The 144,179-nt window shown below is 45.4% G+C and overlaps 1 protein-coding gene across 3 annotated transcripts; it reads right to left on the reverse strand.

Moving 5' to 3' along the window:
* Positions 1-9,398: 9,398 nt before the first annotated feature.
* On the reverse strand, positions 9,399-115,419 carry ZNF831 (zinc finger protein 831). Of its 3 annotated transcripts, XM_070472454.1 has the most exons (7): positions 97,507-97,887; positions 94,880-95,013; positions 76,783-80,346; positions 75,561-75,700; positions 63,480-63,631; positions 15,308-15,468; positions 9,399-14,516 (listed from the first exon to the last, which is right to left on the reverse strand). In XM_070472454.1, the coding sequence occupies exons 3-7, from the start codon at positions 80,308-80,310 to the stop codon at positions 13,680-13,682; spliced, it is 4,818 nt and encodes a 1,605-aa protein (XP_070328555.1). In that variant the 5' UTR covers positions 80,311-80,346; positions 94,880-95,013; positions 97,507-97,887; the 3' UTR covers positions 9,399-13,679. The 3 variants fall into 3 exon arrangements, with proteins under 3 accessions (XP_070328555.1, XP_020760799.2, XP_070328554.1); XM_020905140.2 differs by lacking the exons at positions 94,880-95,013; positions 97,507-97,887 and adding an exon at positions 115,139-115,419; XM_070472453.1 differs by lacking the exon at positions 94,880-95,013.
* Positions 115,420-144,179: the final 28,760 nt, after the last annotated feature.

Here is a 144,179-nt window from a genome sequence, read left to right on the forward strand (position 1 = left end):
TGGACTGTAGGCCACCAGGCTCCTCTGTCATTGGGATTCTCCAGGCAAGAGTACTGAAGTGGCTTGCCATTTCCTCCTCCAGGGTATCTTCTCCACCTAGGGATGGAACCTGGGTCTTCAGCATTGCAGGAGAGGGCCATAATGGGCACAACATGTGTGATATCAGAAATTTGGCAAATGCAGGATGACCAATCTTCCTATTTTGCCCAGAACTGAGGAGGACCCTGGGATGTTACACTTCGAGTCCTAAAATGGGGCAAGTTCCAGGCAAACCAAGACAAGCTGGTCACCGTGGTGAACATCTCTGTCCCATTAGGGATAAAAGAATGGGTGGAGCTGAGGAAGGCTCAGACTGGACCACTCCCCAAAGTTGGGCCATGTCCCTTAAGTCTCAAAGGCACAATCTGGAAATGTTTGGTGGAGTTTGGGAATTAAAAAAAAAAAAAAGCTAAATATTAATGACTTTCCTCCCTGCCTGGGTGCTTCTGATTGAATTTAGTGTGTTTATCTCTGATAGGGGGCTTGACGGTAATGAAGTCAAATCACCCTGCTATCCTGCATGGGACAAAACTCCATTCCAGGCAACCACCAGAGCTAAATCCACCAGCCACCAGAGTATATGGCAGGGCCTCAGGAATTGCAAAGCATTATGCAAATGTAAGTAAGATATTATTTTCATCCTAGCTTGTGAAGGTCCCTTGTGGTATTGGCAATTCTTATATGACAAAGATCTATGTTCCTTTTATGCTGAATTAATAATTCACTTATGCTAATAAAACAAAAGAAATCCAGTTGCCAGGGTCTCAGAACACCACCATGTCCTCCCATGAATTCTAATATGCTGGATTTTTCCTTTTTTTTTTTTTTCTTTTGAACCAGCAAATGGGAACAGGTGAGTTGCAAACTCTTGGCATATTTTGAGCCAAAAGTGGCCCACAGATGTTTTTTTTAAGTGTGAGACACAGGCCTCTGCTTTTGCTTGGCCTCAGAGCATAGCGCCAGCTGCAAGTCGTTTGGATCAACTACCCACTTTTTTGGTCAAAGAGTGAGAGACCTGTGCTGATGTGACCTTTCACCCCTCTCCTTTACATGTGTATGTTTTGTTTGTTCTCCACAAATGTGCATGGCGGGTGGGCCCCATCACAACATCAGCATTCCAACTCAGGCGGATATAATTGAACACATCTTATTTTGAGCCTTCCTGTTAGCAGAAATAGGTCTAACTTGGTCTTGGAATCTCAGATGTCCAGAAACGGGCTGGATCCACAGTAGTTACTTGTAAGCAAATCAGATATGCTTGATGTTTTTGAGGGTCTCTTCTCCATGAAAGCCCCAAGACTTTCTTGTTCAAAGAATCAACCCTATCACAAAATCCTTGTCTTTTGAATACCGGAAGAAAGCCCTGGAAGCTTAACAGAAAACTACCTTTCAAACTTGGATGCTAAAGCATTCATATTAATTCAGAAAAACCTTCCCTCGCTGACCTTCATCTTATCTTGACATTTAGTGAACCCCTGAAAGATCATTTAAATACAGACACAATCTGCCTTTTGTCTCTCTGACTTGCAGGGTAGAAAATGGCTGAATGCCCCCAGAGGTATTTCATATTCAGAGCAGATCTGCAGTCTATTCAGGCCAGGGCTACGGTAAAGGCTTTGCAGGAAGGACAACAGCACATGCTCCGAGAGAGAGCTGACCATGTTGGGTTCTTGCAGATGGGGGCTTTTTACCACCTCCCCGAGCCCACCCCTGATGCTCTATAATTGCACTGTTTTATCGGGTGATGTGGTTCTGCCCAAGTGCATCCAGAGATGGGCTGTAACTCTCTATCCACACAAATTCTTCCCTCTGGTACAGCAGGTGTCATCTGAAATTCATATGTATGTAATTGAAAATGACATTTCCTCCCACTATGCAGGAAAATGCCAAGCAGTGACCACAGGAGTGATTAATAACATAGCTCCTCCCACCTCACCCCCCAGCTCCTAGGTTTAGGGTAGAAAGCAATTAGACTTCCACCTTGACGCTCCCTGCTGCTCCAAAGCGTATTATTTTATTCAATCTGTCAGTAATTTCCAACAATCTGGTTATAAAATCAAAGTACAACCCATAGGGTTTTTTTCCCCTCCATTCATGCTCTTAGAAGCTCTTTCTCCCTCAGATGAAATTGTGTTGAAATCTGTGTAGTGAGGGTCCGATCCTTGGTCCTATAGCGCCCTTCACATGTTCCCAGGTCTGCGGGTCTCTCCAAGCAATGAACCGCTACTTCTCCAGCTCTGTTAATGTTTTGTGGCCGACGTGTCCCGCAGGAGGGGGACTACAGCTTTGCTTCCCGCACCGCTGGTGAAAATTGAGTTGTCACAGCACTGGAGTCCACGATCATTTCTAATCACCCCACCCCTTGGTGGGAAGCATTTAGCTTTGGGTCAGTTGCACAGACCAAGGCAGGTATGAGGACAATCAGGGCAACAAGCCCATCTTCGCCACCCAGGTGCTTCATGTGGCCATGAAGCCACCGGTAGATAAAATGTTAAATGTTCTTCCTTCTCAACAGTTCTCTTAATTAAAAACCAATATGCACCTTCTGTTCCCAGGCTCCCAGCCCTGAAGGGTTCTCTTCTGACGCTTTGAAGGCAGCACATTTTGAAGTGCTTGTTCCCGGGTGCCTTCCTCGTCAGATGTGGACCATTTTTTATAAGTATCAAACAAAAGATGACTCATCTACACTGACCCAGGAATTGTTTTTTTTAATTGGCTGATCTCTATTGGGGAAGGGGGAGGACTCAGCTACTAATGGAAAAGGTTAAGCTTTACAAACTTTCTGTGAAATCAGACTGAAGATGACTGAACAAAATAAAGCAGCCTCGGTGGGTAGGGTGTTCTGAGTGAGTCCTGGGTGAGACCACATGTAGGATAGAACTGCTCCTTCTCAAGCCAAAAACAGGCTTGTTTTTCAAATGCTTCCTCATCTCAATGAAGAGAGAATGAGAGAGAAAGAGGAAGACTCCAAATACAAATCTAAGCCTCTGGAATTTTATCAGATCCCAGTGTGTCTCACTTCTGTCCCTACGTAAGTCAGAAGAGATCATCTCGCTTCACGCGTCTCACAAGATTCAACACTGGACGGCAGGCATTCGGAATCTTCTGTTATTACAGTGACTTTTTCCCTTTCATCTTTCCATCCAGATGACTGTAAAAACTGCAAGGCGATTAAAGCCATCTACTCCTTTATTAGAGGGTTTATGGACAGCAGTTCTCAAGCCTTGGGGTCAACGGACCCTTTAAGTATTTTGTTTTAAGGCTTAGATTATTCACATATTAACAGTTGGGGTGAGCTGTTGTGAAAATTAAAGAAGGCAGGGGGGAAAGTCAGGTTAAAAAAGATGCCGACACAAAACCCTAAATAGGTCCATAAAGAGTTTTATGCAGCTCTACACAACTCCCCCTTGAGCTGGTTGGAAGATGCTACTTTCATCTTAGGTACCTCCCATTCTCAGGAACAGTATACACCTTGTAGACAGGAGTGTGCATTTACATTTTAGGTCAATTTTCAGCTTTTCAGTTCCAGAAGAACCTTCCTTCCTAGATCCCCAAGCACGGTGTGAATTTCTCAGTCATAACGTTTAGGATAAAATATACTCTAACTCTGCCCATAAAATAAACTCTGCCCCAGGTCCGGCCTTGCCTCCTGCAGTCTCACTTCCTGCTCCCCAGTCCACACACCTGTCCCCCTCTGTGCCGGGGGCCATACCATTGTCTTTTCAGTTCCTGCCCCTCAAATCTCCCTCCACCTGGAACTTCCACTTTCCTCTCATTCTAATTCATCCCTCAGCATTCAGTCTCAAGGTACCCTGATTCTGCGGGTTTCCCCAGTTCTTTTCTCACCTGGTATGGCCCCTTTTAGCATTTGAAAAATTGTAAGTAAATAACGTGCAATATTTTGTTTCACGACATCTCTACCAGGTTGTGCCTAGCGGATGGCAGGTGTTCAATAAATAGTTTGTTGGATGCATGGAAGGGAGGAAGAAGGGGAGGGGGATGGAAAGAAGGGAGGAAGGGAGGCTGGGGGAGGGAGGGCAGGAGAGAGGGTAGATGCACCCGCAGTGGAACCTCACTGTGGTGGATACTGTGAGGTACCACCAGATCTCCTCTAGTGAAGGACTGTTGCCCCAGCCCCTGGACGTGCTGCCGGCAGGCACTGTCCGTGCCTATGGCGACTGACTCAGCTGCAGAGAGCTGCCTCCCCAAGGTCACACCCCATCTCCAGAGCATTCCACAGGTTGGCCAAGGCTGTCAAAGTCTGTGTTAGAGTTCAGCTTCTCCCTCTGCCCAACGTGTTTCCTCATTCTCCTTTGCACAGGGCTGGACCTTAAGAGCATTTCCTGATAGATCTCAGGCACTAACCTCTGTTTCAGAGTCTGCTTACGGGAAAAGCTAACCTGAGGCTCATAAGCCTCTCCTAGAAAATAGATGCCCCTTAAGTCTAGGATGGATCAAGCCCTAAAATTCAGGCTCCTGGTGGCAGTGGACAGGGGGACACTAAGTGAGATTCCCAACTGCGTCTCTAAAGCTGACAGTTTTGGCAAAAACTTGAGAAGAAGGGCCTTTCTAGAACTGTTGGAATCAGCAGTGAGCTATCTAGAAGTTCTCTACTGAAAGTAATTTTAAAAGTATAAAAAGTCACAGAAAGTCCTAGTGCCTGGCAACATACTAAGTACTCAGCAAATGTTTGTTGAAACAATGAAAGCTTCTCTTTTTTCTTCTGTTCTCTCTTTCTCCCCTAAGAATTTAAAACCAGAGAAAGATAATAAGACTAAAACATTCAGCTCCATCAGCTGTTTTCTCTAAGTCACTTGTTTTTAGCACAAAAGTGATAACTATTTGTAGTGTATTTTTCCATTATTTTCTTTGTGCAGGAGGTTTTTAAATTAATTTATTCTCTCCCTGCATCAGGTTGTCTTATAAATGAAGATGTGAAGTGTTTGTCTTCCAAATGCTTTTGGGGATGTCTTTTTTGCTGTTAACATCTTCTTTGTCTATGCTTGTGATCCCTGCCAAATTGCCCACAGAGCAGCAATTCAAGTACATAAATTATGGGACCACATAGGCACCAATCACATCTATTTGAGTCCAAATGTCTTGAGAGAGTTTTCTTTTTGAAAAACTGACACAATCACACCTAGATTAACTGGAACATTTGGAGGATGGGTTAGTCTGGATAATATATTTTTCTGGCTGATTTCCAGTTAACCAGAATTCCATTGATATTTCCCAACCCTGATGCAGAAAATCTTTATAAAATATATTGATCCTCTTGACACTCTTATCAAGGAGAGTGGAGATAATGGACAATTTCAGAGGCAGAATCCGGTCATGTCATGGCAAGCATGTTGGATGTTGAGGCTTTGATATCAGTCACATCCTTACTTCTGACTCAAGCCAGGACCACATCCTCTGGTTCTCAATTTCCTCTACAAAGAAGAAGATGCAAAACAGCCTTTCAGATTTGGTGCATCCCCATCAATCCTAAAGGAAATCAACCCTGAATATTCATTGGAAGGACTGATGCCGAAGCTGAAGCTCCAATACTTTGTCCACCTGATTCTAAGAGCCAACTCATTGGAAAAGACCCTGACACTGCGAAAGATTGAAGGCAGGAGGAGAAGGGGCGGCAGAGGATGAGCTGGTTGGATGGCCTCACCAACTCAATGGCCATGAATCTGAGAAAACTCCAGGAGATAGTGGAGGTCAGAGGAGCCTAGCGTGCTGTAGTCTAGCGGATTGAAGAGAGTTGGACATGACTTAGTGACTAAATAAGAACAAAACCAGATCTGAAAACTCTTTGGTTCCCAGCAGCAGTATTCATGCTCTTTCATTCCACTGGTTATAGAGGTCAATGAAGACTAGGAATCTAGGTTGCATCTACCCTCAGAGTAAAAGCTGATCTTTAGATCTGTATTTGTTGGATGTCTAACCGATATTCAAACATTTGTTCACATGGACTTAACTTCCCATGTCCTAGTTCTTTCTCCTCAAAGTGGAATGAGGAGTGAAAAAAATGAAGCTAATTGGACCTTAACCCATAGATGGTTTACAGTACATGGATTCAAAATGTATGTCCTAATGCCTCTTGATGAAAGTGAAAGAGGAGAGTGAAAAAAAACTGGCTTAAAACTGAACACTCAAAAAACTAAGATCATGGCATCCAATCCCATCACTTCATGGCAAATAGATGGGGAAACAGTGATGGGCTTTATTTTCTTGGGCTCCAAAATCACTGCAGATGGTGATTGAAGCCATGAAATTAAAAGACGCTTGCTTTGAATTTAAAAGAGGCTATGACCAACCCAGACAGCATATTAAAAAGCAGAGACATTACTTTGCCAATAAAGGTCCATCTAGTCAAACCTATGGTTTTTCCAGTAGTCACGTATGGATGTGAGAGCTGGACCATAAAGAAAACTGAGTGCCAAAGAACTGATGCTTTCGAGCTGTGGTATTAGAGAAGACTCTTGAGAGTCCCTTAGCCTGCAAGGAGATCAAACCAGTCAATCTCAAAGGAAATCAGTCTTGAATGTTCATTGGAAGGACTGATGCTGAACCTGAAGTGCCAATACTTTGGCCACCTGATGCAAAGAACTGACCCATTGGGAAAGATCCTGATGCTGGGAAAGATTGAAGGCAGGAAGTGAAGGGGTTGACAGAGGATGAGTTGGTTGGATGGCATCACCGACTCGATGGACATGCGTTTGAGCAAGCTCCAGGAGTTGGTGATGGACAGGGAAACCTGGCATTCTGGAGTCCATGGGGTCGCAAAGAGTCAGGCAGGACTGAGTGACTGAGCTGAACTGAACTGAACTGAACACAACTGGGGAAGTTCCAGAGGTGATGTTACAGAAAGCATCCGGACTGGGATATGGAGCCTAGACTCTGCTTCTGGTCCTGCCGAGGCAAGTCTTTCTCCCCATTCTAGTCTTGTCATCCAGTCCAAGTATAAGGCTTCTCTGGGGTCTCTAATAGACTGTGACCTCACCTTCTTAGACCAAAATTTCTGAACCTCAGCAGTATTGGCACTGAGACTGGATACTTCTTGGTGGGGACCATTCTGTGCCTCATAGGTTGTTGAGCAGCATCTCTGGATGACTTTGTTCATCTCTGATAATAAGGTGATAATCAGAAAAGGGGTGGAGCCAAGTCACGCATCTTAGACTCTTTTTTCCCCTTGATGCCTAGTGAGCCATTTCTGTTTCTTCACTTAGCAGATGTACATTAATACTTGCTATGAACTAGGCATTGTCCCAGTTGCTAAGAACCTCAAGACACCATGCCCTGCCTCCAAGGGAGTCTCTTTGGGGCTGTTTATGTGGCTGTCTCATTATGTACTTCATGGACCTCTACCATCCAGCTCTTAACAAGAAGGGGACTTTCTGAGTAGAGTATGGCTTATGTGTGTACACCTGAGCATAGGGTGGGACTCCTTAGAGCAAACATGTCTTATGGGAACTCTAACATATAGAAAAAAAAACAAGCCTAGATACCTGACCTTCTATTTACGATGAAGTCTAGGGGCTCTGTCTGAATTTTTGCTGAATTCTCATGAATTCTTCCCAGTTTCATGCAACATACACATAGAAGACAACTCGACTGCCACTGAGGTCACAGACAGGACTGAGTCCCATCCACAGATGCTGCACATACAAAGCTGCCAATTTCCTATAGGAAACCATTCACACCTGCATTTATCCAGAGAATAGTTCCTCTACTTATAGGTAGAAATCACATGGACTAATGCTTGGATCCTCAGAGGTAAAGAGTATTGAATTTGCCTCTGGCAGAAGCTGAGGGAGACGGAGAACAGACGTCATTCACAGCTGGGGACAAATGTCTTAGACGCCACCAAGCAGTTCCTTCTGCATTTGCAGCCTGGAGATTAACAGGCTGTCCCCAAATATGCGACTGGAGATTTGTTCTCAGTGGCTGTTAGCATAGCCAAATCCATTTGCTTCAAATTCAAGAGTAAGGAAGCTGGTCTTTCATCAGAACTGAAGGGACTGCTGGTGGTTCAGCATGAATCCCTAATACACTTTCTTGTGTATCACTCTGTACTCATTAACCAATCAACCAATAAAACAACAAAACATTAAAAAAATATATTGACGCAACCAGCTATTACATGATTGTTCCTTCGAGACTAATAGATGTGAGCGTCCTTTGACTTGGAATGTTAATTGCTCAGCTGTAAAGTTTGACTGAAGACACTTATCTGATAAACCTACAGTGCAACTTGCCCTCACCAGTTCTGTTGGCTGGAGAGAGAGCTGAGCTTAATAAAAACTGGAATAACTCAAGAAACTAACATAAGTATCTTTTAGATTAGTTCCATGTTTCCCCCCAGAGTGTGTGTGTGGGAGGGGCTATCCTGGGTAGTACAAAGAAGATATTTGTATTTGTCATCACTGGTATGTGATGACCAAGCTTAATACTTTTAATTCATATCAGAAAATACACACAACTACCAAATTAAGGCTGAGATTTCACAGATACTATAATTTACAAAAAGAGTAGCTTCTTTAAGACAGAAATGATTTAAATAAAAGTAAAGAATGTACCCACATGTAGACAAATATGGCAAAAAGCAGTAAGATGGTTCTCAAATGATGGAAGTTTGGAAAGAATAGATCAATTTATGACTATATGCATTTGACGAGTTAGCAAAAAAAAAAAAAAGCTATGAAAATCCATCAGTCAGTATATCTGCTCTTCCCATGTTTCCATTCGCACTTTTTCTCCCAATGCATTTTGTCTCCATTGACTTCAAATGGCTCCAGGAGGTATAGGCATAGAATACTGTGTTGGTATGTAAAAATAAATCTACTATTCTTGCCAAGAGTACATGATTTATACTAATAAGGAGGCATTGTTTTTGAAGTAAGGATGTTTTCTCAATTAATGAATAATATTAAATATCCAAGTAACATGAATTCCACAGGGAAAAGTTTGGGATTATTGGACTGTGGATAGTGCCCTCATGTGGCCTTAAAGTCTAGCTACAATGACAGAAGGGACTCATGGGGAAAGAGAACAATACAAGAAAATGTGATAATTTGCCATTACCCAATTCTTTCATTGAGTGGAATGGGATACCAATATGGCGGACAAAATGTCTGGTCAACTTTTCAGGAATATTCAGACATCCAACTTATCTAGGATATATTTTTGGTGGTAGTTTGCGTTGCCACTCCCGTGGCAACGGGATTCTGGAGAATCCCAGGGACGTCCCTGGAGAATCCCAGGGACGGGGGAGCCTGGTGGGCTGCCGTCTATGGGGTCACACAGAGTCGGACACGACTGAAGCGACTTAGCAGCAGCAGTTTGAGTTAAAATGTTAACAAATCAAATAAGACATTTTCATTTTCAGTTTTATTTTTATCAAAACAAAATAATTTAACCATATAAAGAAGGAAATACATTTAAACAAACAACCAAGAAGCCAACAGCTTCTTGATTCTGAACAACGGATAGTGTAGTAAGTTCTAAAGAGTTGGCTGCATATATAAATACTGAGTCATCCTCTAGGGCTCCAAGTGACAGAAGCTGATTATTTTCCCTGGCTCTTTTTCTTTCAGTGGTAAACTAATACACTCAATGTCCTATACTTCAGATTGAATTACGTGTATTCCCACATACATACAAAGCATGAATGAAAAGGATTGTACAGGGTACATACAGATCTAGCACACAGGATTTCTTGAGTCCTGACATCTAGGTTTAAGGAGTATCTGGGAAAGAAGAGCAAAAAGCTGTGCTTACAGATTGAGAAATGTAGTGTTTCAAACACCAAAGAATCTCCCTCACAAGTGTTCTGGGAGTCACAATTGAAGTGAGAAAAAATACATAAGCCCTGTTTGCCATGGCTGTAGAAATATGACCTCCATAGAGCCGGGCAGGTCATTTTTTCCTCACCAGATTAAATTATGTCTGGAGATTTGAGCAGCGGTACATTCCAATAATGATGACAGCTTCCATAACTACAAAATCTGCTGCACCAGGCAGGTTTTTGTGCAAAATGCAAATTCCTATGCTGGGAGAAAAAATGAATAATGTGATCATTCTAAGTAATGAATGTAAATGCAAGGAAATACATTTTGGCATGAGACAGAAATCATTCATCTGTCATGGCAAGAGCTGTGGTCACAATGCAATTGTACAATGCCACTCTTCCCATCTGAGCTCTAGAGGAGGGATTTTAGGAGAGGGAAGTTTAACTTGCCCTTAGTTACCCATCATGCTGTTGACAGAGTTTTGATTCGAACACAGAAGCACCAATCCCCTGTCTTTTTTTTTTTTTTTTTTTAACCTCTTGGAAGATGAACCATAGGTTCTCCTGGGTTGTGAAATGAGGGTATGTTAGCTTGGTCCAGAATCTCAAAGACCATGAGTTGTCTCTATCAAGTCTTACAACAAGGAGGCATGAGTTGTCTCCATCATGCCTTATATCAAAGAAGATTCAGGTTGTCCATCAAAAAGCACATGACATTAAGAGCCACTTAACAGTATAGTTTGCCAAGAGCGGGGAAATGTGAAACCTCTTTTCTCTATGCGTCGTCAACAAGTGAGATCTGGCCAGGTGTAGGTACAGCTGGAGGGGTACCCTTGGTGGTGTCTTGAATATCACAGTTCATGGCATTTGTATACCTTGCTCCAAGAGAAGGAAAGAATTCCAAGTGCACTTTATCTTTGTCTGTGACAGCATCCTGGGAGTTATCCTCTGTGGGAGAAGCTGAGACACCCATTGGTTAAGACCCTTACCTCAAGCTACAGTGAAATTAACAGCACTGGGGAGAAGGGGGATCCCCAATTTTTAGATCCCAGTTTGCCCTCTCCTAAAATAAATTTGCTCTCCCTTAACCATTCCACGGCACATGCTTGTACAGTCGTAGCAGCAATGATCAATCAATAATACTGAAATTTTATTTTCGATAACCCAAACTGGGTTATAGTTCACCAATAATATCCTTAAAATGTACCCCTATAGCTGCAGTTCATTTTAAGAAAATCCTTAAGAACTTGAGAAAATTAAGACTTATAAAATCAGAGATTGTCTGTTGCTTTATAAAAGAATTTTTCATTAAAAAATATTTACTTTGGGATGATTTCTAAGAGCCAAAGTCCTCTAGGGTCATTCAAACTACATTTTTAAATTTTTTTTTTAATCCACTCAAATACAGCTTTTCACAAATTCATGTTGATATGAAGTAAAGTACACTTGTAAACATTGCCACCAACTAGCTAAAAGGACCATCAGAGAGAGGAATATTTGTGACCTGCTCATCTTTGTATGAGAGGCACAGAGAGTTAGGGATGGAATCAGCATTCTGCCATGTTTGATGGAGGTTGGGATGTGGCAGCCAGCAATGATGGGTTGTAGAAGGATCAAGCTCCCACCTGATTCTCCTGAGGTCGTGCTGTTGGGAGCTATGATGTACTGACCTCAGTACAGTGATGCAGCCAGCAACTCAGCAACCACCCGGGAAGAAGGATCTAGACCATAGTTTTCCCCCCTGACCAGTGCCTCCCAAGACAAAGTAACTAGCTTACCCTACAGATATGCTGGCTTCCTCCCACACCATAGTGTTCTGTTTTTGCTTCTAATTTTTGCATTATAAGCCACCATTTAGAAATGGGTTGACTGCACCCCCCCAAACCTGGACCTCTGGGGAAAAAATTAGAAGAAGCTTCCCTGAGTCCACATTCTTCAAAAAAAAATAATAATTGGGTTTAGTTCCCCACATCCCCCTCCCAAATTTCTTGGGTGCAAGACTACTCCTCATGAGGCCCTCCTCCGAGCCACACTCATGAGAATCGGGGCCCAGAGTAGCATTCAGTGGATCTAGTCTTACTCTCTCCTTCCCAGAAGGAGAGAAAGGTGCTGAAAGGGACCAAGTCTTCACCAAGATTCCCTAGCCAGCTCTGGACAAGGTCAGGCCTTCTCTCCCTCTTTCTCCAGGACTCAGACCATTTTGCTAGATCTTCTCTCACTACAGTGGCAAGGATAAATCAAAGGGTAGATAATTACATCACTTTTGTTTGGTTTAGAAAGTACAGGAAGCAAACACCTAGCCTCCTTCTTACGTTTTCCTTGACTGGACTTGAAATCACTAGGCTATATTGGAGCGCATCTGAAATGACCACAGACATAAGCTAAGTCACTGGGGGAAGCTGACCCTACCACAAAGTTTCTGTATAAACAACCCTAAAATTGGAAACGTCACTTGAAGACTCGAAATCTGACCGTCCTTCATCACAGACAAGGACGCATTAAAGCATCTTCGTACCGTGCGAGATGTTTCGCGTTGCCTTTGAACTATGTCGTAGGAACATCCTTACATCAAAGTGAAGCCAAAAGAGCTGGGCTATAAATTCCAAATGGTACAAAATCATACTAAAAGCGAGTATAAAATTTTATTGAAATGCAGCAGTGTGGATCTCCTGAAGTTTCTCCTCTCCCATTTAAAGAGGAGAAGAGTGTGGTGACTTGGAGGCTTTGCTCACCACTGACGTACATCAGCTATTTTCTTCTGCACAGGGGTGCACGGGCTTGGAATCCTGGGGAATTTTCTCTGTGCTGTTCTGACTTGCACAATACAGAGGCTGATTTAATTTGACAGCAAAGTAACACCAAGCCCCCAAAATAAAATTACCAAGATGTAAAACAGCGTCAAAACTCCAATTAGTTTTGTAACCTTGAAGCTTCTGGAAGAAATCTGAAAGGCTCCCATCACGATGAGCAGGCATCAGTTTAAGCTGTAGAGATTACTAAAATGTAACCCTCTAATTGAAATTGCTCAGAGCACAATATGACAGAGAGAATTGGAGGAAAACAAGTGAATTTTCCCCCTCAAAAATGACTCATTACAGAGACTGTTCTATCAACTTTTAACACAATGTTCCTTTTGCAAGAGCTGGAAAAACCAAGGGTTCCAGAGGTCTCCACAGAAAAGGCACCAGGAACACAAGCTAAACATGCTGTGTCATTGAATCACACATAAGCATTGACCATTTGTGCAACATTGAGAGACACTCAGTATTTCACCAGATCATAGGCATTTTGAAGTATATTTACAACTTCCACTAAGGAGGCAAATTACTGAGACCAAACTTCAGTTTTTGGAGGAATCTAGAATGAACAGAAGTATCTCACTGCCCAGTTCACACCCCAGCTCCTTTGCAAGCTCCCCCAACTTTCCCAAGTACCATTACCCTCTTGGAAGCCAACCCCAAGCTCACTGATGGAGGAGACCTGTCACCTTGACCCTGGTTCAGAAGCAAGTCAGTTGTGGCTCTCTGGGTCAATGCCAGTTTCCTGGGTAAGGCAGTGAGGAACCAAAGCAGAGGACACAGCTAGGAGTCAAGACAGTCCTCGTGCAGGTCAACCCTTCTTACACTTTATTTCACTGCCACCTTTGCCCTGCTGATGCCTTGTGAGCAGGGCATCTGGGGAGGAATGAGGCTGAGCTTGGGTTTCAGAGTAGGTTGGGGAGATCTTAGAAAGACCCCCAGATGGCTTTCCTCTCTGCAGGGGCTTCATGAATAGAGTTCATTTCTGCCACCCACTTGATGGCATTGACTGCAAAGCATCAACCGTCTCTGACGACAGACACCATCTTTCTCTGGAAGCATCAGATTTCTATCACTAACCGATCTTCATCATCGCTGCTGGTGTCGCTGGACTCCACACGAGTTTGCTTTCTCATTCCTTCCAAACTTCTCTTCCTGAGGGTTTTCAAAGAGGCTGCAGGGATCTCCGTGGGCAGCCCTGGCTTAGAAGGGACGGCATCATCCTTTAGAGCCATGAATCCAGTTCCTTGACATTTCCCATTGTCAGGTCCTACCAGAGGGCAGGGGACCAGCCCTTCCCAACACCCACATTGCCCCCCAGAAGGAAAACATGACTTGTTTTTCCCTTCCTCTTGGTGTGAACTAGCTGAACCTGGTCCTAAAGCTGGTATTTCAAGATGAATTTTTCCAGTGGACCCCGGTGTAACTGAACCTGAAATTCTCTGCCCAGATGAAGGCTTCCCTGGCAAAAGGTTTGGGGACATGCCCTCTGCTATCGTTTTTTTGTCTGGAGAGCTTTGTGTGAGAGTCTCCTCTTCACCCTGGCTGTGGTCTTGTGGTTCCACACTGTGAATTCCCAGGGTTGTATGGCCTGCTCTTGCCCCCAGGGAAGGACAGACGGCAGCTGCAGAGGTAGCAAGGTCATGGCCGAGAGAGGTTCCTTTGGACACAAAGGAAGAAGGCTCTTGAGCATCTGAGAAAACGCCTGGTGTGGGGTCTGTTGAGATGTGCTGCTGGGAGGGCAGCAGGTGAGTCTCCAATGATCCCGTGTTGAGACCTTTGCTGCAGGCTGGAAGTCTGTCATTAGCCCCGAGGGAGTCAGATGGCAGAGATAAACCTGACCCCACCTCCGTGATTAGAGAACAACCAGCCCCATGCTCACCAACAGATGAAATCTCCTGCAACAAAGTGCAAAGAAAAATAAATGTGGGGGGGGGGGGGGGAAGGTTAATTGGTACCAAAAAACTTGTGATCAGAGATATGGTGCTCAATGAGAACAAGGTCTGGAGGTCCTGATTCTTTACTGAGTGTGAACCTCGATACAATATTCTCCTCAGTTTCCATTAATAATTAATAGATGCATTAACTCCAGGAGAATTCCCTGTTGACACACAGTAAGCTACTGAGATTGCTATGTATTTTTATCTGGACTTAAGAAAACTCAATCACTCAGTTATCCAACCAGCTCTGAGCATCCAGTTTTAGATCATTACTTAATGTGCGCTACTCAATGTGTGTGTATGCTCAGTCCTGTCTGACTCTTTGTGACCCCGTGACTGTAGCCCACCAGACTCCTCTGTTTTGGGGGATTCTCCAGGAAAGAAAATGAGAGGGTTGCCGTTTTCTCCTCCAGGGGATCTTCCCGACCCAGGGATCAAACCTGCATCTCCTGCACTGGCAGGTGGGTTCTTTACCACTACCACCAACTGGGAAGCATCTTTATTCAGGTATGAATTATTAAGGGACTTGGGATTTTTTTTTAATCAACTGTGAGGTCATCCCAATGGTTTACCACCCACGCATTCAGCACCATGTTTGAGGCATCTGCTTGCCTCAAGGGGCTTTTTATGCCAGGAAACTTCTCTAGGTGTCCTGAGTGAGTTCTGCCACACTGTACACTAACAAGAAAAAGAGAGGCAAAAATCTAGACCACAGAAGGGCACAGACAATTTGAAATCACAGTTCTCACCTTTGCGATCGGTCTGTCTGTGTCCCCTAGGGTTCCTAAGCTTGTGTTAGAACAGAAACTCCTGGAGACGTGTCCGCTCTCCTCCTCCTCCTGCTCTCTGTTCTCAATGCAAACAGATGATTCTGAGGTGACACAAGAGGGCTCCCCTGACAGATTCAGACCTGAAGGGGAGCACACAGATGCACACCTGAAATTATAAAGTCAGCCAACAGCCACTTCCCAGGAGCTGACCTGTGTCTTCGACACCAGCCCCGAGCTCATCAACTGCATCCTACATGGCATGTCCACCAACTTGGTTTACCTTGAATAGGTTCACATGGTCAAATAAAATGTCTCCACTTCTGCTAAAGAGAGAGATGGAAAAACAAATTCCCAAGGCAGAAAAAGCCCTGATTACAGATATTTTTAAAAATATTTCACGTGGATCTTTTTTAATTTTCATTAGAGTCATCTTCCTTGCCATATTGATTAATTTTGGATTGGCTTGAGTTCTGTGGTCATTCAACTGAGGCCAGAGTAGAAATATTGAGAAAGGAAATTTCCCTGTTGTGTTGGATGTCTTGATCTCATCAGAGCACTGACTGCAGAAGGGTGATGGGTTTTTGTGCTGCTGTTGTTTTGTGGTGGTTTTTGTGATGAGTGGGGGAAGAGGGGTGACAAAGGCTGGCCTTGACAATCCCCACCAAATATCATCTCCCTTTCAAGGGAGCCTTACTCTCTCTTCCATTGTATCATTTTGGCCTGAGATACAGGTCAGAAGGATCATGGAATTTCAGAGCATGTAGATCCCATCATGAGAGCAGAGCAGAAAAGCATTCTATAAGGACTGTGTCACTAGAGAAAAGGATTCAAGCCACTTTTCAGTTTACGAACTTTAAAAAACTTTACATGCTGCGGTCCATGTGATCACAAAGAGTCGGATATGACTAGGTGACTGAACAACAACCCAGCTGATTTACAATTCTGTGCCAATCTCTGCTGTACAAAGTGACTCGGTTATACACATATGCGTGCTGAGTCACTTTAGTCGTGTTCGGCTCTCTGCAACCCTATGACCCATAGCCGGTCAGGCTCCTCTGTCCATGGGATTCTCCAGGCAAGAATACTGGAGTGGGTTGCCATGCCCTCCTCCAGGGGATCTTCCTGACCCAGGGATCAAACTTGCATCTCTTATGTCTCCTGCATTGGCAGGCAGATTCTTTACCACTGAGCCACCTGGGAAGCCCTAGACATATATAGACGTTCTTTTTTATATTCTTTTCCATTATAGTTTATCATAGGCTATTGAGTGTAGTAGAGCTCCATGTGCTGTACAGTAGGATCTTGTTGTTTATCCATCCTATATATAATAGTTTACATCTGCTAACCCCAAACTTCCAGTCCTTCCTTCCCCCACCCCTCCCTCCTTGTCAATCTACTTTTATTTTGATTAACATTACACATGCACAGGGTTGGTTTTTTTTTTTAAAGTTGTCTTTCTACTTAAGAAAAACGGCCACATTTGCCCACCCACTCATTTTTTCCCACTTGGGATTCCTTTCATGTTTATCTCCTTTTCCCCTAAGGACAAGCATGTAGCATTACTTCTAGATTCCCCTTTTCCACTTTGCAGAACAGCTGATGATGTCATGAGGAGAGAGGCGGGTTCAGAACCTTCATCCACAAGCCTCATCACTCCTACCCATGGGCACACGTCCCTCCCCTCTCTCCTCTCTTCAGTTATATGTTATATAACTATGCTGTCAAGATTTTGTTCAGGATATGCAATGTTTACATCACTATGTTCAGGAACATGCTTTTCACCACCAAGTCAAGTAGTGTATTATGATTACATTGCCTTTCTTGCCAACACTGTTTTTCGTGGAATTAATCATTATTTTGTCTTCTTCCTCTGCCTAGTTTTTTGTAATAATTTATTACCAAAACCACCTCCCATTCCCTTCCCAATTGTCTTTTATTTCATTTTATTCATTCATTTTATTGCCTTGGAAACATCTCTCTCAGGACTTTCTGACCTACACCCAGTGGACCACTACTCCCTAGGCCCAAAGGGGGACTGAGCCAATGCATCTCCCTACACCCCCATCCTAGCAATTTTCTTCACCTCTGGTTCCTGGACACCCCACCTCCCCGACACACACACACAGACACACACATACTTCTCTTTCCTGGATTTACTCTCTTTGCATCCTTTCCTAATGCAAAACTTCCAGCAATTTCATGAGAAAGGGTGAAATAAAATTCTTTAGACTTTAACTTGTGGCTTGTCTGGGTATAGCTGTCAGAACTGAAGATGTGGCTCCACAGAGCTCTAGCTGTTGAGAAGTCTGGAGCCAACATGATTTACTGTTCCCAGTCCTTAGGAGGAAATGATTTTGTTTTTCTCTCTGGAAACTCCTAAGCGCCTTTTTATTTTTTTTAATTTTTTTAACTTTGGAAAGTTTTATTTATCACAATGCAGTTGATATATATGGGTTTTGCTGACCCATTTACACCCCAACTTTCTTTTTTTTTTTTCCTCTGTTTTTAGTTGGAGGCTAATTCCTTTACAATATTGTAGTGGTTTCTGCCATACATTGACATGAATCAGCCATGGATTTACATGTGTTCCCCATCCTGAACCCCCGTCCTGCCTCCCTCTCCATCCCATCCCTCTGGGTCATCCCAGTGCACCAGCCCTGAGCACTTGTCTCATGCATCCAACATGGACTGGTGATCTGTTTCACCCTTGATAATATACATGTTTCAATGCTGTTCTCTCAGATCATCCCACCCTCGCCTTCTCCCATAGAGTCCAAAAGTCTGTTCTATACATCTGTGTCTCTTTTTCTGTCTTGTATTTGGGTTATCGTTCCCATCTTTCTAAATTCCATATATATGCATTAGTATACTGTATTGGTGTTTTTCTTTCTGGCTTACTTCACTCTGTATAATGGGCTCCAGTTTTATCCATCTCATTAGAACTGATTCAAATGAATTCTTTTTAATGGCTGAGTAATATTCCATTGTGTATATGTACCACAGCTTTCTTATCCATTCGTCTGCTGATGGGCATCTAGGTTGCTTCCATGTCCTGGCTATTACAAACAGTGCTGCAATGAACATTGGGGTGCACGTGTCTCTTTCAGATCTGGTTTCCTCAGTGTATATGCTCAGGAGTGGGATTGCTGGGTCATATGGCAGTTCTATTTCCAGCTTTTTAAGGAATCTCCACACTGTTCTCCATAGTGGCTGTACTATTTTGCATTCCCACCAACAGTGTAAGAGAGTTCCCTTTTCTCCACACCCTCTCCAGCATTTATTGCTTATAGGCTTCTGGATAGCAGCCACTCTGACTGGCGTGTAATGGTTTTGATTTGCATTTCTCTGATAATGAGTGATGTTGAGCATCTTTTCATGTGTTTGTTAGCCATCTGTATGTCTTCTTTGGAGAAATGTCTGTTTAGATCTTTGGCCCATTTTTTGATTGGGTCACTTATTTTTCTGGAATTGAGCTGCAGGAGTTGCTTGTATATTTTTGAGATTAATCCTTTGTTTCTTCATTTGCTATTATTTTCTCCCATTCTGAAGGCTGTCTTTTCACCTTGCTTATAGTTTCCTTTGTTGTGCAAAAGCTTTTAAGTTTAACTAGGTCCCATTTGTTTATTTTTGCTTTTATTTCCAATATTTTGGGAGGTGGGTCATAGAGGATCTTGCTGTGATTTAGGCTGGAGAGTGTTTTGCCTATGTTCTCCTCTAGGAGTTTTATAGTTTCTCATCTTACGTTTAGATCTTTAATCCATTTTGAGTTTATTTTTGTGTATGGTGTTAGAAAGTGTTCTAGTTTCACTTTTACAAGTGGTTGACCAGTTTTCCCAACACTTCTTGTTAAAGAGGTTGTCTTTTTTCCATTGTATATTCTTGCCTCCTTTGTCGAAGATAAGGTGTCCATAGGTATGTGGATTTACCTCTGGGCTTTCTATTTTGTTCCATTGATCTATATGTCTGTCTTTGTGCCAGTACCATACTGTCTTGATGACTGTGGCTTTGTAGTAGAGCCTGAAGTCAGGCAGGTTGATTCCTCCAGGTCCATTCTTCTTTCTCAAGATTACTTTGGCTATTGGAGGTTTTTTGTATTTCCACACAAATTGTGAAATTACTTGTCCTAGAATCTGTGAAGAATACCCCTGATAGATTGATAGGGATTGCATTGAGTCTACAGATTGCTAAGCTCCTTTTTATGACAGTGTCACTGTGGTCCTGAGTCTATGTCCATTCATTGTCTGTATGCTTTAAAGGGGTCCTTTCAATCTGAACCATGTCTTTATGTTTTACAAAAATATATTATTTCTTTGATATATTTTTTCCTTATGTTTTTTCCTTTTTAGCTAGAACTGCTCTTACTAGGTTATTAGACCTCTTGAGTTAACCCTCTATTTTTCTTTTCTCTCCTATTTTCTATTTCTTTTACTTTTCTTTTGGGGGAATTCCTTCAACTTGCTATTCCAACTTAGAAGTGTCTGTGTCTGTTGTTGTTCAGCTGCTGAGTCGTGTCTGACTCTTTGTAATCCCACGGACTGCAGCATGCCAGGCCTCCCTGTCCTTCACTATCTCCCAGAGTTTGCTCAAACTCATGTCCAGCGAGTCAGTGACACCATCCAACCATCTCATTCTCTGTCGCCACCTTCTCCTCTTGCCCTCAATCTTTCCCAGCATCAGAGTCTTTTCCAATGAGTTGGTTCTTTGCATCAAGCAGCCGAAGTACTGGAGCTTCAGCTTCAGCATCAGTCTTCCTTAAAGGAAGGACTGATATGTCTGTATCATATTTTTAATTATTCCAAGATTATTAATTATTCCAATAATTAATAATAATTAACATCATTACTAATTATTATTATCCCTTCTTTATAGCATCCTGTTACTATTTCATGGCTCCAGCATCTTCTCGTCTGTCTCAGGCAAGATGTTGCCATCGTTGTCATTGCTGAAACTTGCCTGTCCCTACACTGTCTCTCTATCTTCCAGGTTCCTTTGCTTCTGTTTGCTTTTATCTCTCTTTAATATTTAAAGGCTTCCCTGAGATATCCAGCAATCTATCTACCCATGTTTTAGAAATAGGTACTGAAAAGCTGGTTAGAAACTCTACAAATGTAAAGTGTCCCTTGTGGACCTCCCTGCAGGGTTATCTTGTCGCCTTGTTGACGTGGAAATCCCTGAAGTCACCCACTTAGGGTCTCCACACAGGCTAGTCGACTTCTGCAGGAGTTTGCTGATGTCCTGCCTGGAAAGTGTAAGGCAGGTGTCAGCATTCTGCAGGCCGAATTGGGATTGGGCAGGGAGGGGCTCAGCATCCAGTGCCAACCTTTGGTTAAACCCTCTGTTTTCAACCTAGTCCCCTTGCTCCCCAGCATTTTGTAGGGTCTCCAGAGACTAAGCCACAAGCATTATTTGGGGGTGAGAGTGAAGGATGTGACCAGGATCTGAGAATCAGTGGTGGGGTGGAGGTTTTGGAGGGGTGGGGAGTAGTCAACCAACACTCCTGTTTTCAGTCCCACCTGGCACCATGAATTTCTTAATACCCAGGACTTGACTACTGTTAAATCAGGATGAAGTTCACGTGGGTCTGCTATTCAATGACCATTCATCCTCTGCATTCTAATCCCCACAACCATGGCACTATTTCTTCTCTGGTTACCTAGTCCCCATAGGCCTGGACATTCCAAACACATTCCTCACTAACTTCTGGGTTTTTAGAGGAAAGTGGAAGAAAGTGAACATGCTCTCTCCTCCATCTTGAACTTTTTATACCTCTGGGACAGGTCACTAGATGACCTGAGTGCACTAATCTTGAGCAAATCAGCTTAAATATCTATGCAAGTCGCAATGATTTGGCAAAGGAAGTTGTGATTTTCCCTTTAATACAATCTTTACTTGAGTACCACAATATACCACAATCATCTAAAGACACAGCACCAGGATTTTGGTATTTCATTCATCCACTCAACAAACATGTTTTGGGCCCCTCCAAGGAACCAGGCACCATGTTCAACCCTAAGGAATCAGAGAACAAGACCAAGATGCCCTGGTTCTTATGAGACTTTGCTCCAACAAGGAAGAGAAACAGGTATGTAAGATAATTGAGGTTGTGATGGGGGTCAAGAAGGAAAGAAATGAGGGGTGGGTACTCCAAGGAGGACCAATACAGAGAAGGCTATGACAGAGATGCAGTAAACAGGAAGGGAGAATGATACTGAGAGTGATAATAAACAGAGTATTATAGAGAGTAACAGTATCCAAGGGGCAGATTACAGAGAGTAACTGGGGGGTGGGACAGTTAACTGGCTTGCCTAGTAGAGGAAGGTATCTCTGATAAGGTGACACCTGAAATGAGACCTTCAGGATCAGGAAGAACGAGCTCTCAAAGGCCATTCCAGACAAAGGAGAAACAGAGGCCGGGGCCCTGCAGTGGGATGGAGCTCGGAGGATGGACCTAGTGGAAGGAGGCTTTGCTGGAAGCACAGTGGAGAGCAGGGGGCTCAGGTCTTGTAGGATACAAGAAGCCCTGGGAAGGGGTTAGATTTCATTCAACATTCATTGTGAAGAAACCAGTGTTTCCATCAAGAAACCTATATCCTCTAAAGATGCACACAGTACTAAACAGAGACTGAATTAGGGGAGAGGGCAGTGAGGTGGGCAAACCAGTTACAAGGTTCCCAGGGTCATCTAGGGGACTGGGGGGATGGCATGGCTAGGGCAGTGGGGAGAGAAATGGAGAACATAGATTTGAGATCATTTTCACTCTCATCTATGAAAAACCACCCAAAGACAATAATGATGAAAGATGTTTCTAGAGTCCCAGAATCTATCAGGCCCACACGCCTCACTCTAAGTGGATTAAGCCGTGTCCCCACAGTGACAAAACCACCAGGCAATTCATTCAATTCAATGAAGAGTAAAAACCAATTAGTATAGAGAAAATAATCAGATTGGTCAAGCGTCTTCTCAGCAGGTTGTTTGGGTTTTTAAGCTTAACGAAAAGGCCATGTTCGCCTTTGACCAATAACTTCTGACTCACCGGAGAAAGCAAGGGGAGAAAATCCATTGATTTAATTTGCTTGTGACCTACAGCCTACAGAGAAAAGAGACTTATCTTTAATCATTGTGAAAAATGCCCAAATAATGTCACTAAAGTGTGTTAAATGAATTGAGATTCTTGCGAAAGGACAGCACCCTTGCTTTTAGATGGATGGCCCTTTTCAAAAACTTTTCAGGTCCAATGTTAAAGCACAGAATAGGGTCCTGCTTATGTTCTGGCATCACTCTATGAATCACTTCATACATCTTCAGAAATTGTGGATTTCTATGTCCTATGGGCAATCTTTGCAGATTCAACCACTCTCATGCAATCATCAGCATCTTATTATTAGAGAACTCATCACAGCTCTGCATGCCGTTCTGTTCCTCCCATCCTGATTAATGGCTGCATGTTTAATAATTTCCCTCAGAAATAACTGCCAGACCATGTGGAGAGAGGAAGAGACTGCTTAGTGCCATCTTGAAACAGCAATGTTGCTAAGTCGCTTCAGTCGTGTCCGACTATGTGCGACCCCATAGACGACAGCCCACCAGGCTCCCCCGTCCCTGGGATTCTCCAGGCAAGAACACTGGAGTGGGTTGCCATTTCCTTCTCTGGCGCATGAAAGTGAAAAGTGAAAGTGAAGTCGCTCAGTCATGTCCGACTCTTAGCAACCCTGTGGACTGCAGCCTACCAGGCTCCTCTGTCCATGGGACTTTCCAGGCAAGAGTACTGGAGTGGGGTGCCATTGCCTTCTCAGTGAAACAGCAATAGGAAACTATAAATAATTAGAAGGAAAATGGACTGAAGAAATGATACCATGAAACTTACAGCTTAACTGGTAACACCCTTAATGCTAAGCCTCCTGCCAGCCATGTCATAGCGAGGCCATATTAAAATGCTAATAGACGTATTACTCAAATATCATTATCTGGAAATGTAAGTAATTCGATGACTTTTCATCAGTTACCCCAAACCACCCCAAACCTCCATGAATTTAGAGTTCAAAGATGATGAATTATAAGGAAGGAATAAAAAGGAGTCTTCCACGTGGGCCTCGTTAAGTAAACTGTAAGTGTCAACAAGATCCCAGGAGTAATCACCAGACTACTAATTTATCTGAGATGAAATTGTTTATAAGCATCCCTGCCACTGAAAGATGCACAATGTGCTAGCAAATAAAATTTGCAATTACTTCAGGAAAGCCGGGCAGAGCTCTAAATGGAGTCACTATGTGGGCAGTTATTTGCTCATATTCCAAATACTAGTTGAGCCTGTTTTTTTTAGTCCATATTTTTGTTTTGTTTTGTTGAAGTGACTTGTCTGGTTGGGGTGGCTTCACTTGTTTCAGAGCACGACTGTAAGCACGACTGGTATGTGGAATCTTTCCAGACCAGGGATCAAACCCATGTCCCCTGCATTGGCAGGCGGATTCTTATTCACTGTACCACCAGGAAGTCCTTGAGTCCCTATTTCTTGAGCCTATTTATGAGTCCATATGATTGTGCCTAAATATTTATTATTGACCACAGTCAACACTCTGCCAGGAACTGTGCTGAACACAGGCAATTTATTCAGTGACCGAGGCAGACATCTTTATGGAAATGACAATCTAATGGAGGAGAAATTCAGCCAGCAAATCATGACACCAAAAAATGATCTACAAATAACAAACACTAGAAAAGATACGGAGAAAAGGGAACCCGCCTGCACTTGTCAGTTGAAATATAAATTGGTGCAGCCACTCAGAAGAACATTGGGGAGATGCCTTAAAAAACTAAAAGTAGAGCTACCATATGATCCAGCCATCCCACTCCTGGGCATATATCCAGAGAAAACCATAGTTCAAAAGGATACATACACCCTAATGTTCATTGCAGAGCTGTTTATAATAGCTAAGACATGGAAGAAACCTAAATGTCCATAAAAAGATGAATGGATAAAGATGATGTGGTATATATGTACAATAGAATACTACTCAGCCATAAAAAAGAACAAAATAAAGTCATATGCAGCAACACTGATGGACCTAGAGATTATCATACTAAATGAAGTCAGTCAGAAAGAGAAAGAAAAACACCATATGATATCACATATATGCAGAATCTAAACAATGACACAAATGAATTTGTCTACAAAACAGAAACTGAGTCACAGATAGAGATCGGACTTGTGGTTGCCAAGGGGGAGGGGACTTGGAGGATGGTTGGACTGGGAGTTTGTGATTAGCAGCTGCAAACTATTATAGACAGGATGGATAACAATAAGGTCCTGCTGTACTACACAGAGAACTATATCCAATGTCCTGGAACAAACCATAGTGGAAAAGAATGTGACAGAAATATTTTAAAGCATAAAAATCTACACCAAGTAGATGTAGCAAATGCTAGAAGGAAAAAGCAGAGGGTGCAATAAGATGGTACAAGGGAGTCCTGACCCCACCTGTATCCATGAACAGGTGTAAAACCATGCACGCTGTAAAACCGGTAACCCACACCACCTGTTTGGGGCTGGTTTTCTCTCTACCGAGTCTGAATCATTCATTCAAGTAGTTATTGAACCAATATTTTTAAGGCAGGCTGGCACATCAGATTGGACTAAAAGTTTTTGCAAGTAAATCCATTCGTTTCTGCAATTCTATTACAATTTCTGTTTGTAAGGAACTCCAGAGAAGAAAAAAGTACAGCTGAAAATGATGGAAGGAAGAAGCTTTATTCACAGGCAGAAGCTGGGGATGTTCATTCCAATCAGAAAATGATCAGAAGTGGGTGGGCCGTGGGCGATAGGGAGCAAGTAGTGCCCGACTCTAGTTCCATAGATGGACAGGGACTGGAGAGAGAGAACCAGGAAAAGGTATTTATCCAGAGCAGCCTTGGGCATTTTTGTGCTATCCTAATGCAATCTTTGGAAAGTTGGCCTCTAACTAATCACAAAGAAATCTTTTATTCAGAAACACTTCTTCGGGGCTCTCATCTCTTTTCTATTCCTCTGATGAAAGGCAATCAGGACAAGAAATCTTCCCGCACAGAAATTCTTTACCTAAACTATGTTTAGTGGAAATTGCTGTTTAAAATCTTGCTTGAAGTTAACAGTTGGATCCTGTCCAGACAACAAGAGAGTGACTTTATAACGGAGAGTGAAAATAGAATGATGAAATCATGTCAGGAAAAGAGATGATCAAAGAAATGGCCACCTGAGACTTTAAATGCTGAGACTGAACACAGCCCATCCACCCTCCGTAGCATTATTTTAAAAGTTTCCTGGTGCTAAATGCAATTGTCTACGAAGGTCCCTTCCCCAGGACCTAACTGATACACTCACGATGGCTTCTCATCTTTCCTTGAGATTTACACCTTGGAAGGAAGGAGAAATTACTCTGTTTCAGCAATTTCAGAGCTTGGTGACTTAACTATTAATAATAGCTTTAGGGAAAGAATGAATACTTCTCTATTAATTCTAATGAGAAAAGATGTAGGAAAGTCATTAGCTCCTGTCAGAGGAGGACAGCAAAGGCAAAGTGGGAGAAGAGCCCAGGAGAGACCCCTCCTTTGCCTTCCAAATTCTTTCCGATGCTCCGGAACATGCTGATGACTCTTGTGAGAACAGAAGGGGAGAAGGTTGCTGGCCCGAGGCCCTGAGTCACAAAAAGAAAATTGCTACAGAAAACCAGGGAAAAAGGCACAGCCTCCCTTTATTCTGGGGACGTATTCAAGCCTCATCAACCAGTGTTTGGAAATTGGCCCTTTTGTGTATGTGTAATTTTAGGAAGAGTCTTTACTTGAGAAACCACCTGTAATCATGGTCATGTCTACACCTCTGTTCCTGAGATGAAAGCAAAGCATTTTGATCACATTCTCCATTCAGATATTTTCTTCCAGCTCTGCGAACAGGGTTGGTTTGAAATCTTTTCATGACATTAAAGCTTGGTCGTGTACAGAGTTCAACAATGTTCCTTCCGGAAGCAAGACAGATGCCTTCAGGATAAAGACAAGTAATAAGCCACTCAGGAACACTCTTGGAAAAGCTTGTCTCAACAACTACTGAAGAAAATGCTTCTAGTAGGTCAAAGACAATGGTTTTCAGCAAGAGGTGATGTCTGGGGACTTACTTTCTCCAACATGCGGTACACAGGATAGACCCCCATCTCATTCTGGATGGACCCAACCCCAAAGGTCAACAGGGTCACCACTGGGAAACCCTGGTTGAAACCAAAAATCATAAACTCAAAAGCTACAGGGCCAGATCAGTAACAGAAACAAGGGTTGTGGATGAAGAGGAAGGACTGGCCCAGCCTCAAGGGCCAGGCTGCCCCTCAACCCCACTCACCGAGACCAGCTAGGACCAAGTGTCCAGTTTGCTGGAGCTATTGGTTTTTCATGAGAAACCAGAAATTTGAGCTCCATGGTTCCCTTTTAAACACTGATAAATTAATTTTTAAACCACATCACCATGCTAACCAACCTATCTGTGGCCTGAATGCCACCAAGAGAGGCCAACAAGTGACCCTTTGTCAGGAAAGAGGTTTAGGGGCACCAAGGATGAAGGCAAGGCTTTAGTCTCCACTCAGCCTCTGCTCTTTTGCAGAAGCAAAGTTTCTTTTCAAAAATACTGTCAAAAAGATATTTATGGGAGAGTAATCCTGTTTTTGAAAAGTAATTTAGTAGTGTCTTATAAAATGAAATTTATAATTATAAAACGTGCCTTGATCCAGCAACTGCTCTCTGGGAAATTGAGCAAGAATATTTACTGCAGCAATAGCTGTGGTAGGAAAACCAATAGCAATCAACAGGAACATCCATCAATAGAGGAAGAGTTAAATAAATAAATTATGGTACAGCTATACTGTGGGATTTTTGTGCCATTATTAAAATGATCTATCCATCAATCTGTAATATGTGCCTAGAGATACATATAAGATATATTAAAAAGAAAAGAGTTGTAGATGACTGAATATGGTGTGGTCTCTTATTTTGTGTAAACAACAAAATAAAGCGTCTGTCCATATTTTTATGTATGTAGAGAAATGCATGATGATGCATCAACCCAACTCTGGCAGCCTGCAGGGGCCACGAGGCTGGGGATTGTCAAATTTTCCTTGCATATGTCAGTGTTGCTTTCTTTATTGTAACTAGTATGGTATGGTTTTGTTAGTCTGGAAGAAAAATTAGAGGCCAATAATGACATTGGCTTTAAAACTCAGACTGAAAGTCATGAGGAAAAGCTCCAGAGTGTGCAGGGCAAATCATTTCTATAAGAACAAAGGAGACTGTCATACTCTCATGACAATAGGTCAGTTTTTTCAGGCAGAGGAAAGGTTGAGAGACACACAAAAGGAAAAGAAAAATATATTTTTTCATCTTTTAACCAAATCTGAAGTATTTCTGTTCTATACTTTTTTTTTTTTGTATGAAATTTTGCTGCTTCCAAGTAATCATTTTCCAATCTCTTTTTTTTTCCAGAAACCACTTTTCTCTATGGTCTAAATTTCTCTTCTCTTTCTCTGATGAAAAGCAATCAGTTTGAGAACACTTCACTTACCATTTTCTCCAAAAAAACATATTTAGTGGAAAAGTATGCTTAAAATCTTTTGGTAAGTTGAAACTTTAAATCATCCTCAGACAAAAAGAGAATGCCTTAAAATAAAGAGAGGACAAATTGTGGGGAAGAAGGAAAATGAAATGAAGAACAAAAAAACCCAGCTAATATTATTTGAATTATTTAGTGCCAAAATCGAATCAAAAGAACCTACTTTAGAGATCATTACTTTCAAACTTTCTTAACTCTAAATGAAAATTGTAACAGAAAAAAAAGAAGTTCAGCTTTTTGGAATATAATTGATGTGTTTAGGCAATTGCCTCATCATTTCTTAAGATTTACACCCTTAGAAGGAGGTGTTATCCTTGTTTCAGCGATTCCGTAAGCAATATTACTTAACTAATGGCTTTAGGAAAAGAATATCTCCCCATTAAATCTGACAGGAAAAATAATGGTACGGAGCCATTAGCTCTAGTCAGAGGCGGAGAGGGAGTTGGTGGGTGAGGGAACCCTGGAGTTCAGGCTGCCATTTTGTTTCTCTCAGGGAAACATTTGGAGGTGATTTGTGACAAAGAGAGCAGGTCACAAGTGACATGAAGTAAACCAACCCCCCCACCCCCAGCTCCACCAGTCCCAGTTCACTCCTGACTAACAGAAGTTGAAAGGGTGAAAATATAAAAGCAATTCAAATGTACTTAATTTCAGAGAATTACATCACCATCCTCATATAATATTGAGCTATTCCACCTTTTCAATAGGATTCAGTAAACCTTTTATTTCAGGAAGTACCTGTCAGAGAAGTTCTCTTTACCTTTCTTTTTTTTTTTTCAATGAAAGACAGCTGCTTTGATAATGTTTGCCTCAGAGGAATTTTTCCTAAACTATGTTAATGAAAAAAAAATCAGTTAAAATATTTCAGTCACTTAAAAGCTTAGGTATGGACAGAAAATTCAAAAGAAGAGATTCCAGTGAGAAAGAAAGCATAGAAGTGGCTCCTTCACCCTGGAATTAAATATGGGTTTATTGTCAATGATTTAAGCCTCTCAATTCTGCCTCACTGATGTAGTGTACCTGTAGCTGAAGAGAAGAAAATTAAGACATAATTACATAAAGATTGGTATTGTGGCAAATGCCACAAAGGAGATGGGTTATGAATCATGGCACAAGGACACCTAATTATGCTTGAGAGGAAATGACCAGCCTGAGGAATCATGAAAATGTCACCTTACAGAACCATTCAAGGATTGCACTGCATCTGTAGATTGCCTTGGGTGGTATAGTCATTTCAACAATATTGATTCTTCTGATCCAAGAACACGGTGTCTGCTTCGGTTTCTTTCATCACTGTCTTATAGTTTTCAGAGTGCAGGTCTTTTGCCTCCTTTGATAGGTTTATTTCTAAGTGTTTTATTCTTTCTGATGAGATGGTAAATGGGATTGTTTCCTTAATTTCTCTTTATGATCTTTCATTCTTAGTTTATGGAATTGCAACAGGTTTCTATGTATAAATTTTGTATCTTGAAACGACGAAACTCATTGATGAGCTTGAGTAGTTTTCTGGTAGCATCCTCAGGATTTTCTATGTATGGTGTCAAGTCATCTGCAGACATTGACAGTTTTACTTCTTTTCCAATCTGTATTCCTTTTTTCCTTCTCTGATTACTGTGGCTAGGACTTCCAAAACTATGTTGAATGAAAGTGGTAAGAATGGACATCCTTGTTTCGTTTCTGATCTTAGAGGAAATGCTTTAAGCTTTTCACCATTGAGTGTGATATTAGCTGTGGGCTTGTCGTGTGTGGCCTCTATTTTGTTGAGGTAGGTTCCCTCTGTTCTGGAAGGGAATAGTATGAAACGTCAACTGGGTTCTTCAGAGAGAATATAGTTGAAGGACCCACCAGAGGGACAGAAAAATACATTTACTAAAATCCCACTCCATGCCAGAGTATTTCTCTCTCCTAATGCAATTTTCTAAGCAATCATATGTTTTCCTTCAGAAACTACTCTTAGCGGTACTTACTTCTCTTCTTTGATGAAAGGCAATCAATTTAAGATTTCCCTCTCAGAGACTTTTTTTTCCCCTGAAAGATGTTGAGTGGTAAGCTGGGTTTAAAATCAACCCTGAAGTTGCAAGTTTGTTCCCAGACCATAAGCATGTACCTAAAATATAGAGAGCCACTGTGGGCATGAGGTGAAGGAGGAAAAAAAAATAAAATTACTGAAAATACTATTTGGAATCTATAATGCCCAGATTGAAACCAAGAGTATATCCTCTTTGAATTATGATTCTCAATGTTTCTTTATGAGCCTATAAAATGAGCCTGCAAAAGAGAGTCCATTTCTTGAAATATAATTGAGATATTTGAGAAGCTCAATTTGTCCTCAAGATTTGCATTCTTAAAAAGAAGAAATTGATCCATTTCAATGATAATAGCTAAGAAGAAAGAGCTTTCCTTTTCTCCTTCATTAATCCTGATAAAGGAGAAAAAATGGACTTATTTCCAACTAGAAACAAAAGCAAGAAAGAAAATATTGGCATTGGCCTCAATCCATTTTGGTTTTCCAATCACTTTAGGAAAGAAAACATTGTAAGTTTAGCCTCTGTGAAAAGATAATATCCAGGGAGAATCTCTGTCTTCCCTCAAACCTAAAATGTAGTAAAATCAATAAGACAAGAAAACCAGAAAACAGAATGAGAGAACATTTTTCTGTTTTTGTAACATGTTTAGATACTACATCGCGTGTGGTACTCGGGCATTTTTTATCTTTCTCCAGAACACCTGCCTTTACCTTTTTTTGAGAAAAGGCAAGTATTTAGAAAGCTGAAAACTTGCTCTCACTCAGATATTTCTTCCAAACAACATTAGTGGAGGAGCCAGGGTAAAATATTTCACTAATGTGAAATCCCGTACCCAGAATTCAACAGCATTTCTTAAACTCTATTTTAGAGGAGCAAGGGGACTGGGAGAAAAAGAAAGGAATAAAAGCACCTCAAAAGGCTTTTTGAAAACTTTTCAGACCAAAATTTACTCAAGAATGTATGCTTTCAACCCGATTTCCTAAGTGTGGTTTTCTTAATAATGAAAGAAACTCAACTGGGCAGACTTTGCCCATAATAGAAAGACTTTCAACTTGGCTTCAACTTTTCTCAAGATTTCCACCTCAAAAGAAAAGAGTCCTCCTGTGACTGCAATTCCATAGCAAAGAGACTCAAGGAGTGTGTTTTGAGCAAAAGCCTCAATGTGGTTTCTATGGATGCTGGAGGAAAATAAAGGGGGACAGTCATGAGTTCTTTCAGCAGAAGCAGGAAATAAAATATCAAGGGTTGACTCTGCCCTGTGATGAAGAGTCTCCAACCTCAAGGTTACGTGGAGCTCGGAAGCGCTTGTAACAAAGGGGAAAGAGTACTAACAGGAAGAGATGGACCCAATTCTTTCAGAATCCTAGGAAGTCAGTCTTTTGTCCTCCCACCAGCTTTAGAAATTCTGCCTTTTATAATGGGAAACTTAAATTACAGGATTTTTTTTTTTTTTAACTTCAGAAACTCTCACAGTCTTGGAGTCACAGCCTTTATCTTCCTCTACATTTAATCAGTCTGGTTAAAATGCCCTGGAAATGTAAAACCTCAGTTACACAACTGAAAGCATTGTTGGAAGTAGATAGGACTCCCAAAGCAACATGAAGGAGAAAGAGAAAATAAAAAGGAAAGAATATCCCTCCACAGAAATAAATATGTTCATGCTACCAAATTCATTAAGAAATTTGATTTCTAGATTTTTAAGACCAGCAATTGACATATTAGAACCATGGAGAAAGTCAAGGTTTTCAAGCATGTAAGAAATGTTTACATCATTCCTTGAAGATTTCTCCTCTATCACCCACAAAGGGAGTCAAGAGCACTATAGGAAGGGAGATCCAGATCTGACAGAAAGTGGGAGATGCTTCTAACTGTTGCCTGGAAAGGAGTATAAATAATGTCAGGAATCCAGAAAATTCCACCTGGGGAAGAGGTAAGGAATGGAGTGGGAGACGAGACTTGGAGCAGATATAAAATTCTGCACTATATACAAAGGCGAAGGGGCTGGGGAAAAAAACAGAATTTAAAATAGGCAAATCTTGCTACAGGGAGAGAAGACAGTCTTTACAAACTCCTGTCTTCCAGCAGTCCCTGGAATCCTTCCTGGGGGTGGTCCCTGGCAGGTTTGGGGTTGGGACACCTATGCACTTGACCACACAGCTGACCCTCCTTGGTTATTTTCTTTCTTTCTTTTCTAAGTATTGAATTAGTTACATTACTTCTGTTTTATGCTTTGTTTTTTTGGCTCAGAGGCATGTGGGAGCTTCGCTCCCAGGTCAAGAGATAGAACCCTCACCCCCTGCATTGGAAGCCGAAGTTTTAAACACTGGTCCTCCAGGGAAGTCCCCTTGGTTATTTTCTTGAGTCAAAGGCAGCTGGGTTGATAAGACGACCATCCCCCTCCAAAATTTTCTCCTCCTAAAAGTCCCAGGATATGTTTAAAATGCCCGGAGAAAGAAAGGACAACTCATTGCGTATGTAGAACTAAGGTCCAATAAAAGGAGATAAAAGAAGTGGGGGCAACCCAGAAACGTCAGCAGTTGTCATCAAAAATTTATTCAGGAAAGCTTGACTTCTGTTTAAAATTAATTCAAATCAGAAAAAAGAATATATGGCTTAAATTATAATGGAGTAAACTAACATAATGGTTTTGAAATAAAGTAGTTTACATGGTTTCTGTGAATGCTGACAGAAAAATAATGATAAAATTGCATGAATATCCATCAAAAAAGGAGGGCTAGAAGCACGAAGAGTGGTTCTCTTGGGTTTCTCAGTCAGACCCCTCGTGAAAATCTAAAAAAAGAAAAAAATGTCAGCGTGGGGAGAGCAGAAGAAAGACGTGAAGTGGACTGAACCCCAGAGGATGCTGGTACCCACAGACAGGATGATGGCAGACTGCCAGGGAGGGAAATCATAAAGATGCTCACATCTCAGAAACTTTCTACCCTTCAAGAAGTTTTCAACTTCTCTAGGCAAAAGCAACCTTCAAAACTTCTACCTTGAGAAATGATTAGTCTATCAGATCTCAAATATTTCTCTCCCACAGAGGAAAACAAGCCTGACCATTTTCCTTGCAGAATATCCTCCAACCCTGTATATTCACTGTGAGTGTCTGCCAAGTATACTTCATTATTATGAAAGTTCTCTCAGGGAAAGAAATCCATACCCAGCCTCTAATAAATACAAGAGGTAGGGAGGGCAGGAGGAGATGAAATAGCATGAGGGAGACAATAAAATTTAGGTTTTAGTGTAGAGATGTACCGTGTCTAGAAGGTTGAGGCTCACCCCTGATTACAACTTCAGAATATATTTTCTTAGCCAGAACTGACAGATTTGATGCCGCCTCCGGTACGAATTTCTTAAAAAGAAAATTAACCCCTTTCCTTCCAGGGCTTGGTTTGGAAAAGAAAGAAAGTGAAGGTGGCCTGTCATCACTGGTGGAGTAACACATCCTGGAGAATGCCTGCCCCTGCCACTGACCTCATTTCGGGTCCAGGTGACTTGCTGAGTAGCCTCGGGCCACAGGAGGAAAAGCCTTATCCAGGGGAAGGAGCCAGAAGGCAGAGATGGACCGAAACACAAAGGGAAGGAGAGAGAGAGAGAGACAGCAAAAAGGACCATTTGCAGGGAAAGTGGGGAGATCCATGTGCCCAGGTGACCCAGAACAGGTGACCTGACCAGCTGACCCTGAACCAGCCTCTTCAGAGGTAACAGGTTAGGAGTCTGAACAACAGACAGCCCAGGAGCCAACCCGTCTGCAAGAAAAGGTGGTGCCCTGTGCCCCCCTCAGCCCGGGCATGGAGGACAGGGCACCGCCACACTGATCAAGTTGCAGAAGTGGAATTAGATGTGAAAGAACGGTCAGGTGTGTTTTCAAGTACATGGAGCCCCCCTCCTACAGGATGGTGGCGGCCGGAAACGGTGGCCTGAGGACCTCGAAGAAAGATGAAACGGGATGCTGAGTTAAACGTGAACGTCAACAATGGATCATTTGTAACATAAGTGTATCCTATTGCCATGCTTGGGGGCATACTTATGCTAATATAGATAATACACACATACGGATGTGAATATGTATGTGTGTGTGTTTGCGTGTGTGTGTGTGTTTAGGGACTTCCCTGGTGGCACAGTGGTAAAGAATCCACCTCCCAATGCAGGAGACGTGGGTTTGATCCTTGGGTCAGGAAGATCCCCTGGAGGAAAAACGGTAACCCTCTCCAGTATTCTTGCCTGGGAAATCCCATGGACAGAGGAGCCTGGCAGGCTACAGTCCATGGGGTTGCAAAAGAGTTGGACATGACTTAGCAACTAAAAAAGAACAACAACAATATATACATAGTTCAACTGAAATTCAGCTTTAACTGGGTGCCTTATATTTGCATCTGCTAACTCTGTGCCCACCCCTACAGGGTGTGGGGAAGGGGATCTGACTGGGGACTGGCTGTGCAGAAATATTTCTCCCCCTCGATGAGGCCCCAAGGCAACCCATTTTCTACTGAAATCACCCTCCCCCACTGCCTTGCCCTCGATGGCAGAGAATTGAGTGTGTGTTCCCTCAAGACAAAAGTCCTCTGAGGGGAAGCAGGCTGCGCCCACCTGTGCTCATAAATTCAGGGAGAGGAGATGAGAATGGATGCAAGAGTACAGGGTAAAGGATAAAATTCGAAATAGGTTTCAGTGTGGAAATGTACCCGATGGTTCTTCCCTTTTTTTTTTTTTTTTTTAGTTAACATCACTCCTCTGATGATAGGTTCTGGGTCTATTTTCTCAGTGAACATTCTCATGCACTTCCTATCAAATATTTTCAATGAAAATAAAAGTAATTTACTTTTCCAATGATGTTTTGGTTTGAGTAGAGATGATAGCACTTGGTCTTGAGTCATGGCTCCAGGTTATCTTTGTTCTAGAAATAATAATTACATGATGCATCACAGGGACAGGATGGGGTGAATGGGGAGTCTTCAGGGCAGAGCTTGCAACCAGTGGTGGAACAGGGATGCAGAGGTGATCCTGGATATAACTGGGAGAGAGAAGTGGAATTCCTGTGGGTGAAAAGTCCAATGGTGGGAGCAGGTGTGGCATAACTTGACAAGGGAGAACCCAAGAGACCTCAGCCAGGTGATCAAGGTCAACATCAGTAACAGTGAATCATGTGATGGTGTACCCCTGATAGGATATGACAAGAAGGTCAATTCACCACCGGAGTCTGGCTCGCCAAACCCACCCTCCACCCCAGTCTAACTGTGATAAAACCATGAGACAAACCCCAGTAGAGGGACACCCTCCACAAAATGGAGCAAGAGTGCTCCCAATTGTCAAGGACATCGAATACAAGAAAAGTTGGAGATGCTGTCAGACACAAGAGACACCTAAGAACCTTCTGGAAGTCCACACTTCTTTCCTTAATTCTTCAGATCTTGGGTCAGCGATGCAACTTTTCCTCTGAGATTGTCAGGAAAGCATTTTTCCCTCCTTGATAGGTCTTGAAGTAAAAAATATATATATGTATTTTTTCAGTTCTCCCATTTCAAACCACTTTCTCTAACAGTATCCAGGGTATTGTGCTGTCTGCCCAAGCTATGTAATTTGCAGAGCTCACTGAGCATGAAAATGTGGGCCCTTATTTAAAATGGTTAAGAATTTCAAGTCATACACTAGCCAAGACATGGAAGCACCAATAGATAAATGGATAAAATGCCCATCATAGACGGATGAATGGATATTAAGATGTGGTATATACATGCAGTGGAATATTACTCAGCCATAAAAAGAGTGAAATCTTGCCATCTGCAACAACATGGATGGACCTAGAGGGTATTGTGCTTAGTGAAACAAGTCACACAAAAACAAATACCATGTGATATCACCTACATGTGGAATCTAAAGAAAACCATGAACAAACATCACCAAACAGAAACAGAGTCATAGATACAGAGGACAGGGATGGGGGGGACAGAGAAATAGGTGAGGGAGATTACGAGGTACCAACTTCCAGCTACAAACTAAATGAGTCATGATATGAGATGTACAGTGTGGGGAACACAGTTAATAATTATGTGAAATCTTTGTATGGGGACAGATGGTAACTAGACTTACCATGATCGTTTTGAAATGCATAGAAATATTGAATCACTATGTTGTATAATGGGAACTAACATAGTGTTGGAGGTCAATTATACTTCAAAAATAAACTCATAGGAAAAGGGATCAGTTTTGTGGTAACCAGAGGCAGAGGATGGAAGGAGGGGGAGTTAGATGAAGATGGTCAGAAGGTACAACCTTCCAGTTATAAAATACTAGGGGTGTAATGTACAACGTGATAAATATAATGAACACTGCTCTATGTTATATACAAAGAGTTCTCTTCACAAGGAAAGAATATTTTTTAATTTCTTAAATTTTGTATCTCTATGAGCGGATGGATGTTTGCTAAACTTACTGTGATCTTTTCATAATGTGTGTAAGTCAACTCCTGATGCTGCATACCTTAAACTGATACAGTGCTGTGTGTCAGTTGTATCTCAATAAAACTGGAAGGAAGAAAGAATTTCAAGTCAGCCCAGCAGAGCAAGCATGGGGCCTTCCGAGTTTGGCCCTGTGTGCTGTGCAGTTCCCAGACACACTAGGGTTTCCCTTAGCAGGTATTGACTGCTGTGGAAGAAGCCCATCTTCACATCAACAAGGCAAAGAACCAACAGAGCAATTCTACAAGGACAGAAAGAGCTGAGGAACGGAGCTTTTATAAAAAGGCATTATGTGGACTGAGGTGAGACTGTGTTTCAAATCCAGGAACACACCTCTATGTGTTGTTAATCCCCAAAGGACCCTGAGACCCCCTGACCCCTGGCTGACCTTTCTTCTCAGGGAGGAACCCAAAGTCCACAATGGGGAGGGAGGGATTCTGCGTGAAGGAGAAGCTCCCTTGGGTTGTTTTCTCTTTTATTCATTTTCGGAAGGTCTGGAGGAGGTGGGGGTTGTCACACACACACACACACACACACACACACACACACACTCATACAAGGATTGACTTTTCAACAATGGACACATGATGAAGGCAGTTGTCAGTTTCGGCCCTCGGGAAAATTGGAAAGGCCTTGAGAGAATTCTTCAAAGTCTGTCCCCAATTCCTGCCATGTGTTTGGGATAAAGCACAGGTAGGCTTTAGGTTTGATAAATAAAACTGTCATCCAACCACAGTCCCTATGTTTATGGAGTTGTATATGGGTGTGTTCAGTAATGATCCACTCTTTGTGGCCCTCCAGACGGTAGCCCACCAGGCTCCTCTGTCCATGGAATTCTCCAGTCAAGAATACTGGAGTGGGTTGCCATTTCCTTCTCCAGGGGATTTTCCCGACGCAGGGATCGAACTCGCATCTCTGGCCCTGGCAGGCAGATTCTTTCCCATCTGAGTCACCAGGGAAGCCTGTTGATGGAGTTGTAGGTTCTTTAACAGATGCAGCGGAGTTCCCCTGGATTCTGGCAAGGCCACCTGCATCCTTGCCACTCAAACTCCCCCCAGCCTTGTACCCAGAGCAGCAAAAAGGGAGATGTGGGGAGAAGACCACCGTCCACCATGACGAACCTGTGCGGCACAAAGCCAGCCGTCTGGGGGCGGATACTGAGTCAGCCAGGAGCTGGAAGGATTTACTCATCTCCACACACAGATGCCTTCCTCTGTGCTGCCATATCCTCGTCTGCGCGGTGCGAGGAACCCGGCACTGCCTATTGGGGTGCTTGGTTAGATGAGTGGGTACCACACGCACTATGCTCAGGGCCTGGGATAAAGCTCAGGTCTGTGTTGTTATCTTAGTCATTTATTTGTGGTCTATAGCCCATGTCCCTCCACCTAGAACCAGGAGGGAGGTGACCTGACCTGCATCAATGGTCCCCGTTTTTCCAGCACCTAAAGGGCTGCTAGTGAAGAGCACATATTAGCTGCTTGATAAATACCCTTGGAATGAGCTTGCAGAGCGCAACCTCATTGGCCTGACCCTGAAACTTAGGCCAGATGCTGCTTTTCGCCTTCATTCCTCCAAATGGCATCTCTCACTCCTGCACGGAGGTTTCTTGCCTTTTGTGACTATAGATGCATCTCCAGGGAGAGGTTCTGCAAGGGTTAATATGTGGGCAGAATCTCAGCGTCTCAGGCAGGGGTCCCAGGGAGCATCCCCAGTTGGTCAGGCTTTAGAGAAAAATTCTTTTTCTGATGAATTCACAGCAGTCCTTCCATGCCACCCCCATGAATGAGATCAGTAATGATTTGACTCTGCTCCACTATTCCCACTGATTATAATCATATTTAAAAACCCTGATCATTTTTTTTAAACTGCATTTAATGTCAATTTGCATTCATCAAGAATTTTTTTTTCCTTAAAGGGGTTGTTCCCTTTAAAAGCTCCATATGAATTTTGAAGGTAACAGGCTCTGAGCCTGAAGGTAATCTGAAGAAGAAGATTAAAGGTGACCACAATTCTCAACCCTATTTTCCTCGGGAAGAGAAACAGCCTTGAAACTTACAAGCCAGCTCACGTTTCTGCATTCCACACAGCTTCCACCCTCTCTGTTCCATCGAAATTAATTTTCTTGTCAGGGATACATAGGTATAACCACGAGCTCTCCCTGGTTGATGAGTCGGGGGGCGGCGGGGGGCGGGGGGTACCAGGAAGAAACAGTAGGATACGTGTAGATAATGGGACACCCTCACGCAGTTATGACAGTTTGATGTCTTGTTCTGGGTAAATAACAGCAAGGTGTTTTTCCTACTCTTATTACTGTAGCTCACCATATAATTTGAGATTCCTTCAGTGGGCGACATTGAAAAAGCTGCAAGGACCTAACGGAAGAGAAAGGATGAAGCCAGGCACTGTTAGATGTAGGCTCTGGAATTGTGGGGACCTAGGAGGCAACCTGGTTCCTTGTTTGGCCATTGCAGGGGTGGAGGGAGCATGCCAAAGAGATTCAAGCAGAAGCACATGAGGCTGAAAGACCTGGGGGAGATATACCCCCGAGCTTGTCAGCATGAACACGGGGGTTTAGTAACAAGATTCTTGAAGTGGTATCACTTGCTCTCTGGAGATAAACAAACAAAAATATGTTTTTTCTCAAACTAGAATTTTAAAGTTCTGTCTGTCATTTTTTTAACTTGTGATGGAGAATAGGATAAGGAATAAGATGTCACTGCTGCCCAGAGAGATGAGCTCAGGCACAGAGAGAAAATCTTAGCACATACACAGCACCTGGAGAATGGCATTCCTGGCATGGATATTAACTGAATTTAAAGTTTGGACTTTTACCCCATCTATATCTCTAGCCCTTGTGGCAGAGCCTGAGAGTTGCCTCCCTATTTCTGATCCTTTTTCTCAGCAACGAAAACCCACTTTCTGGATGGGGTGTACTGCTCTGCTAAAAACTACATTTTCCAGTTTTTCTTGCAGCCAAGTATGACTAGGTAACTAAATGTTGGGCAAAGAGATGTGAGAGGATATGATATATGCAATTTCCAAAGCAGGCCCTTGAAGGAAGGGCTGGTCCCCAATCATTCCTCCTTTATCTTTCTAGTAGCTGGAGTGCAGACGTGATGGCAGGAGCTGAAGAAGCCATCCTAGACCAGAAAACAAGAAAAGCAAGGAGCCAGGGAGAGCAGAGCAACCCAGGAGGAACCTGGGTCCCTGCCACGAAACCACCATCCTAGATTGTCCTAGTCACACACAATAGTTATTTGTGAGAGGCATAAAACTTTTCATAACCTTTTAAATTCAGTTATTTTCATTTTTCAAGAGAGAAGCCAAAGCTTTATCATACTTAGTACCGCAGTGATGAGAAATGTTTTACTGTAGGAGTCTAATAAATTTTAGACTATTACAGAAACTTTGGTTAGAGAGTGTGTGCGTGCTCAGTCATGTCCAGCTCTTTGCGACCCCATGGGCTGCAGCCCTCCAGGCTCCGTGGGATTCTCCAGGCAAGAATACTGGAGTGGGTTGCTATTTCCTTCTCCAGGGGATCTTCCTGACCCAGGGATCGAATCCATGTCTTCTGTGTCTCCTGCATTAGTAGGCAGATTCTTTACCACTGAGCCACCTGGCAAGCCCTAAACTTTGGTTATCCATACAATCTTGATAAATTTGGTTTGTTGACCAACAAGCATTAAGCCTTCACCAGTTTTTTCATATCTACAAATTATCTGGGCCAGGGATCAGCAAACTACAGCCTGCAGACCAATCCTGACCCTCTGCCTACTTTTATAAAGTTTTATTGAAACACAGCCATGCCCATTCATTTACATGTCTGTGGCCGTCTTCTCCCTAACATGTCAATGTTGAGTTGTTGCAACAGAGACTATATCGTCAGCAATGTTAAAGAATCATATATTATCTGACCTTTACAGAGAAAGGTCAGCCCCACCACCAGCCCCACTCTCCCTGCTTATAGCCAACCACCCTCCAGGATGTGAGTGATGCTAGATCGGCCAGTCTCAGCCATTCCCACAATGACCCCACAGATGCATGACCAAACCCAGCAAGACTTGAGTGTCAATTCAGCAGGACCTGATAGCCCACTAACCCAAAGACTCATGAGCAAGAATAAATAATCATAAACTACTGAGTTTGGGGGTGTTTTGTTACACAGCAGTAGCTAATACATCACAGGTAAACCTGTTTGACATAGATACTGCTGTATAGTAAATACACGTGTCATTACCTTTGATACAAGACATATGTATTTATGATGACTAATATGCATATTTTGGGATGATATAAATTCCTTCAGAATATTTGTTTATAAATATTGGATGTAAATATATTACATTTGGGGACATCCAATGATAACTAATGAGATTGGAAACAAGAAGCACAACATTTTATAACCTTGGTCTAGTGGCAGACTGCCTACATGTTTTAGCACTTGCTTGCTGTATAATCTTATTTCTGCATCTTTAAAATGAATGTAGGAGAGTATAATTATGGTTGATTTGCATTGTTGTATGGCAGAAACCAACACATTGTAAAAATTAAGAAACAAAAAACATTTTAATGAGTATAATTTTAGCACTTTTGTATTTCCATCAAGAATTTTACAAGGGATCATAAAAGGGCTCAGAGTAGTGACTAGTGATGGAGACCACCCATCAATATTAGCTAAGAGTATTCCTATTGTGGTTCTTATTACATAATATACTGCAGACAAATTATAATATGGCTGAGCAATGAATAGAATTGAAGTTTGAGAATAAAAATGTTTACAATAAAAGACTTTGAAATGAATGACTTTTTAAAATAATGCGTGTTAGTCCCTCAATTGTGTCCGACTCTTTGCGACTCCACGGATGTAACCCAGGCAAGAATACTGGAGTGGATTGCCATTCCCTTCTCCAGAGGTTCTTTCCAACCCACGTCTCCTGGATTGGAGGCAGATTCTTTACCATTTGAGCTACAGGGAAGTCCTTTTAAAAATAAGGCATGGGCTTTGAAAACAAACTTATGTTTGCCAAAGAGGAGACTTGATGGGGGGGTGGGATAAATCAAGAGTTTGGGATTAACATATACACACCACTATATATAAAATAATCAACAAGAACCACTGTATAGCACAGGAAACTCTACTCAATATTCTATAAGAGCCTATATGGGAAAAGAATCTGAAACAGAATGGATATACATATATGTAAACTGAATCACTTGGTTTCAAAAAGGTGATGGGAGGGAGGACCGTGAATACACATTTAGTCATTTTTCCTGGGTGGTTAGGACACAGTTATAAGCGTTGGGTGTTGTTGCAAACAAGTCCCTTGAAGACTGCTTTAAAAAGCAAAATAGGATGTGTTTATTTGGTGGAAATTTCGAACAGGCACCTACCTGAGAAATGAAAGCAACTGTCCTAATGTTATGTAAATGGATGCTCACACGGTGGATAAATTTCTACGATGGCATTGTGCTCAGATTCTAAAAGTACTAAATCTCAAAGAGCTGGGTTGAAAGTGAAGATGCTGTGCTCGGAAATCTCTATTAGGTGACTCAAACCAGGGGCTCTGGCGATGACAAAAGCCATCTCAAAGATTCATGCTACAAGTTCAGCTAGAATGGCTTTGTGAAATGTGAGTAGAAAACATAATGTCCCTACACCGATCTTTTATGTAATGTGTGATTTAAAGGGCTGTGTGCAACTAGCTGAATACATAAAACACTACAAGAGAAGTTTGCTTACTTCATCTCCATCTTGAGGTTGTATTTCAGGTTGGTCCAGAGACTCCTTTGGATCTTTGTGTTGAGAAAATAGGAGATAGCCTTGTTGTTCAGTTGTTGTACAGTCAGTTGGGTCTGACTCTTTGCGACCTGCTGGATGACAGCACGCCAAGCTCCTTTGTCCTTCAGTATCTCCCTGAGTTGGCTCAAATTCATGTCCATTGAGTCAATGATGCTATCAAACCATATCATCCTTTACCACCCCCTTCTCCCTTTGCCTTATATTGAGGCAAAAGTGGTAAACATTAATAGCTGTGATTCACGATTTCTAGATAGTCAGTGTCTTATGCTCTTGTGTAACTGACTTATCGAGAAGTCAGTTACAGAAGAAACTTGAAAAGAGTGAGAGAAGTCAGAAGAAGTTTAGACAACAAGGATTTGGGGAGATGGCCACAGGGAGCTCTGGAGAACAAACCATAATCACAAAACTCATTCTTCCTGAAGGCAAAAAGCCTGAGTGGTCCTGTCCCCCCATCAATCAACCAATCAGGGGCTGTGGACCAGCCTCCAGCAACTGTGTGTGTGTTCAGTTCAGTTCATTCACTCAGTCGTGTCCAACTCTCTGTGACCCCATGGACTGCAGCACGCCAGGCCTCCTTGTCCATCACCAACTCCTGGAGTTTACTCAAACACATGTCCACTGAGTTCGTGATGCCATCCAACCATCTCATCCTCTGTCGTCCCCTTCTCCTCCCGCCTTCAACCTTTCCCAGCATCAGGGTCTTTCCCAATGAGTCAGTGCTTCGCATCAGGTGGCCAAAGTATTGGAGATTCAGCTTTAGCATCAGTCCTTGCAATGAATATTCCAGACTGATTTCCTTTAGGATGGATTGGTTAGATCTCCTAGCTGTCCAAGGGACTCTCAAGAGTCTTCTCCAATACCACAGCTCAAAAGCATCAATTCTTTGGCGCTCAGCTTTCTTTACGGTCCAACTCTCACATCCATACATGACTACATGTATGTTGGGGGAAAGTAATTCCCATCAATCAAGGGCCAATCCCTTGGAGAAGGTACAGATAAAGAGGGCAGCAGCCAAAACACAGGGATGATGGGCACCCAGCCTGAAAAGGGATCTGGGCAGGACACCAGTGGCTTTGATCAGAACTGTCACCCTATAGTACAGAGTGAAATGGTCTTGCTCTTTGCGCTCCTCTACCAGGAAACAACACTGGGCTGTGATAGACGTAGAGAACAAATGTATGAATACCAAGGTGAAAGGTGGAAAGGGAGATGGGATAAATTGAAAGATTGAGACTGACATGTATTCACTACTATGTTGATAGCATCACCAACTCATTGGATATGAATCTGAGCAAACTCTAGGAGACAATGAAGGGACAGGGGAGCCTGGAGTGCTGCATTCCACAGGCTCATAAAGAGTCAGACAAGACTTAGAGACTGAACAATAACAGTGATGTACAAGAGAGATAACTAATGAGAACCTATTGTAGAGCACAGGGAACTCCAATCAATGCTCTGTGGTGACCTAAATAGGAAGGAAATCCAAAAAAGAGGGGACGTATGTAGACATTTAGCTGATTGACTTTGCTAAACAGAACAAACTAAGATCGCAGTGTAAAGGAACCACACTCCAATTTAAAGAGAAATAAAAATAAGAACTAAAAAGAGTGGGTTGTGATAAATATCTTCTGTTCCTTGATTTCAGCAGTCATTCCTCCACCTTCTCGGAACATCTCTTCTCACTATAAGTTGGCTGGTTTATAACCAATCACCACTTCCCATCTCCAGGAGCAGGCAAATTCCACTCATTTGGACAAACAGAAGGCTCAGGGCTAGATACATGACCCAAACCTCACTAAGTCAGAGTTGGTACTGGACTTCAATTCAAATAGGACACTTCCTACTGCAATTGTTAAGAGGGTAGGATGCATGCCGGGGCCACCTCGTGCCAGGGAACAAAGCCCCCCCACCCCAACCCAAGAAGGCCAGCTCAGGTAGGAAGAGGGATAAACAGAGCCCTGGTGATATTGTTTGAGTCTCTGGTCTTCTTGTTTCACAAGCAATTATGTGCTTAAATCTTTTTGAGTTGGATTTTGGTCCCATGCTACCAAGAATTCTATCAATAAGCCATGACAAACTATTTTCCTGACTGTTACAGACATTACTTACTTTCCTTCTGTCCCAGCAAAAGAGGTGGATGGGTGCCATGGGTATTCCTCCCCTCCCCGCCCCCCAGCCCCTTCCTAACCATATTCAAAGTGGGATTAAGAATTTACCAAACCTTGCCTAGTGACAGACTTAAAATTCAAAGCTTGATTGTCTGCTCCTAGTCTCTGGAAAACCACCCAACGTGGGGACACATCATGACTTCACTGAAAGGAGCCAGTCTCTTCTATAAAGAGGCACTTCCAATAGACAGTGATTAATCTAGTTTCCCATTCTCCTAAGCAAAATAATAGAGAAATCATCATTTTCTTCCTTATCTAACTACGCAGATGACGGCTTCATGACTCCTCAAATTTATTGAGTAGCAAAATTGGAGGCAAAGAAGAAATATGTCCTCTGTCCTCAGAAGCATTGAAATCCTCAAGCTGTCAGAACCAACACAAGTCTTACTAAACGAGCTGCAGAAAATCCAGGAAGAGATGGGAAAGGTAAACAAACACAAACAAAACCCAAAAGCACTTCTTCCTCTTCAAGGAAACTTCCAGACTAAACAAGGATACGTGGATTTTCTTAGTTTTGATACAGGATGACTTAAGTCACTAAATAATGTTCCTCATTTCTTAATTTACAGAAAAATATGGATGCATTGAATCTATAATGAATGTTACTTAAATGAATTCAAATTAATTGAAATTAAGCATCCTGGAATGTAGCATTTAAAATGTATAGCAGATAGAGACTAATAAGGGGGAAATGAAGAGCTTTCCCCACCTCCACTTAGCAACATGCAGTATTCTGCTCTGCAGAATGAAAAGGGAAAGAAAAAAATAAACCATACAGACCCAGGAAGCAGTTTTAAAAGGAAAATAATTGCTTTCATATTAAAACATACAAAACGAATTTCTTTTGAACCACTAATGTGTGGATTTTAAAAAATCAATAGCATACTCTATTTAATCCATTCAAACAAAGATAAATGGGAATTTGTGTCTCTGGTTCTCGGTAGTCCTCTCTCTCATGCTTTTTGGAATCACTGTGCCATGTAATTTCTGTTGTTGTTCTGTCTATGACACTTGGAGAAGCTCAGGTCTCAACATTTTTGGAGACAAAGGGAGCTCAGTGAAATGGGCTTGGTTTACCCATCAAACAATGTAACAGCACAGAAGTTGCTCAATCAGTGGCCCTTGAGTGCATGGAGGGCCGAGTGAAGGAAGTGGGGCCGTGTGCAAAGAGCAACCAGCTCATCAACGCAGTAAGAGTGGATGGACACTGTGTTCAGGCCTCAGGGCAGAAGGGCACGCCAATCAGGGGGGCACACAGGAAATCCAGGAGGGGCTGGGCAGAGGGGAGGCGTCTCCTGGTACAGGAACACATGATAAGCCAGCCTGGCAGATGATGTCACCAAAACCAGGCCAGAAGCCAAGAAACACCTTGAAGCACCAAGGTTGAAAAGCACACACTTATCAAGGGGGGCCAGCGAGGGCTTCAGGGACGAGGAGGAGAAGACCCCCTTCCCGTGTCTCCGTGGTTGCCCACATGCATGCCCACATGCCATATTCCACTGTGGCTTCCTGGTGTGCATGGATTCAAAAGTGCCCCTCCCACATTCTCAGCAAAGGGGGAGGAAAAGGGGTGAGCACGCTGGCTTCAGCATGTAGGGGTGGGGGCTGACATAGGGAGGCCAGGCAGCCTTCCCAAGCACCCTGGCAGCTGGCAAAGCAAAGGTCTCAAAGCTCCTGACTATACTGGGGCTCAGACCAGTGTGTTTGGATGAGCTTGTTTTTTTAAATGTGAATTCAGTCTTGTCATGTAAAAATTGGGAGATTTAACTTAATGGAAAATTCTGGGCTTCTGGCTCCTTGGTAGAGAGAGATTAAAAGTCATAAACTGGTATGCTCACTGTCAAAGAAGATATTAAGCCCTGTTTTAAATGATAGATATAAGTGATATCTCAACAGCCCTACCAAATGGATACTGTCATTTGCTGTGGTGGAGTTACAGACAGGGAAACTGAGGTGCGGGTGCCGCTGAGACCAGCTTGAGGACACAGGACCGCAGCCTCCCTCCAAGCCGATCTGGGAGATGCTGGTCCACTGGTGCCCCTGCTGGGCTGGCTGCCGCAGGCTCGCTCCTTCCCTGCATCTCTGGGTTAGAACATTTGCTTCTTTTTTTTTTTTTTTTTAAATATTTCTAACGTGTGCTTCTTAAAAACATGGCCAGCGCTAAAGGAGAACTGGTTTGTTTCCAAGCTGGGGAGGATAGAAAACACCTCACATACATGACACAGAAGACCGAAAAGTCCTGTTTGTTGTGCAAGGAGCCGGGAGTCTGCATTAGAAGCAGAATCCAGTATCCTGCTCACATACCTTGGGACAGGGAGCCGGCAAAGGTCCTGCAGCCCACCCAAACCCCTGCCCCGCCCCATTTAGTCCTTTATTTGACCCTCATCGTATCACTCTTCTTTTCTTCCCCTCTCCCTCCCTCCATCCTCGGCTGGGGCTTCTGCCTCCTCTCTTAGCATTGGTTTTTATTCTTGCACATCTGGGTGGCATTTATATAAAAAATGAGACGACAGGAAAGAGCCGGGGTGGCCTGCATGCTGAGACAGTGGCAAGGGCCACTTCTTGAGCAGGAGTGGTCATGCCTATTTCAAAAATGGGAGGTGGGGTGGGCTCCTAAAATGAAAACCCTCCTCTCCCATCCCTGGGCTGTAGTCATCTAAATTCCAAAGAACAGAAAATAAAATTCGTGCCAAGGGGTCCTCTGGTATTCAGAGCAGCCCCCCCTCCCTACGTGAGTCAGGGTCCGATCCACACGGGACCCACAACTGGGCGAGATCAGAGTCCCCCACAGAAGGACCCCAAATTCGGGCTTTCAGCAGGGCTCCCGGGCGGAAGGAGCTAGCCTCGCTGCCTGCTTCTTGGCACTAGGGGGCGCCCTTGAAGCTTGGAAGACAATTTCCATCAAATAAAAAGTGATTTTTTTTTTTCCCCCTTCAGTAATAAATTCACAGGGCTTGTTTTTTAACCCCCATCAGAGGTTAGAATAGTTTCATAAAAAAAAGTTTTGGTAAATTCATGGGCAACTTTTGAGGTTATATGAGGTTGTTGTTTTTAAAAAAAAAAAAGAAAAAGAGCAAGAGAAAAACAGCCTTTCTCTGTACTCATGTAAGACTCAGCATCACCGGGCGTGAGGGCGGACGGGAGGGGGGCTTCGGGCTTCTGTATTTTTCCACAAAGGTCCGCGCACAGGTGGGTTCTGGGGGGAGGGGTCCCTGCTGCCCACCAGCGGGGGAGCAGAGTCCCAGCTCTCTTGATGCACCTGCTCGGGTGCCGCAGAGCCGCCCGCAGCCCCAGTGCCCATCAGAGGTGCCCACCCGCAGTCCTGGTGAGCGCGGGTCACCGCTCTCTCACTCCTTTCTTCCTGGCAGGGAGTCGAGAACAAAGCAAAAAAAAAGTTCCAGCCCCCACCCCTACCAACCCCAACTCTCGACTAGGGGTTAAAAAGAATAAGAACTTTATCTCAGATTGATAAGAAAGGAGACAAGAGGAGGCAGAAGAAAAACAGCGCGGTTATGAGAGGGGGCGTCGTACATTAACTATGATTCAGAGACTGAGATGCACTGAGTTCATTTTTCAATCTGCCTTTTGCGAAGGGGGAAAAAAATCAGGAAATTATAGAAAATTGAGAAACAAACATCTCCGAGAGTGCTTTGCACCCGGGGGTGCTTAATGAACACTTAATAATTTCAAACGCGAGTACTTAGAGAAATAGCTTTTGTCCATTCCCGGCATGCCAGGTGCCTCGTAGCAAAAAGGGAGAGTTGAAATGACTGAAAATGATCGCTAATGTCTGTGTGGAGCGGGTGGGGGCACAAAAATTACTTCTTCGTGTCTCTGGAAGTTAGGGAAGTAAACAAGCAAAAATATAGAGTTTTAGCAAAAGAAAAAAACCTTAGAATGAAACTCGCGTTTCTTTTCCTCCATGTTTCAACTTGGGCAGGACTCCTAATTAGAATGGAGAATGGCCTTGACATTCCCCTGCTGACCCCAAGGGGCCATACTGAAAATTAGATGAAGAAATTCCAGTGCTCAAGCAGGAAGCAATGCTTGTTGGACCCGATTCCCCTGTGCTCCCTGCCAGCATCCAACCTTGGGGTAAAGGCCACAGTGAATGCATTTATTTAGAGAAAGGCAGTATCCCTAAACAGAGCTCACAGTGCCAGGGAGGCGTGAGATGGGATGGGCCCAGAAAGTGAAGGATTATTCAAATCCCTTAGTCCCCTCTACCTTTGGGGCCAGTCTCACTCAAAGACCATCTGTACCCAAGTGCATAAATTCATGTGCTCCTAAGCATCCACTGACTCCATACCACCTAGCTCCCCATCTGAATTTCACTGTTCCTTGATTCACCCCCTTGACCTGTAGAAGTCTTTCCCAGACTTGGGTGGAAGGATAACCCACAGCCCCCACTGTCAGCCAGGATAACCACTGTGACACCCACAAAGTCCTTTCAATGGGTGACACAGCCTCTTTCTAACTCACCATCTCATGTGGCTTGGGTATCATGTACCCTGGACAGATGAGTGAGCTATCTAAACTGGCCTCATGGGCTCTTCAAGTGCCAGGTTAGTGAGTCTCTGATACCTATGGACTCAGACATGGCCCCATTTTACAGATGAGGATCTGAGGGAAAGAGAAAGGATGCCCTTGGCCAAGGAAGTAGTAAGAAGAAAAGTCAGGACTTGAATTCTTCAGACTCCAGAAACAAAGTTTCTTGCCCTGCACAACTACTGGCCGAATGAGGGGCTGAAAGAGAGGGAGGAAGAAGGAGTATTTGGCATTTTTTAAATTATTTGGCTTTCCAAGGTCTATTGTAGGAAGTAACTGGGTAGGATGAAGTATCTGCCCTAAGAGGGTACCTGTAAAACTAGACAAAAAACAAAAGAACAAACAGAACCTAGTTCTCAAATTCTAGTTAGAGGTTGAAACCCAACCTCTCTCAAGATTTAGTTAGGCAGGTGTTAAAGACGTATTAGCATCAAAAGGGGACTTTTTGTGATGTAATCAAGAGGCTTAGAAAGGAACTGAGATTGACCTTCTCATTGTGACTCAATGCAGTTGGTCTACATATCACTTAAAAGTTATTGACGCCATTCAGCCTCACTTCGCTACTAATCCTTTAGTTAAAATTAATCCTAAAGGCTTGCCTGTCCCTCAAAGCAAAACAGCCTGGCCCCTCAGGAAGATCAGGTCCCAGGTGGAGGTGAGAGAGGAAAGACTCAACAAGGTGACCGGTACCCTCCATAGTTTTGTCCCCCATTGGTAGGTCTGTTAAAATCATCACTTCTCCTCTTGCTTCATCCTCTGATGCCATTTGTCTACCTGTCCTTCAACACAGAATATTCTAGAAGAAGACTCTTTTTGAGGGTTCTGCTGAGAAGAGGCTCCCCCAACTCCAAGGTCAGGACAGTCTCCAGAAAGCCCTCCCAAAGCAGAACAGTCTCCAGTTCAGGTTTGTGATCAAAGATATGTGACTCTTTTGTTTTGAAAGAAATGTCTTAACCTAATAGAGTTTATCTTTCCAAATCTCAGCCTCTTTAAATGACTCTATGGTCCTGACCTCTGGCCTCCCCAATGGAGCCAGACACGAGCGCACTGCACACTCTTGTGCTCCCAACTTCTGTTGGTGCAAAAGCCGGAATTCAGGATGTGTCGCTCCATTTCTACAGGAATCTATTAGCGACTGCCAAGAGAAACACTTAGCATCTTAGATAAATAAGTAAATAGTAGTTAAGTGCTGCGTGCCTCTACTTCCAGCAGTTTGCTGTGGAGAGCAAAGATTCTTTATGGTCCAAGGGGGAGAAAAAGGGATGGTGCAGTGAGAGGCTGCGGGTCTCTGTAGGGGGCCGCGCTGCCCCTGATGTGGGGGCCAGGATGGAGGGGCCACGGGGACGTGTGGCGGAAGCGCGGCCCCCTCCTGTTTTGTTCCTGTTTACGCTAGCCCACTCTCCCTTCCCCGCTCCAGCCGGCCCTGTCAGGATCCCTCATTTGGAAGCTTAATCATATCAGCGAGCTTACCGCATTGCATGTGTAATGACTTGTTTACCAGTCTGTGCCGGCTGCCTCTGCCAGACGGGGCTCTCCCTAAGGACAGGGGCCGTGTCGTGTTCCTGCTTCTGTTTGCTCTTCCTGCTCCCACACACTGCCTGGCACAGAGCGGACCCAACTAATTGCATACGAACTCTCATCTATTTCACAAAGGTGTCTCGGTCCACCAACCGGTCCCCAAGCTCCTTAGGAGAGTACTCATGGCATCTTCTGCTTCTCCCCACTCTTAAGGGCATAACTCTGACACACAGAAGCTGAATCCCCTTCAACCATGACTAAGAGGTGGTCTGGACATCTGGGCCCCTCTCTCTTTTGGGAAACTGTCTCTCCTCTACTCTTAAAGGTCCCAACCCAGCCCTCCATACAAGGGCAGGTGTGTGACCTAGACCTGGTCACTCAAGCCCCCAGTGATTGGTTCCGGAGAGACACCTGCTCACAACTAGGCCACCCAGACTCATTTTGGGGATCTGGGTTACAGAAAGAAGTCAAGCATATGTAGGCAAGGCAGGTCCAGAGGAACCAGTGTTGATGCCCCAGGAGAAGATCCAAGAGATGGACAGAAACTGAGTCTGGGTAACATCCTTGGTACCCCTAGATCCAGCCAAGCCTGAAGCCCCTTTCTCTGTTCCCTGAGATAATGTTTCTGTCTGGGCCAATTTAAATTGAGTCTCTTTCCTCACAACCCAAAGATACAGGCATCCACTACTGGTAGCAGCATTTCAGAATAAAATAAGCATGGCGTCTGTTTGCAAAAAGAAACATTGCTATCATATTCTCTGCAAGCCTTCTCATTTTATTCCGGGAGTCTGGACTGTGGCCCCAGATCCCACACTAAACCAGAGAAGGCTGAGACATTCATCTCTCCAGCTTCTGTCCATAATGAGGGATGAAGATGCCACTCAGGTTTTGACTAAAGCCTCACATATTGCTGTTTGCTCGGTCGAGTTCCCAGGCGGCCTGAGCATTCTGGGAGGTAGCTGAGTAATGCTCAGAGCTCAGCAGCCTGCAAATCAATTAATCTCTTCTGCAAATTGCTCACCAGGTCTAATGAATTGGCTCGGCACAGAGGAAGTCCTGGGTGGCCTTGTGTCCTCAGCAGTGACGGACTTCTCTCGGAGAGACAGAGACATCGTGCCTCAGCCGAGGAACAAATCTATTAATATTTGGAGAGAACATCAAATTGTACCCAGTGGACTTAAAGTTTGGTCAAGAGAAACTCACTTCTCTGTGATTTCAAAACAAGATAGTCTATTCATCCCTCCATGTTTTTTTCCACCGGATTCTGCCAGCCTTCCTCACGGTCTGTCTGGCTGTGGACCCCTCTCCCTGCAGTGAGATGCAAGGCTGGGGTGGACAGGCCCTCCTGGTGACAGGCTTTCAGTTAGCATCTGTTACACATCTTGGGATTTTTTTTTTAAGCTTAATAAGATCAAAGAAGGAAAAGGTACTCTAGTATGGTACTGATGGGAATGTGAAATAGAAAGCAACTTGGAAATATCTACTAAAAATGTGCAACATAACTAAACTACAGTGAGGTATCACCTCACACAGGTCAGAATGGCCATTATCAGAAAGTCTACAAACAATAAATGCTGGAGGGAGTGTGAAGAAAAAGAAACCCTCCTCCATGTAAGTTGGGGCAGCCACTCTAGAGAACATGGGCTTCCCTGGTGGCTCAGATGGTAAAGAATCTTCCTAAAGTGCAGGAGACCCAAGTTCAACCCCTAGGTCAGGAAGATCCCCTGGAGGAGGAAATGGCAACCACTCCAGTATTCTTGCCTAGAGAAGTCCACGGACAGAGGAGCCTGGCAGGCTACAATCCGTGGGGTTGCGAAGAGTCGGACATGACTGAGCAGCTAACTCTTTCACTTTCAGTATAGAGAACAGTATGGAAGTTCCTCAAAACACTAAAGATAGAGCTACCATATGATCCTGCAATCCCATGCCTGGGCACATACCTGGAGAAAATAATTCAAAGAAATACATGCACCCCAGTGTTCACTGCAGCACGCACTCACAATAGCCAAGACATGGAAGGAACCTAAATGTCCATCAATAGATGAATGGATAAAGAAGATGTGGTATATATATATATACACACTGGAATATTACTTAGCCATAAAAAAGAATGAAATAATGCCATTTGCAGCAACATGGATGGACCTAAAGATTATCCTACAAAGTGAAGTAAGTCAGACAAACATCATACAATATCATGTATATGTGGAATCTAAAACAATGATACAAATGAAGTTATTTACAAAAGAGAAACAGACTCACAGACAGAGAAAACAAACTTTCAGTTACCAAAGGGGAAAGAGAGGGGAGGGGTAAATAAGGAGGCTGTATATACACTACTATATGTAAGTAGATAATCAACAAGGACCAACTGTATAACACAGGGAACTCTACTTAATACTCTGTAATAACTTATGGAAAAAGAATCTGAAAAAGAATGGATACATATATTCCTTATATATATATGCATAACAGAATTACTTTGCTATACACCAGAAATTAACCCACTATAAATCAACTATATTCCAATATAAAACAAAGTATTTTAAACATGCAACATAACAAAGACTCAGCAATTCTTCTTGGGTCTTCCCTAGAGAAACCCCCTACCTGGGCCTGGGAGTCATGGACAGTGGGTCCATGTGACATACTGGCAAAGATGAACTATTCATTGTCAAGAGAATGACTGCCTAAAGTCACAGCAGCCCCACCCAGAGAGACTCCATCCCTATTTACAAGGTTGAGATAGCTCTGTATGTATTAACAGTATGGGAAGACCACAAAATGGTGTTGATTAAACAAGGCAAGTTGCACAATGAGATGGGTAGTGTTGTACAATTTCTACTACACATACACACACACACACACAGAGAAACAACAATCTGGCAGGTGCCTTCCTAATCCCAAACTGTAGTTTTATCTTGGGTGGCGGGGCATGGGGAATGGGGTGGTGGTCAAAGTGAACATGAGCCTTATTACCATAACTGAATGTGTTAAAAGATTTATGATTCATCATTACTCACATAATTAAAAACTAAAATTTTCTGTTCCTCTAGGTGGAGCATCCCTGTTTTCCAAGTTCATTTTCAACACAAACCTGCCCAACTTGTTTCAGGAACTTTCTCATCTGCCTCCTAGTGTCCACTCTACCTGCCCCAATCATTTCTCCACATTCACCTACAGTGGATGGTCTGCCATCTGCCCTCCTCATCCTTCAATGGCCCCTCACTGTCCTCAGGAGAAGGATGAGTCCCCACCCAGGTCTCAAATGCTCCTGGTCCCTCCATCTCCTCTCTCTGCACCCTGGGCATTTCCCATCATCCCTCCTTTGGTCACAGAAGGCTCTGGGTCAGCATCTCAGACTTACAAATGCAGAGTTTGAACCTGCCTAGGACACCTCTGATACCACTAAGCTCCCACCCCCATGAGGCAGAAAAGGTTCAGTCTTCAAGAAAGGTCTTTGCAGAATGTTGGTCCACAGCTTCTATAGCCCAACTCTGATGAACACAGAGTTTAAATTGATACGGCGAAGGCCTTACAAGAGTTGAGGAAATCCTAGCTAAGACAGCAGAAGCCAACGGGATGTTATTGACAGAGGAAAGCAGATAGGACAGCACAAGAAAGTCCCAGGGAGGGACTCGGACCCCCAGTGCGGGGTGAGTCCCAAGCTTAGCATTAAATAAAATGGAATCACCCAATGAAAAGGTTGTTCTCCCTACAACCCTCTGATCAAGGAAAGAAAGTCCCAATTGGATGCTAATGTATCTCTAACATCTCCTTAAGTCTTCCAGGTCACTTTTTAAGCAAAGAGAGTGTATCTAGGGCTCTCGCCCACAACCATCTAGACAGAATTTATTTGCCAGGGAAACATGTTCATAGTGTTTTCTTTCTATAAAGTTCTGTTAATGGCATGTGATACTGGCTTTCCATTTTCAACATTGATAAACAGTTTCTATTGAAAATAAATGAATTTATGGGTTTTGCCAGTGAGCTTAAGTGGATCACATAAGCAAATAATCACACAGGTGACATGCAGATGGGACATTTCTGAAGATGGTCCATGAATTACTGAATTTAGGAAACACCATGGACCCCCGATTCATCGTCTGGGTGGCCCTGAGCAGGTCACTGGATGACTTAGAGACTCTGAGTCTCAGTTTCTCCCTCTGTAAAATGAAAATGAGTCATCTCAAGTCTGTTGGGGGGATTAGATGTGGGTGCAGCTCCTGAACTGAAAGTGCCTTCTGAGTTTAGTTATTGGGAGATTTCTCTAAAATCTCACTTTGAAATGTTACCCTGAATCTCACGGTGTTTACTGCCAGAAGCCACGCCAGCTGCAGGAAATTGCAAAACCAGAAACTCGATGGAGTTCTTATCGTTCAATAAAGCATCTCTCTCAATCAATAAGACTTCAGATGTGTCATCTGGGCACAGGGCCACGCCGGGCCCCTCTTCAGCGTTCCAATTTTAGTCTGTGTACCGGCAGAAGCAGCACGGCTTCCAATGTGCCCAGCAAAAGCCCGAATAATTAACCTCAGCCACATCAGCGTTCTCCATTCAGTTCCACGAAATGCGTTTCTAAGGAAATATATAAGAACACTCTTTATACCAAGGAGTGTTTTAGTGTATCCGCACATCAGGGTACATAGAACAGGATTCAGTTAATGGAGCAGGTCCTTTTGACACAAAGGATTTCAATAATAAAAAAAAAATAAAAGCTGATATGTCATCTACTGGAGAGAAAGAAATGTGCACATAAACACAAAAACAGGACAAATCTCATTACAAGATTCTTTTTTGCAGCCCAGGGTCAATAACTGAGATATTAGGAAAAGGGTAATAGGCTGACTGCTGATGAGTTTTAAGCTCCTGGAGACTAGAATGTCCCACTTGAAATGCAGATAGAATTGAATGATGTTGAGTTCATCCTCGCTGCTCCCCATGTTCTGAAAAGTATTCTTTTCAGAGCGGTGACCTCATCAGGAGAAACATATCAGGAATTGTATAACCACAACAGAAGCGAATTGGCAGTGGCTTTTGCTCAGGTAGTGAGTGTCACCCACTTTGTATGGACGTGTGAGTTTTCAGTGACTTTTTCTAATGGAAAAATAACACTCCAATGTGAGAAGGCAAATGGGCTAGCGGGCACACAACACAAATCTGCAAAGCTTCCTTTGCTAAGTCCCTAAGACCCTAACCTGGGAAACAAACAGATCATTTTCATGACAAGGCTTAGTAGTGAACTTGCCCTTTAGGTACAAAAGATGGTCTTTCACTGACGTCAATTACATGGAATAATCACAAAATGGAAAACAACTCCCCCGGTTCTTCAAATGGCACCAGGCAGATAGGTGCTCAGGTGAGAAGAGAACCACCCTAGCAGGGACCTATCACACATTTAACCTAAACCCTGATTTCTGAAACACTACCTCCCACACCACGCAGAAGACAGAACTCCAATATCTTAGTTAATCCCCCAATAAGCCAACCCATTAAGATGTCGTCACAACTTCAGACACTTAATACAGAAACTAAATGGCATACACCTCATGGCCAAGCAGGGACATTTGAAAATTCCTCACTAGAAATTGCTGTTTGTTGTCAGGGCAGCCTAGATGGATGGATTGCCTTTTTTGCTTACCCTTCTTGCCCTCAGTGGTTGTCAAACATGTTATGCATAAGGACCTCTGCTCAAAGTTGTAGACACCATTCCTATTCTTATGCTTGATAAGTGTCTGGTAAGTCAAGGCTACTTGAAATCTACAAAGAAACTTCCAGGTCCCCTCACCCCTTTGCTGGAAACTTGGATGGTGGATCACTGAATTTAGGTTTTAAACAAGTTCACACAACATCACTATGAGAAATCACTTCATACCATTCAGAATGACCATCATCAAAAAGTCTACAAATAATAAATGTTAGAGTGTGGAGAAAAGGAAACCCTCCTTCACTGTTGGTGGGTATATAAATTGTTGTAGCCACTATGGAGAACAGTATGGAGGTTCCTTGAAAAACTAAAAATAGAGCTACCATATGACCCAGCAATCCCACTTTTGAGCATGTAGCCAAAGACAAACCATAGTTCAAAAGATACATATACCCCAGTGTTCACTGCATCACTGTTTACAGTAACTAAGACATGGAAGCAACTAAATGTCCATCAGTAGATGAATGGATAAAGAAGATGTGGTTCCTTCTGGAATAGTTCTGTGGTTCAAACTGAAATTGTTCTGTTCCCCAACCCCACCCGCTGGTTCCCTACCCATCCAGGTCCTAGTTTGGGAAAAATCACTATTGTGTCTTAATTCTTTGCCTGCGGGTAGGTGAGAGCATGACCATCAGTAGTTGGTTGACAGACCTGGTAGTGGGAAGGGTGTCCTGGGTTAGAGGGTCTCCAGTCTTTTCTGGTTGTCCTTCCCTTCATTTTCCACCACAAGATCAATGCCACACAGGCCAGTGTCTGCAGAACGTTGGTTTCCAGGTTTGGTTTCTGAGCTCCTGTCTGTACTTTTGCCTCCTCCAAGGTTTTTTGCCTCTAAAAATCCCCATTCCCTGCCTCCTCCCTGTGGGTCTCCTTGCCTTCCTCTTGCAAGTTGGACAGTCCTCTGCCTTTTGGCCAGAGCCTGTCCATCTGGACTGCCTAAGTCACTCGAGATCGACCCCTACCCACACGTACAACCCCAGTGGCCAGAGTAGACAGGGAGAAAGTGAAGAAGGGAATCCAGCCGCCTCTCCAGGGAGTGAGATGTGTAAGAGTGCTGTAGCTCCCCCACCTGTGGACTCTGGGCCAGGAAAGGTGTGTGGAGTGGCTGGCGCAGGGTGCCAGCATCCTGCAAGCAGCTGTTGAAATCTGCATCTTCCTGGTAGCCTGGTACTCCATGCCCTTGGACTTCTGCCCCCCCTTCTCTCCCTATTGTTCTGCCCTCTCAAAGCCTTTCCCTCACCCCCTGGCCCCCTGGGCTGACCAAAACGTGCTTTCTACTGTGAGCCCCTTGTCCCAAGACCCTGGGGGCAGGAGAGACTGTGGCAAGAATGTAGAACTGCCACCTCGCTCTCTTGGAGGCAGGCCTTGTGGGCAAAGGAAGAGGGTACAGGCTGGCCCTTCTGTAGTGCATTGCTCTGCTGGGATGGGGGCCCTTTACCCACCACGTTGATGTTGGGCAGCCCACCCCCCAGGGTCCCATCTGTAGCAGGAGCCAGGGCTGCCACCCCCACTCCCAGGACATGGGGGAGCCTGGTTGTGTCTGTCTCTTGTCTTTTTTTTCTTTTTTTTTTTTTGCCACATTGGCAGAAATGTGCCCTGAGGGTCCTATCCTGTCCTATATGTTTGAATTGTTTCACTAGCAGTTGAGGCTGGTTGGACAGATCTTGAGTCAAATTGTACTTTGCTCCATTATTAATTGAGAAACTGTTTCAATAAAATATTCTTTTCTACAAAAAAAAAAAAAAAGAAGAAGATGTGGTGTGTGTGTGTGTGTATACAATGAAATACTATGGGACCGTGAAAAAGAATGAAATGTTACTATTTGTAGCAACATGGATACAACTAGAGATTATCATACAAAGTGAAGTATGTAAAAAAGAGAAAGACAAATACCCAATCATATCACCTACATTTGGAATCAAATATGACACAAATGAACCTATCTGTGAAACAGAAGCAGAATCAGGGACTTAGAGGATAGCCTAGTGGTTGCCAAGGGGAAGGAGAGAGAGTTGGATTGGAAGTTGGGGTTAGCAGATGCGAGCTATTACATATAGAATGGATGAACAACAAGGTCCTACTGTAAAGCACAGGGAACTGTATTCAATAGCCTGTGATAAACCATAATAGAAAGGAATATGAAAAAATTTTAAATAAATAAAAGGCATGTGACATTCACACCAAGAGAAGGAAATAATGCCATTCGCAGGGACATGGATGGACCTGGAGATTATCATACTAGGCAAAGTAAGTCAGACAGAGAAAGACAAATATCGTATGATACCAGATATCACTTATATGTGGAAGCTAAAAAAATAAAAAGATACAAGTAAGCTTACTAATATTTATAAAAGATGAACAGGTTCACAGACAAACAGATTCACATTCATGGCTACCAAAGGGGAAAGATGAGGGGGAGGGACAAACTGGGAGTTTGAGATTGACATAGACACACGACTATATTTAAAACAAATAACCAACAAGGACCTCCTATACGGCACAGGAGACTCTGCTCAATATACTATAATAACCTAAATGGGAAAAGAATTTGAAAAGAATAGATATATGTATACGTATAACAGAATCACTTGGCTATCTATACACCTGAAACTCACACAACATTGTAAATCAACTATATGCATGCTAAGTCACTTCAGTCGTGTCTGACTCTTTGCAACCATATGCATCGTATAGTCCAATATAAAGTAAAAATTGAAAAAAAATTAAATTCAGTGGTGTTGTAAAGTCAAAAAAATAAAAATAAAAAGTTCAGTTCTCAGAAGAGTCTCAAAGATGCCAATCATCATAAAATCTTATAAATTAGGTCTCCATCCTTCATAACTCCTCTGGCCTTCTGCTTGCAGAAGACTTCACTGCCAAGCCATCTGTTAATTCGAATGATTAGTCCCAAGTTACTGGAATAGTTGAAAGAGGGAAATTAAGCATCCTTTTAAAAAATATTTTTCCAAAACATCCTCTCTCTCATCTTCATAAATTATCAACAGGAAGATTCTCCAAAAATAAAGAGTAGAAAGAATCCATAACAACATCTTATTTCAGCCCCTGGACACAAGTATTCCTGGCCACTTCTTTGAAAATGTTTTGCTGATTTAGCTGACCTTCAAGAATGAGGGCCCAAGATTTTCCCAGATTTTAATTGGGAAATTCTACCCTGTGCCCCCATCGAAAAATTACTCTCCATTTCGTTCTTGGGTTTCAAATTTCCCCCATGTTATAGCCCCTCAGGTCACCCCAAACAAATCACCCTATCATTGTCATGCTGAGGAAACCAGGTCCTCCCCCCTCAAAAATATACAGTTTTGCATGCACTCGCAAAGTCATGTATGTGCGTGCACACACACACACACACACACACACACACACACATGGTGGGGTCAGCTCCCTCACCAAGAAGCCAGCTCTGATCTCTCTAACCAGGACCTGCCAGGTCAAAGGAGACAAGAAAGTTGTTTGTAAATTGTGGGTGACCAAAGCCTATCTCTAGGTTCCTTTGAAGTTATTAATGGCACTCCATCTTCAGACACCCAACACTTTCAGTGTCTGTCACTCTGCTGTGAAATATTGGCTTTGGGAGGTGGTGGCAATAAGCTCTCTGAGGTCCTTTGATTCACAGGGGGTGTTTATTTTAACGCATTCCACCCCACCTCCAACGCAATGGTGTCCATAACGGCCCATCCACCCCATGCTTGCTGGTTTATCCGACCCCACATCCCTGCTCCATCTTTGACACTTCAATCAGGAACGAGAGGTGATTAATATTCCCTGGGGCCAATGCTTAGACCACACCCCACAGACTCCCACTGCCCTTAATGGACATACTCCATGTGCTTCGTAATCATGGGGGAGGAAACCCTTTGAAAATGGGCACCTGTGACCCAGACCTCTGGCTCAAGTGACTATTCCAACAACAAACATGAAAGCACAGTCATCTGCTATTACCACCTGGTCTGCTGCTGCAACATTATTACCTACGTGGGGGTGGGGGTGGAAGGGGACTACATTCCCAGTGGGCTTTGCACTGCGTTGGGCCTCCCAATCTTAGCTCCACATTTAGATTTTGTTTCTGATTTTCCTTTTCTGTTTGGGGCTGGTTTTATCCCCCATTCACTGGATTTTAGTAGAACAGGCTGGTGTTGAGATCAGAAAGCTACCTAGTGTGATGCTCTCAACATGGACTGGCAGGGCTGGTCCCTGATGCCGAGAGAAGCTTTTGAAGGGAAGACAGGATGAGGAGAACCATTCAAGATCAGAGACTTTTTCCAGCTGGCCTCTCCACTAGTACTGAGGCCCCTGGGTCACCGTGAGCACACGGGATACACACGCATCTTAGGAAGAAGCGACCACTTCCATTGGAAGACGTATGGAAGATGCCCCCACGCCCCCAGAGGAGAGAAGAGCTCCCTGCTTTGGACTGACAGCCCCACAGTCAGAGCAAAGGGCTGGACCCACAGGCGGTGACTGCAGGGGCCCTGCCTGCCCTCGTCCAGACTGCCACCAGGTCTTTTTCCCAAAAAGAAGCTAAGGGGGTCCCCTAACCCAGCACACCAGTCTCAGGATTGAAGCTCACTGGGACCACACGCCTGCAGGTGTGAATATGTCCTACTGGGAGGTGGGCTGCATGATCCTGTTTTAATGAATACATATTGATTTAGGTTTATAGCAGAACTTTCCTGCCAAAGCCATTTGCACACAAGGAGAGCACAGACCATGAGTGTCCATGCATGCCACTGCCTTTTCCACTTAGAAGCACATTTTGAGGTCCCTTCTGTTGGTTCTTGGACCGGGGGAAAATTGTTGAGGTGGTTCATCATTGAATTGTGCCTGTCCCTCCAAAACATATATATACAAGTCCTAAACCCACAGAACCTGTGATGGTGTCCTTACTTGAGAAAACATCTTTGCACATGAAATTAAATTATGAATCTCAAAGTAAGATCATCCTGGGTTTAGAATGAGCCCTAAGTCCAATGGCAAGTGTCCTTATCAGAGAAAGACAGGAGAACATTTGACCCACAGAAACACAGGAGAGAAGCTGTGCAAAGATGAAAGCAGAGACTGGAGGGGTGCAGTCACAAGCCAAGGATGCCTGGAGCCCCCAGGAGCTGGGAGGCTGGGTAGGATCTTCCCCTGGAGGCTCTGGAGAGATTGGCGGCTTCTGGCGTCCAGAACTGAGAGAGAATACATTGTTGTTATTTTAAACCACCACATTTGTGGCAATTTCTTCTGCAGCCCTAAGCAATTTACCAATCCAGAGAGCATCTGTTCTATTCCCCCTATGTCTGAACATCCAGAAGAAGCCATCTCTGCTGAGAAATCTCCCCCGTGGGCTCCTCCCTGAAACACAGACCTCATCCCTCACTAAACAACAGGGACACTGAGTACCATGCGCCCCACGTGGTCTCGGCATTTAGCATACGCCGGGCCTTACATGTGTGTGCATGCGCAGTCCCTCGGTTGTGTCCAACTCTCTGCGACCCCATGGACTGTAGCCTGCCAGGCCCCTCTGCCCCTGGGATTTCCAGGCAGGAATACCAGAATGGTTGCCATTTCCTCCTCCAGGGGATCTTCCCAACCCAGGGATTGTACCTGTGTCTCCTGCATTGGCAGGTGGATTCTTTACCACTGAGCCACCAGGGAAGCCCCAGACCTTATACACGTGCGCTTATTATGCTCCAGAGCTAAGAATCAACATTTCTCATCTACTTAGAGTGTGAGAGTTCCTTCCTGTACATGAGCTTGCTCGACCCTCACCCTGAGCCACTGTGGGGGTAAGACCTCTATCGGCGGCCTCTCTCCAGACAGAAGGTTCCCAGGAGGGAGCTCGCTGACTTCCAGTGTCACTCCCCACAGGATTGAAGCAAAGGATGGACAGCAAGCCTGTCTGTCTGTCTTTACACCACTGCATTTATCAAGGGCAGGCATCGTCTTCTCCTTCTAAGTTCTGAGCATGGAGCTTACAAATAGAAACATGGAAGCTAACATGAGTTTCCAGGAACAGCTCGACTCAGTTCTCTCTATGGTGCTGGGAAGAGAGTGGGTGGGAAAGCACTGCATTGGGGGCAACTGGCAGAATTCTGGTGGGTTCTGTTGGGCTTTCTCGGGGGTGGTACCACCCAAGTATACCCCAGTGGGCAGATCCCTGGATTGTATCTCCTTGAGAAGGAGGCAAGTAATGGAGTTCAACGTGAGGAGTCAGAAAATGAAGAAAGGGCAAAGCCCAGTCCCGTCATTGCATTTTTGTCTAGCCCACTGCCCACCAACAAGGTCTTAACCCTTGATGTTCCATCAGAAGACAGTGCTTTTCCTTCCACAACTGGCCATCCATTGCAGCAAATACCTACTTTGACTTAAACTCTCACTGAGGAAAAAAACGAGTCCTCATCCTTGCCTAGGAGAGGGCATGGGGATTGCAAGGGGGGGCGAGGGATCCAGGGGCAGCACGGAAGCACCATCTTCCTGAGGGGGCGGTGGGGCTTCACAGAGGCTGAGAAGAGGGGGCCCCAACCAACTGTCCCCACCCTCAGGCAGAACCCAAGGTCAGCCCTTGACCCAAACAGACAACAATCAGCCACGAAAGACAGGTAATTCAGTCACCACTGGCCATATGGGACCACCACCTTCTCACACAAGGTCTTGGTCTGCCCCCCATCAAAACACTGCCCACAGGGCTAAGGCTGGGCTCACGAATGCCCAGTGGAGGGAGGAAGGAGGGGAAACTGCAATCCAGAGAAGTTAAGTGATTTGCCATGGCTGCCCAGTGATTGCAATTTAAAATAGCCCATTTCCAGGAAGCAGTCTTCATTAGTTCATCCTTTGTTTACTTCCGAGCATCACGAAGAGCCCGTCTTGTAAGCCTCCCATGGAAGCAATGTTCCCAGCCACTCTCTCATTACAACTTCTCCTGCTACTTTTATTTCACATTCACTCGAAAGCCCATCCATTGACCCACTTAGCATCACAGTAGCCCTGCAGAAAGAGTCCAGTGAACTTCTTCAGAAATGGGGGAAGATGGAGGCAACCAGAGTTCTGACTCAGGCCCTCCATACTCAAGGATGTTTGTTGCATTTCAATGTTGGATTCCAATATCCCCACCCAGGACCCACTCCCCCAGTTTAGGGTCTCGACTGCCCCACAGAGGTTAACACTTCGGTCATCACCCCATAAGCATCCATACCCTTCCTGGATGTCGGGCTTCAGACTGCAAGGACAGCTGCCTCTGCTCATTTTACGGCCCCAGCAGCACAGCGCCCACTTTGGATCCATCTCCAAGGACAGCAAGACTTACCTGCCATCTCTGAAGAAGCCTGCCCTTGAGTCCTATGGGGGTCCAGCCCCTTGGCTCGGGGTGGGTGGCCATCTTTTCTCAGAACCCAGTGTGGCTTCCGCAGTCTAATGACTCTCAGCTGGACACGGCTCTGCAAGAAATTCCCTCTGCACCTGGGGAACAAGAAGCACAGGGGGCATAAGCACCCTGGAGAGCATGTGCCCTGGAGCTTGTGGGCACAGAAATTCCAAACAGGATGCTCAGAGGGAAAAGTCCAGGTCCCCATGGGGAGTCCAGGAGAGCACAAAGGGCATGAGGTCCAAGCAGATCGTCAGCTCTCAGGAACCCCTCTTCCTTCCAGTCCCCATTCTCCTGCCAGAAGAATAACAGGACACAACTCAGGTGGTTCTTATAAGCAAGAAGTGAGGCAGCATCTGCAAAATGCTTCCCACACCACCTAGCACACAACAAGTGCTTAATCAAGGTCAGTTGCTATAATTAAACACTGAAGTATATGACTACTTATGTAACAGGCTGTCCAGTGGAACTTTACACAGTAATGAAAGCCTTCTATACTCCACATTGATCAATATGGTAACCACTAACCATAGGCATCTCTGTAGTGACTGAAAGGTAGTTCATATGTCTGAGGAACTGAGCTTTCTGGTCAATTTCATTTTAATGAGTTTAAAGAGCCACAGGTGACTAGTAGCTACCATTATTGGACTGGTTGGGTCCAAAGGGTCTCCTCTGAAAAAAACTGGGCCTCACAGACATTCCCGCTAGAGAAGCCCTTCCAGGTCATCTGGTCTAACCTCCAAAACAGAGCCTTCACATCACAGGAGGAGGGTGTAACAAGGGCAGAGAAAGAAAATACTGAGCTTCTCAACATTGCTAACTATTAGAGAAAAGCAAATCAAAACTGCAATGAAGTACCACCTCACACCAGTCAGAACAGCCATCATTAAAAAGTCTACAAATAACAAATGCTGGAGAGGGTGTGGAAAAAAGGGAACCCTCCTGCACTGTTGGTGGAAATGTAAATTGGTACAGCCATTATAGAAAACAGTGTGGAGATTACATAAAAAAACTAAAAATAGAGCTACCATATGATCCAGCAATCCTATTCCTAGGCATATATCCAAATGAAACCATAATTTGAAGAGATACATGCACCGCTGTGTTCTTAGCAGCACTATTCACAATACTCAAGACATGGAAACAACTTAAATATCTATCAACAGATGAAGGGATAAAAAAATATGTGGTGTGTGTTTATATATATAATGGAATACTACTCAGCCATAAAAAAGAATGAAATAATGCAATTGCAGTGACATAGATGAACCTAGAAAATATCATGCTAAGAAAAGTAAGTCATAAAGAGAAAGACAAATACCATGTGATATCACTTACATGTGGAATCTAAAATATGACACAAATGAAAACTTATCTATGAAACAGACTTACAGACATAGAGAAGAGATTTGTGGTTGCCAAGAGTTAGGGTGGGTGTGGGAGGGATGGAGTGGGAGTTTGGAGTTGGCAGATGCAAACTGTTATATATAAGATGGATAAACAACATGGTGCTACTGTATAGCACAAGGAACTATATTCAATATCCTGTGATAAGCCGTATTGGAGAAAAATATAAAAAAGAATGCATATAGTTGTTGTTTAGTTGCTAAGTCATGTCCAACTCCTTTTGCCACCCCATGGACTTAGCCTCCCAGGTTCCTCTGTTCATGGGATTTCCCAGACAAGAATACTGGAGTGGGTTGCCGTCTCTTTCTCCAGAGGATCTTCCCCATCCACATATTGAACCCACATCTCCTGCATTGCAGGCAAATTTTTATTGCTGAGCCACAAAAACCTATGTATATAAACTGATTCAATTTAGAAAGAAATTAACACAACACTATGAATCAGCAATACTTCAACAAAATTTTTTAAAAATACTGAGCTTCTATTTACAGTTATTTTCACCTAGAGTTTCTTATATCTATTGTTGCATGCCCTTTATAATGTACCTAATACTTTAGGGGAGTAGAACATATGTATAATTAACTGGTAAATAAACAGTTATGCATTTCTTGCTGCTGCTGCTGCTGCTAAATTGCTTCAGTCACGTCAGACTCTGTGCAACCCCATAGACGGCAGCCCACCAGGCTCCTCTGACCACTGGATTCTCCAGGCAAGAATACTGGAGTGGGTTGCCATTACCTTCTCCATGCATTTCTTAGGTGCAGGCTAAAAATGTTTTACCCGTAGGAATGTGCAGCCAAAAGCAGACCAGCAAGCTAGTCTAGCATTCCCTTTGCAGCAGGTGAAGGAACTGAAAGACAGACCAACCGCCTGTCATGTGCCCTGACTCGCAACCCTGTAGCCAGTTGGGAACTGGACTCTTGACTCAGGTCCCTGCACCATTTTGACCATTATCAGTGGTCAGCTCTTTCAAAAGAAATCTGCACCGCTTCAGCTGCCTGGTCAAGCTACAAGGTCTCCCTTCCCAAGGCTCAGTTTACAGGAATTCTGTCCCCACCATGATGTTCTTCAGAACCACCTGGTGGCAGAGGAAAGTGAGGCAACCTGCTTGGCGATTTTCCTTTCTCACTTGTCTGAGCTGTTGCCAACATCCAGCCGCAGTCCCCTCATCACCAGGGCCATTGGCAGAATTTTAAATAAGATCTGCAGACTGCCGTATCCTCCTGGGCGCTGATTTTCACGGCAGCAACAAGGACAAAGTGACTTTTTCTTCATCTTATTCGTGTTTGGAAGAGGCTTCACTTGCTAGGATTACTGCCCCCTGGCCCTGGGCAGGAGCTGTCACTCCCCATGGGTGTCTGCCTGGTTCTTTGAAGGAGCCCATTCCTGTTTGTCAAGACCTCAGGATCCTGAAAGCATGATCTGAGCCCAGGTGAAGAGCCACAGGGCTGCTATTCTGCTAATCATAAACCTCTCAAACCAGCCAGGGCTGCTGCAGGGCCAGGGGGAGAGTGACTTCCAAGCACAGATACAAAGGCAGGAAGGATGGTGTGGGGATGCGGGAACCTTCCTTGCCTATGTGCCGTGGATCACCTTTGCCCCCAGTCAGCGGGTGATTGACATGAGCTCACAGGTGTTAAGAATGGCACAGTTTGAACTGCAGGGATGTCTACTTTTGGAAAACGGACAAGAGCAAGGAACTGCATTTGATGGAAATAACTAGGAGACTGCCAGGAGAGCTGCAGCCTCTGGACTTGGGTCTTACTGCAGTGGAATCTAGACCCTTTCAACCCTGGGGGGGAACCCAAGTGGACCTTGGCATTATCTTCAAAGCAAGTTTTGTTTAATCGTGGGCAGGGTTGATTTCATTCTCTCCTGGGTTCTCCAGAACATTGTGTGAGCGTCCCTCCAAGAGCAGCATCCCCCGGGGTGGACAGCCGGGATGGGGCAGGACTGCAAGCTCGCCATCACTGTCCTGCGAGGCCCCTCATCGTCCAGCATGTGCCACGAGTGCCTCAGGTACTGCCTCCACCCTGGCTACTTGTCCATGTCAGCCGTTGGGGTGCCAGCTGCTAGGGACGCACTCTTACCACCTTCTCAAGAGGGCGGCCCTTGGCCAGGGGGAGCCGGCTTGCCTGGAAGGTCTGGAGGAGTGTGCACACCCCCAGGAAGGGCCCTGAGCTATTGTTGCCTGGTGTGAGACCCCAGCTTTTGCTTCTGAGCAGGACAATCTCTATGACGCATGTCATACTCGAGCTCCCGTGGGGTCAAGCACGACTGGATATCCGACCCCACATCTCTTGAGTTCTTCCCTGGCCTGGCCTGCTTCCCTCACCCTTCACGAGCCTCCCGAGAACCCTCCCTAGGTGAGCCACTTGTACCAACATCCCCATCTCAGGCCCTGCTTCTGGGGAGCCCGACCTCAGATGCAAGATTCCAATGTCATCCCTGCTCCTCCTCCTCTCTATCCTGCCCACCTATTTCCCCCAGTGGCACTCGGGCACATTTACCAAACCTCCTCAAATATGCATGTGCATGCTAAGTTGCTTCAGTCATGTCTGGACTCTGTGACCCCACGGACTGCAGCACTCCAGGCTTCCCTGTCCTTTTGCTCAAACTCATGACATTGAGTCAGCTATTTAAGGGCCAGATTTTAAATCCAACTCATACCTGACACACCCTCTGCTCTCTTGGTCTCTCTCCGTAGGTCTTTCTTTACGAGTCAACATAATTTCTGTAAGATCAGCACAGTATCTTCATTGATAGACCTCGTGAAAGACCAATCAGAAAGAATCCTTCTTGCTCCAAGTCAGCACCGGCCAGGGCCCTGAAGACTGGTGGACCAAGGCCACGAGTGCAATGGATACCAATTTTTCCAGAGTCCACTGGGAGGCTCACGAAAGTGGGCAGGGTAGGGCTATCATGTATCTCGATGCTGGTTGAAAGCCACTGACCACCCTAGCTGCTCCAACCCCACCCTGACCCCCACTCCCACTGCCCTTTTTTATCAGGCAAGTCTTGGAAGGTAGATCCAAAGAGGCAGACTTGCAGTTTTGATACATGCTGATCCCAGAGAAGGAATACGTGGTCTGCCACGTGACCCTCTCTTAATCCCACAAGGAGTAACAAAGCAGAAAGAAATGGTGGGAAGGCACGGCAGATCCTCAGCACCCTACCACGCAGGATCTGGAGTCAGGGCTCTGGTGCCATGGAGAACATGACAGAGAGCCTCAGCGCTAGGTCTGTGCCTCCATCTCACTTCAGAGTCCTCTCATTGAATGAGGAGAGTGTAGCATGACTAAGTGAGCAGACACATAAACTTCCGCTTTACAAGGAAAAACACCACCAATTAGGAGAATCCCGCCTCCGTGTTTTCTTCTGTGTCCTCCGCTTCCGTGATTAATGGGCATCGTAGGGTTCACAAAGCGCCCTTTGCCCACATAACCTCCAATCTCCTCCTTGTTCATCCCAATTCACTCAGGGCTTCACAATTCATTGTTCATTTGTCAGGAGCTTCCTAGATCCAGTCTCTGAGAGTTTCGTGCTTCAGATAGCACTGTACACAGTTACAAATTAATCAATAAAATCCAATTCCATGGTCCAGTGCCTGCTCTGGGCACAGCGGAGACATTTTCTGTGGATGCTCATAATCTCTACACCTCTACTAGTTAACGTCAGGGCAATTAGGTGTTCAAGTATGAACTTTTTACATTTTCCCATTTCCACTCTGAAGACAGATCCTGTCTTTTCTAATCCCTCTCCTTTAACTCCTGTACTCTCATTAATGAAAATACCCATTTTCATTACATATTTGGAGATGGCAGCAGAGAGATGAGTGAAGCAGAATGGAGGGTCCGGAAATAAACTCCAACTATACACAGGAAGTTAAAATACAGAAAAAAACTGAAAAAAGTGGATTAGACCAGGGATCTATAAGCCTTTTATGTAAAGGTCCAGATAATAAATATTTTAGACTTTACAAGCCATATAAAGTCTCTACCACATATTTTTATATGTGTATATATGTATATATGCAAACACATATATTTATGGGCTTCCCAGGTGGCATTAGTGGTAAAGAATCCCCTTGTCAATGCAGGTTCAATCCCTGGGTCAGAAAGATCCACTGGAGGAGGGCATGGCAAACCATTCCAGTATTTTTGCCTTGAAAATTCCATGGACAGAGAAAACTCCTGGGCCCCCCATGGGGTCACAAAGAGTTGACATGACTGAAGCAACTTAACACATACATAAATACATATTTATATATATGTATATGAAAGTGAAAGTGAAGTTGCTCAGTCATGTCTGACTCTTTGCAACCCCATGGACTGTAGCCTGCCAGGCTCCACCATTGACAGGATTTTCCAAGCAAGAGTACTGGAGTGGGTTGCCACTTCCTTCTCCAGGGGATCTTCCAGACCCAGGGATTGAACCTGGGTCTCCTACATTGCAGGCAGACTCTTTACCATCTGAGCCACAAGGGAAGCTCATATATGTATACATTTATATATTTTTATGCAAATATCTGTGTATATACACATATATGCCTATATGCATTTTTCTAAATGTAGAAACCATGCCTTCCTCACATGGGTATAAAGAAACAAGTCAAGAGCTAAATTTGACCCAAGATCCATTGTTTTCTACATAGAAATAAAAATAAATCCTTCTTTAATGTTCATACAGATAAAGAAAGAACACGAGGATATCATTTTGTATCTGTGACCCCGGGAGACTGAGAGTAAGGAAAAATTTCTTAGACAAGATCAGAAAATCATAGCCATGAAGGAAAAGGGAGCTCCATCTGACTACATCAAAATATGCAACTTCTTGATGATCAGAGAAGCCTAAGTGTTAAATGTCAGTCACTCAGTCGTGTCTGATTCTGCGACCCCACAGACTGTAGCCTGTCAGGCTCCTCTGTCCATGGAATTCTCCATGCAAGAGTACTGGAGTGGGTTGCCACGCCCTCCTCCAGGAGATCTCCTTGACCCAGGGATCAAACCCGTGTTGACTATGTCTCCTGCACTGCAAGCAGATTCTTCACCGCTTGAGCTACCAGGGAAGCCAGAGAAGCATAAACAAGGTTAAAAAATAAGAAGTCCGTCTCCACAGTACAGTGGGCTAGCTACTCTGATTGTCTACCTTCCTATTTACCCTGATACTGAAACCAACTAAAAATGCAGATTAAAATATGAAAATGTTTACAACTTATATTTAAATGTACTGGTGTTCTGATTAGGAGGTAAGATATATTTAAAAGTCAAAAACCAAGTGAAAATAGAAACCTAAAAAAGTGAGAACGTTTTCATTTTGAGGGCATTTGCCAAACCACAGGAGCCTGTTGTTCCGTGTTCATGGTCTGGTGGGGCCGTGTGGGGTGCAGAATTCAAATTCAGAATCTACCCTGTGTGAGAGGTGGCCGGAAGACCCAACCTCTTGTCCTGCATAAAGCTGAGACCTCAGAGGTTATATCCTCAATATCTCAGTGAATTAAGAATAATATTAAGAATAATATGCCCTACCCCCAACACCAGCCCAGAGAACTTTTTTTTTTAATTCCAATCTTATCACTGAGTAAAGGGGGCAAAAGTCTCTCCTGTTAGTTTTATAACACTGAGCCTATCTTCTCATGGGGTTGCAACCTGAATTCACACTACCTTGGGACATGGAAAAAACTACAAGCAAGAATTTTCTTTAAAGTAGTGGTCAGTGGGTGCTCCCAGGTACCTAGCAGAGGCAAAAGAAATTTCTGGAGAAACCCACCACAAAGTTCCCAAAACCTCAGCTTACTGGCTTCCCTGGTGGCTCAGCTGATAAATAATCTGCCTGTCAGTGCAGGAGACACAAGAGACACGGGTTCAGTCTCTGGGTCAGGAAGATCCCCTGAAGGAGGGCATAGCAACCCACTCCAGTATTCTTGCCTGGGAAAGCCCCTGGACAGAAGAGTTGGACACAATTGAGCCTGCATACACACAATGTCAAACAAGGAAACAAATGCTAGAAGCTCAAGGGATTCCTAATGGAATAATTTAAAGTGACGTGTATCTGGAGACATCAAAGTATGAAACACCAAAGGTTGAAGAAGATCTTTAAAAGTAGCCAGAGAAAAGAGACCTTCGAAAAATAGAGGAGTAGATGAATCTCTGACTTCTGTCCATAAAACGGAAACTAAATGATGATGCAGTAGGAGCTCTGATGGATTAGGAGGAAATAACAGTCAACCTAAGACTGGAGACACAGCAAAAATATTTTTCAACCACAAGGATGAAATAAATGCATTTTCAGACTCATAAAAAGTGAGATTTTTCTTCTCTAAAGGAAGTTCCCAAGAATATGCTTCAGACAGAAGAAAACAATCCCAGAAGAAAGATTTGACATGCCAAAGGCAATGAAGAGGCAGAATGTTTGCAATTTCATGGGTAAATAAAATGCATGGGTTTAAACATCAGATAACAGACTTGGAAAGTACCTGTAGTTATGTATTACAGGCAAAGGATATATGCAAATTTAGGATATATACACGATCCTACACATTTTGGGTGGGCAAAACATGAAAAGTCTGCTCCTGAAAAACATTAGTAAGAATATGGGAGCAGGCAAACTTTCACATTGTCAAGTTGAAAATGTGATTATCTTATAATTCAGTAATTCCACTCTAAGGTATATTTCTTAGAAAGACTCTCACATTGTGTTTAAGGAGGCAAGCATAAGCATTTTCATTGCAAAATCAACACATACACAAAAAACTGAAAACAATTTAAATGTCCATAAATAGGGAATGGAAAATGCAATGTGTTATTCTCATGGGATAGAATGCTCTATAGCAAGTAAGATGAATGAGTTTTATCTGTATGTATCAACATGGCTATATCTTCAAAAACACAATATGAAGTTTAAACATCAAACTGCAAGATGATAAATTCAATGTGATATATATATATATAAATATACACATATACATATATGTTTTAAAGACACTAAACAATTTATATATTAGTGGATACATTGATTATAAGGTATGAATACATGGATGGAAATAGCGCCAAACATACAAAGCCACATAATTATCTTTTTGTTCTATTTATTTTATTTTATATAATATTTAAATACTACATAAAGTAATATTTTATTTGTTTTATTTTTTAAGGCTCAGAAGCAAATATGATAAAATGTTAGTATCTGTTAATTCTGGATCATCACCCATGAATCTGTTATAGATTTTCTATACTTTTTTATATTTTTTTATTTTTACTTTTTTCAAAAAAAGGGGGGAAAGATGGGAATTCCTTGGCAGTCCAGTGGTTAGGACTCCACACTCTCACTGCCAAAGGCCCAGGTTCAATCTCTGGTCGGGGAGCTAAGATCCCACAAACCATGCAGCACAGCAAAGAGAGAGAGAGAGAGAGAGAGAGAGAGAATATGCTGATACACGAATTTCACAATACTCTGTGAGCTGAGACCCATCGGGGAATCTCTGCTACAGTATTTCATTCCTGTAGAATGTTAAAGACAAGTGGAGTAAAAATGGGAGCATGAATTTAAAGATGGGCTTCTTTCTTAAGGAGAGAACACACAAGTTGATAGATAGACAGCATAGATAGGTGGCTGGATGGATAGAGAGATAAATGGATAGACAAAGTAGATGGATGGATGAATGGATGGACAGATAGATATCAATAGATAGACTAGGAAGGTAGGTAGATGGATGGATAGATATTGATAGATAGGTAGATATAGATATGCAAGCATACATATGTGAGTGGGTAGATGGATATATAAATGGATACACACATCCTATATATAGTCATTCACATCTGGGGGATGGATGGAGACAGAGAGTGTGGTAGGCAGATTAATACCCACCCACCCCTGCAGAGATAGCCCTATCCTAACCCCCAGAACCTGTGCATATGTTACCTTCCCTGGCTAGAGAGACTTTGCAGACGTGATCATGATGAACGTGTGCTCAACCGGTCAAATTCAAGTGTTGGGACCAGAAGGCTATAAACGAGGCACTCCTAGCCTTGTGGCCCTCCCCACATCTCCTGGGGCCCTGACTGAGGTCTGGAGACTTCAGGTTTGTCATTGTCACTTAGATCTCATGTAGTTTGTAGTTTGCTACGTGGGAACGAAGCCACACACCAGTGTCCCTGTGCTCCTGGGCTGTGGTCGGGGTGATGTAGCATTGCTCTCCAAGCCTACTCTCTGGACCAGCATCCTCAGCATCACTAAGGAGCATGTTAGAAGTACAGACTCTCCGAAGATTTCTCTCAATAAATGTCATATTGCACTTGAAAACATGTGAAAGTGAAGTGAAATTGCTCAGTCGTGTCTGACTCTTTGCAACCCCATGGACTATACAGTATATGGATTTCTCCAGGCCAGAATACTATAGAGGGTAGCCATTCCCTCCTCCAGGAGATCTTCCCAAACCAGGGATCGAACTCAGGTCTCCCGCATTGCAGCCGGATTCCCTGCAGCTGAACCACTAGGGAAGCCCAAGATTTCTGGAGTGGGTAGCTTATCCCAAATATGTTTTGATATTGATCTCTAACATAATGTCACAGTGATGAGAACAGACTCTATATGATTTCAATACCTTTAGACCATGAAATTTTTGTACCTGGTCTTATGTCCCTGGATATGTTCCAGTGTCCCCTCATTTACAGTCTATGGGAACTTGAATAGAATTTGTATCCTACCGTTGTGTGAAAATTGTATAGATCTTATTATGTTGAATTGGTTCACAGTGCTTTTCAGGTCTACTCTATCTTTCAACTTCTCTGTATATTCATTCTATTAATTTTTGAGAGTTTGATATTGAAACTCCAACTAAAAATTTAATTTATCTACTTAAAAAAATTATATCATGGAACTATATGTAACTTTGTTCTGCATTTTCCAAGTCTCCTGTAAATGTGTTATATTTTCATAATTTGAAAAAATTAAAAAATAGAATTAGCATAGTAATTATCCTTCAATTAAAAACAAAGAAAAAATTAATTTAAAATTTTTAAAAAATAGAATTAGCAGAGAAGGAAATGGCAACCCACTCCAGTATTCTTGCCTGGAAAAATCCATGGACAGAGGAGTCTGGCGGGCTGAAGTCCATGGGATTACATGACTGAGCATGTGTGCACGAGGGTGGAGGGAGATGGGTTGGTAGCAATAAACTGGTAGAACTAAAAAAAAGATAAAAATAGAATTAGCAAAAATAAATAAATAAAAAATTAAAAAAAAAAAAAAGAAATACAGACTCTTGGATAGCACTCAGACCCACTGAATTTGACACAGCATCACAAAAAAATCTCCAGAAAACCCTAGGCGACTCTCGAGCCTGTTAGGGGCCGGGAACACCGGGGCAAGCTGCCGTTCCACACACAAGCACTGAAGGAAGGCTTGTTGGTTCAGACCTGGGTCCCTGCGGAGGCTGCCCAAACCCTCTGTGGGTCTCAGCGTCCTCATGAGGAAAATGGGGAGCCCAGCACACAGTAAACCCTCAGCGATGCCAGCTCTGGAAACATGGTCCTGGCAGACATGTGAAACAGGGGCAGGAACCTCAGAAGGGGGGTTGTCATCTCCAGCCACGGAGACTCTGAGTAGTTGTAGGCAAGCATTAGGGATTTGCGTGGCCTCTTGATGAGCACCTAGGTCTGGATCAAACACCTACAATAGGAGAAGAAGGCCAAGCATTCTTGGAAGGAGACATCGTTGGGGGGCAAGGTATGGCATGGAGGTGCAGGAGAGCCTCGGGGATCTGGGTACAGAGTGTCAAATGGAGAATGGATGAGGGCTGGGACCACAAGTCACACTGAGGGGGAAGGGAACAACTGTGGGAAAACGGGACAGAAGAGCTTTGCAGTGGGTGCAAGGCAGTGTTGCTGTTTAGTAGCTAAGTCGTGGTGCTGGTTAAAGAATTTGCTTTTTAACTTGCACACAGTGGGCAATGTGAAGGGTTTTGAGCAAAGGGGCAAGACAATCAGAATGCCATGCTAAAAGAGGAGTGTTAAAATCCAACTGCCCCTATCCCCCGCCTCATTTGCAGTTGGGAGTTTGCATATGCACGCAGATCACAGAGAAAAGTCTAGAAGGGCACGTACCTAAATGTGATTGTCTCTGAATGGTGAGATCACTAAGATACTTTATTGTCTTCTACTTGTTCATGTGTATTTTCTAATTTTTCTGCAAAGGACACGCATCACTTGCATAATTAAAAAAGCAATAAAAGCTGTAAATAATTAACATGCTCTCTCTTCAGGACTTACACTGGATGGATGTGTTTTCCACTCAGTTGTTTCAAATATTTGCTGGATGCCTGGCCTTGAAAAGGGCACCAATGAAAAACACAGAGCCAGTGGAGGATGGGGAAATATTTGAGTCCTAGAACCATGAAACTCTAGACCCCAGTTCCTAAACAGGACTCTTTCTCTCTCTCTCTCTCTCTCTCTCTCTCTCTCTCTCTCTCTCTCTCTGTCTCTCTCTCCCTGTCTCTCTGGAGCACAGAGATGCCTTTTGAATCCCTGGTGAAGTTTTCTTTGCAGGTTCACTGAAATTGCAGTTTGCAGTTACAGTGTCACACGGGGAAGTGACAGAGGAGGCCACACGCCCTACCTTTTAGAGTGGGTGCTCAGATGTTTCCACCTGCTGCTCCCACGAGGTATCTTCACTCTTCTACGAGACCGTCGTTTCTTCCACTCTGGCTCAGACATCCGGTCCCGGGACAGCATCCCTCGGGCTGTTGGGTCAGAGAGCTGAAAATACCAGTGATGCTGGAGTCATGTTGCTCACAGCCTTTGTGGTGGGAACAACACAGAGGGGTCTCCCACTGCAGACAAGATGTCTGTCTGGGGAAATCAGGCATCAAAATGCTGCCTTGCTAAATGGTCTGTGCATTCCTGGGTGGAATTTTCTGAAATCTGCCTGGGCTGGACACACAGAGGAAAGCCCAGACCTTTGGTGATACCGTGGCTGTCTCCTTGCCCTCCTCCAGCAAAATCCACGCCCAGTAACTGCCTTTTGGAGGAAGGAGGCTAACTTGGCTTCTAGATTCCCCCTCTCTCAGGCCCAGCACAATCTTTCCTAACTCACCACTCTTGGGATGAAGACAGTACTACCAGTACTAGCCTGAAAGCTCTGGGACCCAGGACCTGTTGTTCCACGTGATTAAATCAGAAAAGAGGCTACAGGACCCTCTTCAGTCACAGTGGCCCAAGACATCCGAAGGTGGGACAGCATCCTTGATGATACAATCCAGGTATACGGGGCCCCTCTAATGGTGGGATGCTAAGCCTATTTAATCACCAAGGGAGAACCCTCTAGAGCGCTTAGCTCCTTAACCTTTCTGCCACTGCTCCCAGAAAACTCAGGAATCAGTCAAATCTGAGTATAGCAACTATTTTTTCTGGAATCCCTGGAATGATAACACTCTCCTTTTAAGAGTTTTTTCCTGTTGTCTGTCTCTCAGTAAGGGTTTCTGATTTATAATTGTTGACTACCCAGAGAGCTCCCCTGAGCAGCATTTCATTTTTACTTTTTGCCTCTGCTACCAGGAAGCTCCTAGTCAAGGTTTATGTCCAGTTATGAAAAAGATCTCACCCAGAGTCGTAGGTACAATTATTCTTTCCTTTGAAACTTCTTTTTTTCCATGATTTTCTTTCATTTTATTTTACTCTTGGGGCCTCTATTCACTCCCTTGGAAGTGGGCTAAGAAGACATCATACAGGACAGCGGAGACTATACCAGACGGCCTCACACTTTCTCTCCATCATCACTAGTCCTGCCTGCCAAGCATCCTCCCTCAGCTCCCAGGGCCCTGGGGCAAAGCTGGTATTACCTTCGACATCTGCATCTGCCCTCCATCTCCAGGGCGTATCTTGGTCCATGCTCCAGACACTGTTTTGCTCACCAGCCAGGCGTCCGGACCCTCACCCTGGAGGCCACCTCCAGGCAAATGTAAGCCCAAGTACACAGAAGCATCCTTCTCCTTCTGCTCCATCGGCAGGGGGAGGCTGCGGCTCAGGCAACACCACGTGAGCCGGGGCTCGGCCCTCAGCGATGGAAAAGGGCCCTGGACCCCGCGGCTCCTGGCAGGCTCTGCACTGGTGCACAAGGCCAACTCAGGCCAGTGGGGGGCCATGCTGGCTGAGAGAGAGGAGCCAGGCTGGTGGGAGCAGCAGGGATGAAGCTCCGCTAGAAACCCCGAAGGAGGGGCTTGAATGGCACTCTCAAAAGGCGCCCCCAGCTCCCCAGTGTGTTCCCAGGAATTGAGGACACCCCCAGAGGGCCCGGCCTTCGCCACAGTGTTGCTCCTGCAGATTTCCTGGGTGTCATGGGCCCCACTCCTCCAAGAGTCACACATTGGGGCAGGCAAGAAGGAGGCCGACCCCTTGAGAGCCCTGGCTGTTGGGATGCCAGCGTTCAAGCCGCCCCTCTCCTCTCTCTGTACCCCCTTTTTCTGGTCACACGGCCTGGACCAGCTGGGGTGTTCCCAGCAGCTGTCTTCTCCAGCTGGGACCTGGCCTGAGATAGGACAGGGAGGCAGGAGGGCCCCCTGCCCTGACTCTGCAAAGGATGTCTGTACCTCAGGCCCCCCTCTCTTGCAGATAGAGTCCTGACCTTGGTCTGGCTTCTGGGGGACAGGCGACAGGGGGCGGGTGTCTCGCTGGGGAAACCTGAGGAGGTACTGGGGAGGAAAGGCCATGTCCACCGGGCCAGTGAGGGTGTGAGGAGCTGGAGGGTGGGAGGCCAGCTGGGAGGAACACCCAGGGGGACGTGGTGGAGGCTCCGTGTCTTGAGGACCCTCCCACTTCAGGGCCCCAAACATGACCCTTTCTGTGTGGTTGCCACTTCCAGGCAGACCCCCTGGCTTTTCCCCAGGGTCAGTGTCCTGGTTCTGAGATGGTGGTGAGGCAGTCTGCATGGGGCCACCGGGAGTCTCTCCTCCTGCTCCCAGGAGCTCCTGGCAGCTTAGCTCCTCCACCTTCAGCTTCTTCCTCTCTGAGGGGAGCTTGTCCTCCGGGGGCTTGGGCTCTCCTGAGCTCCCGCCAGGCCCTCTTGGGGCCACATGGGCCTGCTGACAGGTTTCCCTGGTGCCCTCACCACGGCAGGTGCCACCGTCCAGCTTGGAGTCTGGCCTGGGAGCCTCTAGGTCACCTCCTTTGGGGGGACCAGGTGCTGGGAGCTGCTGACACCCCAGCTCCGGGCCCTCATGTGGAGGGAGCAGAGGGCTCTTGCTGCCCAAGCAGAGGGCTTCTCCACTGCTGAGGGCGGGGGGTGAGGCGGCCCTATTAGAGCCCAGCTGGTCAGGGCCTCCTGTTCCGGCCACAGTCTCCTTCTGCTTGTGGGGCTCAGTCACCAAGAGGCCTGCCAGGACTGGTGGACTTGCCCACGGCCCCGGCTTGGCCCCCACAACAGTGTCCCCACCACCCGCGGCCTCTTGCTGGGGAGGACACTCCAGCGCCGCCCCACCGCCCACTGTCCCCTCGGTAGCCTTCCTGCCTCCATGGTGGCTGGCTTTCCCTCTCTGGTAGATGCTCTTGAACGTGTCCTTCCCGTATACTTGCCACTTCTCCTGTGAGAACATCTTCAGCTTCCTCTGGCCGCGTTTCTTAGCAGCTGCCTGGCCCTTGCTGGCAGACCCCTCCTCAGCAGCTGGTCTCTTTCCCTCTGGGTCCTCCGTGAGGGCCGGGGCATCCGTGGTCAGGGGGCACGGCAGGTCCTCGACCGCCGCCTGTCTGACCAGGGCCCGAGGGTGCCCGCCAGGGGCATCGACCGGGCGCGCGGAGGTGGGCCTGGGGCTCAGAGGTTTCTGCCTCCGGGGCCAGGCATCCCGGGGTTCCGGCGGCTCTGGCCACGTCCCGGTGCCCTCGACGAAGGGCAGCGAGTTGCTCCTGGTGACTGGCACGCATTCGGTGCCGGTGGAGAGTTGCGTGGGGACCGAGTGGAAGAAGAGGGGGCGCGCCCTGTCCGGGGGCGCGCAGGTGGAGCGCGCGGCACGCAGGGCAGCCGGCAGCCTCCCGGGTCCCGGCGGCCGCAGGTCGAAGTGGAAGGAGTCCTTGTAGGTATAAGGCATGGGCAGATCAATGCTGCCCTGCTTGGACAGGACCGTTTTGCGGGGCCGCACGTGGGCCAACTGGGGGTCGTCCACCACGGCCTGGTTGTGCGAGATGAGCCTGGCGATGCGTTCCTCCAGCCGCCTCTTCTCCAGCTCCAGGCCGGCCGCCCGCTCCGCGCGCCCGGGCCCGGGGCCGCCCTCACCCTCGGACTCGGCGCTGTGCTCCGACAGGCTGTGCAGGGGGCTGCCGGCGGCTGGCGGCTGTTCAGCGCTGTCCGAACGGGACAGGTAGCCCGAGTCGGTGCTCTCACACTTCCGCAGCCGGCCCTCCGAGGGTTTAGCGTCCCCAGGCTTCTCCACCTGCTGCTGCTGCTGCAGCACTGAGCTCGGCCTACTGGCCGTCGGGGACCAAGGCTCTGGCAGCTTCCACCTCGACTGCGGGCTGGCCAGGGGGAGCCCGGGAGCAGAGTCTACAGGGGCCTCCTTGACATCAAACGTGGACCCCCGGCAGGGAACAGGGTCCAACTTCCGGTCCAGGTTCTTGGCAACCAGGGACACATGCGTGGTGGGCACCGGGCAGTGCCCAGCGGCGTGGGTACCGGGAGAAAGGGGTCTCTGTGATAGTGCCCTGTCGGCCCCAGTGGGCTCAGCGGCCTTGTCGCCTTCCTCCAGGAGGCTGCTCCCGCCACCGTCGGACTCCGAGGAGAGTCTGGAGTTGTTGAGGTGTGTCTGGGTCCGTCTGTGCTTGTATAAGTTGCTCTGGGTCTTAAAGGCGATGCCGCAGGTGGCGCAGGGGAATGGCCGCTCCCCGGTGTGGGAGCGAATGTGCTTCTCCAGTACGCTGGGCTTCAGGCAGTCCCGGCCGCAGTGTGGGCACAGGTACCTACCAGCGTTGCGCACCTTGCCTGGGCTGCTCAGAGTGGGCCCCAGGCCCGGTGACAGGATGGGCAGAGCGCTCACTATGTTCACCGTGAGCCCCGGGGCCACCGGCTTCCCGGCTCGGGTGGGACCAAGCCCTTCAGGCTGCAGCAGGGGGCTGAGAACGAAGGGCAGGCTGCCCCCGTCCAGGCTGCCTGTCACGAGGGGAGCACGTGGCTGGAGCCCTCCCGGAGGCACTGTGTGGTACAGTGGGATGGGCAGGGCCTTCAGGAACACGGTGGGGGCTAGGCCCTGCTCCCGAGGCAGGATGACGGGGCCCAGGGTCAAGTGAGGCGATGCCTGCCCACCCGGGGCCCCTGGGGGGCCAGAAGCAGGTGCCGGCTGGTCCCTGGCAGGCGAGGTAGGACAGGCAAGTTCTGGCGCATCCATCCCACATCATCTGGGTGGCCTGGGGTGCTGGGAAACCTGTGAGCAACAACCGGACTTTACTGTGGGTACCTCTCTTCTCTCATTGTACAGTACACACTCCCCTGCCCCCACTGGGCATTTTATCACCTCTACTGAAGCCACAACAATCCCTCCCCAAAAATACGCTTATCGCTTATGTGAAAAAAGGGGGAAACCGAGGCTCAGCAAGTGGAAGTGACTTGTCGTGCAGCTAAAATATGATAGAGTAGGGTTCAGACCCAGGTCTGTCTGAATCCTGTCTTTAATTTTCCAAAAAGAACTCTTGATTCTTGCCCTGCATACAGGTACGTCGTAGGCTTGTCACGGACATCCCCCTACCCAGCACAGTGCGCTGTGCAGAGGAGACACTCAGAAAATGTGCTGACTTCGTGACAAAGGAAAGTCGTGCAGCTCATAAAGGTCCTAAAAGTCCACAGTGACCCCATGCACTGGGGCAAGTCCCTTTCCTCATTTGGGACTTGGTTTTTAGATCTGTAGAGTGGGCAGAGAATCAGCATCTTCCACTCTGGAGTGCTCAGTCTCTACTGTTGGATGAGGACAACAGGGAAGAAACCTGACCTGAAGGGATGCTTACTAGACTGAACAAATGAAAATGCAAAACTCCCAGCTAAGTTTGAGTTTCAGATAAACATTTCATAATTCTTTAGCATATATGTATATATATATGTCTCAATTCTTGCATTCATCTTGCTTACACTAGAATATTATGCATTATTTGTGTGTGAGTGCAAGCTCAGTCATGTCTGACTCTTTGCTATCCCATGGATTGTAGCCCACCAGGCTTCTCTGTCCATAGAATTCTCCAGGCAAGAATACTGGAGTGGGTAGCCATTCCCATCTCCAGGGGATCTTCCCAACCCAGGGATCAAACCTGAGTCTCCTGCATTGCAGGCAGATTCTTTACCATCTGAGCCACCAGGGAAGCCCAAATGTGCCCACAATTAAAAGTTAAATTATATAAATCTGCAATTCAATAAATCATGTTAAAAGCAAGTTTACTACAACTGGATATTCACATGCAAAGGAATGAAATTGAGTACCTACTTCACACTATATACAAAGATTGACTTGAAATTCGTCTAAAGCCTAAATGTAAAAACTAAAACTATGAAACTGTTAGAAGAAAACATCAGAATAAATCTTCATTACCTTGGATTTGACAATTGGCTCTTAGTTATGACACAAAAAGTACAAGCAATTAAAATAAAAGGATAAATTGAAATCTTTCAAAATTAAAAGCTTTTGTACACCAAAGGACACTATCTATCAAGACAGTGGAAAGACAACTCACAGGATGGGAGAAAATATTTGCAAATCATATGCAGGATAAATCCAGAATATATAAAGAACTCTTATAATTCAATAACAAAAAGACAGACAGATAAAGAATGAGCAAAGGGTTTCAACAGACATTTCTCCAAAGAAATATACAAATGGTCAAAAACACATGTGAAGATGCTCAATATCACTAGTCATTAGAAAATGTAAGTCAAAACCACAGTGAGATATGACTGCATGTCAACCAGCATACTGTTATAATAATAATGAAAATAACGTGTTGCTGAGGATGTGGAGAAATTTGAACCCTAGTGAGAATGTAAAATGATGCATCCACTGGGGAAAACAGCTTGGCAACTCTTCAAAAAGTTAAACACAGAACTACTGTCTGACCCAGAAATTCCACTTCTTCATATATACCCAAAAGAATTAAAAATAGGTATTGAAATAAAAACATAGACATAAATGTTGATAGCCACAATTCAAAAGAGCCAAAAGGTGGCAACCAGACAGGGAAAGATCCTCTGGAGAAGGAAGTGGCAAGCCACTCCAGTATTCTTGCCTAAGAAATCCTACGGAGAGAGGAGCCTGATGGGCTACAGTCCATGGGATGGCAAGAATTGGACACAACTTAATGACCACATGTCACATTCATAGCTTGGGATTGGCTTTAGTGGGAGTATTTATACCACAGAAACTGGCAAATGCTACAACCAATCCTTTTTCTCTTTTTTGTCCCAAGACCATTGCTCCCATTCTGTGTTCCTCATAAACCTGTCTGCATTATAGATCTCACAGATCTGAAACCTTGTAATTTTTTAAGGATAGATTTAAAGACAGAAATCCCTAGGGATGGGTAGGAGCTACTAGAATTCATAAGCACTACTGTGAAGGGAAGATGAGGCTTCCCTGAAGGTGCTGTGTCCTTTCTACTAGCTGAGAAATTTCCAGATGCTTCCCGGGAGAACCATCAGACCCGCCTTCCTGTCTCTGCTCACCTGGCTCCCAGGTCACTCAGGCACAGCTCCTGGGAGGATCAGATGAATGACGTGTATGGAAACACCGAGGGTGGCATCAGGCAGGGAGGAAGTGCTTGGTTCATCTGAGTTTCCAGTGATAACGCCATAATATTTTGAACTATTAATGAGCGAATCCTCCCCTCCCCACCTTCCCTCCTACCCCTTGTCTCTTCCCCATCAGTCAGCGCAGCCAACTCCCTTCAAAGCCTCCGGGAAGGGAGGCCGTCTTAGGTGCAGTTCCCAAGAAAGAAGGCCATGCATGATAAGGATTCAGTTTAGGAGGTGATTTCAGGTAACAGTGACAGGGGAGTGGGAAAGCAGAGTGACGGAAGCTTTAAAAGAGTGTGTGTCATCCATAGATTGAGTTAACCTTAAAAATGCATTCCATACATTAGATGCAAACATACTGTTTGATTCCACTTATACGGGGTACTTAGAATAGTCAAATTCATAGTTAGAAAGTACATTGATAGATGCCTCGGGCTGGGGAGGGTGGAGAGGTGGCAAGAGGGGAGGGGAGGTTAGTCTTTAATGGGGACAAAAAATGGAGTGTATCATCAAGCAAGTCCTCACTGGGGGCACCCCGAGCTCACCTAACCAGGTTGGGGAACAAGAGATCATATAAACATGTTACCCCACTAGGGCTGAAGGCGCAATGGCTGGCATGTCCAGCTGGCCAAGGGGACACACCCAATGGGCTCTGTGGCCCCAGAAAACCTCATGCCCAGCAAGGCTGCCTTAAATTTGTTCCTAAGTGGTAAATGCAGAGAAGGGTGAGTGGCCAGGGCTTCCAATGGAGTTACTATGGCAGAAACAGAGGACAGACTTGTAAATTCCAAAGCCTAAACCCTAAGGGGACTCTGATGAGGACCATCCTTGGGTTGGGAGGAAGTGGGAAGGAGGAAAGCCAGAGGGAGGTGATGAGACCCACAATAGCAATAGCTGCAGGCATGAGTCCAGTGGCAGGGATGGAAGAAGCCCCCGTTCCATGCCCAGAACCCTACAGCCCAGAGGCTACAGCCCAGGATGACTCCCAGAGCACCCAAGAGGGAGGGGGCCAGGAGTGACCCGGAAAGTGGGTCAGACCCAGGGCAATGCAGGAGAAGGGGTGACTCAGCGAGGGGGGGGCTAGCTTGTGAGGGGAGCTGGGGGCTGAACACCACCTGTCTCCTGAAATAAGCCCATCATCAGGGGAGAGAGAAAAGAAGTCCAGAACTGACTGCCTTGAGGTGGGAGGAGCGGGGCTTCAAAATAGAAATTCCAGAAAAAGAGCGCTACATTTCTGACACACCTGCCATGATGATTATTTTGCTCTCTGCAGCCTGTTGCGTGATCACAGCAAAATTGATGCCTTTTAGTAGCAGCTGATCGCTGCCAGGGAGGTAGCAAGCCCACCAGCACCTTCCGGAGGTTGGAGAGGGGGGGCATGGCACTTTTCCCAGGAAAACCACAAATTGCTGTGCTGATGATTCTCACTCTGAACCAAGGGGGTGGGAAGCCATCCTATCGCCATCAAGCAGGTGCACCAGGAAGGCTCTAGGAGGACCACCTGCTCAGCTAGACCCACTGCCAAGCGCTGCCCCCGCCCCATCACCCTCCCGAGGGTCCACCCTGCGGAGAGCTTCTCGGACCCCTCGCTTCTGCCATCTGTCACGTTTGGGCTTCCCACTCACCGAAGCTATGTTCCTCTAGGCTTGTGTGTGGCCCCACGGGGAGGTGAAGAGAAAAGTGGGAGGAACCTGAGGAAAGTGACTATTTCCAAAGGCCCCTTTCTTCAGAGCAACCCACAAGGGGGCCTGGGCAAAAAGACAACGTGGGCATGCTGCAAATAGGTTTTAAAAACTCACTTCTGGGCCTGAGAGACAAGACTATGAAGATGGAACTTTCAGCAGATGGGACTCTCCAGAAAGAATGTGGGTACCAAGACTGTCATTCTAGTTGCAAGGTTCCCAAACGTCAGTCCATCCTGCATGCCTGTCACCCGCTGTGCTGTGGGGGGGGGGGAACCACTTGCTTTCCCCCATCTCTGGGCACCTGGGCTAGCATTACTTTAACAGGGAACTATATGTATAAGAATGTGAATGTACTCAGCAGCACAGAACTGCACTTTAAAATGGTTGAGATAATCAATTTTATGTTATGCATATTTTACAACTTTTAAAAAGCAAAAAAGAAAGGTGATGCTATATCACTGGGCTTTCCCTGGTGGCTATGATGGTAAAGAATCTGCCTGCAATGCGGGAGACCCAGGTTGGATCCCTGGGTTGAAAGGATCCCCTGAAGAAGGGTATGGCTACCCACTCCAGTATTCTTTTCTGGGAAATCCCATGGACAGAGGAGTCTGGCGGACTACAATCCACGGGTAACAGAGTTGAATGCAACTGAGTGACTAACACTTTCACTTTTTTCATTACCCAATTAGCCAAAATGTTGTTTTCATTCAAAAGCCTGCAAACATGTTTAAAGCAACAATTGATTCTATTCATAATTGCTAAAACTTAGAAGCAACCAGGATGCCTTTCAGTAGGTGGGTGAATAAGTCAGTCATGGTGCATCCAGACAGTGGAATATTATTCAGCATTAAAAAGAAATTATTTTAATTAAAATTTAATTTTAATGACAAAAGACTGGAGCTATCAAATCATGAAAAAACATGAAGACACATAAATGAGTATTTTTAATCAAAAGAAGCTGATCCGAAAAAGCTATATAGTTGGACTGTATGTTCCCAAATATATAACATTCTGGAAAAGGCAAAGCTATGAAAACAGTAAGAAGATCTGTGGTTTCCAGGGGGTGAGGGGGAGGGAGGGATGAATACATGGGGCACAGAAGATTTTGAGGGAAATAAAACTGTCTGGCATAATACTGTAGCACTGGGTACATGTCATTATGCGTGCATGTGCGCTCATGTCCAACTCTCTGTGATCTCATACACTGTAGCCCACCAGGCTCCTCTATCCATGGAATTGTCCAGGCAAGAATACTGGAGTGGGTTGCCATTTCCTTCCCAACCCAGGGACCGAAACTGCATCTCTTACGGCTCCTGCATTTCAGGTGGATTCTTTATCATTGAGCCACCAGGGAAGCCCATTTATAAACCCAAACCACTCTTTAAAAATTGTCTATTAATTTTTAAAATTAAAAATCAAAGCAATTAAGTTTGTAAAGACATATGTGAAAAGACATTTATTGTCACTGGCCAAGAACTATGAGGTATAGATCATCATGCTATGTCTGCTATCAGTTAAAACAGAAACAACCAACAAATAAATGCTTAGAACAACTGGAGGGGAAAATGAAGGAGGACTATACCATTACCCAAAAGAGAACCAGCATGTTCACAACCACTCAATAGCAATAAGGCCATTCATACCCATGGGGTCAGTGGAAGCCATGTAAGGAGCCATAACCTGGCATCCTATTTTCCAGGGAGACACCCATGATGGCCGAGTGGGGAGCCAGAATGACCACCCCACGAAGCAGTAATGAGGAGCTCACCCTTGGGGTCAACAGAAACCAAGTGGGCAATCTGGACTTCTCTCCATTTTCTTCCCCTGCTGAGCAGCATCAAAGGAAGCCAATAAAAACAGAAGGTTTAATCCATCCAGACTCTCATAATGACTAAGAGACTTACCCAGTGACTAAGTTTCAATCAGAATCACTTTTCATATCAGGAAGATGTCAAACTGAGTAAAGAAAGATAATTCACAAACGCCAGTACCAAGATGCAAGAGGTGTTGGGATTATCTGAAGAATTTAGAGGGCCCATCATGCAAAAATGTCTCCAAGAATACTTACAAATAGGCTTGAAACAAATAAAAACAGTCTCAGGAAAGAAATCAAAACTAAAAGAACAACCAAATGGACATTTTAGAACTCAAAAATACTATAACCTCAAATTTTAAAATTCAGTGGGTGCACTCAACAGCAGAACAGAAGGGAGGGGAAAAAAGAAGCCATGAACCTACAGATAGAACAATAGAGGTTTCCCAGTCTGAACAACAGACAGAAAATAGGCTAGGGGCGGGGAAAAAATGGGCAGAGCCTCAGGGACCTATGAGATTAACAAAAGCTGTAACATTCATATCATCTGAGTTCTGGAAGGAGACGAGAAAGAGGACTGGGATAAAAACAATACTCATTGAAATATGGCTGAAAACTTCACTTTGACAAAAGACATATAAACCCATGGAATCAGGACACTAGTGAATCCCAAACAGGATAAACCAAAGAAATCCTCACCAAAACACATCACAGTCAAACTTCTGAACTCTTAAGACAAAGAAAAATTTCCTCAAAGCTGTAAAAGAGAAACGACAACTTTCCTATGGGGAAAAACAAATCCTAATGCCAGCAGGTTTCCTGTCTGAAACTTGAGGTCAGAAGGAAGTAGCACAACATTTTTCAAGGGCCTAAAGAAAAGAACTGTCAACCACAAATTCTATATCCAGCAAAAAGACCCTTCTAGAAGGAAGAGGAAATGAAGGCATTCTCAAATAAAACACAGAGAATTTGCAATCAGCATGAATGGCTAAAGAAAGTTCTCTACATAGAAAGGAAATAATGAAGGAAGGGGGAGTTCCCTGGTGATACAGTGGTAGACTCCACACTCTCACTGCCAAGTTCAATACCCGGTCAGGGAACAAAGATCCCACAAGGCATTAGTGTGGCAAAAAAATTTTCAAATAAAATAGCATAAAATAAGAAGCCATCATAATTAATGGTGTGATCCATTCTTGTAAAAATAATATTACTACTACTAAAAGAAGGACACTTGGAACTTCAAGAAGGAGAAAGAACACTGGAAAGAGAAAAAATATAGATAAATTCAATATTTCCTTTTGAATTTTCCAAATGATGTTTGAAACAAAAAACACTAATGTATTTAGGAGAAATATTTAAGACAATTATAAGTGGGAGAAGGTAGAGGAGGTAGTTTCTACATTTCACTTCAGCTGGTAAAGCAGTGACACCGATAGACTACAATGAGTTATGAATCTATAATGCAATACTAACAGCAACCACATAATCAATACGAGGATATCCGACAGAGCCTGCCTGAACCACAAGCCACAGATGCCGTCTCTCTGCAACCATAGAACCTCGGGCAGGAGAGGATGTGGCTGGCAGCCTTCCTGACAGTGAAACTGGGTACCCATGCAGGCAAAGCACAGCTGTCTGTGGCTGGGGGTCCATACAGACTGGCCAGTCCCTCTGCTAGCCCGACTTCCCTCTACACAGTCCATGAGCTCTGACTGCCTCTGTCCCCACTAGTGTCCATACTCCCAATGCACACCCCCATCTCTTGTCATTGCCTGCTTCCTACCCACACTCCAGAGGGTTTCCTATTGTGTGCTCAGCAATTCCAGACCAGCTCCAGTCGGGCTAAACTAGCCAACATCTCTGCTTTTGGGTGACTAAGTCACAACTTCTTCAATGAAGTCTGAACTCCTTCCAAAGTCTGCCCTTTCCTGGACAATCTCTCGCAATCCTAGGGACTGTAACAGTGTTCTTAAGTCTTGGGGTATACGTGCATGCTAAGTCACTTCATTTGTGCCTGGCTCTTTGCAACCCTATGGACTGTAGCCATCCAGGTTCTTCTGTCCATGGGAATCTCCAGGCTAGAATACTGGAGTGGCTTGCCTTGCCCTCCTCCAGTGGATCTTCCTGACCCACGGATCAAACCCGCGTCTCTTATGTCTCCTGCACTGACAGGTGGGTTCTTCACCACTAGCACCACCTGGGAAGCCCTCTTATGTCTTATAGTTACTCTTTAATTTTAGTTAATCATCCTTATCCTAAACTTCCCCAGTGTAACCAACTATGTGATTTCTAACTCCTGATTAGATACACATATTACAGAATCAGTACTGGAAGGGGCCTCAAGAGACAGATCCCTGCAGATGGGATCATGCCCTGGAACTTAAGTGTGACGTCAGATCCTTGCCTATGAGAAATGGGATGCTTGCAACCCATGACAAGGAATGCCACCACAGCTAATCAACCTATTACCCATGGTTGCTCATGATAAAGTGCCAATCAGGGCATGTGCCTTGGGAATACCAGCCACACATGAGTGATGATGATGATGATCAGGAATGTGGTATGAAGTGAATTTTTCTGACTGCCATCGAGCACTTAGAAAACCATAAAGCCAGGTCTGTTAACTCCCACCTCAAGTCATGATCTGAGAATCAGCTTCCACAACAGCCCTGAAAAAATTTATCTCAGGGCTGACATGACAGAAGATCAAACACAAAATTTAATGGTGCAAGTTGTGCATTGAAATGGCAGTTGGATTCACAGTCTCACCAAGTGTCTAAGGTGAAAATTAGGTCAGTAATCAAGGAGGAATGAGATCCTGAAACTTGGAATAAGGCCATCTGATTGGACCTGAAGAAACTGACAGCATTGACTCCAAGTCACTCTGAACCTCTCTGACCAGTAGCAATAGCTTTTCCTCCAAGGTCTAAGAAGACCGTTCTTCCTCAGCTTGAAAACCCCATGGTATGCTCCCTTGGGGCATTAATACATGCCTCGAATGGGGATGCTCTACTTTCTCAGAGCCCACCACAGCCCCCCACCCTTTTGTCAGTAACTAAAGCTGCATGTCAGCATGATTCAGGGAACAGGTACAGGCTATGTTATTGTTGTTTATTGTTATTTTATTGTTTTTTATTGTATATTATTGTTACTGTTGTTGTAAGTCTTGTCCAACTCTCTGTGACCCCCATGGACTGCAGCACACCGGACTTCCCTGTCCTACACTATCTCCCAGAGTTTGCTCAGACTCATGTCCATTGAGTCCATGATGCCCCTGAGCTTTATCCAGGGGTAAATAGCTTATATACCAAAATAGCTATAGATCCTTGATAACACATATCAGCAGAAACCTGGGAATCCATGTGTGAGAGTGGATCCTAAGAGTGTTATAACAGAAGGGGTAGAAAGAACATCAGTGTGGGCCATGTTCATTGGTGGGGTGCTTATTAGAAGGTCTCAACTTAATGTATTCATTGAGTGGCTGGATGTGGTTTTGCAGCTTCCTTGGTTGGTTAACAGAAACCTGGACCCAGTGGTGACCTAGATTTCATGAGACTAAGATGCCAGAACTTCTCTGGTCTGATGTGGAGGCAGGAATACAGCAGCCCAGGTAACTAGGAAGGCTGGCCTGGATGTACCGTGTGCCACGTTCAGACCTACCCACCCACTCCCCAACCACAATTTTCCAGAAGACCCAAAGGCCCTCTCCTCTCTAAGGGCATTGCACTTGCATCCCTGAAAACCTCTGTGGTTGCTCTCTTTTGAGGTCAGGTATGTCTAGGGGGTGTCAGCCTTGAGATGGGCTCCCCAATTTCACTGGGGATCCCAGGAGAGCAGAGGCCGAGGGGGAGCACTTAACTGTCTATGAGAAAGTGGGTGCATCCAGCACAGGGCCATGGGGAGGGGCCAGGAGTCAGAGTTCCTTGGGTCCTAGAGATCTTCCGTGGTAGCTGATTGACCAGGGTGCCATTAGGGGTAAAATAGGAGGTCAGCCCCTAGGATATGGCTTGATCTGGATAAGAAGAAACTCTATGTGTGGCTAGTAACCTGACTTGAGTCACCAGAAAGCACAAAGTACTATATTCAATATCCTGTAATAAACCATAATGGACAATAACTTGAAAATGAGTGTATATATGTATATGCATAACTGAATCACTTTGCTGTACAACAGAAATTGACACAACATTGTAAATCAACTATACTTCAATAAAATGCATTTTTAAAAAATTAAATAAATAAATTCATCTTTAGAATCTCTGCAAAGATTTAGAAAGGAAAAAGGAGAGAAGACACAAATTACCAACATCAGGAATGAAACAGAATATCATGACAGACTCTGCAAGTATCCAAAGGACAGCACAAGGGTTACTGTGAATAACTCCATCCACATACATGTGATAACTTAAATGAGATGGATAAATTCCTCGAAAAGCACAAGTTAGCAAAAATTCACCAGATATAAAGCAGATAATTTGATTAGCATTGTATTTATTAGCAGACCAAATTTGTAATTTAATTTTCTTTTTAAAGTCTTCATTGAATTTATTACAGTATTTCTTCTGTTCTTTGTTTTGGATTTTTGGATGCAAGGCATGTGGGATCTTAGCTCCCCAACCAGGGATCAAACCCACACCCCCTGCATTAGAAGGCAAAGTCTTAACCAGCGGACCACCAGAGAAGTCCCCCAAATTTGTAGTTTAAAAACACCCCAAGGAGACATCTTAAGATCCTGATAGTATTGCTGAAGAATTCTACCTAGAATTTAAAGAAAAATCAATACAAATTCTACACAACTTCTTCCAGGAAACAAAAGAGGAGGGGGCATTTCCCCATTAATTTCATGAAGCTAGGTGTTACCCTGACACCAAAATCAGACAAAGACAGTCCAAAAGCAAAACAAAACCTACAGAGCACTATCCCTTCATGAATATAGATGTAAAATCCTTCATAAAATATCAGCAACTAGATTCTGCAGTATAGAAAGAATTACACACCCCACCACCCAGGGCCCCAGGCCTGCATCTGTGTAATCTATCACATTTACAGAGGAAAGAAGAGGGGGGAAACACAAGATTATATCAATTGCTGGAGAAAAAGCTTTTAACAAGAGTAAACACCTATTCATGATAAACTTTCTCAGAAAACATAAATAGAGGGAAAGCTTCTCAGCTTGATGAAGTACATCTAAAAATGTTATCCTTAATGACGGAAAACGGAATACTTCCTCCTAAACATCAGAAACAGAACAGAGATCACTCAGCACTTTTATGTAACAGAGATGTAGAAATTCTGGCCAGTGCAACACAGCAAGAAAGGCAATAAAAGACACAGACACAGAGACAGAAAGGAGGAAATGAAACTTTCTATATTTGCAGATGACATGATTGTCTATGTAGAAAATTCCAAGAAATCAGGAAAAAAAAGAGAGAGAGAAATAAAAGGAGAAAAGTTTTCTAGAACTAACAAGTTCAGCAAAGTCGTGGTCTACAATATCAACACACAAAAATCAATCCCACTTCTGTATACTAGCAATGGCCAGTCGGAAACCCAAATTTAAAATGTAATGCCATTTACAAGCACTCAAAAAACTGAAATACTTATATGTAAAATTAACAAAGTATAACCAGGACCTATATGCTGAACACTACAAAAAACTGATGAAAAACTCAAAGAAAATCTAAAGAAATAGATAGTGTTCACGATTTGGAAGACTAGCATAGCAGAGGTGTAAAGATGTCAGTTTTACCCAGGGAGAGACTTAGTTCAGTTCCTATCAAAATCCCCACAAGCTTTTTTTGTGGGCATAAACAAGATTATCTGAAAATTTATTGAGGAAGGTAAACTAGGGTAACTAGAGTAACTCAGTTTTGGAAAAAGGATAATAAATTGGGAGGAATCAGTCTAAATTTTCAATAAATTTTAAAACTTATTACAGAGCTATGGTAAAGAAGACAGTGCCGTTCTAGTAGAGGAACAAACACATAGATCAACTGAACAGAATTTAAAAAAAAAAAAACAGAAATAGATTCGCACAAGTACGCCCAACAGATTTTTAACAAAAGTTCAAGCAATTTGGTGAGGGGAGGGTAATCTTTACAATAAACAGTGCTGGAGTAATTGACATCCAGAGACAAAAAATAATCTCAACTAAACCTCAGATCTTACTTATATTAACATTAACTCTAAATGTGAAACAAGCTTAAACAGAAACTATAAAACTATAAACTCTAGAATAAAAAACAAGAGAAAAAATCTTTAGGATCCAGGGCATAGGAAAGAGTTTTCAGACTTGACACCAAGAGTATGAGCCACAGAGGGAAAATGTATAAATTGAATCCCATCTAAATTAAAAATATCTGCTCTATGAGAACCCCTGCTTTGAAGAGGATAAACACATCAGCTATAGACCAGGAGACAGTATTAGTAAGCCCTATATTAGACCAGGGAATTAAACCTAGAGTATGAAAACTTAACATAAAAAAAAAATTTAAGTTTTTAAAAAATTCGAACTATATGCCAATATACAATAAAAATTAAATGCAAAAAAAATTCAACAACCATCCAAACAAAAAATGAGCAAAAGATACGAAGAGAGACACATCGCCAAACTTATACAGATGGAAACGAGCACATGAAAAGACGTTCAGCACCACTAGCCATCAGAGAAATGCAAATTGAAACCACAGCGAAATATCACTGCACGCCCATCAGGCTGCAGAAATGAAAAACAGTGATAACACCTAGTGCAGGCGAGAATGTGGAAATATGACATGAATGGCTGATGTGGATATGATAAGGCCATTCTGAACAAAACTTTGGCAGTGTCTTTAAAAAAAAAATTAACCTGCCACTACCAAGTAACCCAGGGATTACATTCCTGGCCTTTTATTCCAAAGAAATGAAAACTTAGATTCATACAGGAGACTGTGCAAAAATGGTCCTGGTAGCTTTATGTGTAATCGCTGATAATTGAAATCAGCCCTGATGTCCTTCAATGGATGAACATTTAAACCAGCTGTGGTCCATCCATGTCATTATTACTCAGCAGTCAAAAGGAGTGAACTACTACATGGAACAATATTGATGAATCTCTAAAGAATTATGCTGTATGAAAAAAGCCACACCCCAAGGCCACACACTGTAATTTCATTTATACGACATTCCTCTTTTTTTTTGCTATTTTATTTTTATTTTTTCCATTTTTAAATGGATGTGTAGCTGCTGTATAACCTTATATAAATTACAGGTATATAATAGAGTCACAATTTTTAAAGGTTACACTCTATTTCATTATTATAAAATATTGGTTATAGTCTCCTTGTTCTACATATACACTTCTAGCTTATTTTATCCCTGAGAGTTAGTACACCACCCTTATGACACCACCCTTATGGCAGAAAGTGAAGAAGAACTAAAGAGCCTCTTGATGAAAGTGAAAGAGGAGAGTGAAAAAGTTGGCTTAAAGCTCAACATTCAGAAAACTAAGATCATGGCATCTGGTCCCATCACTTCATGGCAAATAGATGGGGAAACAGTGGTTGACTTTATTTTTCTGGGCTCCAAAATCACTGCTAATGTTGATTGCAGCCATGAAATTAAAAGACACTTGCTCCTTGGAAGGGAAGTTATGACCAAACTAGACAGCATATTAAAAAGCAGAGACATTACTTTGCCAACAAAGGTCTGTCTAGTCAAGGCTATGGTTTTTCCAGTGGTCATGTATGGATGTGAGAGTTGGACTATGAAGAAAGCTGAGCGCCGAAGAATTGATGCTTTTGAACTGTGGTGTTGGAGAAGACTCTTGAGAGTCCCTTGGACTGCAAGGAGATCCAACCAGTCCATCCTAAAGGAGATCAGTCCTGGGTGTTCATTGGAGGGACTGATGTTGAAGCTGAAACGCCAATACTTTGGCCACCTGATGTGGAGAGTTGACTCATTTGAAAAGACCCTGATTCTGGGAAAGATTGAGGGCAGGAGAAGGGGATGACAGAGGATGAGATGGTTGGATGGCATCACCGACACAGTGGACATGGGTTTGCGTGGACTCCAGGAGTTGGTGATGGACAGGGAGGCCTGGCATGATGCAGTTTATGGGGTCTCAAAGAGTCGGACACGACTGAGTGACTGAACTGAATTGAACTGAACTGAATCTCATATATCTGTGTTGCCCCATTCCCCTTCCCTCTCCTCACTGTTAAACCACTAGTTTGTTCTCTATATCTGTGAGTCTGTTTTTTTGTTGTTATATTCACTGGTTTGTTGTATTTTTTAGATTCCACATGTAAAAAATATTATACAGTATTTGTTTTTCTTTGACTTCACTTAATTTGTCTTTCTCTGACTTCACTTAATCTCTAGGTCCATTCATGTTACTGCACATGGCATCATTTCCTTCTTTTATGGCTAATATTCCATTGTGTGTATACACCACATTTTCTTTATCCATTCATCTCTTAGTGGACACTTAGGTTGCTTCCATACCTTGGCAATCGTAAAAAAGGGGGGGGGGAACGCTGCTATGAAAGTTGGGGTGCATCAATCTTTTAGAATTAATGTTTCTGTTTCTCTCAAATATATACCCAGGAGTAGAATGGCTCCCTCTTATTAAAGTTCTTTTTTTTCCCCACTTTTATAGCAGTCTTGAAATGACAGATTATGAAGCTGGAGAACAGATGAAAGGTTACCTGGAGTTGAGAGGAGTACAGGGAGGAAGTGGGTGTGTCCACGAGAGATCCCTGTGGTGATGAAACAGTCTGTATCTTGACTAAATCAACATGCAGGCTGTGATTTGAAAGATGTTACCCTGGAGGGAAACTGGCTAAAAGGTACAAAGGATCTCTTTGGATTATTTCTTACAACAGCATGAAATAAAGAAAGTGAAAGTGTTAGTTGCTCAGTTATGTCCAACTCTTTGCAACCCCATGGACTGTAGCCTGCCAGGCTCCTCTGTCCATGGAATTCTCCAGGCAAGAATACTGGAGTGAGTTGCCATTCCCTTCTCCAGGGGATCTTACCGACGCAGGGATCAAACACAGGTCTCTTGCAGATTCTTTACTGTCTGAGCTGCCAGGGAAGCCCTACAACTGCATGGGAACCTACAATTATCTCAAAACAAAAAGCCTAACTTATAAAAATAATAAATAGTAAATAAACAAAAAGAAAGAGCACTGAAACAGGAAGTGACCTTTATAGCATGTGAGCCCATGTTATGTACTGCAGCATCTAGAGACCTAAAACCATATCCCTAGGCCTGGGTGCTATATGGCTACCCTTGGAGAAACACTGACTTGATGCATATCATTTTTCTCTGCATCAGTTTCTTAAGGTCAATTTATTTGTTCTCAGGTACCCTTATATTCAGAGGACATTTTTACATCACTGCCATAAACGGCAAGGCTCCACCATTATATGAGTGCAAATGATTATAATGATATCAGTGAAGACCCTCAAAGACTTCTCACTTCATTATAAGTCAAAGCAGAGGAAAGGCTGCCCTGACAGACTCTGTAGAGAGTCCTGACTGTGACCATTCAGAGAAACTCAGTCATCCTTGCTCAGCCACACCCAGAAGGACAGAACTCCCAGACCTTGGAGACCATACCTATCTTTGATGACCCTTTACTCAGCTCCCTTCAAGCTCTATGATTTTGTAAACTATTTTTTAAAGCGCTGTAGGGCATCACTGGCTTCCCCAGTGGCTGAGCAGTAAAGAATTCACCTGCCAGTGAAGGAGACTCAGGTTCAATCCCTGGGTCAGGAAAATCCCCTAGAGGAGGAAATGGCAACCCACTCCAATATTCTTGCCTGGAGGATTCCATGGACAGAGGAGCCTGGCAGGTACAGTCCATGGGGTCACAAAGGGTCAGACACGACTGAGCACACACGCATGCACACACAAGGCATCACTGGCCAAGCCACAAGTCTTGTGGAATCTTAGTTCCCCGACCAGGGATTGAACCCGGGCCACTGCCGTGAAAGTGACAAGTGTCAGCCACTGGTCCACCAGGGAATTCCCAACCTCTTATGACTTTGAAAAAGTCACCTCGACTCTCCTTGCCATGATTTCCTTCTCTGAAGGTCAGAGCTTATGCCCACTTGTTCAGAGGATCAGACAACTGGCAAATGTGTATGGTGGTGGGCACTCTGCCCTGGGTGTTCTTCTCTGTGTTAATCTGACACTGACCTCCCCACACCTCTTCTAGAGTCTTGATTCTCTGCATACATGCTTGTGGTTTCTACCACGAGAAGGGCCTCTGGCTGGTACGCACTTGGCCCTCCTGGCAGCCTCATTTCCCCTTGGCAACTAGGCAGTGATTACTTAAGTTTTGGGGCGTTCCCCCTCCCCTGTCTTCCTGGTCAAAGTAAAACCGAGGAAGCAAGCCTTCATCTCTTGGCTTCTCAGAATCTTCCCACAGTCCCCAAGCTTTGTACAGAACCCAAACACTTGCTCTGATGGGTATCAGTCTTTAGATCCTAAAAGCTTGCCCTTAGCTACGGTGCTAGAATTAGCTAAAAGGCACATAATTTTAAATCGGCGCTGACGTTGATTCTGCTTTTCCCAGTCGCCCTACGTTATCGTTCTTCTAAGTTGCATCCTGTCTCCCCTTGCATTCCGGCAGATAACATCTCGGCTCTCATTCTTACAGGAAGATTTGCGACGGGAGCGGAGAGGCAAGCCACCTCTCAGGACATGGGCTCCAGGGCTTATCTGACAGACCCTCCAGCTCTTAGCTATTTTGGACGCTGGGAACCCAAATATATGTATAAATACATGGTCCCAGGTCCAGGGTCCCTTATAAATCTCACTGAAAAATGCTCCCCTTGGGTGGTTGCTCAGTAGAGCTGCTATAAATAGTATTGCTTTCAAATACCTTGACATTTAGATTACACTGTATGTTTTGTTTTTCTGACTCTTGTGCTAATAGAACTAATGTTCCTAACCAATTCACACCTTCAGTTTAATTAGATCCATCACTAAAAAAAAAAAAAAAAAAAAAAAAGAACTGCTTACAAAGCAACAGCAACAAATTTCCTTATAGGTTTTTCTATGTTCAGTAGAACACGGATTGCGGACTTGGTTTCTGACAGCCATTATGATTTGCAGTAAATATTTTGACAAAAAGAACAGTGATGGTAAGCACACAGGACAATTACTGAACTGGGTCAAGCCCAGTTTTATATAGCATTTTCTTTTTAACTGTATGCTTGAAGATAAATATATCATTAAGAGTACAGGGTAAGAAAAAAAAGAGTTTGTTTTTTAAAAAACTAGCATCATCTATAGGCTTATCTCATGAAGTATGTTACATACCTTGATGAAGAGAGATGTACCTGCAGCCAATGGTGCTCCAACTCAAACACGAATGACCTGGCCTGAAACTGGGGAGACATCTGTGGCCCCAGAAAAGACAACTCAGAGCAGAGAGGCGCTGGCGTGACCTGCCTCCTACCCTCTTTGCTGAAATGGTGCCCACTCTACAGGCAGCATCTCAGAGGGCAGAGGCATCCTCTTTGCGTATTAGAAAATAAAGTAAAAGAGGACGACCTCCCGTGGCTTGGCCTTTGAGTCAACACCAGGTTTAACTGAGAAAAGCACCATTTTGAACAACCTGGAGGAGACGCATGCAGAGATGAAACTTGGTCTGGCTCAGAAATAGGAAGTCAATTCTTTTCTATACATCACTTAATGTCACAGTGACAACCTTTAAAAAACAGGAAGAGAGAGACACAGAGAGGGAGAGAAAAAAAATACAGCCTCTGCTGAGGCCTTCAGTAATTGTGACTATTGATCTAACAGTGCATCTACCGAGCCTGCTGCTGGGAAATGGAGGTGTGGCACCCAGCATATCAGAGACGTGTTTGTTCTGTCTGTGCAGACTGGTAAGAAGTAGAGCCAGCGTGGTTTTTCCCTGGAGGTGGGGTTGGAAGAAGCATCCAAGAACCTCCCCACATAATACTGAAGGTTCTCAGGGCCCAGGTAGAGCATTTCCACTGCAAGTGATGAAGGCGAGAGGCCTGACAAGGATCTCTGTGATGCTGTCTGTATTTAAAGTATTGATACTTTGCTCAATTTGGAATCACTTGCATTAACTTTTTAAATATGTTTTAATTTACTTTTTAAGTTGGAGGATAATTGCTTTACAATATTGTGTTGGTTTCTGCTGTACCATTAATTATTATTTTCAATACATTGCATGAAAATATTATCTTGATGGCTTCAGTTTGGGGCACCCCTAAATTCTGCATCCATGGTGGAGTTTTCTCTGACTCCCCACTCTAGTCCCTGCCCTGCTCTCTCTAACTTCGGAGGGAGAAAACACAGGAGTGATGGAGCATTGAAAAGTATAATAAATATGATCCATAAATACGTAAAAATACACTATGTACAAGTTGAGTACATAAATAATAATTTTTCTTAGTGGTGGAAGTTGAGAGGCAAACTGAATCTCTAAGTCACATAGAAAACAAACTTGTGGTTACTGAAGGGGAAAGCGTGGGGAGGGATAAATTAGAAGTTTGGAATTAACAGATACACAACACCACTCTATATGGGCTTCCCACATGGTTCAGTAGTAAAGAATCCTTCTGCCAATGCAAGAGCCACAGGAGACAGGTTTGATCCCTGTGTGGGGAAGTTCCCCGGGAGGAGGAAATGGCAATCCACTCCAGTAGTCTTGCCTGGAAAATCCCATGGACAGAGGAACCTGGCGGGTTACAGTCCATGGGGTCTAAAAGAGTCAGACGTGACTGAAAGGCTGAGCACACATGCACCACTGTATATAAAATAAATAACAAGGACCTAGAGCACAGGAAACTATATCCAGTATCTTTAATAATCAAAAATGGAACAGGACTTTAAAAAGAACACATATATACATGTGTATATATATATATATATATATATATATATATATATATAAAGTTAAATCACTTTGCTGTGTACCTGAAACACAACATTGTAAATCAACTTCAATTTGTTTTAATTGCAGCTATTGGTATGGTCAAAAAAAAAATAAATAAAAGAGTCTCAGGGCTTCCCTGGTGGTCCAGTGATTAAGACTCTGCATCTCAACCTCCAGCTGGTCATGTCTCTAAGCCTCACGCTGAGCTAGATTGGGCTTGGGGAGGAATTTTACCTGGGTGAGTGAACTGGTCTTTGGAAGAACCACATCCTGCAGATTCATGTGGATTCCACTCACCATACCTCCAGCATCAACGCTCAGGCACCTCCCCAGCTACGTGAGCCACCAGGTGTGCAAGTGGTCACAGGTAGTGTGCAAGTAAGGCTGGGAGAGCCGGAAGCAATGTCTCAGTGGCGTAGCATGAGCAGAGCTCCAATGTCCCTTCCCCTCCCTGGGAGCCTCCAACATCCCCAGATCCCAGCACTGCCACCAGCAACCAATCCAATTTATTGCTACCTCCAGTTTTCCCACTTTTAAATACCATAGAACCACCCTCTGATCATGACACAGAAATAAAGCATCATGGAAGCCCAGGGAAAGACAGTTTGGGGAACTTCCTAGAGAAAATAGATGAGCTGGGTGTTGGAAGATGCAAAAGAATTTTCTGGGCAGGTGTAGCAGCAAGAGGCAAGCTGGGGAGGCTTGGAAATACACGAAGGTCAAAGGTTTGTGTGTGCCCAGCTGTCCCCGAAAGGGAGAGAGAGGGTCATGGGATAGCTGTGGACCAGGGAAGGGAGAGGAGAAGACTGGAAGAGCTGGGCCTGCCCCTGGAGTAAGGTGAAACTCCCAGAAGTAGAGAGCCAGGGGAGAGGGTGCAGAAAGGGCTGAGAAGCAGGTAGACAGTCCCCCATCACCAAGGAAGCCCTCAGAAAAGAATCTGTCTCTACATCCAGAAAGGACTTTGATTTACTTTTTCTTTTTTCTCCTGAGTTACAGTGTGAATACACTTCATGAAGATAGCTTAATGGGAAAGTTTTCCTGTACAAAAGTAACTTAAAGAAACATGCCTTTGGAGTTAGTCGAAAATAAATATATCAAGGGATGATTAGGTTAAAATGTCACATATCTATGCCACGGAGACATGAGGCAACAAAAAGAATGAAATCCAGACCCTGCAACAACATTGGTGGACCCCCCAACTACACTGAATGGACCCCTAACTACGCTGAGTGGATCCCCAACTACACTGGGTGAACCCCAGAACTATGCTGAGTGGACCTCTAACTATGCTGAGTGGACCCCAGAACTATGCTGAGTGGACCCCAGAGCTATGCTGAGTGGACCCCAGAACTACGCTGAGTGGACTCCAGAGCTATGCTGAGTGGACCCCAGAGCTATGCTGAGTGGAGCTCTAACTATGCTGAGTGGACCCCAGAGCTATGCTGAGTGGACCCCAGAGCTATGCTGAGTGGCAGAAGCCAGATACCAAGACGACATGTCGTCTGGTTCCATGTATATGAAATGTCCAGAAAAGGCAAATCTGCAGAGACAGACAGTAGAGTTATAGCTCCTTAGGGCTGGGGGTAGGGAGGGGAGTGACGGCTGCTACGTGCAGAGGTTATTTGGAATAGGGGGGTGGAATGTTCTGGAATTTGATCATAGAGATAAGTGCACAACTTTGTGAATACACTAAAAACCACTAAATCATAGACTTTAGAAGGGAAACATTATGGTATGTGAATTATATCTCAAGATAATAAACAATCACTCCCCTTCCAATTTTTCTAAGTACTGTCACATAATTCAGCTCTCCAGATCGGACAGCAGATAACCAACCCAGTAAGCATGTGACAACAGTCACCAAAGAGAAAGAAAAATCATTTCCGAATTATTGTGAACTTGCTTTCTTAGGCCTTTTCTTTCTCCTCCCTCAAGGAAACAGACAAAAAAGATATTTCACTCCCTTGCCAAGAGTAAGGCTCGTTTGGCAAAATTGCAGGCTGTAATGACAGTTCTCTAAAGCACAGCTCTCAGGTGTAGCTAAAAGAAAAGACAGCAAAACCAGGGCAGGACGGCAGATGTCCTGCAGGTCCAGGAAGACTGGGTGGGAAGAGGAATTGACACAAGGAGCAACGCTGCGTGGCTCCTGTGCCCCTTGACTCACATCCCCTTCCAGAAGTGGGGGCGGGGGAGTCTAATAACCCCCTGCCTCTGGGGTACAATGACATTCCTGTCCAGAAGTGGGGCCAAGGGGAGCCTAATCACCCCTTGCCTTTGGGGTTCAGTGCCCAGAATCTTCCCCGGCCCCCAGAGATGCAGCCGCATGGCACAAATCCCCAGGGTGGCTGCACCTGGCCCCCTTCTTGCAGCTCTGAGAGCAGCCCTCCCCCAGGACTCAGCAGGAGGATGAGTCTGTGCAGGAAATCTGGGGCCCGGGGACCCGGCTCAGCCTCGCCAGCAAGCAGGGCGCTAAGAAGATCTTCTCAGGGCTTCGGATGAGTCAAATCTGAAGTGACTACAAGACGCCTCCAGGTGTGGTCCTCTCTCCACATCCTGCTGCCAGCCCTTCTCTCCCCTACCTCCAGGGGCCTCTGCAAAGTCTTGAACTGAGCCCAGAGCAGATCACAGTCCCCAGGGCATGTGTTAAACAAAAGGAAGTGAGTGGATGTGTCTGTTTGTTGTTTGCTGGTTTTCACTTTTGTGCCGGCAGCAGGACAACTTGTGAAGAACAGAGACCATGCAAGACCAGTCAGGACAGACAGCCGCCCTTCTCCTTCAACTCTCCTGAGATGGACCCTCACATCTCTCGTCCCTCTCAGGTTGTCTGTCCCGGGGTGTCCAAAGTGATTGTTTGGGCTTCCCTCTTTGTCACCTGACGGCCTGCACAGGGTAAGCCTGAGGACACTATCTACAGAGACAAACCCCATCAAATTTCTCCAGCCTTGAGCCAAACCCAGACCTTGCATGGGTGCCCATAGAGACCTACCAGCCAGGTGGGACCTGCCAGGATGGAAAAACCTCCAAGTCTCCAAGCTTATCAACTGCAGTGTTCAAGCAGGCTTCAAGCAGGAGGCAGGGGCACACACGTGCGCTCTTGGGAACATGCAGCTGGGTTTTCATTTAAGCCTCTTTCCTCTCTGGATTCAGTTCCCCTTAACATTCTGCTTGTCAAAAGAGGTTTGTGACCACAATCCTCGTGTAGTAAGAAATGGGGTTCACCTGTAGAGCTCCTTTTGAGGGGAGCCCCCCACAGGGCTCTGACGCGTCCCCACGGCCGTTGCTCTCATTTCTGTGCAGATGGAAAAGAGTAGTCACAGGAGTGGCCCATGTTAATTACCTGCCTGTGTGTCCTCAGGGCCACTTCAACCATGTCTTTATTTAAAACATGCAGCATCCGGCCGGTTTTTGATTATCCATGATAATGGGGGTCAAGGGTCAGCTGAATAATTGAGATGGAAACTTTATTCCCACCAGAGGGTCTTCAGCACCCCCACCTCCACCTCCTGCCTTCCTCCAGCTGAGGAAGGAGGCACTGTTGGATCGTGGAAGAGCTGCTGGCCTGGGGGGTCTCTGTTGGGCCAGTTCCACTGTCGAGATCCTACAACTGGATTTCTGGGGGACCTACACCATGCCCTCCCTTTCAGTCAGGGGGAGGGCGGTGGTGATGAAAAGGAGCCAGACCACTGCATGCCGGATCCTCATCCCCCAGCTGGGCATTATCTTCATTTATATTTATAACATATTTCTTCAAATGGACATGTTTTTTGGCATTTAATTGTTTACAAACTGTAATCACAGTTGATGTGGTCATGATATACTTCTGTGATATCCATTAAAATAATTCCCTAGGTAGTCACTTTTTAAAAAGATATGTCAGAAGATACCACTTGACCCTCGTCTGGATCCTAGAATAGAAAGCCAGCATCCAGGGAAGACTGGAAGTCTAGATAACGTCTGGAATTCAGTTACAGTCGTGCGTCAACATTCTACATCTCTGTCATTGTGCACCCCTGTGTGCATGTCAGATGCTCACAGCGGGACAAAGGGCTAACTTTGCAACTTTCCTGTAAACGGAACATGACTCCAAGATAAAAAGTTTATCTTCAAAATGTCTAATAGAGATGCAGATGTAGACAGCAGACGTCTACACCTTCCGAAGAGGGTGGGATGAATTGAGAGAGTAGCGTTGACATTCATCCAGTACCACGTATAAAACAGATAGCTAGCAGGAAGCCGCTGTATATCACAGGAAGCTCAGCTCGGGGCTCTGGGATGACCTAAAGGGGTGAGGTGGGCAGGGAAGGGGGATAGGAGAGGGAAGCTCAAGAAGGAGGGGATCCATCTGTACAGGTATATTGTATATACATAAATGGATATCTCAAGAAGGAGGGGATCCATCTGTACAGTTATATCGTATATACATAAATGGATATATGTATGGCCGATTCAGGGCTTCCCATGTGGCGCTTGTGGTAAGGAGCCCTTCTGCCAATGCAGGAGACAGAGACGTAAGAGACACGGGTTCGATCCTTGGATGGGGAAGATCCCCTGGAGAAGGGAACGGCAACCCATTCCAGTTTTCTTGCCTGGAGAATCCCATGGACAGAGGAGCCTGGCGGACGACAGTCCATGGGGTCGCAAAGAGTCGGACATGACTGAAGTAACTTAGCATGCAAGCACATAGCTGATTCACATTGTTGTTCAGCAGAAACCAACACACCGTTGTGAAGTAATTATCCTCCAATTTAAAAAAAAATTAATGTTTAATGGTTCCACCTAAATTTACAGAAGTTAAGAAATTAAAAAAAAAAATACAGTACCCCAGGTCTAGATACCAATCTTGGGAAATGTCAGGTCAGACAATTGTGCCAGCCCCTTAGACTCTTCTGGTACCAAGGATGGGCTGGGTTTGGGTTGGTTTCTCTGGTCCAGACCCATTCAAGGGAGAGTTGAATGAGGAAGCAGGAAGATGCCCCTGGCTGTGGTTCGGTGGGCGGGGGGCACAGGTTCTTCAGGACAATGTCCTTCTGACTCTCAAGACAGGTTCCCCAAAACTGTCCTCCTCCACCCCTGGTCAGCAAACAAATGCCCCCTCCCTTTTCCAGAACTGCTCCCATCACTCCAGCTTCCCGGCTCACACCGGACTATGATCATACTAGATCCGGGGAAAGATTCAGAGCCTCCAGGGTCTATTACTGCCTTGATGCTGATCCTCCTGCCATAATTGCCTGAGCAGTTCATTTCCCCAGACCGATGTCCTGACTCTGCTTTCCCAGAGCTAGAGAGAACAGAAGTGTCTGAGTGACAGACCAAAAGCCAGGCGAAGGCAATGTGCATATTGTTCCCTACCCATAGTATCCCTATTTAGGAAGGCGTGCTGGGGCTCTTGAGCACTTGGCTGATCTGATTTTTAATCATCAAGTGTAAAAATGAAATCATTCCCAGCACCTGAAGTGATTTTTGTTGGCGTCACCCACTGTTTCTGTAGATTAATTTTCTAGACCAGAAAGAAAAAGCCTTACGTTTCAGCGATAAAAAGAAAAACTGGTTCCCTTCTTCCACCCCCTGTCAAAAGTTTCTTATGTAAGGAGTTTGTTTTCTTATTTTTTTTTTTAAGGGGAAGAGTTCACTGATCCAGATGGGGAACAAAATGGTAAGACCCCCACCCCACCCACCCCTTGGGAGATGGATTAATCAGTGTCTTTCGGATGTATTTACAAAAATGATATGTTTAAACATTTCAATAAACAGATTAAAACCAAGATTTGTATATCAGCCTCTGCCAGCTACTTCTCCAAGCCAAGTATCCTTTTGTCCTCATGAAACCGAATGATGGCTGTTCCTCAAATCCAAGTCCTGGCCTAGGAGACTCCAGGGATTTTGTTCTCTTGGTGGCCTCTGAGCTCACGTTCTGGCTTTCTTTCCCACCATCCCATCCTCTGGGTGTGTCCCTTTTATGTGGCTATTGTTCAGTCACTAAGTTGTGTCCAACTCTTTGCGATCCCATGGACTGCAACACACCAGGTTTCCTTGTCCTTCACTCAGACTCCCATCCATTGAGTCAGCGGATTGGCTTTGTTTTCCAGTCCAGGAGAAGCTGTGCTTTGTCCAGCCTGCCCTGTCACCTCCCACGGCCCCGAGAAGGTTTTGCCATCACTGAACTGTTCTTCATTGGAAGGACTGATGCTGAAGCTGAAGCTCCAATACTTTGGCCACCTGATGCTAAGAACTGACTCATTGGAAAAGAACCTGATGCTGGGAAAGACTGAAGGCAAAAAGAGAAGAGGGCAGCAGAGGATGAGATGGTTAGACAGCATCACCGACTCAATGGACATGAACCTGAGCAAACTCTAGGAGATGGTGGAGGACAGGGAAGCCTGGCATGCTGTAGTCCATGGGGTCACAAAGTCAGACTTTACTAAGTGACTGAACTGAACAACAACAAAGTGCTCTTCATCTTTTCTGTGATCACATGTTCAAGATGCTTGAGGAAAAATAAGGACAAAAACCAAACAGGCAGATACCAACCCAAAAAAGCCATGAAGAAGAAAATAGACCCACTCCTGGGAAATTGCATGAAGTGGTGTGACACGTGATGAGGACAGCTGAAATGCAAGGATGATTCAGCCAAGGGGAAATCTGAGGGTGAGTTGTTCCAAATGGAGGGAGTTTGATGTGCTTAGGTCCTGGGGTGAGTACCCACTGGGCAACTTAAAACCAGCAGAAGGCTGATGGATATGCAGAACAATGGCAAAGAGAAAGATGCTACAAGATGAGGCCAAAGTCCAATCAGAGGACAAGGGGTGTAGAGCTTTTGAGGCCACAGGTGGCTCAGATGGTAAAGAATCTGCCCGCAGCACAGGAGACCCAGGCTTGATCCCTGGGTTGGGAAGATCCCCCGGAGAAGGGAATGGCAATACTGGAGCCCCACTACAGTATTCTTGCCTGGAGGATTCCACGAACAGAGAAGACTGGCGGGCTACAGTCCACAGGGTCGCAAAGAGTCAGACGTGACTGAGTGACTAACAGTAACGTTAAGGCATGGCAGGGAGGTTGGGAAATTGGTTGAGAGAAAGAGGATCAGGATGAGGAACGAGGTTTTCATCGGAGGTTGGAGAAGAGGGACCTTGGAGGAGGGAATGTGGATGGAAAAGGAAGAAGAAATGTTACAAGTTTTGCTGTGGATCATGAGACTCCTCCCCAGCACTGAAGAAAACTCAAGCAAAGGACCTTATTGTTTGCCTATCAGATCAATCAGCTTCTGTCTCCTACACTGAATCTGGGGCTTGTAAAGCTTCTTTGAGACTGGATCACATGAGTTCCTGTTCCAAAGGTGCTATATACTCATTCTACAGGCTCGACCCATGTTCTGGACTCACGATTCCTCTCCCTGGAGCTGGAAAAGGTGATACAGCCTGTCTAGATGTTGCATCCTCTGTGAGGCATGACCTAATTGTCCAGGCACCCCAGGACCTTCTCCTCTGTCAGGGAGCCCCGACAGCTTGCACATCCTTTCCCATGTACTTCAAACAGTGTATTGCCATGATTGGTTTACCCGTCAGCTTCTGTCACCAGTTGCACTCGTTGAAGGTGGTGACAAATTTTAACTTTCTTAGCCCAGCTCCGCGGGACTTCCCAGGTGGCACTAGTGATAAAGAACCCACCTGTCAATGCAGGAGATGTAAGAGACGTGGGTTTGATCCCTAGGTCAGGAAGATTCTCTGTAGGAGGGGATGGCAACCCACTCCAGTATTCTTGCCTGGAGAATTCCATGAACAAAGGAGCCTGACAGGCTATGGTCCATGTGGCTGCAAAGAGTGGAACACAACTGAAGTGGCTTAGCATGCATGCATGCAGCCAGCTCCACACAGGTACTTGGTAAGCAACTGTCAGACCAACTTTCCAGCTGTGCTGGGAAAGCAAAGGTTGGTTGTGGCCTTTTTTCAAAGAAAGAGCTCCCCTGGCATGAAATAGTGGGGCAGTAAGTCCCTCTCCGAGGCTAGGCTGCCAATGCAACTTCCTACTGGGTCCTTTTCCCTCTAGGACCTTCCTGTTCTCCAGAACTTAGCATGGCAGGGATGCTTAGCCTCTGACTTGTCCTTCCTCAGGTGCACTTGGTGGGGGCGGGGGTGGCTAGGACCATCAGTTTGTCCAGTTTCCAGTTTGTCCAGTCTCCCAATCAAGTCTGGGCAGCTGGGAGATCCAGGCTTCTAGGAGCAGCATCCTGCACCATGAAGCCCTTCCCCAGTGGGCCTGGGAGCGAGACCGCTGGTGAAGCAATCGGTTCCTCCCACCATGCCTTCTGCTCCATGGGAAGCCCAGCCCAGGGAAGTGGGAGCCAAACAGAAATCAGACCCTGACCTTCTCAAAAGTCAGGCAGCAGGGCTCAGGCATGCTTAATATTGTGTTGACTCCTTCCTGTTCTCGTGGGGTCCAGTTGTGCCGAGTTTGGCCCCGAGGGGAAGAACTCAGGGCAGTGCGGGCTGGGAGCCAGCGCACGTGTTCTCTGGAGGCGGAAAGGAGAGGGAGCCAAGAGTGGCGAACTCAGGAACACGGTCTGCAGGGGCCGCTCAGCCTGCTGGGCTGTGGGTGGAGAAGGCAGTTGAGCAGGATGGGAATGGATTGTGTGCCCACCAGCAGCAAAGGTCCAGTGATCTCCCTTCACCCCCAGGCCCCCAGTAAACACCAAGATCCTCCCACGACCAGAGGGCTGATTTTCCAACAGAATTCCGTCCAACATCCTCACTCTAGTCACAGCTCCCTGAAGTGGTTTCCACTGGCTGCATGGTCGCCAGGGTGCTGGCCTCTGCGCACCTCCGCGGCCCCGTCCCAAACCCCACTTCCTATTTGCATCCCAGCCCACCCTGGCCTCTCAGCTCCTGCTGGCATGGGGGCCCCATAGGAGCCACTCCCAGGCCTGAGGTCTGTGTCCGTCCTTCCATCTGTACCTCATCGCCTTGCTCCAGACCTTCAGACCTAACTCAGATCTGGGGTCTTCTGGGAAGCCTGAGAAGAAGCTCACGTCACCATTCTTAACCGTTAACCCAAGCTCCTTTCTTCAGTAAACAAGACAGAGGGGCTGGGGAAGCCCACCCCCCCATCATCAGTCCCTGGGCTCAGCTGCTCTCTTGGGGAACACCTCCCAACATATGGGGATGCAGCTGGCACCAACATTTGAGGCCAACCCTGTTAATTCTAACAGCACAAATCCCACACCATCTCACTTAAAACTCGCAAATATCTCCATGAAGACATTCCCATGAGAATTCACTCTCTCCAAAAAGTCAGTGCTCAGGATTCAGGTTTCAATCCTCAGTGGACAGGGCTCTACCAAGCTCCCGAAATCTCAGAGCAGGGGTCTTAGAGCACCTAAAGTTGAACCTGGGCTCCATTCTCACTAGTTGTGGACAAGTTCCTTTATCTTTCAAAGCCTTCATAGACTGCTCTGTCTGGCAGGGATGATAATAATCCCAGGCACTTGGTTCAGTTAAGTTCATGGTGCTCCCCAAAAGGCGGGTGGACCGCTAACCCCAGTCAATGTTGATGGGAGCATTTTTGTGTGTGTGCTCAGTCATGTCCACCTCTTTGTGACCTCATGGATTGCAGCCCACCAGGCTCCTCTATCCATGGAATTTCCCAAGCAAGAGTACTGCAGTGGGTTACTATTTCCTTCTCCAGGGTATTGTCCCAACCCAGGGATTGAACCACGTCTCTTGTATATCCTTTATTGGCAGGCAGATTCTTTACCACTGAGCCACCTGGGAAGCCATGGTGGAAGCCAATGGGAACATTACAGCTGCAATTATTCTCATCAAGAGCATCCATTCTGGGGATCTTGGAAGGAGGATGGCCAGAAAGAGGGACTGCCTCTTCCTCTCTGGAGAGAGATCCTGGGGTAGCCTGGGCAGGGCTTATCCTGAGAGACAGGGGCTGTGTGTCTGTCTGGGCATGCACAGATCACAGTGGCAAATCACACACACATCAATGTGCTCCCCCCGCCTCACACATCCACCTCCACACCAGCCCCCTCGCACCCTCAGCCACACTGAGAACATGTGTGTGCGTTTGTTCACACACACACACACACAGCTCCTGCCCCAGGCCAAGTGTGCTCCAGGCATGTGGACCTCATCAGGTCCCAGCAGCACTCAGCCCAGTATACTTGCCATAGCTAGAGACCCAGGACAGTAGTGGGGTGCAGGTGGGATGAGCTCATGGACTCCCACAGGTACACACTGCCAGGCGGCCGAGTGTATTTGCATATCATTTGCATGTGTTGATACAGCCTTCCCATCTCTGCACAGAGCGTTTCCAAGCTAACCTGTTATTACTGCTCCTCCAAAGCTTCGTTTTCTAGGCGCTTGCGCTGCTTACTCACCCACTGTCAGAAAGTCCTAGGCAGAAAGGCGGAATCTGAGCACCTGGAAAGTCAGGTCAGCCTCCCTGGGTCTTGGCTGCTCCCTGGGACAGAGAATTTCATCACACCTCCCCGGGAAAGACCCAAGGAGACCACCCTGTACGTAAGATGTTACCGTGTGCCCGGAACCAGGTACCCACTACAGCACATAGGCAACTTTATTCTCCTCAGGGCCCAGGGAGCTAGTCTGATGGAGAACTTGACCCCAGCTCCTCCCAGAGCAAGTTTTTCAAGTTTGCGTGGGCATACCCTGTACTACAGATACTAATACTGAGCGAGCGAGTGAAAGTCACTCAGTTGTGTCCGACTTTTTGCGACCCCATGGACAACACAGTCCATGGAATTCTCCAGGCCAGAATACTGGAGTGGGTAGCCTTTTCCTTCTCCAGGGGATCTTCCTGACCCAGGAATCAAACTGGGGTCTCTTGCATTGCAGGTGGATTCATTACCAACTGAGCTATCAGGGAAGCCCATACTACTACTTGTAGCAGATATATAAAAATGCAGAATGCCCTGAAAAAATATATATGTATGTGGGTGTATATATATATATGTATATATATACACCCACATATATATGTGGGTATACATATATATCTTTAAATGAATCACTGTGCTGCACACTTGAAACTAATATTGTAAATCAACTATACATCAATTTTTAAAAATGCATGATGGGGGGCTTCCCTGGTGGGCTCACTGGATGAGAATCCACCTGCTGTGGCAGGAGACATGGGTTCAATCCCTAGTCCAGGAAGATCCCACATGCCAAGAAGCAAACAAGTCTGAGTGCCACAACTACTGAGCCTGTGCTCTAGAGCCCAGGAGCCACAACTACGGAGCCCACATGCTGCAACGATTGAAGCTGCTGCTCCCTAGCGCCTGTACTCGGCAACAAGAAAAGCCACTGCATAAAAACCTAAGAATACGGCAGTCAGAGAGTAGTCCCTACTTGCCGCAACTAGAGAGAAGCTTGCACAGCAACAAAGACTCAGCACAGCTCCAAAAAATAGAAATAAATAAATAAAATTATTTTTTACAAAAAGGAAAAGAAAAAAAATGCAGAATGGTCAGTTTCCTGGTGGTCCAGTGGCTAAGACTCCATTTTCCCAATACAGGGGGCATAGGTTCAATCCCTGGTTGGGAAACTAGATCCCATATGCCACAACTAAGAGTTTGCATGCCACAACCAAGATTGAATATCCCACGTACTGCAACTGAGAACTGGTACAGCCAAATAAATAAATAAAAATAAGTGTTTTTAAAATAAAAAATTAAAAAAATACAGGATGCCTAGTTAAATTTGAATCTAGAAGAAACAACAAAGAATAAGCTAGTATATCCTGTGCAATCCTTATACTATAAGAGCATTCACAGCGTCCCTGAAGTCCAGCTGGGCGCCCTGTATTCTATCGGACAGCCCTACCTAGAACCCCAGATCCACTGGTTTCCATTATCTAGATACTAGAAACCCATTGATTTCTAGTATCACTAATACCATGTTTTCTCCCAGCTTCTATCTAAGACCAGAGGAACAGGGCTTTACTGCCTAACTGTCCAGCTTCCCACTGTAGGACAGAAAGCGAGAGCAGAGGCTCCACATGAGGTCAACTGAGAACTGTCAGGAGACGCAGGGGGAGGGAGAACACGTGTTTCCTAATTTAGTTAAACATCGAAAACCTGTTCCTCTTCTGTGTCTGGGAGGAGCGCGGTGGTTATCACTGTGGACGTGAGCCCACGTTTCCTGTGGCGAGAGACACGTGTGTTTGCATCAACAGGCCCTGTTTCTAGGGAGCCCCTCCCCGCCAGGATGTGAGGCCCACAGCGGTCACAGAGGAGGAGGGGGTCAGGAGGGCCTGTAGGTGGAGCTGCTTGGGAGCTAGGGGCCCTGGAGAACCCTGCCCCCTCACGTGGGACGACCACCTCCACGCTGGACCCCTGTCCAGCTTCCACATCACACTGCAGACAACTGGCCCTCCCCAGGACCATAGGTGACAGTTGCCTAGCTAGAGACCTTTGCTGGGAGGTGGGAACTCAGCAGGGAAGGAACAGGGCTGGGGAGCCTTTGCCCTTCACCTGCCAGTGAACACAAACCTGCAGGGAGGCCCCCCTCTGGCCCCACAGGCCTCCCTCTGGTGGTCTGAGCTCCGGCTCTTCCAATAGGGCCCCTGTACTTACAGAATGGGCAGGACTCTGCCTGCAGACACCACAGGTAAACATGTGCCTCACCCAGGAGTGAGGGAGCAGAAAATTCTCCATCAAGCATTTTTTAGGGGAAAGAGTTATTTTATAGTAAAATCAGTGGATCTACTGTGGAAGGCAATGCAAAAAATAACATACGAAAGGCTCCATTTACTCCTCCATCAGAAGGTGATGGGATGGCTGCAGCCTCCCAGGCATTACAAGGACTAGAAAAAGAGATGCAGGCAAAGTCCTCCTTCCCTGTCATAACACTGGGCAGTCAGAGTCAGCAGCAGTAGTCACCTTCTCTGATCATAGTTTTGGACTTATCCCTTCAACTGGCCTGGCATATCAGACCTCTCTGCACTTAAACAAATTACAAAGCTGTGAAAGACTCCAGGTTTTCAGCACCGGGGGAAGTTTTCACTTGGTTTTCTAAGGGCATCCCCTGGTCAGGTCTCAAACAGGTGACAAGAGCCTGAAGGTCTGTCACCTGCCCTGTCTGATGTGCCCAGGTGGGCACCCATCTCGAACACCAGTGGCCACACACTTGGCGAACCTAGAAGGCACCAGAGGTTCCCATTAGAATGGAATTCCCGTTACTCATCCACTGGATCCCCACTCATTACCCACTGCAAGCTAGGTGTTCCCACCCCAGAAAAATCCATCTGTGGTTGCTGAAGAGACTCTGGTAGAGGATGTGATGGGCCATGTTCAAGGAGCTTGGTGTGGTCAGAAGGGCATGACTTACCCAGACACACACAGTTCACACGCATGGGCTTGGGATCCTTGAGTCCACTGCCTGGGTTGAAGGACAGAACCCAATCTCGACAAAACACCCAAGTCAGTTCCCTGCCTACTCACACCCTCTCAGTGGTCCTGACCCTCCTTCTTAAGAACTTCTCGAATTCAGTGATGCTGATCTCTCTTGAGGACCTGAGCACTGAACCTGCCCAGTGGCCATCAGAGATCATTCATACTCTTGTATTTCTTCACTCGATAGAGGGGCCAGCCAATGCCCTGTGACATTCCTGGGTGTGATTGTCCATGCCCCTGTCTCAGATGGACCAACCATGAAAGACTGATGAACTAAATGAAGACCATACATAGGCAGCTCTGAACACCTAGTCATCAATGACTGAGTCTGACTGTAGGGTCGTGGGGGGATATTTGGATTAATTTAAGAGAGGATAAGAGATGTCTCCTCGAATCAGGGGCTGGAATGCATTCACACTTTCTTACTGAGCTAATAATTGTTGCAAATGTACAAAGACAGTGGTCTCAATGGTTCCACTACTGCTCGGCCTTCTCTTTCTCACGTTTGCCTTTTCCTCAAGCCAGCTGTTATCCTGTTTTCACCTCAGAGAATGAGGCACCCTGCTCGGGACAGCTCCTGCCTCTAAACTGCTTTTTCAATACAGCCTGGGCTCTGAAATATGAACAGGCGTTTTGGGGGTAATTAGCCTCAGGTGATGGCACCCCACTCCAGTACTCTTGCCTGGAAAATCCCATGGACGGAGGAGCCTGGTAGGCTGCGGTCCATGGGGTCGCTAAGAGTTGGGCACAACCAAGCGACTTCACTCTCACTTTTCACTTTCATGCATTAGAGAAGGAAATAGTAACCCACTCCAGTGTTCTTGCCTGGAGAATCCCAGGGATGGGGAGCCTGGTGGGTTGCTGTCTACGGGGTCGCACAGAGTCGGACACGACTGAAGTGACTTAGCAGCAGCAGCAGCAGCCTCAGGTGATGGCAACCCACTCTAGTACTCTTGCCTGGAAAATCCCATGGACGGAGGAGCCTGGTAGGCTGCAGTCCATGGGGTCGCTAAGAGTCAGACGTGACTGAGCGACTTCACTTTCACTTTTCACTTTCCTTCATTGGAGAAGGAAATGGCAACCCACTCCAGTGTTCTTGCCTGGAGAATCCCAGGGATGGCGGAGCCTGGTGGGCTGCTGTCTATGGGGTCGCCCAGAGTCAGACACAACTGAAGTAACTTAGCAGCAGCAGCAGCCTTAGGTAAAATTTCAGCCAACATCTGACCAATTCCAAGCCCCATGATGAGTTCCTGCTAAAATATTACACTACGTCCTAACTACCTTGGGAGTGATTCTCTGCTTACAAAACACACTTTGTCAATATTCACCCAGTGTGGAGATTAGGGAGCCCCGTCCTTCTTCTCTGTGGTGGTAGAGATGCCCCAGAGCCATCTTTTTTTTTTTTTTCATCCCAAGCCATGATCCAACATCTTTTTCCCCCAATTTTGACTCCGTACAGCCTTTCCTTTTTGAAAAACAAAGCATAACAATTGCAATTCTCCCTTGGCCAGTGGCCAGACATCCACGGGTTGGAGCCAGGAGATGAACGGATACACCCGGAGAGGGCAAGGTCAGAGATCGCAACACTCTGGACGCGTGTTTGTGCAGGAGACCAAACCCCAAGGCCCGAGAGCGCCCAGACATGAGGGTCGACACCTCCTGGTTGAATAACATGCTGAGGACCTTCGGAATCTGTGGATGAAACACGCCTATGACATTAATTAATGCCAGGCAAACTGTAACAGCAGATCTTAGAGACTAAAAATAAACCTATGCCAACTGATTCATCCTTCACTGCACAGAATTCGGAGCTTTTTTTCTCTGCTTCTCTTCTCCAAGTACGTTACATTATGGCCTTTTTCCTTTCCCTCCATCTTTGTCGTTCTCCTCTAATCCCTCTCCTTCTGGTCCAGAAGTTGAAAGTGTCCAGAGGAGATGTCCCCACTCGGCTCCCCTCCGACCCACAAACATGCTTATTAAGCAAGGAAATCATTTCTTTTCCTGGCTCCCATGGCGGTGAGCTATGTAATTTGTCCTTAATATTTTCCATACGGATGTTGCTGCCTGTTGCCTCACACACACACAACTCTATAGCTTCGTTTCCGATTACAGTCCGTTCTATTTTAAACTTTGTTGATTTCTACTGGGAAGGAAGCCTATTTCATAGAGATTAGCTGGACAGCTGGGTCTGATTGCTTCTGATTACTGGGCTTGGGGCCACTGGGCAGACAGGTTTCCCAAAGCCCCATAGATGGAGAACCACTCTGTAGGGACCCACTTTGGGGTCAGTACTCACTGCAGGGAGGAAGGTCAGTGGCCTCAGTCGGAAATCAACAGGTCAAGCCAAAGGCAGGGTCAGCCCTTAGTCCACGTCTCGGCTCAGGAGGCTGTGCTGAGAGGTGGAGGAGGGGGCCTGAGAAGCCCCTTGACTCCAAGGCACTCACGGGGACCTGAGTGGGGGCTTGTGTCACAAAAAACTGCGTGTGCTTGAAAGAGAGCATCCATCATGCTTGCCTGATAGAATCACTCGGGAGGTGACAGACAAGGCTCAGTGATTAAGCTCCCTTCATCTGGCCTTGCCTCCCAGACCTCCAGGTGCACAAAGAAATCACAAAGACCTCTCTCACCTTGAAGTGGTCAGTCCACAGGCAGGCGGGGGCTGCCGCGCTCTCCGGAAAACCGGTGGCTCCGATGAGGCACGAGTTTCCTCCCTCCTCGTCCCATGTGTGCCTTTGCTTCTCTTTCTGCCTTCTCTAGAGGAAACCGAGTGCTGGAAATTTTGTTTAATTGTGTGTGTGGAGGATGGTGGGTGTCGGGGGTGCAGGGTGGGGGGGTGGAGGGACCCAGGGGGTAGGGGTGCAGCCTGCCCTGGTGTGGGTTCGGGGGTAATGGCCGATGCTGGAGATACGGCTTGCCTGCCGATGCTCAGTGGCACTGCAGCTCTGTGTGTGGGCGGCGGCAGCTACACGGCTGGGTTTCAAACCATTACACTGAACATTTGCAAACAGATAAAAAAACAAAACCATCCGGTACAAATGGAATCTTCTGTTTTTCTTTCCCCCCCTGCACACGCTCCCTTGCACCTCTCTTCCGGAGTTTCAGAGAAGGTGAGCAAGGGTGGGTTTCTCTCTCTCCAGGCTCCCCCCACCCCATCACCCCGTGTCTTCTGGCCACAACATTTAGCCTTAGGGCCACTGGGCTGGACGGGAAGGTCAGGTCATACAGACCAACCCCCAGGCAGTGGGCATGCCCAGACTTTTGGGAAGGATTTTCTCTTCTCTGAGGTCTTGCCCTGATTCCAGCCACTGAGACCCATCACATCCCAAGAAGGTTGTACATCCGTATTTGACCACCTGGATCCCTCCTGGTTGCAAAACTACCTTGGAACTGGCCGACGAAGGGGAGAGAGGTGCACTTTCATATCCAGCGAATGTCTTCTCAAGGAATAACTCTGTGAATGGTGGCATAAGATACTCCATGAAAAGGGGGGAAAAATCCTGTGGACAAATTACCTTGGAAACTACTGCATCCCGTATCACTCCAAGATAGTCACAGAGCATGTTGGCAAGTAAAGACTCTGCAAAGTCCTTCAATGAAGAATCCTGTGTAATTCTGCCTAATCCAACATTTCCAAAACATGTAGACCTTAGATGGAAGAATCCCCTCTCCCCAAATACCACCACTATCCATGGCAACACACTTTTATGTATGCACACTTTGTATACACATTCATGTACCCCACACCCCAAATCAACCCTTTCAGCCAAGAGAGGGCGAGTAAAGTGAGATCCTGGGAACCAGGCAGGTCAGAGGTCACCATCTCAGAAAACTCTAAGCTTGTTACCAACATGGGTGCTCTGGCTAGTTACCCATGAACTGGAGACTGTGCTTCCAGCTGGACAGGGAACACGAGGGAAGTGGACAATTCCCTCGGGGCTGTGTGGAGCTGAGTCAGTGCAGCTCCTCTCCCCTTCCAGTGGGTCTCCACCTCACTTCTGCAACCCAGGGATGGGGCTTTCCTGAGGTCAGAGCTGACCCAAACTGGCAGGGTTGCAGAGTTGGTGGCGGGGGAGGGGGGCAGTGACAGACTCCCTGGGGGAGCTTTCTGGCACCCTGTTCACACCCCTGATGGACGCTCTAAGGATCAGATGGCACGTCTGATCCTGGACAGTGTGAAACTTCGGGGAGCAGAATAGAAGAGGCGTGAAACACAGAAACTCCAGGAGAGAGACCTGCTGCGTAGAGACGTTCAGGTCAGAAAGGACCATGATGGAGGGAGTTGAACAGGAGTAGGGGAATAAAAGATGGCACACCCTACTGGATTTGGGGGCTGCTGAGCCCATCAGTGCCAACAGACTCTAGCTTTACAGTTCACCATCTGTGGGGGCATTGCCCGTTGGGCTTTGGCCATTGGGCGTTGGCCTCTTCATGTGAAAACTCCTCAACCAAGCATGATCTTGCCCTCATGGGCATTTGAGACTATCTGAGGACATTTTGGTTGCCACAACTAGGGACAGTGCTATTGATGTTCAGTGGGTAGAGGCCAGGGATGCTGTCAAACAGCCTATGAAGATGGACAGGGTGGCCCGAGACAGAATGATCCATCCTGAAGGTCAACAGCCCAGCAGAAGCGAAGGATCCAGTCTGGGTGAGTCCTTCAGTCCCCTTGGTGGGGCTCAAGTGAGACCATGCCCATGAGGACTCTGAGTAAATCAGAAGGCAGTCGTGCTACATTTGCTAAGAAAGAGACTTCCTTATCATTTAGGTGGCATTTCATCTCTGACTGGGGGGCAAAATGGAAACAGATGGGAAGTCATGTAAGAGCTTTCTGCTTCAGACCAAGAAGAGAGAAAGCCTGCTGGCCTTGTAAACACTCCAAATCACATGATTAAAAAAATAAATAAATAAGAAAAAAGAAAAGAAACGCCTCCTCTTGCTTAAGTACATCAGAGAACTTGAACTCCGGGTGAACAAAGTGAAATGGGTGCAGAAAAGCTTTAAAAAGCTCGCAAGCACTTCGACCAATAATCATTGGTAATTAGGGCATTTTACAGAATCCATTAAAGAAGCTTTAAACAAAGCTGAAATTATTTGTTGACCTTTTTCTGAAGGAGGGTAATGGTCGTGCTGACAACATTAATGCATCCGGCCTGGTCGGGGGTTTTCTTTCAAAGAAATCTTGGGCCAGGCTTGCCACGGAAGCCCCAGCACACAGCAAATTATTGGAGGCCGACAAAAAGGGAAAGTGAAATTCAAGTTCAGATGTGTATTCCAGATGACTGCCCAACCTCGAGGAAGAAAACTGGCCATTTCTCACTCTGCACCCCAACTCCAGGAGGACCCCGAGGGCAGGACCCGGGATCTTGGCCCTGGAAACAGATTCTCCTGGATGATGAAGTACAGGTGGGTAGGAGCCCAGGAGAGGCAGGTAGGGGCTGTTCTGCTGTGACTGGAGTGAGCGTCAGGACCAGTCAGGCCAGTCCCAAGAGAGAAGGAAGGGAAGATGTGGGGTTAGGGGAGTCCATGCTGAGACCAGTGTATTCACAAAGAGGCTTTCAAGGGAAAAACAACCAGCCAGCTTTCTGATGTGGACACAGAACGGGACCCACAATCATCAGTTACATCAGCTTCCTCCAGAAGCCAAAGCAGAGCGATGCCGCCTGAGAGTCTTGACATCCCAGTGCCTCCCCAATCTCTGCGTGTGTGTTAGCCGCTCAGTTGTGTCTCACTGTTTGCAACCCCATAGACTGTAGCCTGCCAGGATCCTCCATCCATGGGATTTTCCAGGCAAAAGTGAAGGTGAAGTCGCTAAGTCGTGTCCGACTCTTTGCGACCCCATGGACTGTAGCCTACCAGGCTTGTCTGTCCGTGGGATTTTCCAGGGAAGAGTACTGAAGTGGGTTGCCATTCCCTTCTCCAAGAATACCGGAATGGACTGCCATGTCCTTCTCCACCCCCACCACTTACCCATTCACTAACCATGACAGGCAACGGCCACGTATCTGAGAACTTCCCAGTACCAGCACTTTGACACTAGGAGCAAAACGGTGATGGATAAACAAAAATCTAATCTTTGCTTTTGTTTACCTGGGGTGCGTAGCTAGGTAGTTTGAGATGGACACGTACACACTGGTATATTTGAAATGGATAACCAATAAGGACCTACCATATAGCACGGGGAACCCTGCTCAATGTCATGTGGCAGCCTGGATGGGAGGGGAGTTTGGGGGAGAATGGATATGTATATGTGTGACTGAGTCCCTTTGCTGTCCACCTGAAATTATCATATTGTTAATTGACTATACTCCAATACAAAATAAAATGCTGGGGGCAGCGGGGGGAACAGAACCTAGTGTGGTTCGGTTTAATGGATTTTACAGTGTGCCTGGTGGTCTAGCTCCGCCCCTCCCCTGTGAGGACAGGCCAGAGGAGGTCCAGGGCTCCCGGCTCAGGCGTGTCCCACTGGGGAATCAGCTACTCTTCACAGAAGCGGCTGCTGCTTCCTGAGTGTCTCGCTCCCTCCTGTGTCCTCTCCCCCACGGCTGCCACCCTGTTCCCACCACCAGCCCCCTTCACCCGACACTCGCACTTGCCCAGGAGTATCCAGTGGCCTCGCTTGGTCCATAAAGGACCTTACAGTTGGGCAGAGCCTAACTTCTGGGCCAATTCGTAGGCTTCAAGCCATCCTATAGGTGATGACTGTGAGGTCAGCCACCGCTGAGCCAGCCCCGGTCTTGTGCGTTTTCCCAGGGAGCACCACCAGCATTCCACAGGGAGCCCCTTTCCCAATACACGGGTGCCAGGAGGGAAGGGTCTGGGCCCATCGAGTGGCTTGTGAGACCATTTCACATGGCCTCCAGCTGATTTTTATTTATTTGGTTTTGGTTGCACTGGGTTTTTGTTGCTGAGCAACGGCTTTCTCTAGTTGCATCAAGCGGGGGCTTCCCTTCGGTGTGGTGTGAAGGCTTCTTGTTCTGGAGGCCTCCTCTTATTGTGGAGTGCAGGCTCTAGGCATGCAGGCTTCAGTAGTTGCAGCACATGGCTTAGTTGCCCCATGTCACGTGAATCTTCCCAGACCTGGGATTGAATCCTTGTCCCCTACATTGGCAGGTGGGTTCTCATCCAGGGAAGTCCCAGATGATTTTTTAAAAATTGTACTAGTTATATGTTTATTTCAATAAGAATAACAGATCCAACTTGTGTGTATCCCTTTTAAATGCATCTTAATAGCCAATTTAAATAAAAATTCTATTCTGAGACTTATATGGAAATCCAAACAAACTAGAAGACCTAAAGTGATTTTGAAAATGAAGAATAAAGTTGGAACAATCACATTATCAAATTTTAAGGCTCACTCTGTAGCTACAGTAATCAAGACAGTGCGGTATTGATGGAGATAAACATGTAGATCAATAAAACTGAACAAAGAACCAGAAATAGAGCCACACAAATTTGCTTGACTGATGTTGACAAAGGCACAAAAGCAATTTAATCGAGGAAGGATAATCTTTTCAACAAATGATGTTGGAGCAATTGGATGTCTTGGTAAAAAAAAAAAAGTCTATGCTAAACCCACAATTTATACAAAAAGCAACTCAAAAATGGATTGTAGATTTAAATGTAAGACATAAAACTACAAAACTTTTAAAGAAAAAAAATGAGAGAAAAGTTTTGGGACCTAAGGTTAAGGCAAAGAGTTCTTAGACATGACACCAAAATCACAATCCATAAAAGAAAAAAGCCAATGAAATTAGACGTCATTAAAACTAAATGTTTTCCTCTGCAAAAGATGCTATTAAGAACATGAAAAACAGCTTTATTGAACAGCTGGTACTGGAACAACTGGACATCCACATGCCAGAAAAATGACTCTAGACACAAACCTTAGATTTCACAAAAATTGACTCAAAATGGATCATAGTCCTAAATGCAAAAATGCAAAACTATCAAACTCTTAGAAAATAGCATAGAAGAAAACTTAGATGATATTCTGGAAAAGGCAAAACTACAGAGACAGTTAAAAAAAAAAAAAAGACAAGCGATAGCAAGCAGTTTAAGGGTTAGAGGTAGAGAGGAGTAACAGAGCACAGAGTGTTCTCAGGGCATGTGTGATAGGGAAGCCCATGATCTTTTAATGATGGGCACACGTCTTTGTATATTTTTCCAAATTCAAGGAAATACAGCAGCAAGAATGAACACTAAGGAAAACTAGAGTCTTTGAGTTGTAGTGATATGTCAGTGTAGGTACATCAGTTGTAACAAAAGCACCATCTGATGGAGGATATTGACCCAGAGTGGGTGGGTAAGGGGCATATGGGAACTCTCCCGACTTCTGCAGTTTTGATGTGAACATAAAACTGCTCCCCACAAAATGAAGTCTTTATTTAAAAAAAAAAAGAAGAAGAAAATATTTGCAAGCCATATATCTGGCAAAAGACTAGTATTTGGAATATATAAAGAATTCTCAAAATTCAACAGTGAAAAAAAATAATCCAATTAGAAAACGGGCAACAGACATGAACAGATATTCCACCAAAAGGACAGCCAGGCGGCCAGGAAGTATTTGAGAAGATGCTCAGTGGATCTCCCACAAGGAATGTGGACTAAAGTCATGATCAGACATCACTGCGCACCTGTCAGAGAGGCTAAGATGAAATTAAAAAAACAGTACCAGTGCTGGCCCAGACGTGAATAAACTGCATCACCTACCAGTGGCTGGACTGTGTGAAAAATGGGTCAGTCACTCTGAAAAATGATTTGGCAGTTTCTTATGAAATTAAACATGCACTTATTTTTTACCTTTTTATTTTGTATTGGAGTATAGCTGATTAACAATGTTGTTGTAGTTTCAGGTGAACACAAAAGGATTCAACCATACGTATACATGTATCCATTCTCCCCCAAACTTCCCTCCCATCCAGGCTGCCACATCACATTGAGCAGAGTTCCCTGTGCTACACGCTACATCCTTGTTGGTTATCAGTTTTAAATATATAGTAGTGAGGACACGTCAATCCCAAACTCCCTAACTATTGCCTCCCCCATCCTCCCCCAAGCCCAGCCACCATAGGTCCATGCTCTGAATCAAACATGCACTTATTTAGACAACTCAGCAATTGCACTTTAGGGCATTTTTCCCAGAAAAATGAAATTTTATTTTTACATATCCATCCATGTATGTTTATAGATACTTTCTTTGTAATAGCCAATAACTGGAAAAAACCCAAATATCCTTCAACAGGTAAATAAACTGCAGTGTGTCTACACCATGGAATATAATTAAGCAATAAGAAAAAAAGGCTGTTGATACGCTTGACAACTTGGATGAATGTCAAGGGCATTATGCTAAGTGGAAAAAAAAATAGTTGTACATCCTGCGTGATTCAACTTAACATGACAAAATTATAGAGATGGGAGAACAGATTAGTGGACCGGGGCATAGGGATGGAGGGTGGAGTGAGACCATGAAGGGGTCATAGTAACTGACAGATTTGTATCTTTTTTCCTTCTTTCTTTTTTAAATAATGAAAGTATGATAACACAACCATGTATCTAGGACACTTTTCACCTTGCAAAACTGATATTCCATTGTAATAATATTCCATTTTAATTATAGAACATATTTGCCTATCCATTCATCTGTTGATGGACATTTGGTTTGTTTCTATCTTCTGGCTATTGTGAAATAATGCTGTTATGAACACAATTGTAAAGGTATATAGTTAAATATGGTTCAGATGGTAAATTTTATGTATTTTTCACAATTAAAAAATAAAAATGGTTAAAATGGTAAAAAAAAAAAAAAAGAAAGTATGATAACACATTTACATAAGACCTGGAAAATATAGAATAGAGTTACATATAGTTAGTTCCACTATGTGTTACAATTATTTTTTAAGTGGATGAATTAAGATTTTTAGTTGGAGTTTCAATATCATACTCTCAAAAATTAATAGAATAAATAGAAAAGTAGAAGGATATAGTGGACCTGAAAAGCACTATGAACCAATTCAACATAAGATTTATGCAATTTTCATACAACAGCAGGATACAAATTCTATTCCAGTTCCCATAGACTATAAACCAGGAGGTGACAGTTCTGTATCTTGACAGTAGCCACGTGTGATAAAATTGCATAGACTGTATTTGCACATGCAAATGAATACATGCAAAAACTGGTGAAATCTGACTATGGTCTGCACCTTAATAAATTGTGTTGTCAGCTTCCCACTTCTGATATTGTACTGTAGTTATTACCATATTACCAATGAAAGAGGGTGAAGAACCTCTCTCTGCTCTTTTTGAGTCTGTAATTATTGAAAAAGGTTTCCAAAGGGAAAAATATTAATTCAATGATAGTACAGGTGACTCACAAATTCAGTAGAAAATTTGTGATAGTGACATAAGACACACCCAAGATCTAGGAATGGATGGATTTCCTCTAGGGGTTAAGGGTCCCAGTCCCATCCAGGGGCAGAACCTATGGGCATCTAAGCCTTAGGCACCCAGTGGACATCCAAAGCAAAATTCAAGCCCTTCTGTAGTTCCAAGGTGGTAAAATTAAGAATCAAAGTGCCTCTAAGGCCAAGTGAGCCAATTTTCTAAATGGCCAGAGGCCTTACTTAAACTCCACTGAAATTGAAATGAGTGACACAGCAGATGTCATTAGATAAGAGCAGCTCCAGCCAGAAATACCATATTTCATCAACTCTTAAGACACACAATTGCAAGAGGCACCATTAATTTTTTTCCACTGTGAAAGAAAAATACACTGCCAATTAAGTCATGATACAAATGCTTTCTTATCACTTAGAATTTTTAATTCTACTTATTGAAAGGGTTCTTTGAGACTTCTTTAGACAAATTTTTTATCACATATTACTATTGTGCATACATGAAAATGAAAATACAAGTGAAACAAATTGATCATTATTCCTCAAACTTCTTTACACAGAGTCTGACTTTTCTGTCATCAGTGTCTGGGTTTTTTCCACAGTCTCGCATCCTCCGTGCATTCATCTATAACCCTGATGATATGGCATTTCTTTAAAGAATCCATCGAAGGATTTAAAGTCCCAAGTGTTGGACTCTTCAAAGCAGACTTTAGAGTTGTATACGGTTTTTCTGCTTTGGTTCCCATTTCAGGATTGTTGCTAAATGTCTACGATTTGCTCAAGTTCTCCACTCCATCCCTACAACCATGACGAGCATAAAGCTTACAGAAGCTTCCCATCCAATCCACGATCCTCTTCTAGCATGCTGACCCTGGCCAGTTGCATATTAGTTACATGTGTCCACTGCAGAAGGGAACTTCGGATTTGGATGACAGTTATTTTGCTGTTCACACACATGGGCAATTCAACAATGCCATGGCCTTCATAACACAGCACGGACTGTAAGATACATTCTGATTTCACCTATATGATCACGTGAAAAAATATCCATCTTCTAAATTGTTGCTGCTCAGTTGCTAAGTCATATCCAACTCTTTAATACTCCGTGGACTATAGCCCACCAGGCTCCACTGTTCATGGGATTTCCCAGGCAAGAATACTGGAGTGGGTTGACATTTCCTTCTCCAGGGGCTCTTCCTGGACCAGGGATCAAACCCGCATCTCCTGCATTGGCAGGGGGATTCTTTACCACTGAGCCACTAAGGAAACCCCCCAACTTCCAAATAATGGAACGCAATAAATGTACAACTGAAATAATGTCAGGTGGCTATACGTATTCTGAAGAAAATCAAGAAAAGACTTACGATCACAATTGGCTGGGAGGAGACAAACAAAGCAAAATATTCTGAGGACGAGATATTTGAGAAGAGTCTCAAAAATAAAAAGTCATTAGCCAAAGGAAAATCTGGGGAAATTGCCCCCTACTCTATCTGCAAGAGAAGTTAGGTTGTGCTCAGAAAAAAGTAACCTCCAAGTTTCTGTGTTATAAGAAATAAAGATTTGTTTCCAATTTACGCTTGGTGTCCATAACCTGTAGGCTGCAATATATCTTTCTCACTTCAAGACCCAGGGTTGATGGAGAAAATGCTGTCTGGAAGATCTCCAGTTGCCATGGCAAAGAGAAAGGATGGGGATAAATTTCATGCAGGTTGTGCAAGCTTCTGCCCAGAAACGACACATATTTCTCTGTCCATGATGTGAAAGCAAGTTACTAGGGCCACCTAGCTTCCAGGGGGTGGGGAGAGGAGTGCCATCTACCACGTACTTCTGAGAAAAACTAAAAAGATGTGGTGAACAGCAGAAATGGTGACCACACAGGCAGGCAGAGGAGCCAGCACCAAAGCAGTGGGCTACAGAAAAGCCCACTGGGGGGACAGGGGGAGGACAGGGAGACTGGACCAGTGGGGATGGGACGACAGAGGGCAGAAGGAAACAGCACCCTAAAAAGCACAGAGACCTGTTCTAAAGCCCAGCCATGCTCTAGAAACCACCATTTCATCCTAACTATGACCCTGAATGCCTGTAGACAGAATTAAGCAACAAATTGTATAATGAGGTAGTTGAATTACACCTAATTTCCACAAACACTTTTGTTGAACAAACATCACAAAGCCAGAAGGTGGTTTTCAATCATTTAATTAGTCTTCCAAAATGCTCCAAAACCAGTGTTAATCACAGTTTTAAAATAATACATGGAATATGTCCTTAAATACTTTACCATGTCTTGGCATTAACCCTGCAACTAAATCTACTGAGTCACTGATAACACGTTTGACACCTGGCGCCTGGGAATTGGAAACTAATGCATGTCTGGAAGCTGGTGACCAAGGGGTGAAGCCCGATGGGTGTTAATGACTTTCTTTGGGATGTTCTGAGAGGGAGTGAGGGGCCTGGTTCTTCAAGGGCGTTGGGTGCAGAGATGATGCAGGCATTAAAATGAAGGGCTTGGGGTTCCACACAAGTCAAGGGACTTTGTTTTAGAATAACAAGCTGTGCCTAAAAGAACCTACAGGAACTTTCTGATCCTCCACCTCGCACTGGGCTTCTGTAAAGCTCTGTGGATGTTGCTCCACTCACCTGGAGACTCAGCCAGGATTTGGCTGTGTTGGTGATGCTGTCAAAATCAAGGATTGAAAACTTGATGGGTGGGTTGTATCTTCACAACTTCCACTCAACACAAGCATCCTTTTGCCCTGCTTAACTGCTAAGGAGCTAACGGAAACTTCAGGGGGGTGGAGCGTGGACCAGGACCCCAGCTTTGATATCTCCATAAAGTTTGAGCTATCAAGAGAACCAGAAAAGACTGAGTTTGGGGTTGAACACTTCTTGGGACCCAGAGACATCAGGTAATATCACTGCCCCACCTCTTCATCCCAACTTCACCAGTGGACAGAAATGAAGAGGGATTTATCACACAAAATAGAAAAATGTCATGGAACTGCAAGGGTTTTGATACGGACAGCTATGCTTCATTGATTCACTCCCCCCACAAAAGGGCTTATTGAGCACGTTTCAAAGGCATATTAGCATATATGACACGCCAACAACCTGGAAATGGCTGTCTTAGGATGAAAGATTTTACTTCCGTTGTTGAATCGCTAAGTTGTGTCCAACTCTTTGCAGCCCCATGGACTGCAGCACACCAGGCTTCCCTGTCCTTCACTAGCTCCCAGAGTTTGCTCAAACTCATGTTCACTGAGTCAGTGATGCCATCCAACTTTTGTAATAGAGAACCAAAACAATAGCTAAGTGAAAGTTATGTCCGACTCTTTGAGACCCCATAGACTATACAGTCCATGGAATTCTCCAGGCCAGAATACTGGAGTGGATAGCCTTTCCCTTCTCCAGGGGATCTCCCCAACCCAGGGATCAAACCCAGGTCTCCCTCATTGCAGGTGGATTCTTTACTACCTGAGCCACATCGGAAGCCCAATAAAAAATAACAATGGCTTAAGCAAAATGAATGCTTATTTTTCTGCTGTATAATAGTTCCAACACAGGCAATGGAAACATGGGTGACAGATCAGAGTCAAAGAGCTGGGCTTCTTCTAACTGGTTGGTCTGCTTTCCTAGCTTATGTCCTGCCCATGTGACCCAAGATGGCACACTATCTCCTTTCTGGATGGACAAACGGATGAGAGGCAGGCACACTCCTTCCCTGTAAGGGCTTGGCTTAGAAAGTGTATATCTCGTTCTCTTCAGCAACTCTTCAGCCAGAATTTAGCCATAGGGCCATATCTAGCTGCAAAAGAAGATGAAATGTCTTATTTTTATTCTGGGTGACTAGGTGTTCTTATAAAAACCAGGGAATCAGTTGCCCTGAGATACAAAGGAAACATGACATAGGGCAACCCTCAGGCTATGCCACAACGCCCTCCGGGAGTGTGGAATCTGCTGGGGAAGGAAAGCACACGGCTGAATTCCAACATTTCATCCTAGAATGAGCCAAACACCTGTTAGGATGGAAGTCTAGAGGAGGGGGGAGATTGGGGACTTGTATACAGAGGGAGCTACAGGATCTACCGCAAAGGATAGTCAAAGGCCTAACATGAACTCAAGAGGACAGGGACAAGCTGGGTGGAAGAAGGTAGCATGAGTTCCAGGGTCACAGACCAGAGCTTGAATCCTGCCCCACCACTTTCTTTCAGGATGACTGTGGAAAGCAGGACTCAAAAGAGACATCCCCACCCCGGCCAAGATTCCAGACCCCTGCTCATTTGATCAAAACATCAAAATGGCAACATTTCATTCTTTTTACTGGCTGAGTAGTATCCCATTGTGTGTGTGTGTGTGTGTATACATACACCATATATATACTCTATATATATGCACTATATATATATATATATATATATATATATACATACACACACACACCATACATATATACACCACATATATGCCATATATATATATGTGGTGTATATATACACCACATCTTCTTTATCCATTCCTCTATTGATATACTCTTAGGTTGCTTCCTTATCTTGGCAATTGTAAATAATGCTGCTATGACACTAGGTGCATATATCTTTTCAAAGAGACAGAAACTATTTTAGCCCCATTTGCAAGAGAGGAAACTGGGATACAAAGATATGAAATGATTTTCCCAAGGTTCTACAGCTGCTCAGAGACAAAGCTGAAATGACACTGCAAGCTGTGTGGCTTCGAGCTCTGAGAGGCAGGAATGCCGATGTCCCCAGCCCACCCCCACTGTACAGATGAGCAAAGAGAGACTGGGAGCCTTGGAGTCCCATGGCGAGTTTGCAGTGAGTCAAGTGAGTCTTGGGTTGAGATAATGATGACCACAAGCCTTGCAGCCACAGCCCACAGTGCAGTTGATGGTTTCCTCTCATCTTTTCCAGATGGCAGGGAAGCCAGGGTCCCGCTGCTCAGCTTCCGAAACAAGCAGGCAGCTCAAGCAGAAAAGCCACAACTTCCATTTGTTTAAAGGCCAGAAGAGAGAAAAGCAAACTGAAATTCCAACAGAGATCCTCCATGTATTCACTGATCATCTGGCCTCTTCCAGATGCCAGCCACTGTCCTTGGGGCTGGGTGAGCAAGATGCACGCGGTCCCTGCAAGGTGGTCAGCACAAGAATCAAAATCAGACCGTTGCTGTTGTTTAGTTGTTAAGTTGTGTCCGACTCTTTGCAACCCCATGGATTCTAGCCCACCAATTTCCTCTGCCCATGGGATTTCCCAGGCAATTTTACTGGAGTGGGTTGCCATTTCCTTCTCCAGGGGAATCTTTCCAACTCTGGGATCGAACCCATGTTAGCAGGAGGATTCTTAACCTGAGACCATTGTAAGTGATCAAAGCAAGATAGGTGGACCACAGGAGTAAATCAGATCATGTGGACAGAGGAAGACTTTCTGGCCAGGGTCCTACCACTCAAGGCCTGTGAGGGACTGCAGTTGGGCATCTACTGGCCACTGCTGCCGCTACCCTCTGTCCACTGTTCAGTAAGAGTCTGGGCATCACTGTCCATGTTAGGGGGGTCTGGGGTGGCCTCCTAAGCCCTGGGAAGCCAGCATGAAGGTTAACACCCAAGAAATCCCTCAGGCACCAGGAAAGAGTCTGGGCTTCACCTTGTCCCCACATCAGAATGCCATCCTCCCTGCTGACCTCAGTGACCCCAGCTTCAAGGCAATGATACTCTAATCTCTAAAGCTGAGAATCAACTGAATGGACGCTCAGCAAGACCTAAAGGAGGAAGGTGTGAGGTCTCCAGCCAGCCAATTTCCCTCCCTTTCTGAATCTTGCTTTCCAAACTCTAGAATGAAAGATGGAAGAGAGATGCTTTTGTGGGTCCCCTTCCCATGCTGGAGGCTGACCCATGCTTACTCCTCCCAGGTTCAGCCAGCCGTGGTCCCCGCCTGCCGCGTGCCCAGCCCTGCATTCATAACTGGGCATGGATGTTTGGGTTCCCTCTCCCCACTTGGCAGCTGTCAAATGGAGCCACACATGGGGCCACTGGCCCGCCCACGGGCAGGGCTGTCTGGTTCTGCATGGGGGTGCCTGTGTGCAGATCCGCATTAGCCTGCATCGCTTTAAATCACCTTGAAAATTGACTTTGGAGGAGAGCTTGACAGGTGAGGCGTGTTTTCCTACTGGAAAAACAAGCAGAGCAACAGCCCAAGGCAACCCCACGGAAGTCATGCAGGGCCTGAGGTTGAATAGGCCCTAACAGATCAGTTGAGAAGCTTCCAGCTGCGGTCAGCAGCACAAGGGGACCCTGTCAGGTCCTGGGACCCTCAGCGGAGCCGAACCCCAGCCCGGCAGGGTCTTGCCTGGCTCACTGGGACCTGTGTGGCTGCAGAAGCAACCTTTCACCCCTCACTGGCTCTCCTTCCTCCAGTCAAAGCCTGCTTGAGATAAAGTTGAGAGTTTGCCGAGGATTTGGGTCAATTCACCAGTTTAGCAATTTAGCAGTTTACAAATAAAGAGCCCAGAATGGAGAAAGGTGTTTCCAGAAGGGATGCAAATGCACAAGAAGAATATGATAAGATGCTTCACCTCTAGGACCACCAAGAGATAAGCATGTGAACGTGAGATCACAACAAAGTAAAATATTGCTGACACTTGGGGTGCAGAGGGCGGGGAGATAGGCTTTCCCCTGCCCCACTGATGGGAATGGAAAATGGTCAACCTTTTGGAGTCCAACTTGGCACAGTTGGCACAGTGATCAGTCCTCTCAGAACTTTTTTCCCAACATCATGATCAGACAAACTCACAATGTGTTTGTACCACGAGGTTTGTTAAAGCCAGAAAATGCCCCCTGAAAAAAGTTAAAACCCTAGTGCCATTTGCAGTAACTTGGATGACCCTAGAGATGATCATACTAAGTGAACTAAGTCAGACAAAGGCAAATATCATATGATATCACTCATTTGTGGAATCTGATTTTTTAAATGATATAAATGAACTTATTTACAAAACAGAAACAGACAGATTTCAAAAAAAAATTATGGTTACCAAAGGGGAAGCATGGCAGGGATGGATAAATTAGGAGCTTGGGATTATACACACACTACTGTATATAGAACAGATAACCAACAAGGACCTACTGTATAACACAAGGGAACTCTACTCCATATTCTATAATACCCTATAAAGGAAAAGGATCTGAAAAAGAATGAATATATGTATATCTATAACTGAATCACTAGTGAGTACACCTGAAACTAACACATCATTGTAAATCAACCGTATTCCAATAAAAATTCTAAAAAAAAAGTGAAAGCCCCAACAAAAAAGGCTTGATCAGCTTCATCACAGGACATGCACACAATGAAACGTGACGCAGTCATGTAAAATGCTGGTATTGCTCTACATTATCTGGCTGGGAAAGAAAGACTCTGCTATTAGAGTTTTGAGTGGGAAAATAGCAAGTTTCAGAGCAGGGCACAATGACAATCACATTTGTGCAAAATTGCTCCTGCAATGGGGTGTACGAGTGCCGTGTGCAGTCAGACCCTGCAGATGACAGGGCCGCAGTGTTATTCTCTGGGGGAAGAACTGGAGAGGTTTTAGTGTTCCTCTTTATACTCTTCCCATGTGGTTTGAATTCTTTGCAAGGATCATGTATCATTTTTATAATCAGGAAAAATACAATTAAAAACAGATTCCATTTGAAGAAGGGAGCAAATTCAGTAAGGCACAAAGAATCAGGCCGTGGCCATGCCTGGGTGGGAGGTAAATTGGCCCCACACCGTCCAGAGCTAGAACCCTGCAAGGCCACCCGACCCACTCACCCCAGCACACCCCACAACCGCCTGCACCTGCTGCCTCAGACCTTCCGCTGCTGCCCCCTGAGTCCAGCCCCCAACACACACACACGTGCGCACACACACACATACACACACACACGCACGGGTTGCCATGTGCGCCAGGAAGCAGGGCCTCCTGCTCTCCACGAGGGCCCCATAAGGACCCCTCACGTGCATGGGTCTGGGAAGTGCAGGACGAGGAGATGAGGATCATCCCTGGGGCATCATTCGGGGTGAGAACAAGGAGGGCCACAGGAAACCCAATGAAAGCCAGGCTTCTGGAGCCAGTCTGGCCGGCTGAGCACCAGTGAGCAAGGAACACCATCTCTGCTTCCATCCAGATCGCATCGGGTGATCCCAGGAGCAGATGCACGAGAGGGCTGAGCACAGGGTCCACACCGGGGCCTGGGCTTCATGCAGGAGCAGATGGTAAGAAGGAATCACTGTCGTTACTAGGCCTGTGGTTCCTGCCCCCCAAGGAACTCGAGGCTCTGGCTGGAGGCGAACCTTAAGCACGTGGGGACTGGGTGTCAGCCACCAGGGACCTGGGCCGTGGGTGGGGAGGCCAGAGATGCTGGCAGGTCGGCAGAAACACAGCATCACTGCATCCCACTCACCCTCCCACAAGCTTCCCAAATGGAGCTGAGAACCTCCCGTGCACCCCACGCTTCACACTCAGCTCTCCCGGGCCTCCCAGCAACCTGGGAGGTGACCAGGACTCTCCTTTCAGGGAGGGAACCGCACCTGAGTGACAGCTGATGTAATAGGGCTGGTAAGTGCAGAGACAGGAGCCTCCACCTGGATTCTGGGTCCCTAGTCGGAAAGGTGGACACCTGGGAAAGGTCCTGACCCTTTGTCTAAGGACTATTAACATATCTCTTAAACCCTCAAATTACAGATGCTTTCCCACCCAGGGTGAATTAGGGGCATTTTATCATTTCTGGGGCTCAGATTTGGATTAATCCATTCCCCAGTGGCTTCCAAGGTCACTGTCAAGCTCTGGGAGAGAAAATACCTTGCTTTTTTTTTTTTTAAAAAGAAATATTTCTTTATCTACTTTTGGCTGCATTGGGTCTTAGTTTCAGCAAGTGGGATCCTTATTGTGGTGCATGGGCTTCTCTCTAGTTGAGGCACACAGGCTCTGTACTTGTGGCATGCAGGCTAAGCTGCCTGCCACCTTGTGGGATCTCGGTTTCCCTGGCCAGGGATTGAACCCATGTCTCCTGCATTGCAAGGCAGATTCTTAACCACTGGACCACCAGGAAGTCCTGAGAATACTCCCTGCTCTTATAAGTTGGGAGGAGTTGTGCACATCCGCAGTCCCAGGGCACATCCACAGGGCCTGTCTTATTCACTAAGTGGGGGGAGCCCAAGTCCCCAGACATCCTGGTGTTCACCACCCCTCAAATATGTGTGGGGTAGAAGGAGACGAGTCAGGTGACCATCTGCTCAGGTTTGAAGGAAAACGGAGGGTGGGTAGAAATGGGGGCAACGGTCAACTCTTTGAAAAGATTTCAGGTCAAGGGGAACAGAGAAATAGGGTGATAGTGATGGAGAATGTGGATGGAGATTAGTCCTTTTATTTCAAGATGACAGAAATAACATTGAGTGATAAACAGCTTGGGAAGAGGGGATCTGACAACTCGGGAGAGTGAGGAGCAAGTCGGATACACACACGTGGAAGAGTTGGCCTTTGATGGGAACACAGACTGTTTAAGAAATTGCATTAGCTAAAGAAATCCGTTACTTTCCAGCATGGATAATGATTAAAAGTAATTTCTTACCAAGCGTTCTCTACCAGCCAGGAACGTGTCCATAGGGACACTCAATAAACATTTATTGATGGATTGATTTTCAACTACAGTTCCTCCTGAACTTGAACACACCAAGGTTCACGTGTAATTGGAAGCATCTCATCACTTCCACTTAGTAAGCCGAAGTCCCAACAACAGTTTGCTCTCAGTCTTGCTCTCAGTCCAGCCAGCCTGGCCCTGGCTTAAATTATCACTTCCAAATTGGTGAGGCCTGAATTAATGAGATTTTACTGCCCTCATGGCTTTAGATGAAAATCAATGCTGTACCCAAATGCAAGTCGATGGAAAACAGTTGGGGAAGCGGAAACTCATCAACCACTCTCTCTTATTTTCCTTTGAGGCACCGATCAAGGCCTCTGCACCTTCTTGAGCTTTTCCACAGCTTGTTGGCATACCTGAGATGCACCTGTCAGAAACTGTAGCCCTGATACCTGGTACCCTGTCTTGGGGAGAACCTGAGCCCATCATTGTCAAAACCAGTGTTCTCCTCAGGAGGACTTGTTCCAAAAGTACAGCCTTTAGGGCAGGGCTTCTCAAGCTTAGGTGGACGTGAATCACCTGTGAATCTCCATGAAGAGCAGGGTCTGGGGACAGAGTTGAGATTCCACCAATGCTGCTAATTGGGGACCACTTTCAGAAGAACAGGGCACTGAGGATGCGCTAATCTGCAAGTAACAGCAGCTGGCATGTCAGACCAGCTGAAATGAGAAGGATTTGCTTTTATCTCACTTTACAAGAGACCCCCACAGCAGGGCAGGACTAGGGATGGCAAACTCAGAGCCCCTATCAAGGACCTGAGTCTTTCCTTTCTCTCCCTCTGGTCTTCCAGCCCTGGATTGCAAGCTTTGTCTTCAGGCTGTCATAGTCACAAGATGGCCAAAGCCATCCCAGGAGTTATATCCAGTCCCGACAGCATCCAGCCAAACACAAGAGACTGGACCCTCATTTTTAGATAAACCCTTCCCGGGGGCCCTGATGAATAGCTTTGGTGTCTTATTAGCCAGACCCAAGACACTTGCTCCCCTGAAGCTAGCGCTGGTCAGAGCAATGGGCTTGTCCAAGCTGAGTGACCCTAATCAGAATTCACCTCCAGAGCGGGGATGGGATTGTCACCCCTGAACACATTCCTGACTTGGAAGGTGGGCACCCACACCAGATAGAGTTTCCACCACCAAGGATGAGGCGTGCTGGTCCACAACGCCGCCTGCTGCAGCAACAGCCGCTGCATCCCAGGCTGGGCCTTGCCAAGGGGCCACGCCTTTCTGTGGAGGAAACCGAGCATCACGGGGGAGGTGGTCTGAGCTGAGCCCTGTCTTCTGACCCTAAGTTCAGTGTTGCTCTGTGTCACCTCCTCCCAGCCCAGATGGGAAGCCCGTGAGGGAAGGAGACCCTGCAGGCATGCTATACCCACTAAGGTCTCTGACAACACGGCTGTGCTCACTTCAACACATTGGCCCCCTCCATCAGAGAGTTTGCTTGTGTGCGTGCTAAGTCACTTCAGTCATGTCCAACTCTTTGCAACCCTATGGACTGTGGTTCACCAGGCTCCTCTGTCCACGGGATTCTCCGGGCAAGAATACTGGAGTGGGTTGCCACACCCTCCTCCAGGGCGTCTTCCTGACCCAGGGATCAAACCCGCGTCTCCTGCGTTGGCAGGCGGGTTCTTTACTGCTTAGCCGCTGGGGAAGCCCATCTGAGGGTTTAGGGTCAATAAAAGTCAGATCAACCGCTAATCACGATTGCGAAGCTTGAATGATCACAGAGCTTGAGTCACTAACCCAGAGACAGATGGCGAGTCGGGAACACAAAAACAAACCCTGCGTGGCATGTTGCCGACGGACAAGAGAGGTGACAATCTTATTCAAAACCGGGATGTGTAGCCAGCTGTGTTTCCAGCCCGCCCATCCTAACCCGAGCCCAGGCGAGGCCACCAACACAGTAACCATTCTTCTTTGCCAACGGGGCCTGAGCCACGACCCTGGGGCTCACATTACAGGACACACACACAGACGGCCCTGTGTCTGCCTCCCGCTCGGAACGTTATGAAAAGAAACAGCCATAGGGAGAAAGTTTATTTTTCCTGAGTTGTTGGCCGATCAGCCGACATGCCACCAACACGGATTATTTGGCATCACAGGCCTTCCCTCCCCTGTTCCTCGCTCCACGCACCTGAACCAACACCACTGACCATCAGGGGGAATACGGACATAGGCGCTGCAGGCAGAAGGAAGGCCTGTGCTGCCTCCTCTCGTGTGCCAAGCTAGTTAGAAATCGAAACTTCACTATCCTTTCAAATGGCCCCCACTTCAAAGATACTTTGCAATTTCTTAATCTGGGTCTGTTCTGTGAACAAGCCGCTTGGGCAGAACCCAGAGGTGGTCTGTAAGGAAAAGACCCAGAGCAGAGATGTCCGCGGGAAAACAAGACCCTGCTGCTACTTGCTGACTTGGGCAGCTTCGGGACCCACCACCCCTCTAGGAATGGACAGGTGGCCCTCTTCCCTCCATTGTATGGACCCTGCCACTGAAGCCCACTGCCCTTTACCCTGCTTCCTTCTTGCTGGAGCTGCTAATTTGCTCCACAAAACCATCCTTCCCAGATAACACCTTGGACCACTGTGGACCCCTCCTCTCCATCATCACACCAGACCACGCACAGAAACCCTCCCCTCCACCCCGACACCCTTACAAAAGTTCTTAGGTCACGTCATTTCAGCAGGACTGGATGTTCAGGTCTGAAAGTTGCCTCTGAATATGCAAGTGGTATTTGCCCAACAATTATTTGCTATGCATAAGATGTCCGTGCACGGCTGGTGATTTTCTTGAATAAACAGATGTCCCAAACTTCCTTCCTCTCGCTGTGTTAAACCCCATGTCTGGGCCCATCTGTGTGGATGCATGACTCTTTGGGGGCAGCTGCCTCTGGGCCGGGAGATGCAGGAGAGGAAATACAGTCTGGGGAACAGGGCTTCAACCCCCAGGGCAGATGGAAATTTCTGAGGGATTTTGGGCAATTTCCTCCTTGACAAAGTGAAAAAAATGAAGCACTGTGACCCCCTCCTGTGTGGCTGGCTAGGCTGCTATGAGAGGAAATGAAAGACATGGCTATTTTGAAAATTATAAGCTGTGCCCTCCAACTGGAAGATACAGAAAATGACAGTGGGCATCTTAAAAGACACCATCAAGCCTCTGTGAGAAGATTCTGGATCCCGTAGGGCCTCCCCAGGATGACTTCTATGACCCTGAAGAGAGGAGGCAGAGTGACAAGATAATAGTAAAAATAATGGTCAGCACTTGCTGGGTCAGACCCAGCTTGCTGGGCTAAGTGCCTTTTGTGCAATAGCTCACAGCGCTCTCACCACGTTTGGAGTCATTATTATTACATCTTCCATCTCACAGAGCAACTCTAAGAGGTCAGGAAGCTGCTGTAACATCACACACTACTCAGCAGCACCAGGACATATACCCAGGGCTTGCTGACTTCACAGCCAGAGCACTTGGCCACTCCACTAGACCAAAATTCTAATGTCACGGGGACCTCAAGCAGCCCAAGCCCCCTCTGGACCTCAGTTTCCCTCTCTGTAGGAGAAAAGGAGGAAGGGACCAGATACTCCAAGACCCCCTCCAAGCCTAGGCAAGCTCTCATTCTTAGAATGAAACTTGGTTGAGAGCAAACTACAAACTCTTCCAGGCAGCACTTAGTATTTCTGTGCCTCGTGCCACTCGCTGGCTGTGCAATTTCCTCCCACTATAGGCATGGGCCATGGGAAGAGAAGTTTCCTGTTGCTCCTTTTTAGCCCCCAATTCAGGCAATGCTTGCTTCTAATGGCCTGGGACTCCATGGAGGCAAAGTGTTGAAAGAGGTGAGCATTTCCAGGCTAATGTCGCCCTCCTCCTCCTGAATCTTCCTAGTTTTTGATAGTCTTGTGCCTTCCAAACCTGAATATTCAAATCTGTTGTCAAGGCAACCCTAGGTTTCTCTTTTTGCACTCTCCTGTCTCAATGGGGGTATCCATAGCAACAGAACTACCTTTCAGTTTTCAAAGTCAGTGACCTCCCAAAGCTTCATGAGACTTGTGAAAATAAAGTATGTTTTGACAACTTTTTAGGCACAGCAGCCAATGTAACAAGCTTAACTAATGATGTCTGTAACAGTCAGCTTTTACTGTGTAACAAATAATCCCAAAACTTGGTGGTTTAAAATACTAAATTTATGATTTTTACATAAACACTACATTTATGATTGCTCTAAAAGTCAGCTGGGTTGTTCTGGTCTCAGCCAGGCTCAGGTGGGAGCACACAGCCTTGTTCCCCTTGACTGAACTCACTTACATACCTGGGAGTCATCAGACCATAGAGTGGAAGAGAATGTCCTCAACTAGGACAATCAGGCTGTCTTCTCCAGAGTCTCCCATCCTTCAGCAAGCCCTGACTTTTTCACAAGAGGGAAGCAGACTCCTGGGTTGAAAGAGAGAGAGATGACCAGAGAAGAAGTAGAGAAATGTGGCCACTTTAGCAAACAACCTGCCACAAATCTCCACATTTCTTGTGGAAAGATTCAGGCACCAATTACATGTGAACCAAGTTTTGATAGCCAAGTCATCATTCAGCACAAAGAAAATGAAACCTTCAGAATTCTCATCTCCCTGGCTCTTTCTAGAAAGAGCTCTGGATTCACTCATTCTCACAGCCATCCAGATTCTAGCTGGGGCATCACCTCCCTCCATGCTTGTGAATCAGCCCACTTGATCCACATGCACTGGGAATGCAGTAGGTTCCCAGTAGAAAAGAGAGAGGCTGTCACCAGAAAAAAAAGGGCAGGGGTCGGGGGGACATGATGCTGCACAGCTGAAGTTAACAATGACTATGGCAGGTCTCACCCAACCGTCCAACCATCACAGCCAAGAGGCAGGAATCCACCCCGGGTCAACAGTCTGCCCTTTAAATGGAGTGAATTCTTATCACGTGAAATATCTTCCATCTGTGAACCTGGGGCAGGTTTCAGAACTCTTATCAAAACTATTCTTAAAAAATCAACTCTAGAAATAGCAGGCCTAGTCTTAGACTAGGAAAGCAGTAGCAGCTGCCTTTCTCTAGAGGCTGATGAAGGATGCAGTACCACAGAATGGAGAGGCATGCATACATGGGGTTGACCAGATGCCCTAAATGATGGTGAAGCCCATCCTCTAATGAGTGCTTGCTGCATGCCCAGAGCTGCCACCACCTAGCAAATGTTAGCCTTCTGTTCCCCAATGTCCCTGGGGGGCTAAGTGACAGAAGTCCAACCAAGACTGGCTTATTTCTCAAAGAAGTTTATCAAATCAGAGAGGTAGGCCTCAAGCAGGTAGATTCAGGATTGTCCAGGTTAGGGTTACAGATGACATCTGTAGCCTCATCTCTCTCTGTGTCCCTCTGGCCAAAAACAAGGCCCTCCCAAGTTCTGGTTGGTTCATTCGCCACACCCCAGAAACCCTGAAATCTACTATGATGCCTGGGACCTGCTGGCCCCAGGCACTGGTAGATGCTTAGAAAAGAAACTAATAAACAAGATTGTAAAAAGAAATTTTTCATGCATCAGAACTCCTTGGGTGACTTGGTGTTTTTCCCCTGGAAACTTGAAAACTCTCCTATCTGCCTGGCAGGGAAGGTCTGACAAGGACTGAGACAGAAGCCCGGGAGACTCCTTCCCAGCACCCCCCATCAGGGGCAAGGAGAGGGTTAACCTGCTTCCGGGATCTGCCACCTCTCCTGTCTGTGCCCCGTCTCCCCTCCCCCTGTTTGTTCTTCATGAGTCAGTGAAATAAGTTCTCCTCCACCATTTGGCCTTCAAAACGCAGAAGAATAGTGCTGCGGGCATTCGGGATGAGCCGTGCCCTCCGCTGTGAGGTCCCCTCTCCAGCTGTTCTTCCTCTGCTCTTATTCCCCGATGATTCATCCACTTTAAAATTCCCGCTTTCCTCCCACTCCTGAAAATGTCAGGAGCACCATGTCACTGCGTAATCAATTCCCTTATCCCCCAGTTGAAAGCCTATTTTTTTTCAAAGGTGGATGTTTTAAACGGAAGCCAGGAAAAATATCACCATATGAAGTCATGACAGCCTGTGAAAGGAAGAAGTTGAAGACAAGAGATGATGGACGGAACTTTCTGGATACTTTCTCTTTATTATTTTTTAAGGGTACTTGCACAATGCATCCCCAGGGCAGTGACGATTAACGTGTGTTGTCTCACTCAGGGTGGAAAACAGTGGCTGGAAATTGTCACCCGAAATAACCCTTGCATGGCTTCGCCTCTTACCAGAGACATAATAAAAGAGATCCGGTCTAATCTTTATTAATACAGCAGCTTTTTATGAAAGGTACTCAGCTCAGATGCAAGTCCAACGGCTACAAAGTCAACAAAAGAGCAATATGTCAAAATTGATTTCTCTCCTGCGTTTTTAATGCTTTCTGATCATTTTCTCATTTATAAATGTTCTGATTTCAATGACAACGCTTCATTTTGTCAAAATTTAATATGATAAAATTAGACTGGTGAAAACAAAAAGTATGAGGCTTGGTCACCTGGTGGGTCAGGGAACATGGTTTTGGAAATTTAGGTAAATAATTGCTTTTAACTTGGTTTAAATCTTTTCATCCCCATGGGCTTTGTGTGTTTTTGTGTGTTTGTTTTGTGATTCAGATATATTTCATATTTTATAATACATTTGTGAAATCTCCATGTTTGTGCATTAAATCGCTGTAGCACAGTTGAGACAAGCATATTTAACTTTCTGCATTGGCCCTGGCCACATCCCCAGCATAGTAGTAGGTTGGCTGTAGCCACTGAATGAATGAAATCTCCTTTAAAAGACTCCTTTAGTTTTGTAACAAGTAGTCCTTGAATGGATAAATCTGGATAATCCAGAATTCTCCATGTTGAGTTTTCTGGAAGTATCAGAGTGGGTACCCGGCTTCTCAGGTTATGGAGAAAAAGTCCTAGGGTTGGCTGGAGCTAAAAAACAAACCACTGATATATAAAAAGTTCTGTCCTTTGTCACTTTCTCTGTATTTCTCCACATATTATTCTCAATATATCAACACATTCGATTAAAATAATTACTGAAAATGAACTTATTTACAAAACCAACACAGACTCACAGACTTAGAGAACAAACTTATGGTTGTCAGGGGGAGGGATGAGGCGATGGGATAGTTAGGGAGTTGGGATTGACATGTACATACTGCTATATTTAAAATGGACCTGAACTCTGCTCAATGTTACAGGGCAGCCTGGATGGGAGGGGAGTTTGGCAGAGAATGGATACGTGTATGTGTACGGTTGAGTCCCTTTGCTGTCCACCTGAAATTTTCACATCATTGTTAATCAGCTATAATCCAATATAAAATAAAAGGTTAAAAAAAATAAATTAACTGTTGAAAGGCACCCCTTTTGGAGACAAGGCTGGGATCTGGGGAGGGACAGATGGGGACCCTCTCCACCTGTCCTTCTCATTAACCATGTCATAAAAATGTTGGTGTGAGCTTCTTTCTCCTTTTACTCAGTGTCCTTTAGACGGAACAGGGGTCCAAAATCCCACACATGTCAACATAATGGTTTTCAAAATGCTTTTCCTCCAATTTTCCTTTCATGTATTGGTGCTGTCTTCCCCCACGCAGAGAACTGGCACTTAGAATCCAGAAGATGCAACGTCTTTGTTCTTCCAGTTAGAACATGAAGCCTCTCACCAGTCCCCTGAAGTTGGCTCGAGGGCTCTCTTCATGCAGATTTCATCTGGGCATCAACTCAAAGTTTCACGCCACATCGAGGTCCAATATCCTCTGAGGTTATTAAGGAAGAAAAACAATCTCTTGGTGGCACACGGTAATTAAGTCTCCATGTGGCCCAGAGCTATGACTATTTATGGGCACTTATCTGCAGGCTCAAGGGTGATTTTTGCTGGGTGATAAAAGCTGTGAGCTCGGTTCACCAGAAGCAATCCGTCTGGACATTTTGTACCCGTTCTTACGAACACTGAGCAGTGGGAATTTGGAAAGAGGAAAGGGTATCTGAGTATCTGTCCCAATAACAATAAGATCTCAGCTCCCTGCAAGAGGCCACATCACTCCAAGCAAGCTTGGAAACAGGAAAGAGCACGTGAACAGAGGTCACCCACTTCGATGACCCACAGAGTGAAGAAATCAGGGCCTCCGTGGGGCATGAGGACACAGCCCTTTGTACAGACTCTAGGGAACATCTCAGCCACCGGAAGGCAGAACAGGACACCCCGCCCCTCAGCAGAATCAGCCTCGGAAAGACACCCCCTCCCCAATCAAGGCTTCCAAGTATCAGCTGCTTTGGGAAGGTACTCAAGCCCACTTGAGTTTCTTCCCACAAGGAAATGAATTTAAAAGATTGAAGGTGCATTATCTCTACTCCTAACAACAAAGACTCGGGCTTTTATCTGTTGTCAAGGCAACGCTAGCAGCTTTTCTCTCTGGCTTCTTAATGCCTAGATTTTTGTTTCCATGGTTACAAGAAATCCCTAGGTCTTCAAGGTAACACAAACTGGCCCACCCAAACTTTCAAGGGTAGAATTATGGCCCTTGGCCAAAACATATCCACAGGCACTTCAGACACCTGTTCATCTACCTTCTCCCCTTCAATTCCACCCAGGACTGGAATTCAGCATCACTTCCTGTCTTTGGGGGCCTCATTTGCACCTGGAAACAGCTGTCTTAGTAACCTTTCGGGCAAATCCAGGAGTCTGAGAAGTCAGGACGAGAAAGTGAACCCAGGAAATGGATCTCCTTTGAACCACTGAACTGCATTTGTTAGACCCCCTGTTGCCAGAGCCCCACCAAGGAGAACTCTGCAAAGTCCAAGTTATGCTTTGGGGATCAGCAAGACAATGACACAAGGACAGGGTGTTTGGAGAAATAGACACACTCTAGCTGCCAAAACAACTTGCTGGGACCTCACCTCCAATCCCATGCTTCACGGCATCAAGTTCTGACCCAGAAACTATCTTTTCTCCAGATTAACTCACATGGAACCAACGTTCCAGATATTTGCATGACGGGCTTGCAGTGTTTTGTTGAAGCCAGTTGATTAAGAAATCATTACTTTTCATCGCTCTGTGGTCTTCTTGGCCTTTCCCCGGGGTTTTGTTATTTCAGGACTATTCTGGCCACTAGTTGGATACTGTTGCTCAGAGAATTAGAAGCAAAATTGTGTGTGCATGTGCACATGCACATATGTGTGTGTGTGTACACGCATGTGCAGTAGGGAGTGGGAGGGGCCTAATCTGATAAGTTAGAAATACTGTCAGAGTAACAAAGATGTGGCCAAGTCAGAAAACCCAGATAGATGAACCCTGATTTGAGTCGATACAGCCCAGGTTTTTTTTATTATTTATTTAATTTTTTGTCCATGCCACATAGCATGCAGGATCGTAGTTCCCCAACCAGAGATGAAACCTATGCCCCTGCAGTGGAAGGGTAGAATCTTAACCACTGGACTGCCAGGAAAGTCCCAATATAGCCCATTTTTGAGGCTCTTCCTTGTCATCAACAACCTCAGCATCCTGCAACAATAGCTGTCGCCTCCCACTGAGATCCGACGAGGGCGCTGGGCAGGGGAAGTAGGGACCGAACACAGGAACCCCCAGTTGTATTAGTCCACTAGGACTGCCATAACAAGCACCATAAACTGGGGAGCTTGAAACAACAGATTCATTCTATCACAATTCTGGGGACCTGAGGTCCAGAATCAAGCCGCTCCATGCTTCTTGTCCACCTTCTGGAGGTTGCTGCCAATCCCTAGTGTCCTGAGCTTGTGGCTGCATGACTTCAGTCTCTGCCTCTGTTGTCCTGGGGCCTCTTCCCTTTGTGTCTTTAACTCTGTCTCCTCTTCCCCGTGGCTCAGCTATAAAGACTGCACCTGCAAAGCCGGAGACGCAGGAGACATGGATTCGATCCCTGGGTCGGGAAGATCCCCTGGAGAAGGAAATGGCGAACTACTCCAGTATTCTTGCTGGGAAAAGTCCAGGGATGGGGGAGCCTGATAGGCTAGAGCTCAGGGGGTCACAAAGAGTCGGACACGATGGAGTGACTGAGCATGCACACTCCTCTTCTTTCAAGGATACCAGTCACATTGGATTTAGGGCTACCCTACTCCAGTGTGACCCCATCTTAATTCATGACATCTATTAACAACCCTATTTCCAAATAAGGTCACAGTCCAAGGTTCAGGGCAGGACTTGCCGTTGGAAGGGACACCATCCCACCAGGCACAGGGATGGTGGCCATTGCTTAGGGACTTGGCTGTCTGCTCCACAGGGTTCAGCTGAGCCACCCCCTCCTCCAGGAGATGGCCTCCTTCTGTGATCTCCCCTAGCCAAGTTAGCTGTTCTTCTTAGAGCCCTGAAAGCACACTATTCTCCCTAGCATGGCGGCTATACTATAATCACCCACATGCTTGTCTGGATACCAGAGGCCAGGGAGCCCCACTCATTCCTGCTCTTGACTCCTCATCCTGGGAGTAGACCTCAGTGAATGTTGCTCATCCCCAACTTTAAGTGACAGAAGAGCTGGGCTGATGCACAGGCTAAAACATAAGAGAATGTATTTTCTTGCCCAATAGGAAGTCCAGAGGTGGGTGAACTCTGGGCTCAGCACGTCATTGGCTTTGCTCCTGGCCTCCTCAGGTGTCAGCTTCAGCCTCAGGTGAAGAGCAAGATGGCAGCCTCCATTCTAGATGAGCCTTTTTCCCACGGGGATATTTCCTAGACTCCCTTACTGTCAAGACGAGTCACACATCCATGGTCATCCCATCGCTGGCAGGGCCTGGCTTGGACTAATCATTTGGGGATTGCTGGGCATGGGGGATTCAGCCAATAGGACCACTGCTTTGTGCAAATGAACACACTGTTGTTGCTTTGCTGTCTCCACATTGTGCCTAGGACAGCCCTCTGGCCCTAGGCAGTGGCCTTTGATTTCGTGGTGACCTTAAAAATGCCAAAGGCCCAGCTGAAACCCCTAGAGGCATTTTGCAGCATCACAAGAACCAGTAGAAACACATTTCCTGCGGCATGAGCCAGCACCTCCCAATGGCCGCGCCTTTGTGCCAGCACTCATGGAGGTCAGCTGAGGGGACGGCTCCATGTTATTTCTTGGCAGGGACCAGCTTTTTTCTTGGAAAGTTACGTGTTCCTGAGCCAGAGTTCCCAGGCTGCATTGAGGTCACAGCTGTGGGTGAAAAGGCTCCATGGAGGGTCTGAATGAGTGTGGCTTGGCCTGGAAGTGGTCTGGGGACAGACGCCTGCCCTCATTAACTCGGGGTTTTGGCTCTCACTGGTCAGATAAAAGGGGGGGTGAGGTGGGGGACTGGAGGTGACCAGTCACTTTGGAAAGCCAAGAAATTGCAGAGCAAGGTCAATCTTTATTTAGATGTGTTCCTACAGAATAAAGACAATGTCGATGGTGTTTCTACTTCCAAAGCAAGAGCAGGAGGAATAAATCTTCTGCAGGGAACGTTGATCTCCTGTGACTCCCTTACCTGGACCATTTTGGTCAGTGGAGCAGGGTGAGGTGTTGATCCTGCAATGCAGGAGACCCGGGTTCAACCCCAGAGTCAGGAAGATTCCCCTGG

Source organism: Odocoileus virginianus, chromosome 9, assembly GCF_023699985.2.
Source record: "Odocoileus virginianus isolate 20LAN1187 ecotype Illinois chromosome 9, Ovbor_1.2, whole genome shotgun sequence".
Lineage (NCBI taxonomy): Eukaryota > Metazoa > Chordata > Mammalia > Artiodactyla > Cervidae > Odocoileus > Odocoileus virginianus.

Bases quoted from the DNA above. Each gene is read 5' to 3' on its own strand.
- ZNF831 (XM_020905140.2), bottom strand. From the start codon at position 80,310: ATGGATGCGCCAGAACTTGCCTGTCCTACCTCGCCTGCCAGGGACCAG. The intron at 63,632-75,560 runs GTAGGGCGTGTG...CTTGTTCCCCAG, and splicing joins CTGAGCACCCACTCTAAAAG to GTGCAGAGGGAATTTCTTGC. The intron at 15,469-63,479 runs GTAAGTCTTGCT...GCTCCCCTTCAG, and splicing joins GGCTTCTTCAGAGATGGCAG to GTCTGAATCTGTCAGGGGAG.